Source organism: Rhipicephalus microplus, chromosome 6 (genome assembly GCF_043290135.1).
Source record: "Rhipicephalus microplus isolate Deutch F79 chromosome 6, USDA_Rmic, whole genome shotgun sequence".
In the NCBI taxonomy this organism is placed as follows: domain Eukaryota; kingdom Metazoa; phylum Arthropoda; class Arachnida; order Ixodida; family Ixodidae; genus Rhipicephalus; species Rhipicephalus microplus.
Window position 1 is genome coordinate 56295063 of NC_134705.1, and position 144179 is coordinate 56439241.

The 144179-nt window shown below is 44.5% G+C and overlaps 1 protein-coding gene across 1 annotated transcript; it reads left to right on the top strand.

The window, feature by feature from the left end:
- The first annotated feature begins 27824 nt into the window (after window positions 1-27824).
- On the top strand, window positions 27825-100910 carry LOC142764775 (glucose dehydrogenase [FAD, quinone]-like). Its single transcript, XM_075865298.1, has 11 exons — window positions 27825-27930; window positions 38414-38616; window positions 47027-47216; window positions 48137-48268; window positions 50235-50362; window positions 59093-59260; window positions 61594-61738; window positions 78824-78981; window positions 82069-82246; window positions 90788-91004; window positions 100775-100910. The coding sequence occupies exons 1-11, from the start codon at window positions 27831-27833 to the stop codon at window positions 100908-100910; spliced, it is 1755 nt and encodes a 584-aa protein (XP_075721413.1). The 5' UTR covers window positions 27825-27830.
- Window positions 100911-144179: the final 43269 nt, after the last annotated feature.

Sequence of the window (144179 nt, forward strand, 5' to 3'; positions counted from 1 at the left end):
ATCATATTCATGTTGTCTGACTGCTTTGTGCTATTGTCGAAGGGGCTCCACGTTGCTTTTAAATGGCCGCAATAAACCCTGTAGGCGTCAAACTGCTACAGTTCAGTTGACCGCGAGATCTGTCTTGACGCACTACCATGGAAGTACTACTTGGTACTTTTCATTCTCAGAGTAATTATCTGTGTAAATTGTCGTAAACACCTCGCCTTCTTGCTCGACTTTAAATGAAGGGCCCGAAATGCCGATGCTGTCTAGGTACCAAAATTGCTGCAGGGCTTCAAACACCTTAGCTTCGATGCAACTCGTGCGAAGTACACACAGGTACCATTGGCTTTTTTGAAAATGCAGCCATAGCAAGGAACGGGTCCCTGCAAAGTCAAGCCAAGCTTATAGTGTTGATCACCGCTAGTCCTGTCACTTTCTTGTGAGAGCAAACTTCCTTTACTACCACTTTCAACATTTGATCGACTCCAATGAGTAGGCTAAGGCCGACTTCTGTCCGTAGGCCAGTAAGTGATACAAAGTCTGAAATAACCTTGCTTTCAGCAACAAGCTTCTGCACAAATAATATAAATAGAGGAGCCTAAATGAAATGGTCGCAACTAAATCGAACCTCCTCCGCTTTGACTTCGTGCTTGACACTGTCAAGCTGGCTCATAAATGCTACATTTACTACGCTGAGAGCCTCATTTGGCGTGCCACTTGAACCACCAAATGCTTTTACGTCTACTTCTACCTTGCTCAGTATCGGCAAACCTAGCTTTCGTATTATACCTTGCCTGATGAACATTTTTTTATTTTCCTTGTTGACAACTCCCCCTATAAAGCAAGAACAGTGGTCTCCAAGAGCTTATACTCGAAAGCTCTGCAGGAATACTTCCTTCTTGAACAAGCTGCCTGGGGACGCCTGAGTGAGAACATGCAAGCTTGGGATAGGGCGTACACTTGATTTCTCCGTTCGCGCATAGTCACAAGCCGCTGTTGCATGCTTCTCTTTACCATTAGCACACCATGCGTTTCCTCGGAACTCTTTGAGCCGTGACCTGATAATGTGCACTTGAAACATCTACCCGATCTGGGCAGACGGCTCTTCTTTAATGCAGACTTAAAGTATAAGTGCTCGCCTGCATAGCATGCGCCAATGAAAGGCAGAAAAACAAGTACTGATCATTTTTAAGTCGCTGTGCGAAACCGAAGCGCTAGGAGTCGCACTGCGTCTCCTGTCACGCCTTCCTTCAGGTGTGTCACAGACACAAGACTCATGTTGCCCGCTTTTTTCACGGGCTTTTCCCTGCAGCCGCAGACGGTCCAACAACTGCTATAGCCCCGTTACTGCCGATGGAGTCTAGTTGGGTCTCGCTAGTGAGTTCTGTCGCTTCTACTGTTCCACCACGATTTATTGTTCCACTGTGAGTACACAAACATAAATACCTAGGCTTAGCAATTACGTCCGACTTAAGGTGGGATGAGCACACTAGCAACAATACTTCAGCTGCCATCAAAAATTATTTTTTCTTCGCAGATCTCTACAAATGGCAACCTTGCCAACAAAACTCCTAGTTTACAAAACATTCGACAGGCCTATCCTCGAACACGCAAGTAAAGTGTGGTCTCCTCACACCCACACAAGCATAAAGAAAATTGAAGCAGTACGGATGAAAGCTATAAGATTCATTCACAAGAAATATCAACGTGAACGCTCACCCACTAGTCTGTAACTGTTTCTTAACTTCCTACGCTAGTAGTACGAGCAAAACAGGTACGTCTGAAATTTACTTATCAACTCCTGCACAATTCTTTTAAAATAGACACTTCAAATTACGTCTATTATTCACAAACACAAGCCACAAGACACAAACATACACACAAATTAGTACAATACAAATGCAACATTACCGTTGAAGTATCTAAATGTTCTTTTTTTTCTATTGCTATTCGCGAATGGAACATGTTGGCCCCTCACATCACCAACACTGATTCACTGTCTCTGTTTGATTTAGAAATGAAAAACAATTCTTAGCTTCTTTAAACACCCAGTGACAATGGTAATGAAACCAGTATGTACTACTTGTATGTTCTGTAAACAGACATGTAAACGGCCTTATTGTTAAACTTGCTAAATTTGTATACACTTGTATTTTATTCATTACGCTGTGTAAATATTGCTAATGTACAAAGTGCCAGGTCGATGTTGCTTTTATGTTCTGTATTAGTTTTTTTTTACTATGATGAGCAATCATGGCTTCTGTACAGAGTGCCCACCTGCTATGGTCTGAATAGCGACTGGCAGTATTGCAAGTGAATAAATAAATAAATAAATAAATTTTTCTGTTTTTTACAGTTCCGTGTACCTACTGCAAGTGCAGTTTTTAACTGTTAAATATCGCTCAATTTGTCGTTTTGTGAGTAACCGCTTTTCACATATCACTGTCGGTAAGACATTACGTGCACTTACGTATCTACACACTCTACTGATAATGTTGCTGAAGTTATTAGTTTACTATGGGCGGCATTTTAAACCGCACTCTCGTTCTGCCTCATATGGCCTGACGACTGGTGTGATTTCATGCTACTACCACACAACCTTACATGTCTTTCGAATCCTTGGAACGTACCGTACGTTTTAGGCAATCGGAACTACGTGCCATAGTGGCGGTAGCCTACTAAAAAAGTTCCGGGGATGGAATCACGACCGCGGCCGACCCCTTTTTTATGGCGGTGAGTGTGATTTGTTTCCGTGTGAATATATTAGGGTGGACACTAAAGAACCCCAGCTGGTCGTAATTTGGGGAGTCCCCCTTACTGGCGTCTCTGGTTTCCGAAAGCAAAATACCAGCGACTATTAGATGCAAATGGAAGCAATGGCAGTGGAAGATAGGTGCTTACTTATACCAAACTGCATATGTTAGAAATAGTGCGCACAAGGCGCATAGAAGAGGCCAATAACAAAATCATCTACTCGACCAATAGAATATGGATGGTATGCTCGTGACCTATTTGTTCGCCATGCGAGGATGGTTGAGCGCTCTACGCCACGAAACCTGGTAGAAGTGTCATTTTTCCACACAGCATACTCATAGTGACAGTCACATTCAAAAGTATTATATTTGATTGATTGATTGATTGATTGATATGTTGGGTTAAACGTCTCAAAACCATCATATGATTATGAGAGACGCCGTAGTAGAGGCCTCCGGAAATTTCAACCACCTTGGTTTTTTTGACGTGCACCCAAATTTGAGCACCAGAGCCTACAACATTTCCGCCGCCCCGCCGCGGTGGTCTAGTGGCTAAGGTACTCGGCTGCTGACCCGCAGGGCGCGGGTTCGAATCCCGGCTGCGGCGGCTGCATTTCCGATGGAGGCGGAAATGTTGTAGGCCCGTGTGCTCAGATTTGGGCGCACGTTAAAGAACCCCAGGTGGTCTAAATTTCCGGACCCCTCCACTACGGCGTCTCTCATAATCATATAGTGGTTTTGGGACGTTAAATCCCTCATATCAATCAATCAAACAACATTTCCGCCTCCATCGGAAATGCAACACCCGCAGCCTGGATTTGATCCCGCGACCTGCGGGTCAGCAGCCGAGTACCTTAGCCATCACACCACCGCGGTGGGGCGAGTAAAAGACTTCGGTGCACGCTAAAGAACCCCAGGTGTTTGCAATTTTCAGAGCCTTCCACCATGGCGTCTGTCATAATCTACTGACGATTTTGGGACGTTAGAACCCACATATGAATCAATCAATAAAAAATAGATAAATCTATTATTCATATTCATAACAAGCTATATACCTTGGTCAAGAAAGAAAGTGACCGAGTCAATCTCATTTCCTGGTGTAATGTAAAATGTCAACTGTTTCCTGCCAAAAGGAAAAAAAATAAGTATATTTATTAATGGTGAGTGCATGTGACTGCTCTTTCTGAATATTTATTGTAAACATTCAAAGCTAACGTTGCGGAATGCGACAAATAGGCAGTTATCGTATAGTGATAAGCGACCAATTAGTAGTTCAATTGACACCAAAATAAAAGCGATTTCTCTTCTTTTTAAATGAAATACTTATACAATGTTCCAAAAGTATCAATGCTACTAATTGAAGACGCAAAATAGAGAAATATTGCTGTAGAAGGAATTGTACATATGATGGTACTAGGCGGATGTTACCACACAAACTCGCCATGACGACAGCGATCCGGAGATGCCTACTATATCGTGATTAGTTATTATTCAGCAAATGAATGAATGGGTGGATTAAATACTTTATTAAAGTCTTGAAGAATTCCACCACTGTTTTATAGGGCTAGTACGTTTCTCGTGTGAAGTAGACTAAAACGAAATGTGTCAAATATCAGTAAAAATTCCTTGGGCCGATGCTTGAGGACATACCGTAGCATTAAATGAACGTGTTTTAATGCACAGTTGAAAAATGAAACACTGATTTTCATTTTACGCTTATCGAAACATAGAAAAGATGAATTAGCCTAGCGGATTTCGCAAACAACACTTCAGTCTCGCAACTTGTTTCCTATATGAATTGAAAAGCACATTTGTTGGATGTATAGCCCTAAATTCTAAAAACAGATTGTAAATAATAAAATTGCCTATATAAATATGGACATATTTATTCTCGTTCTTCTTCCTCGTCTTCGCTAGATACTTTTTCAATAAAGTTTTGAAAGCTTTAAAAATAGTGAGCCTGTTTCTTATGAAAACCGTTTTTAGAACGAACTGTTATTACAAACTTCATTGAACGTTTCAAATTAGTAATTCCCGTCAGAGAAGCTAGTGTGGAGATAGTGAATCAACAAGCTAAATACAGCTGCACCGTATTCACGTAGGCTGTGAATGGACTCACAAATATAGCAGGTTTGTTATTGCATGCATTCTCATGTTTTTCTGAACTTGTAAAACAAGTAAAATCTGCCCAAACGTCAGAAAAAATTTTGGCACAGGCAGTAAATCAAAAAGGCTGAATATTGAACACAGGTACCTTTTCGTGCCTTTCACTGTGAGTGTTGTTTATTAGCTTTCCTTGCCCGCATTCATGTCTAAGTTCATTAGATGAGGCTGTACAAATGTAGGGCTGTTCTTGCACAAGCGATGACGGGAAGGCAATTAGAACTAGCGTGTTGCTCGACGTTGTTCTGAACACAGTATATATGTGCCTTTTATAATATCAAAACTATTTTGATAAAACACGGACAGGTTAGTAGGGAAGTTATTGAAGCGTGTCGCTTAAAATGTAAAACGCCTATAAATGAGAACCATATCATCCACTCCCCTGCATGATAATGTTTTGTGTTTCGCATCATTTTAAATGATAAAAAAACGAGCAGGTGTTTTCTCTTCTTTCTCCGAACGTGTGCCGAAATGTTATCAATAAGACGTTGGGTTCGCAACAGTTTAAATACTCGTTGCATTATAATCATGTTGGTTGCAAGAGAAAGCTATATTGTGTTCTTTCCTGCATTGAATTAATCTTGAGACATTCTTAAAATACCTTACAGGAAGTCTTGCGTTTGTGTCTCTCACCAGTGCGCAAGCGATTATGGCTAACCTTCTGGAGAACCACGTACTGTTTAAGAAATGCCGTATGCGCTGAAGCAACTCTACCGCTACGATTTCTTTTATAAAACTGTATAATAAGTTCAGTCGCTCAAACACCACTAAAATTTTTCTTTAGTGATCTCAATGATAAATGTGATAACGATGTTCAAATCGATGTCACTTTTCAAGACCACTCTAAAGCTTTTGAAGCAGTACCTCATAACCATTTGCTGGTGAAATTATCCTCGTTGAACTGAAAGGCTCATGCAAAAATGTATATAAGAATGCCTAATCAGTGGCTCCCAGTTTGTCCTGGTAAGTAATACCTCGTCTAGCCACTTCTTGTCACCTGAGGCATCCGTCAGAACTCATTTACAAAGCACCTTTTTTTTTTCTTAAATCTTTTGACCATCTACCAGAGCTTATGTCTCACTCTATTGATATGTGCTAACAATTGTGTAATGTGTGACGCTGTAAGTTACAGTTAAGGCAAACAATTTTTACGAAACAACCTCGATAACTTACACAATTGGTGCAACTGGCATGTATCTCCTAATTCTGAAAAAAAAACGTACTATTGTTTTACGTTCCAAGATACGCTATGTGCTCCTTCCTGCTTACATATTCATAAACATTTCCGCCAAGCCAGTATACTTTTTTAGCTTGTAGATTTCATTGACTAGCTTGTGTATATTTACGTTTGCTAGTTTGTGCCGGTGACTACAACGTCATTTCATTAACAAAGAAAAAAGCCTTAGGATTTACGAAACGTCACCTCCATAATGCACCGCAAGAATTCAAACCTTACGGCTACAAATCAATGATGATAGCGCAACTGGATTTTGCTGCTGCCGCCAGGAATGCTCACTAAGCATACATATTCAGTGTATCTAAATGAGCTCATTATCATGCCAAAACATTAATCCTTTCTTTATATTCATATTGATACAAAACAGCCGCTAAACACGGCTGCATGAAAGAGGAGGACGAAGTCAGTTTTTGTTTGATGCTGGTCTAGCGCCATCTTGCTCGTCGAGTTCTGTGCGCTGTAAATAGATCATTGAACAAGTTACTCGTAACATTATGACCTGTACGATTGCCTCATAAAGGCAGAATGATATAGGCTTGTCATCCCTCGCTTTTCATGATTGTGTAGATCACGCTCTTTTTCTTTCTCTCACTCTCAAGTTTTATTGCATCTCGTTAAGCTACCCACGTCACAGCACGTCCTCATTCTCATTTACTTCACACCGCACTGGCCACCAATTTCAAGTATCCCGTCCTCAAACACCCACCATAATATTTCAGGACTCAATTCATCTCGGATTGTCAGAAACTTGAACCACCTCTTTTACACCCAGCTGCCATATCAAGTCAAGCCGAAAATTTTGTGGATGATGGCAACTGTATTGTTTTAGCTTTTCTGTAGTTATTACGATTCAGACGTGATGAAACTGAAGTAGATGAAAAGACAATAAGCCACCGGGAGGGACCAAGCTTGCAATCTTTAAAATTTTCAAAACCTTCTGGGGCAAAGTTGTCTTCTTGCCCGCTTCACTTTCTTCACATTTGTGTCACAAGAGTTACAATAAACTTAAAACCGTACAGTTGCCTTAATTCATACAATACTCGGCTTCATTATCTGCTTGTATTTATCACATCGTGTCAATTAGGGTAAGGAACCCTGAAAACTATCTTCATTCATTCCCAAGAACTGCATGTGTGACAATAATAGAGGCACAAGAATACTACCAACTTTGGCGTCCATACTAGTCCTTGGAGGCTCCACACATACGTAGCTAGTCGGTGCTGTTTGTCGAAACGCGTGCGTTTAGCGCTAACACACTTGAAAGAAGGATCTGCGCTATGTATAGACCGCAGCAAGGTGAGGAAGTGAGCTGATCATCTGAAATCGACAACGCCGCTGCATTAGCACGGTGATTGTTGTGATAAGTTCTTTATAATTGTTGTATAAACGTCCGACAAGCTTCCATCCTAGTAAGCGCAAACTTGTCAGTAGTCTTGTGTCACCTTATACTATGCGCCTACCTCTCTTGGGACAGCACCGATCACCACCTCCTGTGATTTCACTGCGGAACATAAGATGAAGCTTTGCAGAAAACTGTTTTGAAACAATTATCACAGCGTGAATGGTTCTGACATTAGCTGTATTTGGATTGCGAGTCATGTGTCCTCCCAGTTTTCCATACAAACACACTTAATAATTTCCATAGCAGTAACCAAGATAACGTTGTAAGCAAAAATGGAAAAGAAAACAACTATAGGTGCTCCCAGGGTAAGTGGTTGAGACCTAGGCAGCGCAGCGACGTATATGACGAATATGATTGTGCAATATCTCGTTACAAATGCAGTCACATTACTCTTTCCTTTCCCCTTTCGAAACATTGTTATTTTTCAATGGTTATGTTCGATGCTAGAGCAAGAATCTGGTCATTATGACAGTTTACAGGTTTACGGTTGTCAACGCCCAGCAACAAGTATGTTTTGTGTCCATACTTTAAGGGACCCTAAAACACTTCTTAAGCATGGTCAGAAAACGCAGCTGTTCGAGGCCTCCGAAAACTCGTTGGCATAAATTATTCCACGGCTGTGGCCTGGAAAAAACAATATTTCCCCTATTCAGCTAATTATAGTTTTCCCTCCTCTCGACAGATCGCGTTACAGGCTCAAAACCACAACGTCACAGGCCAAGTGTGAGCCCTTGACCGGTTTCAGCATGGCGCATTCGTTCGTTAAAGGGGCCGCAGCAGGAGGCTGTGGCTTGTCCACGTGTGCGCACGTGATCGCAAGAAAAAAAAAACAGATAAAGGGCTCAGTGCCACGAGGCGCGCGTGATGAATTTTTTTGCCCCGTGCCATACATCCCTGCTTATATTCCAGCACTTTCATCAGGACGAGTGAAAAGTAAATGTGATTGCAGCTTGCGAAAAATATTTGTAACACCCTTACACTGCACAGACTCTGACTGTTTTTGCGGTGGTGAATTATTGGGGCAATAAGCTCCTTCAGTTAATTCATTTCTTGGCTACTTATTGAAGCAATGCAGGGCCCCTTTAAAAGGTAACTGGCGCGCTTTATATTTGTACCCACTGAAAGCTGCGAAAGGCAAGGTAACTATTTAATTTAACTTAAATTTGAACTGAACTTCATTAGTCATCTATACGAGGTACTGATTCCAGAAACACAGACAGAAAGTCACATAAGAGCTTGAAAAAGTCTGTGTCCTTTATTTTTTGGTAACAAACAGTGGACGGCCAAAAAAGGTACGCTGCATAGGCATGTTAGTGTACAGAAAAAAGAACTAGGCACGCAAAAACGTGGCTGAATAAAAATCACTAAAAAAAAACGTGTTTGTGCAGCTTTCAGAGAATAGAAGAACATGAAAACAAATTGAATTGAAAAAAACACTTCTATCTGAAACAAAGAAATGATTCAAATAACAAATTTAAAGGGCGTCGCTTCACACTTCACGCTTAATAAACAAACAATAAGCATAATGAATATATTAGCATAATAAATATTCAGTAATGAATATGCAAAAGTTCAAACACACATCGATGTGTGCTTTACACATAAAATGCATGTCATTAAGATCAACAAAAGTTGAATTACGGCAATTAGTTAAGAGAGTTAGGTAATATAGCCACACATGTCGTAGAATTTGTTTTCATTATTTGTTCGACAATGTAGGACATGCCAGGTTTTTTTTTTTTTTACGTGACTGAACGTACTTGAGTTCGACGTTAGCCGTGAGAGATGCTCTAGAAAACGCATGCCACTTGTTGTTTCTATCAAAATTTGTTTTTTATATTGTATTGTAGACTACCTGTGGTGAGGTAAAATCTAGATGTTCAAATATACAAACAGTTTGTGCATCGATTGGAGCATCTAAACTTGTTCGAAAAGCTTTTTTTGCAACATTATTAAATGCTTATGTTTGAGCTGCTTGTGCTGCCCATAAGAAAAGACAGTTGTTGATGTGGAATAGAAAAACATATTTATAAATTAAGAGATTCACTTTTATTGGCAGCAAGAAGCGTAATCTTACTAGTATACCTGTAACTCGAGCAATACTGTTGGCGATAATGTTCACATGTTTGTTTCATAACATGTCTTCCTGAAAAATGACACCTAAACTCTTGACTGAAGGCACTACTTACACAACGGAGCTTTCTTTTCGAGACACTCATGGACAATTTCTTTTTTGTTGTTAGGTTTTAGAAGCGCGCCTTTTGTTTTTATTGCGTTAATAGTTAAGGAGTTTTGCAGAATTCATTTCTTTACTTGTTATAGAGTATTACTGTTAGTGTTGATTAGCTCTGAACGTTTCTGGTAGTCATAAATAAACTGGTGTCACCCGCATATATGACTAATTGCGCTGCAGTGTTGATGTTTGCTTAATCGTTTTTATAAACGTTAAACAATCGTGGTCCTTGTATGGTTTCTCGCTCAACCCAGCACGTTCTGGTAATTTTTTTCTCATATCGATTACCTATACCAACAGTTTCATACCTAAAGTGCAGATAAATTTTGTTGAAGTTCAGTTTCACAAAAAATTTTTTATCTCGCTACTGCAAATCAGTGATGACGGTAGTGCGTCATTTTTAAACGTATGTTTCGACATATTTTATGATTTTTGAATTTCATTTTTGTGTCCTCTCGTTCGAAATCAGAAAAAAAGTGTATCTTTGTTCCATTTCACCTGAGAAAAGTTATAAGTGGGGGAACTTAAGTCATGCAGGGGTAATCTGCCCTTAGTCCCTACAACCTAGGCAATCTTTGTTTTTGTTTGAATATACAGCGAATGATTGATGGGATGAGATAGGTCCTTCGCCATCTGATTTGATAACATGGGTCCAGCGAATAAGATGGGTCCTTTCCCTGTTTAAGAATCGGAATAATGACAGCTTCTTTCCAGGTAGAAAGGATCTCACTGGAAAACCAAACGGCATTATACAAAGAAAGGAGAGCTTTTTGGGTTCCGGGAAGCAGACGTTTGAGCTTTTCGTATAATATACGGTCGAAGCGTGGGGCGGTTCTGATACAGCAGTTTAATGATGCTTGTAACTCTGCTAAGACAAAAAGTTCATTGTATGCCTCATTTTTTGTGGATTTGCGTTCTATCTTCTGTTTTTCTGTTTTTGTTTTGTATCGTTGGAACACTGGACTGTAATGGGATGAGCTGGAGACCTGTTCGAAGTGTGCACCGAGCAAGTTCGCTTGGTTTTACAAACCATTGCCTTGTATGTTTGCTATAGGAAGAGGATGTGGTTTGCGTTGTACTATCCGACCGACCTTGCTCCAGACTCCTGCTTCATATGTATATGAGTTGATTCCAAATAAACACCTCGGCCAGCTCTCCCTCCTGGCCTGTCGAAGGGTTCTATTGGCTAGGGACTTGATGTTTTTAAAATTGGACAAATTTTCGGCCATCGGTGAGTCTCGTAGCAGACTCAATGCTTTGTTTTGTTGTTTGCGAGCATTGCGGCACTCACTGTTCAACCAGAGGACTCGTCGTTTTCCGCCTAGTTCATATGTTTGAAGAATGCACTTAGCTGCAGCTTCAATACGAAAAGAAGTAAAGAATTGTACAGCTGCATCTAAGCTAGAGCCGCATATATCAGTCCAACCTGAGCTAGCAGCCCTGTAAAACTGGTGCCAATAAGTTTTTTCTATCAGCTATTTTGGAGCCAATGGAGGACTTTCATTTCGTTCTGTTGAGCTCACAACAACAGGATAGTGGGCATTTTGAAAAAGATTATTATTGACTTTCCAGGGAAATAGGGCTTCGTTAGGCGCGTCAGCTAATGTCCTGCCTGATAGGAGCTTATTGTTTACTGTTAATTTCTGTAGAGTATCTGACTGTTGGTTCACATGAAGTAAACTGCTTAGCTTTTTTCATGTGACATTGGTTCGCACTATCATTTCGACAGGAAGCCGGTTTCAAAAAACTGTGTGCTGCCTATAACTTTATTCCGGAATTTTCGAAACGTGGCTAAATCTGCTGCGTCTTTTGTGCTTAAGAACATTCTGAAAGAGCGTCTTTTTGCTTCAGTACTTTAAACGCAATTTTTCGTGGTTTTCTTGCTTTTCTGGGTTTTCGGTTTTACGCGTGACTTCGCACGAGCAATTTTAAAGGCTGATAAAACAATTCGTATGCTTTATCGCAGTCTGTTCTGTTGTACACGCTGTGCCAGCCCTGAATTTATCATGGTAACATCTCCAAATGTGTAGTGCTGATCTATGAAGGGATGCAAGGGCAACATAGATAAATTGAAAATAAGAAACATAGGCAGTGGTCTCTGACCTGAGCCGTGACGACACCCGATTCAACGTTTTGTGCATCAATAATTGTTACGCAAACGTCGAGTAGAGCTTCGCAGCCACCCCGCCATGGTGGTCTAGAGGCTAAAGTACTCGGCTGCTGACCCACAGGTCGCGGGATCAAATCCCTGCTTGGACAGTTGCGTCTCCGATGGAGGCGGAAATGGTGTAGGCCCGTGTACTCATATTTGGGTGCACGTTAAAGAACCCCAGGTGGTCGAAATTTCTGCAGCCCTGCACTACGGCGTCTCTCATAATCATATGGTGGTTTTGGGACGTTAAACCCCACAAATCAATCATTGAGCTTCGCAGTTATCTTGAATACGAGAGGGTGTGGAATCGGTGTTAGTGCATGCATTTCATTCAAACACCCGTAGTGCACGTGTGCGAGGTGGGCTGTCATGCAATATGTTTATGTCTATATCATAACGCAGAACTAGTTTATAATCGTTATCATTAACCCAGGACAGTAGATTGTCTATATGCTTTATAAGCTGAATGCGTTTCCTGCAGGTGGGTGATGTACTACCGAAAAATGCTAGGACTATGTTGAAAAGACAAGATTTCAATGTCAGTACTACTATAAGTGAAATCTTTGAGCACTGAACAGTGTAAGTTATTCTTAGTTAGTAATAAACTGCCTGCTTCTTTTTTATTGTGTCGGTTCAGATAATGCATAACATAACAGACATTTGCATCACTTCTTCATGGCAATACCACGTTTTGCAAAACATTACAATGTGAAATTCAAAAAAAAGAGTATAGTAGCGCCCTCAGATGATCGTTCTTATTGGGTGGGAATTGCGCTTTCAAGTGCAATAAGAACGTATATTTATTGGATGTGAGGCAGCTCTTTGACTAGACCATGTAACCCGGTCCCTCCGCACAGGGGCGGTGCCAAACAGGCCACGCCTTCCTTCGCAGTGCGCGCGCGTGACGTCACTCTCTTCCTAGCCTCTTGCCACTCGCTGCGTGTTGTCTCGCTAGCTTCATCCTCCTCACCGTTCGAAACGCTCTAGCCCAATCCTCAAGGTGGCATCATCTCCTCACCCACGCCATCTCTCATCTATCAGCGAGAAGAAGCCGCAAGTAGGCGCGCTGTCGTGCGCCGTCGTCTAGACCCACCGTGGTCCCGCGGCGCCGGCAATGTGTACAGCGCGCAGCTGCTGGGCGGGCGATCACGCTGACGGGTGGGAAGCCACCGTGGCATGCTTCGCGCTAGTGTGCGCATACCTAGCGTACCTTTCCCGGCCGTCACCGGCAGAGCGGGTCAGCGGTGCCAATCGCCTTCGCGAATGGCGATGTCGCACCTGAATCACCGACGAGGCGCGAGCCAGGGAAGCCGAATGCAAGAATCAGCAGTGGAAGACCAGCGACACTGACGAGGTGCGAGTCAAAAACGGCGATCGCATTCGAGAATAGACTCGGTGCCTGGACAACGTAGACGAGACGAGCAGAGGATGCTAAGCGCAAGCGTCTTCAACGCATCCATCCTATCGTGTTTTCGCGTTTCATTCAAACGTTTAATCCAGTAACTGCTGCATCGAGGTTTGCTTTAAACCGTTCTTCCAGCACCAGCGTGGACGCCCGTTTGAAGCGGGTCAACGCCGTGTGCACCGCTGCTGCTTCGCATCCCATCAGGGTTAGTTTCGGTGAGATGATCTATAGGTGTTTTTCTTGAAAGAAAGCACTTTTTAATGCCGCAAGGTGTGGAAGGCCTGCAAAAGGGAAGACGTGTGAGTCACAAATGAAACCAGTCTATTTTTTCTTCTAAGGTCTTGTGCTACAGATATGCGAAGTACGCGTGGGTTTTCACTTTTCTGCGAGGAAAGCTCGCCCTTCTCAGTCAACACCTACTTCGCCGGCCTTTTTTTCTTCCGCATTACAGCTTGTCTGAGGAGATTCTTTATTGTTGAACACAAGTGTTCACTCACGAAAACAAAGTGTGACCAGAGTGACTCAGATCAGTGGCATATATGCGCTTTTTTCGCGGTTTTTCAATGAACTCATCTCGCTTCGTATCAGAACGAAACTGAACGACAAAATTCGCGCACCTGCCATATTGTCGTTATACACCGTGTCAGGCATCAACGATGCCCTCACACATATGTTCACCTACAAGACTATCGAGCTTTCCTAAAGCTGCCGAAAGATTTTGATTTTCAACGAACGGCATGGCTTTAATTGAAACGCTTTTATTTTTTTAGCATTGATCACAGTTTGCCACCCTTTCTTCCAAGCCAGCATTTTTTTTTCAAGTTTTCTACATTCGACACTCAAAGCAGTGTTTTCCTCTTCAGAAACGCACTTTCTTTTTCAATGATCGAAAAGCGTGTCACCATCGCAACAATTTGAGCGCTAACTTAGTTGCTAGACTGCTTGATATCTTTGAATTCCTTTCTGAGATCTTTTAATAGCGCTTCGCATGTCGCGCATTTCTCCTCTGATATATTCAAGAAACTTTGTGAGTTCAGGGGGCATCTGAGCACTGAGTATTTACACCTTTCGTTCTGCGAAAGGAGTGGAGAAAAAGTTCAAAAATGGCGAAACAAAATTCTTCACGAACTCAAAACACATGTCTCATAAATAAATAAATAGAAAAAAAAATTGGCAGATTCCACCTACCTTGGGTATCAAAGCTATATGCCAATGATGCGCAGGGAAAGTGGTGAACAAGTTTAAATTTTTTTACAAGTCTTGCAATTACTCTAATTTCAAGTATAATTGTTGCCCGCACACACATATTTTGAAGAATCGCAGTATATATGACAAGTTGTATGCACTTGTGCAACACTTCGAACGAGAACATCAATATTACCAACACCAGAAGCGATAAGCTGATATGAAGTGCTACTGTTGCTCGAGAGTATGATAGCTCCAGAAAGTGCTAAGTACATCAACTTCAGTGCACAGCGCACAACTACAATCGACGTTAACCCGACCAGGAAGCTGTACCGATCTAGTACATATATAAGCTTTAAAAAATCAAATAGACAGTACTGCAACCACAACTGACGTTTCAGGAAAATTAGAGTCTATTTCAAGATCAGTTGTGAGGCCTGGCGTTGCTCTGTAGTAGAATGACTGATTGCCATGTAGAACGCTTAGCTTCGATTCCTACAAAGACACTGACATTAATTCTTTCCATTTGTCAAGTGAACACTTCCGCTGTCAGGCTTTTCTTAACGCTGACACGCTTAGTTTACTGATATCCGTTTTTTGCCGTTCATGGGTAGATATGAAGTGTCAATCACCTGTGACATATACGCGCATACTAGTTGCACATACCCCTCCCCCCCGTGAGAGTATGTGGCACTGTCTGGTGGAACGTGTTTTACAACGTACGCAACGGAATCGCCGCAGTATTCATCTGTTGACCAGCCCCCAAACTCGCCATACCATTTTACCTCACCATACTAACCATAATAATTTTGGTTAAGGACAAGTTAAAGCACAAGTGTTCACAAGAGCACCCAGACATAAGCGGCTAGATAGTTAGATAGATAGATAGATAGATAGATAGATAGATAGATAGATAGATAGATAGATAGATAGTTAGATAGACGCAAATGTGTTTACAGTAGGCAAAGAAACACTTCGCATTTCAAAATCTTGCACTATGTGGTTATTTCTTTAATCGTCACAGTTTCCCAATGTTCCTTTGTGTAGGGTTTTACGGGATCATATACAGAATAGAAGATTGCGACTGTACGAAAATGCGAAAAGGTAAACGCGTTTACCCTGTAGCTGTCGGTCGGCTGATGAGGTAGGTTCGACTTTTCTGCTGCACAAACTATAGCAAGTGCTATGAAAATGGTCAAAAAACCTATGTGATTCTGCATGGCCGTACTGAACTTAATAACTGTGCAAGTTCGCTTTCTCTGATAGTGTTCACTTGCAATTTTCACACACACACACACACACACACACACACACACACACACACACATATATATATATATATATATATATATATATATATATATATATATATATATATATATATATATATATATATATATATATATATATATATATATATATATATATATATATATATATATATATATATATATATATATAAATATATATATATATAGCAATAGAAAAATTAAGTTTGGAGTTTGGCACAGTGACATCTCATCACAAGTGACACGTGATGATTTGTTGTATCACAAACATAATCATATTGTTCTTAGGATAACGCGATATGACTGAAAAAATGCTGTCGTATAAATTCAAACGTTTGTGACATATAGTGTGCAATAGAGATGGGCAAGTGGTGAAAACAACATTTATAAAAGCTCTTGCTTTCTTTGTGCATAGTCTCATGTAACGTGGCTTCGTAATGGATTTCGACTCGATGCGCAAAGCTACAAAAGACAACCTGGTTTTTCGACCAATATCCAGGTTCATGTCGAATTGTCTGTTCCATTGATTGAAGCAAAAATGTAGCCGCCTGCTGTGCTAGCGGATACGTAATGAATATGCTGCGTGGGTCAACAAATCTTTAGCAACAATCGATGTACCATCTGCGCATTGACAATAGCAGCTGTGAATCGCGCTGTCTTAGCCGTTCAGTGCTCTTTCCAGATTAATCGATGTATTAGAAAATCAATACACAAATAAATGACAGCTAGCGTGCGATTTTCAATTTTCCCCCAAACATTGGCTGAGTTTACTTGCGCCGCATTTATCTCATCAGGTGACCCGCTGTTGTGTAATTACTTTCGGTCGACATTTCTTATTTGTACAGCCAAGACATATGACAAAATAAGCATCTTTGTTTTATAGAAGATAAAATACCGGCAGCAGTGATGCTCTAGTTTGTTTCCGGAGCCACTAAACTCATGCTCTACATACATGAAAAGGAAAAAAAAGGTGTTGTATGAATGATTGGGCCGAAATGATTAGTAGTAGGTTGAAAAAATATGCGTGGGTTATACTAAAACATTATAACTTGAAGGAAGTGCTGTTAAAGCAAGACTCAGAAGAACTCAGCAAAAGGGGTGATAGACCGATTTCATCCGTATTTTGCAAGGCGAACTCAAACAACCTTCTCGTAGCAGAAAAACACTCGAACTATGAACTTGCGGTCACTGACATGCTACAATTTTGACAACGTTTCCGCGTTCAGGAGAGGAATTCGATAGCATGGTCGGGCCCTGTGGCAACGTTATCCTTGTTCACTTCCAAGCCCCCTTCTAAGCAGTGACCTGACGCGTGCCGGGAGCAGGACAAAATCTGATTGATTGATATGTGGGGTTTGACATCCCAAATTATAAGAGACGCCGTAGTGGAGGGCTCCAGAAATTTCGACCACCTGGTGTTCTCTAACATGTACCCAAATCTGAGAACATGGGCCTACAACATTTCCGCCTCCACCGGAAGTGCAGCCACCGCAGCCGGCATTTGATCCCGTCACCTGCGGGTCAGCAGCCGAGTACTTTAGTCGCTAGACCGCCGAGGCGAAGCAGCAGGACAAAATCTGAACGTGGTACAGAGGCAATTCCAACCCCTTCTACAACGCGCGACTACTGTAAGGACAGTTGCGCATTCCTCGTATTGTGTGGACAGTTGCGTATTGCTCGTAATTAGGCACCGTTAAAACATCACGTACAGTTTATTCCTTTGATTTTACTGTGGATGATAAATATAGTTCGCTGTTCAGCAGTACTTCGTTATTGGTTGCACTTTACACAACCAAGTAATTCGGGAATCTGCAAGGTTGATACTCCGGCGGAAGTATCTTTTTTGTTCCATGCGATATTACACCTGTTAAAGAGACTCTTCGTGCTACGTGGCGTATATATTTTGTCTTTGTGTGAGGGATGGCGAGAATATTCAATATAAGTTTTGAAAACGTCTGATTCGACGGTTTAAAGCCATTTAATACTTTTTTTGTCTGTTCTTTTTCCTGCTTTGCAGCAATCTGCTACTACTTTGCATGTTTTTTTCTTTTTTTTCTTTCATTTTTCACCCTCAGAGAACATTTCGAATCACTACTACCTAACTTGAAATGAAGTGAGGACTGCACTTGTATCTTTGGTTTATAGTTCCTTTTTCTTCTCAAACAGCGATTGCCAACGGGAACAAGCGTTACCACCAGGAGACGAAGTCACTACTAACCCCCTTCAAACCAAACACACCAAGGATGACAAGGCGCCTCTGACAAAGATAGGTCCTGCTAACGAAACGTCGGCCAGCCTATTTGATGTACTTCCACTGTTCATGCTGACAGATGGAAACACTACGTCTGGCGGCCCCCATTTTAATTTCGGATTACTAATTATTAGTGTATTTCTGCTTACTGTACGTAGCCAAAAAACAATAAAAACCTTGCGCGTCTATATGCGGCCTGTTGCAGTTCTCGGAGACGTATCAAATCCACGTATTCAATTTAAGTATTCATTCACCCATTCATCTAGAAGTTGAAATGTAATACACGTTCCTTTATTTTTTGTGCTTTTGATGAGTCAGCATTTTAGGTCAGCGAACTCAATAATGAGTCGGCTCACTTGCCCTGACTCAGACTCAAACCGAGCTGTGAGCCTCAGTCTGAGTCAGTCGGGGAGATTACAATTTTCGTGAGTCTGAGTACGTGTGAGTCCGGTTGAAGAAACTTTTGGTGAGCGTGAGTCGGAGTAGATTCGACAAAAAAAACTTTGGTGAGTGTGAGTCTGAGTGCGTAAAAAGCACAATATATATTTTTTGAGTGAGTATGAGTAAGTTCTGATTTCGCTGACCTATCGGCCGGTCTATTCATCCACAATGGTAGTGTTATCCGTACTTGGATTCATGCTTATACTCACGTCTACTCACAGGCATTCCTAAGCAGTGCATTCATACACCGTTTCAGTATTTAATAAATAGAAGCGTGAACTACGTAGGACAATGCCTTGACGTCCTTTTCTCACCAAATCTTCCAGGGAAGTTCTAGATTATTATATCTTATGCTGTAATCTCTTTCAACAAAAGTGACCTTACTGGTTTGCAAGCACTTAGAACTCGTTTTCACAGATACTAAGTCAAACGGCAGCAAAAAGAGCACTGATTGCGCGAGTTATTGGTGTTAAAAAGCGTAAACACCAGAGAAGAAGAGGCTCATTCTAGGCCGATGTACTCTTGAGTCGGCTCATTCGACTCACTCAGATCGAGCTATGAGTCTGAGTCTGAGTGAACCTGGGTGAGGAATATTTGGTGAATTTGAGTCGGAGTGAGTCAAGTTGAAGAAACATTTCGTGATGGCGAATCCCAGAGAGTGCGGCCCAGGAAAATAGTCGTGAGCTTGAGTCCGAGTGAGTCAAAAGCTCAAAATATATTCATGAGTGAGTATGAGTAAACTTCACCAGTTTTGCCGAAATATGGTCAGCATTTTGTTTATTCGGACAGTTTTATAGTACCAAAAAATCTTGATTATAAGCCTTTCCTATTTTATTCGTCTAATTCATTATCGTGGTAAATGTCGAAGTGCCAATAGGGTGAACAAATATTGCAATGAACGAATAATTAAATAATCACCAACTAAGTGAGCCATATTCAGCTTTCAGCAAACACACATTCATAAACGCTCAAAACATTGTGTTGCCCTCGCCTGGATTTTTTTCTGACTCAGGTGTGAAACATTGAAAAGATTTCCGCTTTTCAATGCATGTTTAAAAAAACGATGAATTAAGAACACAGGCAGTGCCTCACAAAAAAACGGCCATATATCTGGCTTTTTGCCCTATGGTAATTAAGTTGTAATCGACAATTAATTTACCAACTCAAGAATATTTTGAATAAATGAAAATTCCATTCAATGATTACCACTCATGAGTACCTTCAATGATTACCACTGACATTTTAAAGTAGCAAAATCCCTCAAGGTTCTGAAAAAGATCGTCATAGTAAGCGGATACATCAGGCAACTCTTCATTCCCGAGTGCCAACATTTACGCACTGGAAGACCCAAGACATTCCCCTAGGCTCAATTTTGTGAGTCAGCATGCATTAGTGCGGAATACACATCACAATAGCAACCAACATAATGGTGTTGGTCTAAGCTGCATTGTTCTGGAAGGAAAAGGCAAGAGGAAGGCAAAGAATGGAAGTCAGCCTGAGACTAGAAATTAAACCCCGACATGCTGCATAGGTTGCCAGCAACTGTTTCCCAGGGCAAAAAAAAAAAAGCGGCGAAGTCCTTTCTTGCTTCAACACTACAAGCATAGTTTTGAGCTAGGAAAATGTTTCTAAGCCAATAAACAAATACGCAAACCAAAAGATTCTCAGAAAGATTACGAAAAATAATACGTTTTCTTCTTCGCAGAACATTCTTATTTATGACTAAAAAGTCATAGCTTTGCCGCAAAGGCGAAGCAATGAACATGATACCAACAAATTGGAAAGTCACGCGAAGAACAATAAGCACATCGAAAAGTGCCCCGCGTTTCTCGTGCCCAAGTGACGCATGAAACGTACTCACAGGTACAATTGAACGCGTATAAGCGTCTCAGATGTTACTTTGCTGCGCCTGAAAAGTGTGCACCTTTCGCAAACGAAGACTGTGCAACGATTGCAGTGATCTCTGCGCCCCGTCGCGGTGGTCTAGTGCTAAGGTACTCGGCTGCTGAACCGCAGGTCGCGCAATCGAATCCCGGATGCGGCGGCTGCATTTTTCGATAGAGGCGTAAATGCTGTAGGCCCGCGTGCTCAGATTTGGGCGCACATTGAAGAACCCCAGATGATCGAAATTTCCGGAGTATTGCTTTAGCGCAGCTCAGTTTGAGCATGAAGGAAAAGTACTATGCAGTCAAGAATGAAAAAAAAAAACAGACGTCAGTGTAAGCGCTCACACTGTCGCCTGTTTTCGCCTTCAAGACTGCAAAGTATCTTTCTTACGGCGTCTCTCATATTCATAAGGTGGTTTTGGACGTTAAAGTCTACACATCTATCAATAAATCATTGTCCAGACAACTTCGAAGCACGGTACGTTTTCGTCACCACTATAACGCGTTTACAGAGACTGTTGCCTATATAACAAGTTACCTGAAATAAAATATAATATTGTTTTAAAATACTACCTTCAGTTTTGCGCTGATTGCTGCGAAAAGAATAATATTACGTCTTGCACTAATTAAAATTCGATGTGGAGCAATGCCAGGGACGGTCATAATTTTGGGGCGAATATGCTACCATTTACATGCTCTAAATTAAATAACCTCATGAGTTAAAGAATATTGCCGTGCTTATAAAATAGCAGTTTCCCTCCACTTGGTACTTTAGTAAAAATGTTCAGTAATTTTTGATAAATTTTCTGAAGCTCAGATAACAGGAGGGGCCAACATGAACCCAACTTGGACACGCGAGCACGTGTTGGCACCACCTTTTGGAACCGAAGATATACTGGAATGATACACCTGTACGAAGCAGTACGTGAGCAAAATGAGAGAGCGCGCCGCCGCGTCATCGCGATCTGGCCACGTGCGCTAATTTGCGCCGTCTCGCTGGTAATGATGAAAACACGATAGTTCCCCCGAGATGGCCACCGCAAGCGCTAAGTGACAGATGTAAATAGGCTACCGTTTAGGAAGGTACTCCTGTGTGGCTCAGTGGCTAACTCCTCGCACTCACAATCAAGAGGTCCAACGTTCGATTCTGCATGCCAGAGTCTTTTTATGGGTTATTATTTTCGTGGGTTTTCATGTATACAGATACGTATACATGTACGGTGAATGACGCTGACGTCCACGCCGGTTGCGAAATCCAACCCGGAGTGTCCATTAAGTGCTATTGCAATAATGTGTCACTTATCATCATCATCATCATCATCTGTCTGACTACGTCCACTGTAGGACAAAGACCTCTCCCATGTTCTGCCAGTTAACCCGGTCCTGTGCTTGCTGCTGCCAATTGATACCCGCAAACTTCTTAATCTCATCTGCCCACCTAACCTTCTGTCTCCCTCTAACCCGCTTCTCTTCTCTGGGAATCCAGTTAGTTACCCTTAATGACAGTGGTTATACTGTCTACGCGCTACATGCCCGGCCCATGTCTATTTTCTCTTCTTTATTTCAACTATGATATACTTAACCCCCGTTTGTCCCCTAATACACTCTGCTCTCTTCTTGTCTCTTAAGGTTACACCTACCATATTTCTTTCCATTGCTCGCTGCATTTTCCTCAATTTAAGCTGAACCCTCTTTGTAAGTCTCCAGGTTTCTGCTCCGTAGCTAAGTACCGACAAGATACAGCTGGTATATACCTTCCTTTTGAGGGATAGTGGCAATCTACCTGTCATAATTTCAGAGTGCTTGCCGAATGCGATCCACCCAATTCTTATTCTTCTAGTTACTTCGATCTCGTGGTTCGGCTTAGCGGTTATTACCTGCCCTAAGTAGACCTAGTATTTTGCAACTTCAAGTGCACTATTACCGATCTCGAAGCGTTGCTCCTTACCAAGGTTGTTTACATTACTTTCGTTTTCTGCAGATTAACTTTAAGACCTACCTTTCTGCTCTCCTTGTCTAACTCTGTAATCATGAGTTGCAATTCGTCCCCTGAGTTACTCAGCAATGCAATGTCATCGGCGAAGCACAGGTTACTAAGGTATTCTCCATTAACTCTTATCCCTAACTGTTCCCATTCTAGGCTTCTGAAAATCTCCTGTAAGCACGCGGTAAATAGCATTGAGGAGATTATGTCCCCCTGCCTTACACCCTTACTGATTGGTATTCTGTTGCTTTTTTTATGAAGCACTATGGTAGCAGTTGATCCTCTGTAGATTTCTTCCAGAATGTGTATATATGCGTCATGTACGCCCTGATTCTAGCGTGTCTGCATGACGGCTGATATTTCTACTGAATCAAACGCCTTCTCGTAATCTATGAAGGCTATGTATAGTGGTTGGTTATACTCTGAGCATTTCTCCTTTACCTGATTGATAGTATGAATGTGGTCAATTATTGAGTAGCCTGTTCGAAATCCTGCTTGTTCCTTTGGTTGATTGAATTCTAATCTTTTCTTTACTCTGTCAGCAATTACCTTTGTGAATAGCTTGTATACTACAGAGAGCAAGCTGATCGGCCTGTAATTCTTCAAGTACCTGTCATCTGCTTTCTTATGTATTAAGATGATGTTACCGTTTATCCAGGAATCTGGTACTCTTCCCATCAGGAGGCACCTCGTAAACAGGGTGGCTAGTTTTTCTAACACAATCTGTCCTCCATCTTTCAGCAGGTCTGATGTTACCTGATCCTCACCAGCAGCTTTGCCTTTTTGCATTCTCGCCAAAGCTTTTCTGACTTCTATCATCATTGGTGGGGTGTCATCTGGGTTACTGCTAGTTCTTATAGTATTAAGGTTGTGGTTTTCTCGGCTACTGTACAGATCTTTTTAAAACTCCTCCACTATTTTAACTATCCTATCCATATTGGTAGTTATTATGCCTTCTTTTTCCCTTAGTGCATATATTCGATTTTTGCCTATCCCAAGTTTCCTCTTTACTGCTTCGATGCTTCCTCCGTTTTTCAGAGCATGTTCAATTCTCTCTATGTTATACCTTCTTACATCGCATACCTTACGTCTATTAATCAACTTCGAAAGCTCTGCCAGTTCTATTTTGTCAGTTGTACTGGACACTTTCATCGTTTGACGCTCCTTAATTAGGTTCTTCATTTCTTGGGAAAGCTTGCCAGAGTCCTGTATAACTGCTCTGCCTCCAACTTCTACTGCACACTCCGTAATGATACTCGTCAGATTATCATTCATTGTATCTACGCTAAGGTTGGTTTCCTCACTAAGAGCCGAGTACCTGTTCTGCAGCGACACTCTGAATTCCTGTACTTTCCCTCTCAGTGCTAGCTCATTGATTGGCTTCTTGCGTATCAGTTTCTGTCGTTCCTTCTTCAAGTCTAGGCAAATTCGAGACCGTACCATTCTGTGTTCACTGCATTGTACCTTGCCAATCACTTCCACATCCTGCACGATTCCTGGGTTTGCACTCATTATAAAGTCTATTTCGTTCCTATTTTCACCATTAGGGCTCCTCCATGTCCACTTGCGGTTTTCTCGTTTTCGGTAGGAGGTATTCAAAATCCGTAAGTTATTGCGTTATGCGAACTCTACTAGTATCTCTCCTCTAGCGTTCCTAGTAATGATGCCATAATCTCCTACTGCCTTGTCTCCAGCCTGCTTCTTCCCTACCTTTGCATTGAAGTCACCCATCACTATAGTATACTGTGTTTTTACCTTACTCATTGCCGATTTCACGTCTTCATAGAAGCTGTTAGCTGAGACGTCATCATGGCTGGATGTAGGCGCGTAAGCCTGTACTACCTTCATCTTGTATCTTTTATTCAGTTTAATTACGATACCTTCCAACCTTTCATTAATGCTATAGTATTCCTCTATGTTGCCAGCTATGTTTCTGTGAATTAGGAACCCCACTCCCATTTCTCTTCTGGCTGCCAAGCCCCGATAGCAAAGGACGTGCCCATTATGTAGCACCGTATAGCCTCATCTGTCCTCCTAACCTCACTGAGCCCTATTATATCCCATTTAACACTCTCTAGCTCCTCGAATAGTACAGGTAGACTTCCGTCACTAGATAAGGTTCTAGCGTTAAACGTTCCCAAGTTCAGGTTCCGATGGCGGCCTGTCCGGATCCAGAGATTCTTAGCACCCTCTGCTGCGTTGCAGATCTGACCGCCGCCGTGGTCGGTTGCTTCGCAGCTGCTGGAGACTGAGGGCCGCGAGTTATTTGACGTATGCATGTGGGAGGTAGTGGCCAGATACTGCACCAGGGTGGCCAATCCTTCTCTGGTGAGGGAGCGCGTTCCTGGCGGTGGTTACCGGTGAGGCCGCACCCCAGGCCTCTTAATGCAGTTCCATCAACACGCGTATTTTTTTTTAAATCCGGTTGGCAACTGCGCGGCACCGGGATTTGAACCACGTACCTTTTGCATGCAAGGCGGATGCTCTAACTACTACGCCATCACCGCTGTGTCACTTAAGTGTAGTCTAAAAAATCGCCTACTCATATTGCACCACAATAATTTGCGCTACTATCAATGAAAGGACATAGCTACTTCTTAACATTGTCCCTATGATGGTTAGCCTACATTCAATACTTGTCAAGAAGCCTGCAACGTAACTTGTTGATTCTCACAACATATGCTAGGCTTCAATCCTCAACCACAGACGTGCACACGTGGGCTGGTAGGGGAGGCGGTTACCTGTCCTATTCACCTAAGGGCATCGGATGAAAAAAGTGCGCCATACGTTCATTTAGCGAGGAGGGGGACAGAGAGTGGTGGAGGGCGCTGCGACGAAATTCCGTCTTTCCTTCACGGAGAAAACTGCTGTGCGCGCTCACGCCCTCAACTACTCGGCCATCTCAAAACACCCTATTGGTGCACGACGAAAGTGCATTGATGAGCCGGACGATCTCTGAAAATACTTATAAATTCTGAAAAAATACCAGTGATTCCTCACCCCCCCTCCAAAAAAACCAAAAAGAAAACACCACAGGTGGCTGGCAAATTTCACAAGTGACTTGGCAAGAAAAGAAGCCCAAATACGCTTGGTATAAAACAAACTGGCAACTCGGCGCTAGAATTCAGTTACAGGTGTAATATTGCTTGGCAGAGAGACAGAACTTTCTTGAGCATCACACATCGTCATTTAGACAACAAGTAACAAGTTTAGGCTCCCTGGTAATTGCAAACGTTTGAGCCACAGTATCGATTGTGATAATCACCAACACCATCATTATAAATCTACGCTTTTACGTAGTTTTTGGTATTGCCCTACACTGACGTATAGTTCGGTACTTTCCAATTTAGGAGAATTCCCGTGCGTACGAGACTCAACAACGCCATCTTGTTGAGTTTTTGAAGGTAAAACTGCAGCGTGATTCAAACTATCCTGTTGCGAGAGCATATGTATGGGCACCGTGGAAAGAATTTTTTATCACCGTTGGTGTCACCATCGCGTTTCGTAGGGAAGTCCCAATTGAAAAAAAGACACCGTCCCGCGTGTGATACAATCCGTGTGCGAGTAAAAGCACGCACGCGCTGGTGATGTGCGTGGCTAAAGCACCGACAACGAGAGCCACGCACAGGGGACGTGCAGGTGGTGTATGCAGACGCGGGTAAGGCCCGCAGTTCAAAGTCTTAAACTATCGTTAAAGTGAGTAAAAATAAATCTCATGGTTTCCTCGCGACTCAATGCGCGGAATCCAATTGTAAGTCGGTGTCTGATGAAATAACTGTATTGGCTACTCACTCTAACGATAGTGTAGGGCTCATAGTTGAGGCGGCAGTGATAGCAAATCGAACCTGCGTCAGCAAACCATCTTTCGCAATAAAAAAATGACTATATATCTTGAGTTCACCAGCACGTGTTTTTATATGTAAATTGGCGGCTGCTTAGTTTTGTCTTTATCTTTGTGTATTGATCGATTTGATTCTGATGTCCTGTGATAGGTACATATGCTTGGTGCTTTTAAATAAAATATTAGTTGAAAGTTAGTGCTTGTCCTCGTTGTTCCCTTCGTTCATTATTACCATTTTGAGGTTCATCTGTTAAAAACTAACAAAGCCACGTAGCTTGTAGGCCCTTGTGCTTGAGTTCTGAGTCGAGTTGAAACCTGAGTCTAGTTGTCGTAACTTCTGCGTTTAAAACAAGGTCGTTTGCAAACCTTCAATACTCTCAGTTACAAAACCGTGCAGTATTACTAGACAGTGCAAATAATCATCTATATTCGCTTGCGTAGTGAGACAAACATTGAAAATCGCCCCGACATATGCATCAAGCCACCGCAGACAACGCTGTTTCAATAAGTAATGCAGTGCTTGTATATGATTGCATTACAATTTCGCCTCATAATATAGCGGCGACGTACATGCTTCACAGGCCATAAAGAACAGAGGCTACTGTGCTAGGATGAGTGTAGGTGCTTAATAGCAAGTTTTGTTCACGCTATGGCAGCGTATTGTGCCTGCTCCAGAGAGCCTGCTTGTTTGTTAGTTGCTTGTTTCATTTTTTATGTTTTTTATGGAAGTGCCTTTCCTTGCAAGACGTCGTCGTAATATTTATATTCGGAAGCAAGGCCTGAATTCCTGAGATCTTACCCTTACAATAGAAAATTTTAACACTCAGTATTTTTTGTTTGGTAAGTTATGTTTCTGCTGTCAAAGTACAAATATGTTGCTATTGGCTCAACTTGTTTTGTGGCTCTCTTGAAAGTGGCGCGTGGACCAATTTCATTGTAAGCAGATCGCACTCGAAGGTTTCACGTATTTAACAACAAATAAAAGAGATCTTTCTTTCAGGCCACCCGCCTCTTTTAAAGGAAAACAGGGGAGAAAACTAGAAAAAAGGTACAAGATAGAAACGTTTTTTTCCGAAGAAAAGGGACGTGAGTTGTAACAAAAGTATGAATTGATTGTTATGATGCCTTTGCAAACACTTGTGTGAACGAAAAAGAATTCGCTTGAATAAATTCCGATGGGAACGTCAATAACGGGCTGATAGATTTTCTTTTTTATTTTGCGTCGTCCTTGTTATTTTAATTGCAAGTGAATGACTCTTCTTTTATTTTAACCTACTGTTGCACGCGCTTTATTCGACTGCTCTTATGTAAAGGTTTGAGGAAACTGGCCTCTGTGGGGCTGGACGCATGAGTCTGGCCGCGTGAGCGGTGAGACCTGCTGCACAGATTCCTGCACAAAAAGCAGATTCTGGAAATTGCGAGAGAAGTTTTATTATCCTCTAGCTAGTTTCATCCGCAAGGTGCACCTGTATTTCATGCCATAAATTATGTCGGTGTTTCTCGGCAACCTTTCGGTTCATATATGTTCTTGCATCCAGCTTACATTCGGGTGTCGGATGTTGCTTGAACAGGATGCCACCTTCAACCTACATAAGTTTTCTAATTCCGAAGTGGCCTTTGTTGATGCTGGCATCGGTCATCTCCATTCTCCATCTAGAAGACAGCCCAGACCTTTCTAGTTATGACACCAAGGACTTATTCAACTCCTACGACTACATAATAGGTATACTTATGTTTTTTCTGACTTGCGTATGCCTGTAAAATAACAATGTTGAATTTTCTTTTATTTTACGTTTAAGTAGTGTCGTGGAGAGGCACTCCCCATTAAAATCAGCCCTGTTACAAACACAAGGTGTCATGTACGTCACGGTGATGTAACGGCTAAGGTGTTCGGCTGTGCACCCGAAGGCTGTTGGTACAACCGCGCTCGAGGCGGTTGCGTTTCAATGGACGTGAAGCACTATATGGCGTCAAGTGCAAGTGAAAGAACACCAGATATTGCAAGTTTACGCAGCCTTCAACTAAGGCGTTAGAAATTATTATGTCGAGGTCTTCTAACGCAAGACTCTGACAATGAGTTATTAATAAGAGGTGTCTGTGTTTTAGGTGTGGATCGATATCAGGGGCTGGACTGATGTATGCTGTCGTGTACTGTGGTCGTACGCACCGCGTAACGAAGGAAAATCCACATAGAGCACGACAATCTCCAGTATGTTCTCGAACCAAAAAATGTGTATTCCACTTGGTGTTCGAGTGATTAGATGATGCTAATAACTTTGGTGAAGCTACATACCCATCTGGAGCATATTGAGTGCCATCTCGCACCAAAGAAAAGTCCTATTCTACCTAATCTTAAAGCACCTTGACCATAATATTCTTCGGCGACCCAATTTAACGCAATTTAAATCACGTATATAATATATAAAAAGTGCTAGCAAGCGAAGAATTCAGGGACAAAAATAACGTAAGATAAATAGACGTCACAAGAAACAGAAAGAGAGGCAGCTAGAAAAACATTACAAAATGCAGAAAGAAACAAAGAGGGAGAGAGAAAGAAAGGAAGAGAAACAGTTAAGCATGTCCAGCCATGCACTTCCTTTCGCCTTAATACAATTACCATAGAGAACCATACACAAAGAGCGGACACTCCCGTAGGGCCCTGCATCCGAGCTACTGCGCTGCTTTCAGCAGCCTGAGTGACTAGTCAGAGCTGATAATCTCTCAGGCATAAATAAACTAACAAAACAATCCTCTTTCCATGCTGGGGTGTAAACCCGTACCCTCATGCTGCGAAAGCAAGTGTCTTTACCACTAGGCTACACAGCGGTGCTTCTACAAAGGGAATACAAATACATTACATGTGAACCACATGAAGGTGCACCTTTTGTGCGATACAAATACAGAAAGACATCACTTTCTAATTTGACTTTACTATTTTTGTGGTAGAGCCTTGAACGTCCTTAGCGCGAAACGATATAGAGCAGATATTGACGATTGCGCAAATCGATGAAATTTCTTTGTTGCGAAATGTTCATGCCGAATTCAGCTTTAATTTCCCTCCTCGGGTGGCTATTGCATGCATTAGCAAAAAAGTACAAACTAGCATTAGTGCGCCATTTAGCGGTTGGTCAGACCCTTTCTTGCTCAGCTGCGAAAATGCTCGAGTGAGCACTTTTTCTATAGTATATTTCTCCAGCGTGGTAATTCATCTCGTTCACGACAGTCACATTTTGAGTGAGTGAGTGAAAGCTTTGTTTTGGCAAAAAAGCGACAGAGACTGAACGGGATCAGTGGCCCCACTAGCTCAGCCAGGTGGCTCCACCCAGGATGGTGCAAGGAGGTGGAGTCTCTTGGCGATGTTCCGGGCCCTCTGTACGAGCAGTATTTCGCTGTCGAGTTTGTGTGATGTGCGTGAAATCCTCACAGGAGGTTTAGTCTGGCAGTACTGACTCCGAGTTAGGGGGGCACAACTAGAGCATGTGTTCAAAACTACGGTACTCTTGGTAAAAGGGCAGACAGTCGGGGAGAGATACAGGTCGAGTCTGCGCAGTATCGTTGGCGTGACGTATGTTTGCACCTGTAGTTGCCGAAGTGTAACTGCTTCTCCTTTGTTCAACTTAAGGTGCGGAATAGAGAAACCTTTGGGCTCTAGTTTATCTGCTGGAGTGATCACGTAAAACAGAATAAATGGATCCTTGAAGTTCATACATTCGCTACCCCTCTGAGAGAGCCGCTCTACCACGCTGGTAGACTTTTTGTGCGCTAGCTGGTGCTTTCTCTCATTTGCGTGGCTGGTCAGGCAAGATAAGAGATTACCCTATATGAACCAGACACCATGCGATACGTATAAGAAGCACTTTCAGTTCGTTGTGCTCCGTAGGTGCGTTATTCGTGATGTGAGCAGTCATAGTAGAGAAGAAGTCGAATCAGAATGACCAGATGGCTGTTCTTGAGTTCAAAAAAATTATGACTTTCCTTCTTCGTTCGTGCCTAGTGGCGGCACAGTGACTGCGAGTTCCTCGGCTTCGTGAATGAATCTAGTGATCACCGCGGCAGAAATGACTGGAAATTCTTCCTCATTAGGAGCAGTGATGACATGCGCTTCCCTTTTGGCGTACTGGACCTAATCGACACATTGGTTTATTTGTGGGATTTAATGTCCCAAAACCACCATATGATTATGAGAGATGCCGCAGTGGAGCTCTTAGGAAATTTCGACCACCTGGGCTTTTTACGTGCACCCAAATCTGAGTACACGGGCCAACAACATTTCCACCTCCATCGGAAATGCAGCCGCCACAACCGGGATTCGATTCCGCGACTTGCGGGTCAGCAGCCGAGTATTTTAGCCACTAGAACACCGTCGGGGGGCCACTGCATCGACAGAGGGCCGCTTAGCTTGAGCGCCCTTTCTTCCTTCGGGTGGTCTCGGCTCTCGCTCGTCCCCGTGTTTCGTTGTGCTCTGGATGGATGTTCTGGGGATCGGGTCGACAATATTGGCTCCTTCTATCTAATCAGGTATACTGTGTTTTTCTGGTGAGATGAAGAGGGGCTGTAGCCTGGCTTTTGAAGTTATCCTGGTGCCCGCTTTGGTAAATGACAATCGGCATAGTTGCGCAGTTCATTGAGCTTCAAAGAGCTCCGTTGCTGTGTTATGTAGTCTGAGGTGTAAGAGCAGCTCTGTGTTGCTGCTTCTCAGAAGATATGGTACCTGTTTTAGCACCGTCCTGATAACGAGGTTGATCTTAATAAGTTCTCTTTTTGTCAGTTTAAAGAAGGGGGAACATAAATAATGCGGCTAGGGAGGAATGCATGAAAGCCTTTCATCAAATTATGCTCCCTCTGCCCCTCTCTCTTCTCGGCAACTCTACAGATGACCCGGCTGAAGCTTTGAGTGCTCTTCTCGAGACGCATGTTCCATCAATGTTGTTGTTGCTATACTCTCAAATTGTCATGTCGATAACCTTAACTGAATATAGGACGCGAATCGGTTTTCCACTTTGGGATTGCTTGCTAATAGGCTGCCCGTCAATATTCGACCATGCTTCTGAAAGCGTTCGTGGAGGAGGAGTTCTGACTTATCATGGTATAGCTGCAGCCTCTTGCTCATCACAAAATACTCCATGACGTCGATTGCTCGTTGTATATCGCCTTCCAGATTCTCAATCACAATATGGCCCCCTCCGGTTCATATAGTGATAGCGTCCGTGTGAGTTGTATGGCCAATGCCCAGGACCTCGGCGAGCCCCAGAGCAGGTTGTGCTTTAAAACAGGTTGTGCAATATAAGCGGGGACCACAGGATATATTGGCGTGCCAACGTTAACCAGTGTGTATTCTTCGCTCTTGATTGAGCTGATACTGACTGTAGCTTTTCGATCTGTCAAAAACCAATATAACAAAATTTTGAAACTTTCTACCGAAGCTCCACTTGAAAACTTCATTGAGAATGTGCTCACGCATGAGTGTGTAAAAGCCATTATCTCAGATTGAGCGCCACTATCCTTTTGATGTCCAGAGACATGTTATCAATTACGGCCCATCCTGATGAGTAGCATCGCGTCTTATGAGGACAGAGAGTTCTCGAAGCCCCACATAACATGGCGCAATATACCTTCATCCTCAAGGTTTCTGCTAATTTGATTATGAATAGCATGTTCAGTGAATTTCCCAATGCATCGCGTAAGTGATGTCTGGCGCCAGCTTTCTGATGACGGGTGCTTCACAGTTTGGCTAATAATACGACCTTGACCGTTCTCCACCCCTCGGGGACATCACCATCGGACCACACTTGATTGATATTTTCTTTGAGGACTTCCATCGCTGAATTGCCAAGGGTTCTAAGAAACTTGTTTGGAATTACGTCTGGACCAGGCACTGGCCATCTACTCGGATCCTGCAAGGCATCAACGATCTCCGCAACTTCAATAGGCATACCCAAGGCTGTTTGTGAGCTTCATCGGTATTAGGATGTAGGATTGTCTCAAGGAATAGCTTTGTTTTCAAGTTCTAAGTATATGTCCATTCATTTTTCAGCGAAGGTATGTAGACTGCAGCTTTTCAAGGTGTTCATATGCATGAGTTTCTAAATTTCCAACCGAGCTCTGCTTTTGGGTGCTTTGGTGCTCTCAGTAAACTGATGCTTGAGTAGGGCCCATTTGCTTACTTTGCACATTTTCTAGTCTAAATCGTTGCAGACCTCATCCCATTGCTGCGCAGTCAGTGTCTTGGCATGTCATTCTACGTTCTTGTTGAGTTGGCGTATCTTGGCTCTTGATAGCTGGTCTGAGAACTGGCTAACCTCCCTGTCCTTCCTGAATTATTCCTCCTCCTCCTCCTTGGCTCTGAGCTGCTGATTCAGCTTTTGTTTCTTTCATCTTTCTTATAGTGCATTCTTTGCCTCTACGAGATGAGCTATTCTAAAGTCCACCATCAGTTCCTTCGGTTCAGCGGAGACTTCTTTTGGTTTACTTGTTAACCCCCTCTTGCAAATTACTCAAGAACTCGTCGAATGTTCCTCAGGGCCTGTCTTCATTGCTCCTGATCTGGCGAAACATATCCCAATAAATGTAGTGTATATTCTGAACGGGGTAGAGTAATGTGTATGTTGATTCTCGTGATGAAGTGGTTACTACCCAGATCTTCCTGCAGGTCGCCCCACGAGCATTCTATTTACGCAGGAAGGTTAAGTCTAAAGTGGTATTGCGTTGGACGGAACTGCCTTTGAGTGTCGTAAATCAAGGGTAAATGATGTTTAAGACGAACCGTATTTGCACACTTAGCAATTTTTGTTCATTCGGCGCCATTGTTGGAGTAACTTCAATAATTATTATGGGCGTTTGTCTTCTGCAATGATTGATTGATATGTAGAATTGAACGTCCCAAATACACCAATTGATTCTGAGAAACGCAATTGTGGAGGGCCCCGGAAATTTCGATCACCAGGGGTTCTTTAACGTGCACCAAGTTCTGAGCACACGGGCCTACAACATTTTCGCCTCCATCTGAAATACAGCCTCTGCAGCCCAGATTTCATCCCGCCACCTGTGGGTCAGCAGCAGAGTATCTTAGCCACTATACCACTGCGGTGGGGCCTCTGCAATGATCAGAGGCTTTGTTATGACCTAGTTTGAAGGCACTAGGAAGAGCTTCGAAAGTTTCGAAGTATGTTTTCTGGTGGACTGCAGACGATTAAAAAAAATCGGGCAATCCTGAAGCTTCGTCTTTAAAAGTTGAACGCGATATCGAAATGCGACCCCTAGTGCACCCTTCAACCGCTAAGTGCATACTTATTTATTTGTTTTGTTTCATACACACGCACGCACACAAACACGCACACAGTAGATAGGACCAGCGAGGGCCATTATCACCGAAGGGGCTCGTTCTCGTCGTAACATCTGTCGAAAAAAAAATCTGTCAAAGGGGACTTGAAACGCTTTTTCAAGTAACCGTGGAATGAATTCACTAGAGCGCTTATTGCCTCACAAATTTAACGCCGGAAAAATTTTAAGAATCCTTCCAGTGCGAGTGAATTTACAAAGGTTTGTCGCATGCTGTAATTGCACTATATCTTCTCTTGTCCGGACGAAAGTGCTGAAAGCCAAGTAGGAAAGGGTGGGAAGGCAAAGAAACTACCATGCCTCATGACCTTGAGCACTTCTTTTTTCGAATGTGTGGCTTTTTCAATGTGATCGCACGCGCACGCGTGGACAAGTAGCCTCCTATGGCTATCTCGGTACCTTGATTTTTTAGCCACAGACCCGCAGACAATTTTTCGCTCACAACCAATGGGCCCGACAACGGCGGCGCATTCTCCGCGACACGAGCTCTTCATGACTGTTGCATCAAAAATTTTGACTTTGCTTGCGCGACCAGAGATAATCTCAACCAGTTGTAATTACAGGCCTTTCTTGTATGCGGGAGGGGGCTCCTCCACAAAGCTGATGTCTTTTTAGACAAGAGTAGCTATAACACTAGCACGTTTGAAGTCGAAGCATTGATCGGCCTGGTTTTCCTGCAACCCGGAAAAGTCAGGTTTACTAGTCATGCAGTGACCCCGCTTTCTTGTAGAATGAGTCGCACTAGACGATGTTTCTTCTTAAAGAATGAATTACAGCTCTACTGCCAAATTTTAGAAAGCTGTGTTGAACTATTCATGATGTGGTGGTGCGAGTGTTATGACTCCACTGACACGATACGTATCAGCTTTGTCCAGTTTAGTGGGTTCGTGTGGCAGAATCAGTGGTCTTGGAGAGGAGGAAAGTGCTGCTGCTACAAAAGCTCGTGCTGGTGTGGCAGTTCTTCGGTGTGCACCTGGTCTTTCTAAGTGATGCAGCCCATAGTTATTCTGTGCGATCGGCTCTTGCAGCTGTTTGAGCATGGTGCTGATGGTACTCAGCATGTTATTACAGCTCTCGCAACGTCGAATCGTGCAGTTGCCCTCACCAGCTTATACTTTGGAGTTGGTCTCGCTGATGTTTTACATGCAGTTGCTAAAAACACCCCCGTTTTCGTTCGACATAGGTGTGACTGCCCTGCACTTGTGCATACTTCTATGTAGGCTTACAATAGCGGGGGGCTACGAATAATGTGTGGAAATTTGTGTAGTGCTCTCTCGTGAGTTGCTAACTTAATTGGTCACTAAGGCTATAAATTCTTCTAATTTAACGTTTAATTCTCAGTTTCCGCACTCTAGAGCAAGGGTGCGCTTTTCGTATTCGTTTCGCTTTGGTTGTTTCTTACCTCTAAACGGCGTCGAGGGCAGGGCCTCTGGTCCAAATCCGCTGTTATTGTCAGCGCTGCTGCTGCTACCACCTCGTGCCACGTCCACCCAAGTCAGCTTGGACTCAGATCGAGAGCGTCTCTTGGATTGGATTTTGGCTAATCCACCGGGACTGCGTCAGTGACGAAAGAACCTTCGAGAATGTGAGCGCTCTCGGCAACGGGAGTCTTCTCTAGAGCAGAAACGCGCCCTAAGCTAAAATGTCCCTTAGAAAGCGAGGATTGCCGTGAAGCAGCTTCAAGAGTCCCTTTCTTCATGGCCACCCCAGCACCCTCCACTTAGTCAGCTCGCCATTTAGAGCGTCTGTCCTTTTGATGTTTTCCCACTATGTATAGAACACGGAATAAGATAAGAGAGGAATGCCGACTCTGCTTGACCACAAAAGACACATCTTGCAATGCCGCTTCGTGCTTCGCGATTAGTCTGCCAGGTGGCGCTACCAATGAAAGAAAGTGGTGGAAGAGAGGCGCTGCTGCGGGTTGGGGCTGCGTCTATCATTGCCAACGGCACGGACGAGCGCTTGGCCGCATTCATGCGTCTGTTCGCCTAACCGTTTTGCCGTCTGCTTCGGGCATGCCTCACCTCTTCTACAAATTCGTTCCTGTAAATAGCGGGACTGATACAGTTTGTGGATCGACGTTAATAGAAGAAATAACCCAGATGTATCGTTTTACACCTTTTATTCGGAACAGGCGAAATGCCTGTCAACAAGACAAGTGCCTCACGTGGGGCACAAAGATACATAAATTGCCACTACAACGTACATAAACATATTATATACATAGACCTAATGCATGAGATAACATTGCAAAGAGTGAGCTTCAATCTGGGCATAGACAGTCTCTGTTGTCGCTTATGCAGTAGAGCTGCTTGCACCGCTGTCTTCCCCTTATTTTTCGTTGGAAGGCGCACTCAAGCAGTTGTTTTTTCTTAGCTCCTTGCCTGGCGACCAACTGAAGGAATCCTCTTGTAGGCGAGACTGAGAGATTTCATTTTTTGGGTAAAGGAAGGCGCCCACTTTGTATGCGGTTGTAGACAAATTGATGTCCTCTCGCTCATCGTTGCCTGTGTCTGTAGGTTCCTCCTGATAATCAGCGTCATTGTGTTCAGCCACACTTATCCCAAAGATCAAACGAATTGCTTCTCGAAACGTCGGGCCCATATTTCGTCCTTCAATTTTAGGGATCGCACACTCACAGGTATTTTGACGCCACTAATCCAGTAGAAGAGAATCAGATTGGGCCGCGAAGAATGAAATCTTCCAACTTTTGCCGTAACCAGACTTCCAGCCGGGAACAAAACGCTTCATTGCTCTCTGTCCGGTTACCCCGCGTATTCACACACACATACGAAGATATATTGTCCCTTCGAGCATAAAGAGGCACATTCAAGACATTTTAAACGAAGGGTGCAACATAAAATTGACCGGTCAACACTGCCGCTTAGGCATCCAGGCGTGGAAAACAAGCGTTCGTCTGCTCTGCAGTTTTTTTTCAGTAGAACTTTCCGTCTGCTTTGTCTAAAGATCTTTACTAGTGTTTTGAAAATGGACAAAAAAAGCAGTACGATGTTTTTACGTTGTATTTCACTGTGAGTATACATATATGCGTTTTCTTTGGTTGTTGTACTGAGGCAGCCGAGTAAAGGGTTTTCTAGCAGACGACGCTTGAGGGCTAGCAGATGCACCTGATGGTTCAACTGTGCATCTTCCGTGTAGAGCCTGCAATGTCCATTCCGCAGTTGTTGAAATTTTATCTTTCCTTTTTGCTCTTGTGACAGACACTTCTCAGTGCAAAGTCACAAGTGTAGCAGATAACCACCTCATTCTGTAGAGTAAGCATTCCATGTACGCCTATCTGCACGCAACGAGCCTCGGTACGCGTGAACCTGTAGATAGTACGATCACGGCTCGCGTCTTCTTGATTCTTTTCACGCCAATCACTGCTGGGTTACGAATCTTCACAATTGCCTCGTTTAGTTGGTGCTTGTTGATCAACGCATTTATCTTTCCAAGTGCCCCTTCGCAAGTATTTTCCGGTGCCGCTAGGTAGGCAGATACATCGAAGGCTCCAAAGCTTGTGTGTAGTGTTTGTATGGAGGCATAAACCTTTGCATTGGTGGTCGTTGGAGTGGAGAAGACGATATTGTTTTGTACATTGTTCAAGTAAATGGAGTCTTGCTCTGGCTCATTTGTCCATGAGAGTCGTGGCCATGAACAGAGACTTAGATAGAGTGAAGCAGTCCACTCTGCAAACGTTTACGCTTTCTATGGGACGAACGAGAACCCTGAGGTGCTCTTCCAGAATTCTGGGGAGTCGGGAGCCGACAACAACCCTTTAAAGGGTTTATGGGGTGCGTATTTGACGTTCCTTGCTCTCGGTCGCATTTCACTTTTCGCGCCAGACAAGGCATCGCGTCCTTCACAGGGCGCAGCCGTTCTCGATTACCATAAGTGGTAATCCAGCCCTCGTCAAAAAGATCGTCTTGCGTAGCGTTGATTGTGTTCTCTGTGATCGTTTAGGGCATTCAGCCTAGTTAAGCCATGCATGAGTCTCACAGGGCCTGGCTCTGCTGCGTAACAGTCTTAGTTGTGGACAGGTTCATTGTCGCACTTGCGCTGAGCCTACACGCGGTCAGGCTCAGCAGCCGACGCACCGTCTTGTCAAAGCCAAATAAAGTCTTAAAGATTTTTCTCAATGAGAAAATGTTCATTTTTATTTTATTTCATTTATTTAATACTGTAGGCCTTTCTCAGGCTCATACAGGGTGGGCGAGCAAATATACACAGTCGCGTACAAACCAGGCAATATCACACATAGTGGAAGAAACAGAATCACAAGATGGTGGTGAAAAAAAAATCCTCGTAAAGAGCACTGACGGGACGTTCACAAAAGTCCAAAAACGTAGTGCTAATTGTCGAAAAGATGGCCGAAATTGCGTTAAGAAGTGAGAGCAGAAACAGACGTGTCGGCACTCCTCTGCGCCACCTGCGTTTCAGTCTCACTTGAATGGAAGCGAAAGGCTAGAGGGGAGAAGTGTCTAGCAAAAATGACACGGGCTCGTGCCATTTTAAGGTTTCGCACATCGTACCTGACATATTGGCGTCCGTTGTGTCGTTTTTCCGGAAGAGTGTTCTTCTTGATGTGGTTGAAAGAGCGTGAAAGCCTGCCGTGGTTGACTTAGTCGGCATTAAAGACTTGTCTCACACCTAGGGTCTTCGAGCGTCCCGCAAGTTTTTGTTATTCTAATCAGCGATTTCGCGCTCTCACTGCCACCATTTTAACAAAGTGCACCACTTAACAGCACAAGAAGGTCGACGCTTAGACCTTTGAGAACTATTGCTGTTTTATTGCGTGTAAATGTTGTAGAAACTATAGTGATCCTACTGCAGTGATTATATGATGCCTCTTTTCTTATACCTTACAGTGGGCGCCGGCACAGCGGGGTGTGTGCTAGCGAACAGGCTGTCAGCTGATCCGAACAGGACTGTTCTTCTAATTGAGGCCGGTGGTGTCGAGAATGCGGCCACGGACATACCGCTGTTTGCTTTGCTGCACCACCATGGGCAGTTTGATTGGGAATATCGCACCGAACCACAGCAGCATGGATGCTTAGGCATGAATGAACGCGTGGGTAACTTTCCAATCGCATGACACAGTTCACATATGGTTACAGTACTGTGTTGTAGGAGCACTATGCTCCAACGCATCGCAATTTGAAGAGTTTACAGCTTATAGAGCCTGTAGCTTATAGAGCCTGTAGCCCTCACTAAACAATTTTGCCTTACAGCAACCTATCATAGGTTCGTGCAAAAATATTATCAGGGAAATAGAGTGTATTAGACGTAAGATTTTTTTATTCCAAAGTAAACAATCAGGTATTGCTAATACTCATATATGACAAATAATACAAATGCAGATAACTTCTAATCAACTCAACTGAGTCATTTATCATATATGAGAAGCTTTTACGGCATTCGTTAGTATAACCACCTGGCAATGCTGAACTAATAGCAGTATTGAAGATATGTGCTATCACTGGGACTTCATTATTACATATTGTTCAAGTTGTTTAGAAGTCCTCCAACAAGCTATACCTTCGGTAATGTATTCACCCCCACCCCATCTCACTCACTGTTATCGTCTTTGAGTTTTAGCATGTGTTTCCATCTTACATGACCAGCTTTGCGCACACTGTTTATTTTTTCCCAACACGATGGTATATATTTTCATGTAAGCTTTGTGGAAATACCAATTTTTTTCCTTCACTGAAGAAGATCGCTTCAGTTCAGAGCATTTCTCTATCGCTATGTCCTTGATCATGCGAAGGCGTTCCTCGATGTAAAATCGACGCTCACTTTTGTGTGAACTTAAGAAGTTTCCTGCCAACCCTGTTTGCTTCAGACATAAAATCTAACATTAGGCCCGCTCTGTGTGTTGTTACACCAGATTGTTTTAAAAGCACTTTACTTAAGTGTAGGAACCAAATGACAAGCTAGTTTTTCGAATAGGTACTTTTTTAATGGTGACACCAATGTATTTCGTAAAACCTATGCAAAATATTGGCATCAACAGCTTACTAATTGGTATCGGTTTTTCATTCATTTGGTATTACAGATTTCGATAATAATTGCGAGATAATGCTGCGTTATTATCCGCTTGGCTCAAAGGTTGCATTTAACAATAGAAGAAATCGCGTCCAATGATTGGCTTTGTTTTGCATTCTGTAAACGCTACATCAAGTAGTTCAGCCATGTAAGTCTTCCAATGTTTGAAACATACATTTTGACTAGAACCGGAGCTGCTACAATGGGTTACCCTGTTCAGAAGTATACTTCACTCCTATCTTGATTTTTGCAGTATATTTTACTTGAACTGCTCACTACACCACCACAATATGGATAACAATGCTGATCTCATTCTGAGATAGCTTTGTGAAAACTTTTCTAGCACTTATTTTTCGATAGTTCTTCCTTGCAAAACCGTTCCAATAAACGGAATGTGCAGTATCTAATTTGGAGAAGTATACTAGTAAAAAAAGGCATACAGTTTTTTTTTACCTCAGGCAGATTTAGATGTAAAACAATGTACCCCGAATATGAACCGTACAAAAAAAGCAAGCAAATCATATTTGTGGCAATGTCTACAACCTTGGTCCTGAAAAAAGATGTTTTATTTTTTGGAGGAAGCACTTCGTAAGCATCATTGAAGTTAAGAAAAACTCAGCAAGCTTAGATACTAGGCCGCGTTGCTGTCACATATTCGGTAAGCACACAACTGAACCAGGTGAGCCAGATGCAACACACCCACAAGCGGCATCTTACAGAAAAAAAACGTTCATTAAGCAGAGTACGAAAATTCCACAGATCTCACGTACCTGGGAATTGATGTTAGCGAAGCATGCGGAAGGAAGGTGACCATGTTGAAATTTTATATTGGGTGACACGTCATAAAATGACGCTAAATATATGAACAAATGTCGCACGCACAGGCATATGTTGAGTAATTGCAGATGTATATATAACCAGTTGTTTGCACTCTCGCAACGATGCCAAGTGAAGCAAGCGTATTACCAACACGAGAAGCTGACATGAAGCGCTGATGCTCGCGAGGATGCTGGCCTTGGACACTGCTAGATAAAGCAACTTGGGCGCATGGCAACTAACCACAATTTACGTTAGTCCAATGTGAAGGCTGTGGCCCCGCCGCGGTGGTCTAGTGGCTAAGGTACTCGGCTGCTGACCCGGAGGTCGCGGGTTCGATTCCGGCTGCGGCGGCTGCATTTCCGATGGAGGCGGAAATGTTGTAGGCCCGTATACTCAGATTTGGGTGCACGTTAAAGAATTCCAGGTGGTCAAAATTTCCGGAGCCCTCCACTATGGCGTCTCTCATAATCAAATGGTGGTTTTGGGACGTTAAGCCCCACAAATCAATCAATCAATGTGAAGGCTGTATATAAAGACTACATGTGTTATGTTTTTTTTAAAATTGGGTAGGCAGCACTGCAACCGCTATGGAAGATTCACGAAGATTAGCGTATATTTAAAATTATTTCCAAGACCTGGCATAGTTCTTAAGTAAAATGCTTCATTGCCACGCAGATTGTTCAGGTTCCATTTCAGGTTAGACCTCGACATTTTATCTTGGCATTCATCGGGTCGACGCTACCAGTGTCGGGTATTTCTTAACGCTCACGAGTTAAAATTGCCTATGTGTGTACTCGTCAATCCTGGGTAGATACTAACGTTCAATCACCAGTGGCACATACCCGTATACCGCTGGCGCATACCTGCCTGTGGGTATGTGCCAATGTCTGGCGGGATGTGTTTGACAAAGTACACTACGGGACTGTGACATTATTCATGTCTAGACGAGCGCGTCATATTTGTCCAACCATGTTACCATCTCATGCTAATTATGATTCGCACCAAGTTCGGGTGCACTCGTTTGGGTGCACTCGGGGTGACCCCACGAGTGCACTCAAACGTAGGCGATTGGCTGGCTTGCTGGCTGGCTGGCTGGCTGGCTGGCTGGCTGGCTGGATGGATGGATGGATGGATGGATGGATGGGTGGGTGGATGGAAGGACGGACGAACGGACAGACGAACGGACGGACGGACAGGTGGATGGATAGATGGATGGATGAATGGATGGATGAATAGATGGATGGATGGGTGGATACGCTCAAAGTCACCGAAGTTCGTTAAAATATGCTCCGCATTTAAAAGGTATCAATGAAAATGAATTGCACTCAGACGTGTACACGTGCACAGGTGTATCATTGGTAATAATTTTTGAAGTAATGGCGATGATGGTACGTCATCAAAATATTTGAATAGCGTTTGCATGGTAGCATATTCAATAAACAGGCCCTTGCTTTCATTTCGACGCTCATTCAAAGGCTCATCATGAACAGCTGAACACCAGGACCTGCTCGTGGTTAGCAAACCATTCCCACCATCTTGACGTTGTGTTGGTGCTCTCTAAGTCTGTTCTTTAAGCACCACCACGATCTGCTGTACGTATTATCTCGCACACGTTAAGGAGAGTCAGTAGCACTTTCTTGCTCGGCACGCGATGGGTTATGTCATTTTCTTGCAGCCGCGTCCTTTGGGAGCAGGGGGGTTCCAGCACCTGCATAGCTTCTGTAGCTTATTTGGAGCCTCGAAATTGACTGTACTTATTGCTGAAGCCCCCATACTTTTCTCTTTGCTTCGACATAAACGTGTTTTTGAGGTAGCTGAGGTAAATCTCGTGCTAAGTTAGGCGAATAATGTGTCAGCGCATCATACTTATAATTATCTAGAAAAAAAAAATCAATGTTTCATGACGCTTCATTCACGAATGTCTGAGACGACTGGTGCGCTGGTATAGATAACACCCACCAGCACCTAACGCAGTAGCATACCTCCCCTATTTCATGGTGCCAAACTGGTCTTCATTTCAGACTAGCCCTGTGTTTCTCACCTCGAAGTGATTTTTCCAGAACAAGGCAGCGGTTTCGCTCTGTCATTTGCCTGACCGCACATTTAGTTCTAGTCACTGAATCTCGGACTGTGTTGGACCTCGTGACCACGTAATTTTAGATAAAAGATGGATAAAATTTACTGATGAAGGTTGGTAGTTACCCATTAAGCAAAAGCTCAGTCGTTTCGGCATGATGCACAAGCGTTTATGCCACTGTCTGTCTGCTACTCCTATTCACTTTACAGATTCGGTGATAAAGAGACCAGATGGTTTTCGGCCAGCAGAAGCTTTCTCTTGCAATCATCACAGTGCCGAGGTGGCCATGTATGAGGCGGCCAGTTTCACGCTACGGTTAGCGGTGAATGTAGGACTGGATGCTACGTGTCTATATTGTCCGATTCTAGTGAGGGATGTACGTGTGGGCATACCAACTTATAAGCACATGTCGAAGATTTCCGTAGACATGCTCATTTTTTTAATGCGAAGTTTTTCTTATCGAAATTCAGCGACTTTGAGCGTATCTACCTATCTAGCCGTCTACGACTTTTAGCTCTCCTGGCAGTTTCGATAGAGTTATCGATGCCAAATTTGACATGGCATAACATGACTGCGGGAAGAATAAAGTTGACTAGTCATAACATAAAAATCGTGGCATGGATGCCATAAATGTCATGATATAAATGTCATGGTCCTGCAGCTCTTGCGGTGGTTTCGTTGACATGGCATGATAAAAAACTGTTATGGTATGGCAAGATTGCTTGGCGAACACAAGTGACAGCCCGTAACTAGAAAATCATGACATGCGTGTCATGTAACATTAGGACTACATGCCACACTGATGATGTGCTCGCGGCCATTTTGCAAGCGTCACATATGCCATTTTTTTAATACGTGACGTCAATGAATGACGAAGGTATGTGACTGGCACAAACATGATAATCATGAGATGCGTGTCATGAGAGAACATGACTACATGCCACACTCAAGGCGCCAATACATTTTGACATGTCACGGTGCGCTTGCTCGCCGGTGTTCTTTTTGTCGCGTCACGCCAGCATGCCACGCCAGGTGCCGGTCCTTCCATATACACACACGCACGCGGCGCGCTACGTTGTGTTGACGCATGCGCGTTTTAGCGTGTCTGGCTTCCTCCGTCACAAAAAGAGAGAGACGCAGTGTTGTCCGGGTAACAAATCGGTGCGAAATCAAGTCAGGCATGTCGCATGTCACGTCGGTTGCCGTCGGGCTGCACCGACAGACGCCGGTCGCGCCTTACGTCAGACAATAGAGTGCTCACGCTTTGCTAACGTAGCGTCGCTGTGCCCTGCATGCGCACGCGTTAGTGCTGCAATAGAGTAAATATGGCCCTTCATGATGTGCTCGCCGCCGCTTTGTACGATCCACATATACCAAATTTGGTGTTATTTGACGTCGATGGATGACGAAATATATGACTGGTGCAAACACGATCATTCTTACATAAGTGTCATGTAGGAACATGACAACATGTCATGCTCATATCGTGCTTGCAGCCGTTTCGATAACTCCACATATACTAAATTTAGTATCATGGGACGTGAATAGATGACGAAGGTAAACGAAACATCCAAACATGGTAATCATGACCGCAATATTTACCTCCACCGCGTAACGTTGTGCTGATTTTAAAGTGGCATATCAACATTTTTCATTCGTGCTTCGCATATTCTCGATTCCTACTGTAGGTGGGATCTGCCATTTTTTATAGATGCTATTCTTTGTGAAACGTCGGTAGTGGTTGCAGTGCTGCCTAACCAATTTTATAAACATTACATATCCACTCCTTTGATACAGCTGCCACGTCGGGTTAACGTTAGTTGTTGTTCGTTGTCATGCGCTGAAGTTAATTTATGTAGCAGGGTGTAGGGCCAGTATCCTCGCGAGCATCAGCGCTTCATATCATCTTCTGGTAATCTAATACGCATGTCCCAGTTGTCAACGTTGCGCAAACGCAAACAACTGGTTGTATAAACATTTGCAACTCTTCAACATATATCTACGTGTACAAAATTCGTACATATGTTTAGTGTAATTTCATGATGTGTCGCTGAATAAAAAATTTAAAACACGGTCACCTTCCCACCGCATGCTTCGCATAACGTCAATTCTCAAGGACGGGGGATCTGCCGAATTTTTGTGCTGCAAGACAGCTTCCGTAACAATGTCATGAAGAGCTATGAGCACTGAACAAAAGATAGCACTACAACCCCGCGCAATGTCACTATTAAAAGAAGCACCTATATGCATCGAGAAATCCTAAAAAGAGCATCGGTGTCAATACAAATAGTTCAAATGTGATTTGACCACAGGTGGCATGATGATCATGTTAGAATCTTAAGTCAAGACAGAATATGTTACTGTATGTTAAGAATATGTTACAGAATATGTTACTGTATGACGAAGTAATCATATCGCATTGTCGTTCGGCCAATGGTGCACTGATGCCAGATGCAGTACAACTACACGGCTGGTGCACAGAGCTTGAAGGAGGAAATCATCATTACAGTCGACTGAGAAAGGAGTAGATTGCTAGCTCATCAGGTACTCTGCTAGTTCCTTTTTATAACTTTAGACGAGAGCAGACATCTAGGTTCTCCGGTGAGCTTGTCATAAGCCTTATTATTAGGATCACCATCATACTCAGCCTGTCTGTGCACACTGAAGGCAGAGGTGTCTGCCATGTGTCGCCAATCAACCTCGTATAGTGCTCCGTTTGTCTCCTGAGGTGGTGCATACACATAATACCAATTTAGGATATTGTGGCTTGAACTTAAGTGTGACGTGAGTTCCAGCCAGATATTGAAGAAGGCCCGCGTGCTGATAAAAAAGAAAGCCACAGTTTCACCAAAAGGGCGAAGCAATGAATGCAGTAGCAACATATCTGAATATTTTTTGAAGCAAGGCTAGCATCATTAGGAAAAATATTTATTGTAGAAAGCGCGTGCTTGCTAGGTAACCACATTTTTCGCAGCGTGGCTACAGTAAATGACCACAACAATGCTCGTGCATAGGTACGGCGTTGGTGAGAAGTTCCTTCTCTGGGCAGTGCATGCTGGTCTGGCATGAAGTGCTATACCTGGAGTGTCGACGCTGGCGGCTGTTTGTTATTTGTAGAGCGCATGTGTGGAAGGCCGCTCCAGGTACACTTTTGGCACCGTTTTTTCGGCTTGAGAGAGAAGCCCGTAGAAAATACCTCCTGCTGTGGAGGAAAGAGCCACGCGCTGACCGTTGCCGCAATAGCGCGGCTACCATAGAAGCCCTTCCCCTTGTTTGTTCGTGAGATAAGTGCGCAAGCAGACGACCTTTGACTCGAATGGCGATGTTCGCTCCACAGAAAGAGGAGGATAGCGCATTCTGCCCTTTATATACATATACATATACGTGAATGACGGCGGTGGCGACAGCGAAAACCCGCCATGACTGCCCATTTATTTGCTATCACAATATTAGCATAAGTAGGTATTGGCTGCGACCTCATGCAGGTAAGCCAAGCTGGTAATTCACATCCTCGCTAGACCAGGATTGGTTGCTTTAGTCCAGCTGCTGAGCACTAACTTGCACATTAATATATAACTAGGCACATGCAGCCCAACAGAAGAATAATTTACCGATTATGCCGGTACACCGAATACACCAACCGATCTCCGATGCGCTATGTTAAATAAATACTCTAAGCTGTCAATTGTCCAAAAAAATCTGGTTCTAGAATGGTGCGCGAAACTCGCAGTTACTTAGCATTGATCCTGGTGGGCAATTTAATATTCCGTTAAAGGTTAGCCGATCTGTAAAAACAGTGGTTCATTGGCTTCAACTTGATACGGCTCACACTAAGGTTTTCCTCGTTAAAATAAGAAAAGCTGGCTAAGAAAATCTGCTGTTCAATGCCGCGCTTGCATAAAATAAAAATTGGGTATACGCCAATTTTTGATCGCACGGCCGATTTAGGTAGGTGAAAGACTAGATATTGGCGGCAGACTTTAGAAGCGTTGATATTGTAAACTTTTAAAAATAACAGTGGGTGTCAGCGAAAAGTCGTTTTTTCTTACGTCAAATTAGTCTAACTGGCAGCAGAGAATACGTTTTAATTGCCACGTTCGATGGAACAGGACGGATTGCACATGGGCGAGAAGTATTGTGCAGCTTCGTAATTTTAATTAAAGGACAAATGAAACTCTGGCGTTCGTCCTAGCTTATCGCCTTCTTTTTGTGTACGTGTTTCTGTGTATTCTCTGGTACCCTGTCTTTAAAGTTAATGTTGTACGTATTTTTCCAACAGCGAGCATTTATAATTTAGTTACTAAGTACTGTTTAGAGAATTTTCACTTGGTAATGAACATTGCCCAGATCCAAGATCAAACAACTACTTTATGTGACTTCGCTAAGTGCTAGAATGAAACCACGGCGTTCGGGAGTATCTATGAGACACGGTTCGAGAGCATTTCTGCATATGCTTTAAGACATAACATGTCTGGTTCTATCACACTTCTTCCGTATGAGTGAAAATTACGTTTAAACTTTGCATTTTACAACGCAGAGGTGTGACATGGCGCGTGGTAAGGCTCTCGGCGGCTCGAGCGTGATCAACTATATGTTATTCGTGCGTGGTAACAAGAGGGACTTCGACGAATGGGAGCGACGACATGGCGCCACAGGTTGGTCATACAAGGACGTGCTTCCGTACTTCAAGAAGTTCGAGAACTACAAGGGGCCCAATGCCAACGGCGGTAGGCACCATTGACATTGCTATGAGGCTACTGCGAAATTTCCTTGTCCCCCTTCAGAACATCACCAGGCGAGCACATATGCTAACGTTTGTATGCCTACAATACCAGGGCTATCGCGTAGCTCTCAACATTTTACGCAGGGGTTCTAAATATGAAATGAAGAAAGTGAAAAAGTAGAATGTAGTTTGCTTCAGACGTTTCAAAAATATGGTCAATGTGGAACAAGAATTTTATATCTCACGTTCATACTGAGGTTTCTAGAGATGTAAGCGCATTTTTCCAGACCCACAGTTCAAATATAATGAAGGATTTTAAGTTTTCCTATTCAACGTGCATATATAGAAAATATTGTAAAAATGATAAAACGACCAGCATTCACATGTTTTGTCAGCCAAATCCTTATGAGTTTGACAAGCGACAAATCTGGTCTTTCTGGCTTAGTTGAAAAACTTTTATTGCTATTGCGATAGAAAGAAGTTTGAGAAGGCTAGAAGAGGTCACTCCTCACCATCACACTCTTCATTTTTTCTAACGACTTTCTGATCGAGGCTAATTATGTCCTACAGAGAGAACCAGGTTTACTGAGTCTGTACCAAATGTTTCAAAGATTGTTAGGAGGTTGCTCGGCACAGAAGAAGAGATTATTCACACAAGTTTCATGTATCGTTAATTATCAGCACAAGATAGAATATTTTTCATCACCTCAGTCCTGCCCTCATGAAGAGTGATTGTATACTCAACCGTACTGAGTTTTTGCTTGTTATATACCGTGAATTTAACTAATTGCAGTAACTTTAGTGCGTTCTTGTTTCAATTGTGCTGATGCACATTGAATGTAACGAATGAATATCTGCAACGTTATAAATAGTGTTTTTATTTTCTTAAGTGTAAAGGTTTCTTTTTCTGCGTATGATTTTCAGAGTATCGAGGTTTCAAGGGAGAGCTACCAATAACAATTCCTGTAACCAAAACAGAGCTTCAACCTGCTTTTTTGAAAGCCGGCGAAGAGTTAGGCTACAAAGTTGTCGACTACAACGCCAAAGAACAGACCGGTAAGCCTTCCAATGAGCAAAAGCTGCGAGCAGCATAATGGGCAGAACAGCTATTGTATTTCACCAGGCCGGTATACAAGCCCCACTCCCCCTTACCACGGGGATTGAGGGAGTTGTTTCAATAGCAATGAATAATGAAAATAGAGGTTTACCAAGGCCTTCAACAAATGACACCCTCCCTCATTGAAAATATTCGTGGCTGTGGGCCTGTCCTTCACAGATACATGAAGATCGATCGACTGTGCAACAATTCATACCTATGCGTCGAGTGCCACTGAGTAACAGGAACGAATGTCGAAAGCCATCGATTTGGTAGGCTGTCGTGTTGCATGTAAATGATTGTAGAGAACACAGCTGCCACCTATGCAGCTGGGCACGTTAGGCCACCGAGGTATGTCCAGCGTTTTCGTCGGAGTGTTTAGCTAGCGACACACAGATACATTTATATACAGACATGGTGCCAAGAATGCTCCTTGCGTTGTAAACATTGAAGAAGGTCTTCCGTCAGAACAGTAACAACAGAAGTATTCATTTCGACAGTTATGGCCAGAGTCTGGCCTTCTTCGGAAATAATGGTACATCTTGCTTACTCGCCTCTTTATAAAACTTTGCGCGGAAAGGAAGAGAAGAGGAAAGAGAAAGACAGCGACAGAGAGGGAAAAAACCATAAACAAAAGAAAAAAAAGGTTCATACTGCCGTCGTAGCACTGTGTATAGACTTTTCACTGATCACAAACAAAGGCCTTTAACGACAACCAGTTTTGTTATGTGTATAAATAGGCCAGAATAGTAATGAAAAAGAGCCAACAGATTTTTTACACTTCTTTTCCTTATTTCTCAAAATATATTCATAAAAACTACAAGTGATATAAAATACAATAAAATGCCTTGAACATTACGCACGTTAATTTTATTAAAAAAAACTATTAGGAGACCTTTTTTACCCTTGAAAAAATATGAAAACATCTTTTTAGTTTCGATGTTACGTGTTGGTAAATCAGTTGACCGGAAGTTTTTTTGGGGCACAATGCTTGAAACCTTAAAGTCATCTATACAACGAAAATTGAACTTATTTCTACAGAAGTAGTCGAATGACTACTGTACATTCGTTGAAGTGAGTTTGACCAATGTAATTTCATGTTTGGCAGCTATATCATTGTTTGACGTGAAAGCGGCTACGTTGACGCTGAGTGATACATGTCCATTCTGGCGACTTACGTTCATAATCAATTATTATTCATTGAGAGGTAGGTGCTTGTGGTAGCTTTAGTTAGTAGGACTGAGAGCGGAATCAGGGAAGACGGTGTGAAATTTTTCGCGTGAACCCTGCCTTCCCCACCACTTACCCACCGTTTTTTTATTCCGTATTCGGGAGATCTTAGTTTTGCAGTTGGTGGCTGTTTGACATGTCCAGATGAAGAAACATTGATCGGTTAGTGCGATAGACCTTTATAATAATGGTTGTAAGCTTGACAGCAGTGAATGCCCCTGCCCTAGCCACTCGTGGGTGCTTCAAGGCGTGACATTGCGACGTGTGATGGGGCGAGTGTTATATAATTATCGGGGAAGGGTCCAGAGGAAACGCAGTGTGTGTGTATAAAGTGCTGTAACAAGCAGTAAGTTGAAAAAGCGTAGTGAATGTAGCGCAATGTTGCAGACCTAGTTTGCTAGTCTCCCTCACATGATTTTGCTCCTGCCAGGGAAGCCCAGCATGATCACCTTGAACAATGGCATCGTCGGCATTTTGTTGAACGCCGCAGTGACAGAAGAACGATAATCGCCGTACAGTTTTCTAGCGTTTGCCATCGCACTGTAAATTGTAATTGGAAAAACGTTACATTGGTGATTATTCATACTGATTGGAGTATTTGTTCACCTATGTGAAAAAATTAAGAAACTGTAAAGACGCGCACGTGTGACAATACATGACAACCTAAACAGATATGCATTGGCAAAATATGCGCAGGCTTTTCACCTGTGCAGGCTAACATGTTCGAAAGTCGCCGCTGGAGCGCCGCCAAGAGCTTCATCAGGCCAGTGCACAAGAAAAGAGCAAGAAACCTGCACATATCGCTGCGGAGCAGAGCCACGATGGTATGACCGCAGAGCCGCAAATGAACTGTGATTTAATGCTCAAGTTAGTGCTAGTTAAAAAATTAGTGGGGAAAGACAACGCAGCAACAAACAGTGGTCCAAAGGAGAGGGATGAGGACAAGTGGTAATTGTTACGTCTAGGTGAATGTGAATACGTGCGATCCAGTCGCAATTTTAGGTGACCAATAGTACACTACAGCCCCATGCAATTCTGATGCCTCTTGCAAAATTCACGCGTTTTCGACGCCTTTTTATGTGGCATAGTTAATGATTACTTTCAGTATTTATAGAACTGCTGGTGGAAAATATTACTGATTTAAGGGCATTAATACCCCCGGGGTCAATAAATTTTCTACACGTGTATTATTCCGGTGTACCTCTGGCTCTAAAAGGCAATGCCAACACGTGTTCATGTGTCCATGTTGGGTTTATACTGACCCTCCAGTTATGTGATCTTTAATAAACCTCTTACAATTTATGTTCTGAATCTGCTGATTGTACGCTATCCCAATTCCCCCTTGATTTTTATGGGCGATTTCAATTTTCCCGGTATTGTATGGCGTGCCGACTCCGTTAGCGTAAAACAAAACTTAACAGAAAATATAGAATTTTTGAATTTGTGTACGGACTTTAACCTCACTCAGCTTGTTCTTGAGCCCACGCGGTCAACATCAACCTGTTCTAACACTCTAGACCTCGTACTTACAACTTCACCTGATCTCATTTCTTCGATAACTTATCTCGATGGACTAAGCGTTCACATGTTACTACATTTCACAGCGCAAGCTCACCGCCCCTCGAGATCTAAGGTTTTCAAAATTATTAGGGATTATTCGCGTGCGAATACAGCACTAAATTACAGCAGAAATGGAACGTTTTACTGAGGAATTCATAACTAACTATGAAGAACGATCTGTCAATGATAACTGGTTGCTTTTCAAAAACAAATTATTTTTGCTCAACGAACATGTACCCACCAGAAGGATTTGCACTAAACCTCGCTCGCCTTGGTTTGGTTCCACTTTACGCCGACTCCGCGACAAAAAGAAGCGTCTGTTCCGAAGCGCTAAACGTTCTAACCTCCCCAGCCGTTGGTCTGAGTACTATAGCATAAACAAAGAATATAACGACGCTGTTAGCAACGCAAAAACAACATTTTCAATTCCACACTGTCCGCTCTTCTTCAGACTAATCCCCGCAAATTCTGGAGCATAATGAGAGGTGAATCTCGATTTATTATTCAATTAACATGTTCTGACCTGGTAGTACCACCTGACCAATGCTGCACGATTCCAAATAATGCTTTTTTTTCAGTGTTTCAAACAACAGCCCCTTCATTCTATCCCCATGTACCCATGCCAATTTTCCGCCCATGGTACCTATTTTTGTTGGCTCGGTTGTCTTAACAAGCCTAATTCAGGGTTTAAAAATGTCTTCTTCTGCAGGCCCCGATGAAATTTGCTCTAAAATGTTGAAATTAACAGAAGTGTATTCATTCAGTGTCCTTGCAAAGCTTTTTTATCAGTCATTACAGTGTTCATCGCTACCCGCTGATTGGAATTCCGGAAAGGTGGTTCCCGTCTATAAGTCAGGTAACCCGCATCTTCCAGAAAACTATCGACCAATATCTCTCACAAGCATTTTCTGTACGCTACTCGAACATATTATTTTCTCTCATTTAATGGAGTTCCTTGAAACAAATTCCTTTTTTCATCCTTCCCAACATGGCTTCAGGAGAACATTTTCATGCGAAACCCAACTAGTATCTTTCACTAACGATCTATTTGCCAACTCTGACGAAGGTTACGACACTCATTGCATTTTTATTGATTTTCATAAGGCATTCGATACCGTTCCTCAAGAACTTCTCCTCGTTAAAATAAATCAATTGAACCTTGACCCTAATGTGCTAGGCTGGATTAAGTCATTTCTCTCTAACAGGTCGCAATATGTGACTGCGAACAACTATTCTTCCGATACCTCTGCCGTAACATCAGGGGTGCCGCAGTGCTCTGTGTTAGGTCCATTGTTATTTTTGATTTATATAAACGACCTTCCTAATTGTGTTAAGTTTTCAAACATTAAATTATTTGCTGATTATTGTGTGCTGTATTCCAAAATCACTAACCCAACTGCTTCTATCAGACTTCAGAATGACCTACACACTAAACGAAAATGACCTAAAATAACCTCAAAAACTGGGTAAACCATTTGTCCTCTAGCGCACTACCTTTCCTGGGTTTTTTTTACCACCTACTACCGAGGTAAAAATTTACTCTCGTGCTAACTGAGTTTTTGAACGTAGGGAGAGTAGTAAATATTTACCCAAGTGAGGTTTTCAGCAAGTATAGAGGGAGTAAATTTTTACTACCTTCACAAGGTTTTTGAGGCTATTACTGGGAGTTATTTCTGGTGGTAAAAAAATTAAAATTGACGGGTGCATTCGCCCAGAGACGATAAATTTATTGAATAGCAGAACTGATTGAATTTATTGAACGGCAGAATTGGTGACACATAGATTCACATACAGACAAACACGCACACACAACAAATGCAGAATAATACACCACTAGAACAGACTGCATGCGTTGCTCAACTACTCTTTGACAGTCCGGTATATATATATAGGCACGACTTTCTGACCGGCCCTGTAGGACCAGTAAAAGAGCTCTTTTTCTGCATCGATAAAAAAGAACAGTTGAAGGTGCAAGCGTAAACATAAGGTGGGCTGCGGGACACTAAATGTCACACCGACCTTTTATTGTAAATCTACCCATCTCACCTTTTTGAGTATCCAATAATTACTTGGCACACCGGGCTCATGGCCCCACGCGTGTTAGCACTGCTGATGCACAAGTCCATAAAATATACCTAAGTACGCACAAACTATGGTAGCTCAATGATTTTCATTGAGCGACGGTGCACAAACACAGTAGCAGCACGTATTCATCACAACGGGCGTAGAGGAGCGGTGCACGCCTGCACACAAGCTTCTTACCGACGGCGCACTAGGCCTTTTTGAGGAGCACGGCTATCCGATGACACACAGCTGGCGATCACAGAACACATATCCTGTGCGAATTTCGTCGTCGTTCCAGACACAAATGAACACGTGGCCACTATCTTACGGGGACGGGGCGGTGTAAATGCCACCGTCCGGGTTTTCTTCGTGCTCACCGGCAGCCGTTTGTTGGTCCCGTCTGCCTCGTATAGGCTTTGCGCTACATGTTTGAGAGCAGTTGGTGCATGAGGTGGGCAATTCGGGCAGCACTTTACTCATGCAGACATCGCCTACTGTGGAACAAAACATAATCGATGCTTCTTTCACCTGCCCCGGCGACACACTCCCACTGGTCACTGGCGGCCGCGGCTCGGTGCCGACGACAGAGTGAAGCATTTTGCTTATTGCTTCTCCAGTAGGCAAGCACGGACGATGACACCAGATTGATTTTGTTACCACTGGCAGATATTCGCGATTCGGCTCGGAAGCGAGATATCCGCGACGTGCAGGTTCGGAGGCGTTCGGAAGCGCACGGTCGTTTGACGATGTAGGAAACACGTGAAATCCATCAGCCCAACCAGACACACAGATACCGAGCTTATTGCACCGTCTGTCTCCAAGGCACCACCGCCGAGCAAAAGCCAACAATTTGCGAAAATATGCAGGACAAGTTTCCTGAGCAGGTTTTCTTTCTTTTTTTTTTCTTCTTTTGAGACCCCCCCCCCCCCCCGTCTTTTTTTCTTTTTCGTTCACAGAATGCTGTTCACGCTTGTTGTGCTTATGCTGCCCCCAGTTCCAGTGAAAGTGCGTTGACTCGATGTCAGTCCCGAGGCACGGCGATGCCAAAAAAAAAAAAAAACTGTGGTCCTCGCGTACCTTCAGGAGAGCGTCACAATGGGGCAAAAGCCACCGAAGCAGCTGCACCTTGCAGTCACGTGGTAATAAACTCTGAAACGCAGGTTAAAAATCACGTGACTGAAAACTCCCTAAGTGGTAAAACTAGATTTTGACATCCTTTTACTACTTGCCTGAGAGGTGGTGGTAAAACTATGTCATGTACCATCTTTTACTCCTACACGAGGTAGTAATTTTAAACGCAAGAGAGTTTTCAGAGGTCATGAGCCGCAAAAACCCCAAACTCGGATAGTTTTTGCTTACAGTGTAGATAACGTGTCTCTTTGGTGTCGTGACTGGCGGATGAAACTTAATTCAACCAAATGTAAAAGCATGCGTGTATCTCAAAAAACTTCAGCTTCTAACACTTGCATGTATCTTCTTAATGATGCTCCCTTATCCTCAGTGCACTCGTATAAATATCTTGGGCTTAGCATTACTAACAATCTATCCTGGCAGAAACACGTCGAATACGTCACTAATAATGCTAACCGCATGCTCAGATATTTGCGAAGAAACTTTTTTTCCGTACCTATGTCAGTGAAACTAAACCTTTACGAAACGTTAGTACGCCCTAAACTGGAATACGCATGCGCCATCTGAGATCCCGGTCAAGTAACCCTATCTCTCACTCTAGAAGCCGTTCAAAATCGCGCAGCCCGTTTCATTTTGCACAATTATTCCCGTCATGCCAGCATCACAGCCATAAAAAATCTCTGAACCTAACCGACTTATCGATCCGTCGAAAATTCTCTCATCTTTCTCTTTTTCATCAAATTTATCATTACAATCCATCTTTAAAAGAGAGCCTTCTCTCTTTCCCCTCTTACATTTCACCTCGTTTCGAACATTGGTTTGAAGTAGGTGTGCCATTTTACCGAACAAACCACTACAGTGATTCTTTCATTCAAAGAACAAGCAAAGACTGGAACTGCCTTTCCGCTTCCATCGCATCCCTCATCGACCCTGCAAACTTCAAACTCTTCATTTTGCAGCAATTGTAACATTTCGCTTACTTTTGTTCTATAACCCCACTCCATTCTGTAAAGCCTTCGGGCATGGAAAGTATTCAAATAAATAAATAAATAAATATAGAAAAATTTTATCAGAAGGAACAAAGTCATATATAAGGCTATAGCCTTACACTACATTCTATGGAGTGAGATTACAATTTTTCGAGAAGGCCAATCTGTTATTTCTGAGGTTATTTGTTTTTACAGCGAAACTATATCACCATATTCGCCCAAAACTTCATGGCTGTCTCTGGCGCTGTTCCTCCTCGAATTAGAGTTAGTGCAAATTGTAATATTATTTTCACAACAACCAGTGGTACAACTGAAGGTCGCATTTCAAAACAATATTTTATTTTATTCCGGGTATCTTGTAAAGGCAACACTCTCCGTAAACGCGTTGTAGCGGTGACGAGAGTGTAAAGTACTCTGAAGATGTTTGGAGAATGTTTTCAGGAGTGTTATTCCATACAAATAAAAGAGTTCAGAAAAATGAATTTGAAACAAAATTTACCTAATGGGCCCTTGTTTTACAGCAGTAGGCACACGCTATCGAATAATTCGAACCTAAATTTTGGCATAACAATTCTTCTCAAGTCTTTCTCTCAACCTATAGAGCTATGTGAGTTCATTGCCGATTAGAATTTGGCAGCAAAAGAAACATGTGAGATATTAGTTCACAAAATTTGCAGAGAGAACATCCTAGTTTAGAAAAAAATACAGAAAGAGTTAGTGAAACAATCCTTGTATGTCACTAAGCTAAACAAATTGGCCGCATATCCACGGAGTGAATCATGGAGAGTGCAACGAAGCATTCATTCGTCCATTCGTTCCTGCTTCCATCCGTCCATGCGTCCACCCGTGTGACCGTCTCTGCGTCCATCCGCCCGTCCGCGCGTGCGTCTGTTCGTGCGTCCGTCTCTGCGTTCGTCCATGCATCTGCCCCTGCGTCCGTTCATGCGTCCATTTATGCATCTGTCTGTGTGTCCGTTAGTCCATCTATTCAACACTCCGAGTACCACCATCTCGCATCTCTTCATCATATATTTCCCATATAGAAGCACCGCCATCCAGCGGACATTCCAAGGACTAAACAAGAGGTGGCACACGCACACTTTCTTACGGCTTGCGCTTCGGGTCTACTTCCCACCTTTAACCACCTCGAGTTCATGGTATATACTAGTTCACTGTATTCATGGCACTGCGGCCCAACGTTCGCTAAACCATTCTAAAACGAAGCAGGCTACGCCTAGCGAGTATCAGATAGCAACCTTTTCCTGTCAGATAGTGCTCAATGCACATGGCAATGGCTGCTAATGGGAAATGAGAGACAGGAAAATTCAGCTTTTACTTTCTTACGACTTGCGCTTTGTATCTACTTCCCACCTTTAACCACCTTGAGTTCATGGTATATACTAGTTCATTGTGTTCATGGCACTGCGGCTAAACGCTCACTAAACATCTTTAAAACTAAGGAGGTTACACCCAGCGAGTATTACGCAGCAACCCTTTCTTGTCAGATAGTGCTCAATGTAGATGTCAATGGCTGCTAATGTAGATAGCAGCGTGCGCGTTAACTAAAAGCCGAATGCGCTTGTCTCTCATTCCCCATTAGCAGCCATTAGCATGTACATTGAGGACTATTTTTTATTGTTCAACAACGCACAGGGGAAATCTCTCACCGGCACCACATTGGAGGTGAAAATGTTATACTTGTACATACTACAACGGCTGCGAGGGATGAACGGGTGCCGTTATAAGGAGCTCCGCCCCTAAAATTCAACAGTACACCGAGCGACAGTTCTTTAAAATGTGTTTGCTAGGTCCGTTGGACTGATGCGACTGTTATTTGCACGTGCTTTGAGAAAAAAGAGTAGTTGCATCTGGTATTAGAGACAGCCTCTAAAGATAGAAAGCATTGAACTTACCTCGAAACAATACCTCCATGAACCTATGTAATCTTTCCATCTTGTTAGCATATGTAACTGATTTTTTTCTTTTTCGTACGTATTTTCTTCTCATGAAACACATATAGATCCGTGTTCATTTCGTGACAACTGTATATTGTTACTACCTCAGCAATTTGGTCCTGGCACAATATACCTACAATAGATTTAAACTGTTCATGTTCTTCCCTTACTGGGACAACCACCATCCAGTACTTAATGGGGACGCTTTAACACTTTTTCAAGTAGCCACCAAATAAAATGACTAAATGATTTTAATGATTAACGACTTCACTACGCAAAAATGTTTAGAATCCTTGCAGCACAATCTAAGTTGCTAAGATTTGTCGCACGCTGCCATAGCATTCTCTCTTCTCTCGAAAAGACGGAAGCATTAATAAAGCGGGCCTCGTATTCTTGAGCACTTTGTGTCTTTTTTTTTTACTTCGAATATGTCACTTTTTTACCACGATCGTGCGCTCCGCGTGGACAAGTTCTGAACTCCCGCGAAGCTTTCCGTAACGACCGAGCGCGTCATGCAAAAATCAGTCAATGGCTGAAAGAACGGCTGTGACAATTGATTTCTGAGCTTATTCGGTCATTTTGTTGACAGAAAAGAAAGCAGGTCTCAGCTGAACTTGAGAATTTATGGTGAGTTAGAGGCCACGTGCTGTGTGTGCTCTGTTATTCGGCTCACATGTTCTCGCGAGTCTTTGCTACCGATAGGCAGCGTTTTTGACCATGCTATAAAGCGTCACAGCAACCCTTTCAATTTTGGAAGCTTGTTTAACCTATGCGGTTAACATCACCGTGAGTGACCAGCCTTCTTTTTGACCAAGTACGAACTGATGGACAAACAAGTAATTGATTGATATGTGGGTTTGAACGTCCCAAAACCACCATACGAATATGAGAGACGCCGTAGTGCAGGACTCCGGAAAGTATGACCACCTGGGGTTCTTTGACGTGCAACCAATTCTAAGCACACGGGCCTACAGCATTTGCGCATCCATCGGCAATGCAGCTGCCGCTGCCGGGATTCGATCCCGCTATCTGCGGGTCAGTAACCGAGTACCCTAGCCAGTAGAACACCGCGGTGGGACGAAAACGAAGGGCACTTTTCGTGCGGAGGCAAGGGATAATTCAACGCACTAAAAGCCTTACTTTCGGTGGAAAATAAAGGAAATTGATTTATTATGAAACTTTTGAACGATCCTTGAGACAGCATGAGCATAAACGTTACGAGAAGCATTGCTTAAGTATGAAAAGCAGAACGTTGTTTTTTTTTTTTTTGCCTGATCGAACGAAAGTGCTCAAACTTCAAATATGGAGTGAGGTGATAAAAGCGTGCGCTTTTCAAACAGAGTGGTCTGGAGATAGCGAGTGACTCTCTTCTGATAGGAGCTTGCCCATCACAGCGAGCTGCTACTGAGCCAGAGATATGTAACCTTCACACGCGAAGTGTCGACCAGTGTGCACTTTCACAGTCTTACTATGCATTATTTGACTCGCCAAAACAAACGGGATGGTGTAGAAAACTATTCGACGTTTCAGTTTTGATCACACGAGCACTTAGAGGAATTTGAGTGAAATCCTTTCATGGCAAGATTTCTTCTTGGTAAGATGGCGCCGTGACGTTACAAAGTGCCACGTGCAATAGTAGACCCTGCTCGCCATTTATTCATACCGCAAAGCTATAACACTGATGGTTTCTGTTTCGTGGCCACATCCTCCCAGCAGACATGAAAGTTTTCGACCGATGTAGCTTGGAGGTCACTGGTTAAGCGTAAATTTTCTGGGTATCTGATAAACCACTTAGCTAGCTCTAAAAAAAGCAGCTGAGTACGCTCTTATTAACATTTTTCATCCCAACTTGCAGGTTGTGTTCGACGAGAAACGTGCTGTTGGCGTGAAATTCATTAAAGATGGCAAAGAGAAGACGGTAAAGGCTAAGCGGGAGGTGATTCTCTCTGGCGGAACAATCGGAAGCACACAGCTCCTACTCTTGTCCGGTGTCGGCCCGAAAGATGACCTTCACAAGCTGGGCGTACGTAATAACGGACAAGAAAGTATTTTCCTAAATATAGAAACAATTCCTTATTCCCTAAATGTACACCTGTCTTGTCTACACTTGCGTTGTGATATCATAATATGAGCTGCATATTTTAGCTATGGTCAAGTTATTATTTTATCACACACAGTTCTAAACTTTGCAGTAGTCAAATTTAGTTTAGTAGACCAAATTCATTCGCTTTTGTAAAACATGGCGTATTAGGGCAATATGCACTAAACTCGTTTTCTTGTCAGAACTTTTTGGCTACCAAAGCTTTTAAAGTTAGATTGAAGGACTTAAGAGTGCTATCTTTTCTCTAACTCAAAATAAACAACCAAGTTTCGTCCGTGACTCTATTTTATTGTAGGTCTGATTTCTCTGTGGAATTGTGGGAACTTGCCAGGAAACTCTTGGTGAACTGTCCAAAGAGTCAGCTGTTATATTGAGTTTGCTTTCTATAGGAGTGTCGCTGTTGCGATGCATAGAAATGAGGTAATTTGCACAAATGAAGTCGATTCACAAATGAGGTCAGAAAGGAGGCCATTTCCTATTCATAGCAGGTGGAAAAGAAATTCCTAAAAATTTCAGCAGCAACGCCCCTGAAAATTTTTAAGTTGTGAAATAAGGAGTGTTTCAATTGAATGAAGGAAAAGTGAGATTGCTAACCAGCATAGAGTCCTGCTTGTTTATATGGGGACCATTTCTTATCCCTAAGCAAAGCGCAGAAAAAGAGTGCTTAACCTCAAGGTCAGAAACATATTGAACATTTACCTCGAAACCAAGAAGTTGTTTGTTCTTCAGGGCTGACCGCTCTCATCAATCTGCCTAAATATTTTTCACTTCGTACACTACTTGTTACCCTGAAAAAACAGAACTCCTGAAACAGAAAAATATTCGGTAATCGCGATGTGGTGCTGAACTAAATTTTCCAATTCAGGCGTTTTTCCACATGTATAACAGTTTTCAGAAGGCATAGCTTCCCTTTTTTATGCGGTCGTTTCGGCCTTGACCTGAGAGTTCATGCCATGTTTTGAACAAAGTTGCTGTCACACTGCATATCTATTTATTGTTTGAAATACTGGAAGCCAACAATTTGGCTAAGTTGAAAGGGCTTTACGTTCAGTGCAAAGGTAAATATGCAAGTAATGCATTATTTGAACAAAAAACAAAGTCGCGTATGACGAAAACTAGTTTTGAATTCATTTTATAGATAGAGCCACCGATGCGAAGGGGCAAACGTGCTTGGGGTGAGAAAAAAGTAAGTAGCCGTGACAAGAATGAAGAGCGCTAGATTTCCAAAATATGGCATTGCGTATAAGGGCCAAAGTTGTCGGAGCTAAGCGTGCTAATAGGTAAATAATTCCCATCCGGAACCTAACGATGAAAGAAATTGTAGCGAAATGCTTTTGTTCGAGCGAAGATTCGTGCAAGCGATTGTGACTGCGCCGCATTGTTCTCGTACTAAGACGCTTAACACATACAGAATGATTTAAACTAATCTTACCTGCAAAGCAGTTTCGTAGGAACGAAATATGAGTAACTCTTTACTGGAATTTCACCCCATAGAAAAGGTAAAGTAGTCTTGAAAAACGGCTTTCAGTAATTAATTTGCTGCGCATTGGAGCTACGCTCTCAAAAGGCTACGCGCTCAGAAGGCTGTCATTCTCAGAAGGCTGTTGCTTTTCCTTCAAGTGAATTGTTGGGTATTTGAAAGTTTGTTTATATTATAGATTTTCTATCACTAAATGCACCCGAAAACCACATTCATTCAAAAGCTTCAATATTCTGAAGCATCCGTTAACTTCACATATATGCGGGTAACTGTTCTCTGTACTTTGCCCCGACTGGCTATTATTTTGGAAACGCCGGCGAAGTATGGTCGATAATATTCATCTTACCAACACTAGCGAATGGCCCCCAGCTGTGGCAAAAGTGGCACTTTATTTTACTCACGTTAGCAAATGCTAAGCAAGTGTGCAGACAGGTACATTTCATTAGAGTTCTCCGCAAAATTACTTGCGGAAGAACGCGGATACGAAGACGAGTAACCCCAAAACGATTGATTGATTGATATGTGGGGTTGAACGTCACAAAATTGCCATATGGTTATGAGAGACGCCAAAGTGGAGGGCATAGGAAATTTCGACCATCTGGGGTTACCCAAAAACGAACAGAATGACTTGCGTTCGTTCTTGCGTTGCAAGTTTTTTACCTAGAGTTCTTGGGCAAGTATCGTTAAGATGAAGATTTGCCAACAAGGTGAACTGATAGTATTGCTGTATAATCTTTGGGTTCCTGTTCAAGAAAAACATCCTCTAAAAGCGCAGGTTCACGTAGTGGCGGACCTGCCGGTGGGCCATAACCTCCAGGACCACCTGTTGATTCTTGGCGTGGCGGCTACCACAACGAAGGACGTGGAAGTGTGGCCGCAAACTGTCACCGCAGTCACCGAGTTTGCTCTTTTCAAAACCGGTAAACAGTTACTGGATAACACTAGAACTTCGTTTACAATAACGTTATTAGAGGACGCAATGTGCTATAAGTAACCGTCTGTGGTTAACCATTCCTTCATTCGTTGCCACATGTCCTCATCTCACAGGTAGCACAGTACAAGAACTGCAATGACGCTTCTACTCTTTTAAATATCTTTGCTGTCTGCTGGCTTCCTCATTTACCTAAAGCATGTCCTTGACTAATATTATTTCAAAGAATTCTGAATTGTTTCCTGTAAAAAATCCGTTCAATTTCAAGACAGCCTAATCGGTTAATTTCTGTTTTAGTTACAATAAACAACCCTTTTGCCTTGCCATTAAATAATTGGTTAGGCTTTATATTCTTACAAAAAAGCCTCACATTCTATCTGAGTACAGAAGACCCTAACAAACATGAAGGAAGGCCCGAATCGGTGAAACCTAGAGTCTTCCGAGCTCTTGCTACACCCCCTCCTGAAAGCACTTTGAGCACAAAAATGTCGAACCCATTTCTCCGGCAATGCTGTGTGCCATAGCCACGCTAAAACTCTGTGCCACGTCCAGGGTGGTGGATGAAGTTGGGTGGTGTTTTCTACCCGAGGTACCTTCTTTCATTTGTCGTTAAGCTGAGTGGTAAAGTGACCTCATGCAAGAATTGTGTCAAACTTTTACTAACAATATTTTTAGTGGTACGTGCTATCTAGACTCAATTTAGAGCGTCTTTTGTCAGCACTAGGTACCCAAAAAAGTTATCAGTACAATATCAAGTGAGATTACTTTCCGCTGGACTGCTGACATCACGGCCCTAGGTAATCGATGTGGCGATGCCTTTAATTATGGTCGGCTTGCGTATTCAAGCACGCTGCACTGTTTACGCCTGACCTGTTCATCGTTTCATCGTCTGTTTACTACTCAAATGAGCACGCCTGGTTGATTAGTTATGTGGCTGGGCAATACACCTTAAAAATTCAGTTACAACACTTTATGACCAAATTAGTCACACATTGCTATCTTTAGACAAATTTATTACAATATGCTGATTAGCACTGCCTGTTTATAGCCATAATAAATTTGAAATCACTCACTATAATCGTATTTACAATGTCCATTATATTAGCTTCATACTAATAAAACATTATTTAGCAAACCTGAATCTGTCAGAGGCACTTTCATTGTGGGGAAGCTGCGAATGAAACATAAAAATAAAACGAAAAGCACAGGTAGCTGCGAACGCATTTCATTGTTAGTTCCGGAAATGAAGCAATAGCACGAAGTGTCTAGGGATCTGGAAGTGCGCCATCTCGGACGAACACAGGAACCAGAATAAACCGCTTTCTTGCACCAAGGCTATTCGAGCTGAAGCTAGTGACTCTAACATTGACCTTTCGTGTATATATTTATCTCAAATTTGTCTGAAAAGATCATAGTACCATTCAGGTAGGGTAGGTTAGTCTGCCACTTGAAGCCGCGAAGTATATATCGATCAAGCGTCCAAATGTTAGAAGAGCGTTGCACAGCCTTAATGATGTGTCAATGAATTCCTATTAGTCATTGGGTTTAGCGAAGGCTGTCCAGTAGTGGTCAAGTTTAGCAATTAGAATTGCGAGTAGCCGAACAGCAGGAGGTTCTACGAACAGACGAAAACTAGATCGTTGATGGTGGTAGTCGTGGCGTCGTCTATACGAGGCTAGAGATAGCTGTCCCAACGTGTGACCTTGTTGAGCAAGCCATAGACCACGCAAAAATTGGCGATTGCGCCATGTCTTTCTTTTGTTTTTCACAATTTGGACAGGCGACTACAATCGGCTGGTCCAGGTTTGTATGAAGCGGTGTTGAATCATGTAATCACTCAACATGCGCTTAATACAAGGAAGGACGTTTTGTTAAGGGAAAAGTTTGAATGAGAAGGCGTTTGTCTATGATATTCGAAAATAATATCTCGAGAATAGTGGGCCCCAACGCGGTGGTCTATAGTGGCTAAGGCACTCGGATGCTGAACCGCAGGTCGCGGGATTGAATCCCGGCAGCGGTGGCGACACTTTTGATTGAGGCGAAACTGCTGTAGGCCTGTGTGCTCATATTTAGGTGAACGTTAAAGAACCCCCGATGGTTGACATTCTCGGAGCCCTCCACCACAACGTCTCTCATATTCATAAAGTAGTTTTGGGCCGTTTAACCTCACAAATCAAGTCAGTCAATCAGTCAATGAATCGAGACCTGTGGCATCTCGGGAATTCGTTCCAGGTAGATCCACCTTGTGATATCCACGGCTAAACTTTCCTAATCGAAATATTGGCGTTAAATCAACAAGTTGGGGTGAAAACTAGTAAATTTCTGTGTTACTAATAACTTATGCCTCTTCACAATATACCAGCTCACGAGCTGAAATTGTACAATATTCAGAAGTCAGACTTTAAATATTATTGTAGGTGTTCGCCAATGCATTAGTATTATTCTTATTGTAGCACTCGTGTACTCCACTTTCCTCCGGAATTCCAAGGCACGCGAGGGCATGTGACATATATGAAGGAATGATTAATACCTAAGCGCACTTAATTTCCCTAAAAGCGCTAAGGGCAAAACCTGATTGGTCTCTTGGCACACTTTTTGTCGCATTAACGATACGGTTATTTAAAATGTTGGCAGCCTCCTGATAATCATGTGATCAAACATGCGCATTCTAGCTTCATGATTAGGTGGTCGCCGTCAACCCCATCACGAGCAGCAGGATCATAATTTTAAGTTACATGCCACTCCGATGTTTCTCCAATCAGCCCAGTCTTGTGCATACTGCGCCGATGTTAACCCCGAAGACTTATGAATCTAATCTGCCCGTTTAATTTCTGCCCCCCGTTCTCGCACTGGCCTTCACGCTGGCCACCAGTTATCTCGCCTTCTCACTGCATTTTTAACTTGACTAAGATATTCTTAACGCTAATGTGTTCTCTCGCCCAATCTGCTTTCTCCTTGCCCATAATAAGGTTACACCCATCACAAATAGTTTCATTGCACATGGCGTCGTACTTAAGTTTAACGCTCGTAAACGTAAACCTTGATGTGTCTTTCTGTATAAGTAAGTGCAAGTGAAATGGCCCTGTTATAACCTTTTCTCTTGAAAAATGCCGGTAAACACGCAACTATTATCTACACCACAACATTCCTATCTGTCTCATTACTTCATTCTAATAGTTCGTGTCTGTGACCCTTTCTCAATAAAAGTACTTACAGAGTCTCCATGGGTATCACAAACCGCTGTTTTCTTCAAAGGCTGATCAACATTACTATACTTGTGCGCCGCCACAGCTGGTGTCCGTAACCACTATCGCGAAATAAGAAAACGTCAGGCCTGGGGGAAGGCGCAGCAAAATCAGAGCGGAAGCTATAAGAGCTGCCTTTAAGAGCCTTTATTTGGACACTCATTGGTTAACTACTGCAAGCACACTTGTTCGGTGCTCGTCGCGGCAATAATATTAGTGCTTTCTGTGTTGTAGACTAGCACTCGCTATGGTATTTCTCCTAACTCTTCAAGAAGTGTTGTATTTGCTAAACACTTGCAAGAAATTTTGTGCCAATTGCTCACGCGGTGGCTCATGACGATGAAGAATCATACATGAAGTGTGCGGGCGCCACAGTAATTAGTTGATCAAAAACAAACTTTTGTACTGGGTTGGAGCGTTGGAGGGCCCACTCGTTACGCTATTAGCATTGTGTGACGCCTTGTACTTTTGCTGTTCTAAAACACTTTATCTTTTATATTAACGCGATTTTTTTTCCCGGCATCAAGCCTAACAAGGCAAGTTTGTCAACAAATTCCAAGCCCCGGCTTATCTTTGTGGTAGAATACTGGGCTGACATGCAGTGGACCCAGGTTCAAGCCTGACTGTGTACTTGGTGCTAGGTTTCTTTTATTTTGCGATTGTGGTTACGGACAGCGTCGGTGGCGGCGGACAACTACGGTGCCGCGCGTGACCCGAGTTCTTGTCCTATAACAGCTTTTGCGGCATAAAACACCTAGCATCAAGGAAACAGTGGGGCTCAAACTCGGGTCTGCTGCATGCCAGCACAGTATTCTACCACTGAGACACGCCAATGCTTGGGATTCGTTCGTCAAATTGCCTTAGGCAGGCTTGATTTCGGGAAAAGAATCACGTTAATATGAATGGTTAAGCGTTAAATAATAAACTTGCCAAAATGATCATATTATTATAATAGATGCCGTAGTTCAGGTCTCCAAAGGTTTAGACCACGTGGGGTTTTTTAACAGGCATCTTATAAAGCACACAAGCCTCGAGCATTGCAACACTGACAAAAATGGGGCCACAGCAGCCGTACTTTTTACTTGGAGCCATTTCTCAAGTCACGCAGTCGTAGTTCGTGGCACCGAGTTCGCAGCCCAATTTTGATGTACTCAGTCTGCCAGAAGCTCGTGTGCTCATATTTATAAGCCCGTCAATCCACGTAGTCGAACTTTCGCACCCTCCACTACAGCATTTATCACATTCATATCACGTTTTTGGACGCAACACCACTCACAATTATTAAAAGAAGTCTAACCACTTTTTGTGCAGCCAGAGAAGGCTAAGTAGATAAAAAAGCTCGAAAAACACAGAAACGACAAGTTGACCTGCGCTATAAGTTAAGTAACTTTTAACTCAACGTTTCCAAATGCTACTGTTTAACTTTGAGGTCATGAAATGCATGCCAACTCATTCAACATCTGCCATTAGCGCAGCTTTTTGACACGGTAAAAACTTTGCTCTGCTTTCACTGACTCGCGCAAGGCTGGGGCAAAGCAAAGCTGGTTGGTACTGGCTGACCCGGGCTTTTCTAGATACACGTTGGTTGGTATAGTTAGTATATGTGGTTTAGTATCTCCAAACCACCATATTATTATGGGATGCTTTGTAGTGGAGGGCTCCGAAAATTTCGACCACCTGAGCTTCTTCAATATGCACCCAAATCTGCGCACATGGGCCTGCAGCATTTTTGCCTCCATGGACAATTCAGCCGCCACAGCCGAGATTCGAACCCGCGACCTAATAAAGCACACGTTCACTCTCACGCCCAAGCACTTTGTGATCACTTTTCAATTCACGAATATCGGCTAGATATCGATTGGGCTCTATTGAAAATTGCTTAGCAATCGCAACGCAATGTACGTTGATCCTCTAATAAGCAATTGGCCATATTTGCATATTCGAGGATTTATCTTGATCAGGTCGCATCTTATTTGAATAATTGAATGAGCACTATAGTTAGTCTCAGTGTAGGGTAGCCTACCGGGGCTCAGCCCTGGTTAACCTCCCTGACTTTCTCTTTGTGTTCTCGCTCATTCTCCCTCTGCGAACGTGGATTATCGGGTGGATACGCTGCCAGTGTTCTTAGAAAGTTGACTACTGTTCTGGCTTTAGTTACGACCCGTAGCCTCCTATGAGGAAGTTCTAAGGTAAAAGTACTGCGCGCAGGTGTGGCCGCATGACGGCAAAGGGATGAACGATGGCACTGCCAACGTCACGTGCGTCTGGGTGCGACGTACAGAACAACGGATTGGACCGAGGAGCCATAGTGACCGTTATCAATACTCGCGGCGAAATGTAGTTAGTTTTGCATAGCCACATGCACATTTCGCTGTAACTTGCTTAGGTTGCACTAGTCACCAATCTGAACTGAATCAGCAGATCTGGTGGGTACGTATCTCGTCTTGGCAATTACAGAAGTTATTGATTGGTTGATATGTGGAGTTTAACATCCCGAAACCATTATATAATTACGAGAGACACCATAGGGGAGGGCTCCGAAAATTTTGACCACCTGGGGTCCTTTAACGTGCACCCAAATCTAAGGACACGGGCCTACAACATTTTCGCCTCTATCGGAAATGCAGCTGCCGCAGCTGGGATTTGAACCCACAACCTGTGGGTCAGCAGCGCAGTACATTAACCTTTAGACCACTGCGGCGGGGTGCAATTACTAGAATGTGCTAAACAGGAGTGCGCTCGGAACGGTCGCAGTTCCAGCGCACAAAAAGTGAAACCGAAGCAGGGTCAATCCGCTCGTAGCGCTGCGGTTAGTATTCCACACTGTGCCTTCATTTTGAGAGTTTCGTGTGACTCTACCAAAGTGGCGCAGGAGTAAAATGCCCTCTTCACATTCAAAAGGCCCGGGTTCCAATTGCAGCTGTATATGGTGCATTTCTATTCTTGGTATCACTTTTGTAGGCTCTCTTGGTCTGCATTCGTATTTTGAATCTAGCTTGAGGTATCACGTGTTCATAAAGAATAGCACGAATTGTGAGGCAGCGCAAACAAGATTTCACAGCGGGCGTATTTATTGTGATTGCAGGCATTGATTTTCATCATTTATTTATACTTTATTATATGACCTACCTGTTTGAGAGATCACTTATACAGGACTACCGACCTTTGTATCCACAATATTGATACGTAACAGCCGCTAAACACGGCTGCATGAAAGACGAGGACGAAGTGCGTTTTCCTTTGATGCTGGAATGGCGCCATCTTGCTCCTCGAGTTCTGTGCGCTGTAAATAGTTCATTGAACAAGTTTCTCGTAACATTATTGGTGGAGGTGGACGACCCCAGTACCTCGATGGAGACGCGTAGTGGTCGCACCATCGGCGACCTTTCGACCGGTTCGACTTCTGTTGGGTGATCCACGAGAGATCGACACGGGTCCAAACGTTGATATTTTACATTTCATTGAGTATTTTATATTTCGTGCACCTCTCACCAGGTAGCCCGAAAGTGAACTTTGTTTTATGAAACGGCATAACTTACGAAAAAAATATCGAACTTCACCAACATGGAGGCACCAATTTCGTCACCTGTCATTTTCAAAAATTGCAGATGCTACAAAAAGACAATTATTTTTGTTTCAAGAAAGATATTTTTTACCTGAGATGTATGTCTAATGAAGAAGGAACTCATACGGTTTTAAGTTTGTAGACCTCAAGAAAATAGCTTTTAAAAATGTCTAAGTTTGCGACAGTTCAAACTAGGTTACGTATTCCCCGTTTTTTTTCTCCGAAAGTAATGCAAGCATCGTTTTTAAACTTGACACGTTTTAAGGATATAAAGTGTTCATTAGGTACATAAATTATTGCTGCCGTTCGGCAAATTTTTATATATTGCCTCAAAGTTCTCATATTGGTAAAAGTGTACTCTACGTAAATTTGAATAATAAAAACCTTCGATTTTTCTTAAAATCTCGTAAAGAGACAACGGAAGGCCATAATACAGTAATATAGAAAAACATATTGCAATATTTTGTTTTTAGCGAATTATTCGTGGTACAAATCAGAGCTTTTCGAAGATGCGCTGATAAGTATAGAAATCTAGAAATTGGAACGGAAAAGCGGCAATAAGCTTCAAACGCGAGTAAACGTGACCGCATTTAGTGAAGAAAGGCTGTTTTAGCAGATAGGAGAAGCTATTTTGAACACAATATTCTACAGTATCTGAATTCACCCTTATTCGCAGAGCACTGAGACTTCTAATATGTGGTGCCTCTCCATTACTGACACACAGATAGAGCTGCTGTGACGGCTATGTGTTTGCAACACTTTGGTTAAGAGAATTGAATCTTGAATGAGTTCATAAGCAATTCATAACAAATTTTTATCATTTGGGGCACGAATACTGCCTCATTAGACTGAAGAACACGCTTTAGAGCAAGTTGTCATCCGTCGTCTGCTCTACAGATGAATTTCTGTGCGCCGCATCTTGGAGGCAATGCTTTAGACCTTATAGTTCAAAGTAGGGACAAAGATTACGCATCCCGTAATTTTATCGACAAAAACATTGTGAAATTCATTTTAGCGTACTATACTTCAGTTTTGAATTCGCACAGTGAATACTTGCACACGCTGTTTTACGTCTGCTCTCATTAAAGGTGAGAGACATAAGAACAGACGACAGATAGATCACTTTCGTGCTGCTGGTTTCACGCATAGTTGCATTGCCAGTAATTTCAGCCTCAAGGAGCGTGGCGATGGCTGACCACTTCAGCCGGGATAGAGTTTTTTCGTTCAGATTACCTCATGTTGCATAAAAAGAAAATACCTTATCAAAGAAACTTCCGCAAGGTCGGAGACATCGGCCTGTTTGCCCTCCAGAAGCTTTTGCCGAAAGCTGCCCGCCATGCTCATAAAAACGATCACGTCTACCAGAACTGCTTCAGACGCCTCAGAGATATGCTGTCTTCGTCTAATGGCTTCTCAGCTGAAACAGCTGATGAGTTTTTGCCGAAAGAAGAAAAAGGCAAAAGTCAAGAGCGGTGCGTAAACACGCCTGGAGCATTGTCACATATGTATGTGGAGAAGCTGCCTGCGCAAAGTAGCAAAGTTCATGCAGAGCGAAGACAACTTAGCAGCAATTCTACAGTAACCGTGAAATGCCACCGTAACGTGTGTAACCGCCACTTTCAACCATCAGATCTAAAATGCAGTGTGCGTGCCCAGTGGTTCAAGAACTTCAAGCAAGCCTATGAAGCGTGTTCTTCGTATCAAGAGCGCATGCGTTTGTTGACACTGTTGCCGAGCGATATAGAGTGCCGAAAACTCCAAGTGCTTATACCAAACTTGTCAGCTTACATGATATGCAGATCCCGACGCTGGCGCGCAAAACACGGGATATGGTTAGCACCAAATGCGGTAAAAGGGACACGGCTGAACGCACTGGACGTCCAGGCAGCTATGGCTTACTACTACAAAGATTAGTATAGCTGCTCTCGGCAGAGTCCCAACATAAAAAATGTAGTACCTGTTATCATTGAAGGAAAAAAGGAGCTTGTTTCGAAAAGATTTATGACCCGTTCGGTGCGAGAGGCTTGCCGTCTTTTTAGAGAAACTAATCTGAACACTTCCTATGGGCTCTCAAAGTTTCATTCACTGAGGCTGAAGTGGGTTCTTGCACCACACCAAGAAGTGTGCCTTTGTATATACTGTGCTAATGCGATGGAGTGTGTTCTGCTCTACAAGACGTCACCGATGGTGCCTACATGGCAGACTTCTTGAAAGAACTATGTCTTTGCAGCTCCCCTTTAAGTGATTGTTTTTTAGGCCATTGTGAGTATTGTGCTAAGGAGGACGCTCTAACAGCCACATGTTTAGAAATCCCTGAAGATATTGAGGTAGCCTATACAGTATGGAAAAAAGGCAATCTAGTAAAAAAAAAAAACAGCCCAGGCAAGTGCTTTTCTGCGAGAGCTAAGTCTATGGTTCGTGAAGGGGATTACCCATGAATACATGAGATACATTCAAGAATCAGCAACACGCCAGGCGAAAGAGAACCAAGAAAAAGAACCTTGCGTTTTTCACTTGGATTTCGCCGAACATTGGACAGCCGTTTTACCTAATGAGGTACAGTCGTATCCCTGGCACAAAAGCCAGGTGTCTATATTCACATGTGTCGTCACAAGGAAGCAATCAATTCAAAGTTTTGCCGTCATCAGTGATGACACATGCCATGATGTTGAACATGCCTGTTTTGTTCTACGAATAATCTACAACTATATGAAGGAACAACTTAAGCCTGACACGCATGTTACTTATGTTTCCGATGGTGCATGTAGTCACTTCAAAAACAAGTACTAGTTGTTCGAGTTATGTCAGAAAGATCATATATCAACCAAGTGGACTTTTTCGGCCACAGGACATGGCAAGAACTCTTGTGACGGCTTTGGTGGCCTACTATAGCATCAAGCTACGCTCTACAACCTCAGAGCGGCAAGCTCAGCTGTGATTATGTCAGTATCCCAAATGGTGGCGCAAATGAGCGTGAAGCTCAAGAATGTCAAGTTGCCGTGTGCAAATGCAGACGAGCTAGAAACATTCCATCAGTTTAAGAAGAGCCAGTAGAAATTGTTGTCACGTTGTCCAGGCATACGTTCTTGGCATGTTTGGCTAAGCACATCTGAGGTCACTGATCGTGGTCGTGTTTTGTTAGCGTCACGTACTGCTAAATGCGATCTGCAAAAGATGCAGCCATTTTGAGCGCGTCTCTTGTTTCACGCCGTCACCACCAAAATACCAGTGAGGGTACTTCAAACGCATACGCTTTTCTAGCGAGACCCAACACTTGCGTTGGAACATTTTCATGTTTGAAATTATCTGCAAATATAGAGAGATGTTTTGCAGCCGAGTGACAGTGTCGAAGATTTTTTCTATTAGAGCTCTGTTATTAGGAGCGTAAATGCGCCTTCATGTGTACGTATTTGTCACAGTGCTAAAACAGCCTTTCTTCAGCTAATGCGGTCACGTTTATTCGCATTTGAAGCTCATTGCCGCTTTTCCGTTCCGATTTCTAGATTTCTCAACTTATCAGCGCATTCTCGAAAAGCTATGATTTGTACCACGAATATAGTCGCTAAAAACAAAATAATGCAACATGCTTTTCTATATTACTGCATGATGACCTTCGCTTGTCTATTTACAAGATTATAGGAAAAATCTAAGATGGGGTTTTTTATTATTCATATTTCAGTGGAGATCACTTTTGCCAATATGAGAACTTTGAGCCAATATATAAAAACTTACATTTGCCCCATGGCAGCGATAATTTATGTACCTAATGAACACACTATATCCTTGAAACGTGTCAAGTTTGAAAACATTGCTTGTATTACTTTCAGAGAAAAAATGGAGAATACGTAACTTATTTTAAACTGTCGCAAAAGTAGACATTTAGAAAAGCTATTTTCTTAAGGTCTACAAACTTGAAACCGTATGAATATATTCTTCATTAGACATACATTTCAGGTAAAAAATATCTTCCTTGAAAAAAATATTTATCTTTTTATAGCATCTGCAATTTTCGAAAATGACCGGTGACGAAATTGGTAACTCCGTGTTGGTGAAGTTTGATTTTTTTCCTCGTAAGTTATGCCGTTAATCATAAAACGAAGTTCACTTTCGGGCTACCTAGTGAGAGGTGCACGGAATATAAAATACTCAATGAATGTAAAATATCATCTTTTGGACCCTTGTCGATCTCTCGTGGAATCACCCTGTTACTTCCTCTACGCCGCCCTCATCAGTCCAACCCAACATCTACATCACACTCCCGCACCTCCGGGATCCCGGCACTTTTTCCGGTGATGGTACGATCGATCTTGACACTTGGCTGAACCGGTACGACCGCTAGAGTGCTACTAACCACTGAGATCCCACGCTCATACTCGCCAACGTGCTTTTATACCTAAACGGCACTCCCCGAACAAGGTTTGAAAGCCACGAAGCCGACATAACGAGCAGGGATCTCTTCAAAGAAAAGATACGCGACCTGTTTCCCGATTTATCTGGTCGTCAGCTGGCTGCGAAGAAGACTCTTGCCAAACGGGCCCAGTATTCTACAGAATCCTACGTGTCCTACATTCTTGACGTCTTGGCCTTTTGTTCCAAGGCCGAACAGTGCTTGTCGGACGACGAAAAGGTTAACCACGTCTTGAGAGGCATTGCTGACGATCATTTCAACCTGCTGGTTTTTAACAGTGTCTCGAGCATCGACACCATCCTTAAAGATTGCCGACGTCTCGAACAAGCTAAAGCCCGCCGCGTAGCCCAAAGCATCGTGCGTCTTCCGAACATAGCGGCCACTTCTTCGTGTGACGACGCCTTCCACCACGCCCCTCGATGTGACAACCTTACACCCATCATTCGTCGAGAGGTCGAGGCAGCACAACCGGTAGCCACGCCATTCCCGACGCCTGCGCCTTCCCCGACCAAGATCACTTTGGTACAAGCCGTCGTTCGACAAGAGCTATCGAATGTCGGCCTACATCCTGTTCCTGCCGTATATTCTGCTGAGCCTTCTTATCGTCCTCCTTCTGCTCCTCGCAGACAACGCAATCCGTCCGAATGGCGTACTCTTGATCACAGGCCCATAAGTTTTAACTGTCGACGCGTTGGTCATATCGCTTGTAGCGGCCGCAGCCGCTCGGCTCCACCGTCCCATTATGCACCTCAGTATCACGCCACTTCTGTTCGCCAGTCGTCCCCATCCCATTCTCCATCAACGCCGACCACATTTTACGCTCCAGCAGCACCTCTGAGCAGACCTCGCTACGACCGGTCACCGTCCCCTGCTCGTCGTCAGTCCCGGTCGGCTCCACAACGCCGTGCTGCCTCCCCGACCTATTCGCAGCACCTCCGAGCGGAAAACTAGGCCGTGCAGCTTCTGCAGTTGGAGCTGCCTTAACGACCTTCGTAAGAAATCCTTGTTTAACGTTAACGACTAACCGGAACCTTTCGGACTTTACTGTCGACATTGTTCGTGTCAGCGCATTGATAAACACTGGCACGAATATGTTCATTTTAAATGCTAACCTTCGCCGCCGACTTGAAAAAGCTGTCAAGCCCGCCCTGAACCGAGCTATTCTGGACTTTTTTCGTCGAGCCGGACGCCAGCTTAATGCCTCCAAGTGCCACTTCACTCGTCGTCAAATTTCCGTTCTCGATCACCTTGTCGATGCCCAAGGCGTGCGTCCAGACCCAGAGAAAATTCGCGCAGTCACGAAATTTGCCGTTCCGAGGACCACAAAAGATGTGCGCAGTTTTGTTGGGTTTTGCTCATATTTCAGATGCTCTGTTCAAGACTTTGCGACCATTGCACACCCCCTCACAGACCTCTTGAAGAAATACGCCTCGTTTATCTGGGGCCATTACCAAGGGTCATCGTTTTCGCAACTTACGACAATGCTAACAATGCCACCAATCTTGGCTCACTTTGATCCATAATCCCCAACTGAGGTTCACACGGACGCCAGCGGACACGGCACAAGGGATGTTCTATTGCAGCAACAACGGGGACACGACCGTGTTATAGCTTACGCAAGTCGACTGCTCTCTCCAGCCGAGCGCAACTATTCCATCACGGAGCGCGAGTGCCTCGCCCTTGTATGGGCTGTCGCCAAGTTTCGTCCATACCTGTCAGGGCACTCATTCCGTGTTGTCACTAATCATCACGCGCTCTGCTGGCTAGCCTCCCTGAAGGACCCCACGGGACGTCTCGCTCGTTGGGCTCTACGCCTTCAAGAGTACACGTTCTCTCTAATGTACAAAACAGGGCGATTACATCAGGATGCGGATTGTTTATCCCGCTACCCTGTTTACGAAGCAACCGATACTGATGTTTTTCACGGCCATTTTTTCCGTGTCGCAGCTGTTGAACATTGGGGGAAATCAACGTCGAGATGCTTCTTTACGAGCCATCATTGACGAACTGGAGTCAACGCCTCGAGACCCGTCCCTACGAATGTTTTTTGGTGAAAGATGGGTTCCTATATCGCCGTAACCTCGATTTCTTTGGATCAGACTTACTTCCTGTCATCCCAGCGCACCTGCGTTACACTGTCCTGCATCAACTTTATGACGCTCCCATGACGGGTCATTTGGACGTTTCTCGCACATACGATCGGGTACGACGTCGGTTTTTTTGGCCTGGACTTATCCGCTCTGTTCGACGCTATGTCGCCGCTTGCGAGCACTGTCAGCGTTGCAAAACGCCGTCTGCCCTCCCAACCGGCTACCTTCAGCCGATCGACGTTCCCGATGAACCTTTCTTTCGAGTTGGTCTCGACCTGTTGGGCCCATTTCCACCCTTCACAGCCGCAAATAACAGAATTGCTGTTGCCACAGAATACGCGACGCGGTACGCTATAACACGAGCACTCCCGACCAGCTGCGCTACCCACGTTGCGGACTTTCTGCTGTACGACATAATATTTTTGCATGGTGCTCCCAAACCAACTTCTCATCGACCATGGCCGCGCGTTCTTATCAGCTGTCGTTCATGAAATCCTGAGGTCTTGCCATACCAAGCACAAATTTTCTACTTCGTACCATCTCCAGTCAAATGGCCTCACGGAGCGCCTTAACAGGACCCTAACCGATATGCTTGCCAAATACGTTGTGCCAGACCACCAGGATTGGGACATTCATTTGCCATAGATGACGTTCACCTACAATTCATCTCGTCACAACACTGCCGGCTATTCGCCCTTCTATCTCCTATATGGCCATCACACTTTACTAGCTGCGGCCACTCAATATGCCGGGGAAGTCATTGCCCGCGGCAATCACGCGCGCCAAGTCGCCCGTAACCGTCTACAGGCTTCACAGAAGCAGCAACAACACCTCTACAATTCTCACCATAGAGACGTGCACTTTTACCCGGGTTCTCTCGCATTCCTCTGGTCACCTACTTGGCGTAAGGGACTGTCTGAAAAACTGTTGTCGCCCTACACTGGATTATTCCGTATCGTTCGCCAAGTGATGGACGTCACGTACGAGATTGTTCCAACCGATTCAACAAAGTCATCGTCAGCTCCTAGCGACACCGATCACGTGGCTCGGCTAAAGCCCTATCACCCCCCTTCGACATCATCTGTGTAGATTCAGCACCAGGACGGTGCTTCTACCGTCGGGCGTTATGATACGTAACAGCCGCTAAACACGGCTGCATGAAAGAGGAGGACGAAGTAAGTTTTCGTTTGATGCTGGACTGGCGCCATCTTGCTGGTCGAGTTCTGTGCACTGTAAATAGATTATTAAAATAGTTACTCGTAACAATATCAACACGTTCACCTGTTGATGTGCTGCACATTGTGATGGCTGTTTTAAAGTGAGCTTCAAAATAACTTTGCCTTCATTGTCAGAAGGAAGAGCGAAAAAAAGGAAAACATTACTGCTTTTGCAGTATTTACTGTCTTGCGTCCATGCGTCCATGCGTCAGTCGAGTGAACGCTTGAAGTACCGCCATCACGCATCTCGCATACCCTGTGGCACATACCTGCTCTACACGTCTGCCTATTCATATGCCCGTCTGCTAGTCTGTCTGTACGTCCGTAAATGCAACCGTCCATGCGTCCGCCTAGTGAACACTCCAAGTACCGCCTTCTCGCATCCCCTGTGGCACATACCCGCTTTACGCGTTCGTCTATCCGTCCATCTGGTTGCTAGTGTATCTGTCCGTCCGTGCGTCTATTTAGCGAGCGCTCCAAGTACCGCCATCTCGCATGCCGCATACCCTGTGGCACATACCTGATCTACACATCCGTCTGTTCGTACACCCGTCTGCTAGTTTATCTGTCCATACGTAAATGCAACCGTCCATACATCCGTCTAGTGAACAATCCATGTACCGCCATCTCGCATCCCCTGTGGCACATACCCGCTTTACGCGTCCGTCTACCCGTCCATCCGTCTGCTAGTCTGTCTGTCCTTCCGTTCTTGTGTCTATCTAGTGAACGTAGCGAGCTAGCGGCATTATTCAGATGTCATCGTATCGAGCACACGCAGTTTGAGTCGCACTCTCGCTAAATTCTCGGCAACCGAAATTTACGTTTTTTTATTTGCACGCATCGCTGCTAATAAATAAATGCACTCACAATCAAATCTTCTTTTTCTAATTAACATTTCATTTTGCTTCCTTTCGAGTATCAATATCAAGCAACTAAAGCTAAAATTAAAAAACGAAGGCGAACCAATGTAGCTTTGCAAGGGACAGTAAGGTTGAAAAGGCACCATCTACAGCTGCTAATGAAACCCAGGCGTTTGGATTGTGAAGCGAAAGTTTTGCCCCTAAACCACTTTAGCGTAGTCGCACACAACTTTCAAAATGACAAAACATTGCAAAATATACTAACCACCGCATAACGCGCTGATTGACCCTGTTCAGTTTTCAGTTCCCGGAGGTTGTTTCGGGCACTCCCCTTTTTGCTAACGTTAGGTTTTGCTTGGTTACACCTTCTTTTTCAAAGATGTTGGAGCTGATGCTTGTTTCGCTGGCTTTTTCGCGAGACATTACTAACTAGCTCCTAAATATTATCTGGTTTGGCTAAGGTATACTTCATTGCATTGGGCTAGACACAGTTTCAATACCGGTAGGTTCTTTGCATAAGAGGGGTCGGTAAGGTAGTCGATGATGCGGCCACATATTACACCAGAAACCACAAGGTGCCGATCAGCTCTGCTGTTTTTTTTATTGGACCTACTGTAAGCGTCTCCATTCTTGGACGTGCCTGCACGCTATATCTGATTTCGCCACCACTTCCCCCCCCCCCCTTTGTCCTTCAACTGTCACACACACTCTTTATTTTGATGTTTCAAGTTACCGCATGATTGCTCTTGTAGATATTGACACGCCAGATTGCTGTAGTATTTTAGGAGAATTAGGGTAAAATGTAGCAGGCAAATGTTTACGTCTCTGCTTATACAATGGTCAGCTTTATTCAATGGTGTTTATTTTAATGATACGGTATGATTTGCTCGTGGGCCTGCCTAGACAACTGAGTGATTACGATGCTTGCTCTAGCATGCTGTTGTGCGTTTTCCAATTCCACCCATGTCAAAGTTTTTTGTCAAAGCTTCTTTCTGGTTCTTTGCACATACTTATCGTCCTTTTCACTGTAGCCGTTCTCTTGCCCTACAGAGGTATGTATGAAAAGCAAGACGACTGGGGAATCGTGCTTCGGGAGTAAGGCGAAAACCGAGGAGCTAAAATAGGGTGGACAGAGTTTGTCCCTTTTGGGTATGACGATCGTTTTGTTTGCTCTGCAGAGACTAAGAGTTTGCTCAAAGGGCTAAGCTGGTAAATATAAAAGGAGAACTGGTAGCTCAGAATAAAATGTCCCCATTAAAATAGGGTTTGACTTCGTCGCCTGCCCTTTAAACATGTTTTTAGGCATGTAAACACAACTTGAATAGTTATAGTCACTTCCACGAACGCAATTGAATCTCTAGTGATATCTGTTTACAGGACAACCAAACCTATTGATTGGTTGGATGGTAACAATTTTGTTAGCCGGCCTGCAGATCTTTAATCTACCAGGCAACCGAGGTTGTGTAGACGTGGTCGCAAAGCGTCTGTACAGGGCACGTAATACACACTTCTCTTTTATGAAATGATTAAGAAAACTTTCGGCCAACCAGGTTCTTGTTTTCATGTATTGAGTGTTCATGACCCATTTATTCAGTTGTATTTGCGTATTGGTGATGTCAATCACATTATCATTGTTCTGATGTGTTTGCGGTATTTATAGCGTGCCCTGTAATGTTCTCATAATTGCAGGTCCTTTCTCTCTTCCGGCTGGAATGGAAGCTACCGCCTTCATGAACACATCCTATGCGCCAAGAGAATATCCCGACTTTCAGCTGTACCTTCAGAGTGTATCCGGTGCAAGTGTAGAAGGCGAGCGGTTCATGATAGACATCGGACTTCGTCAAGACGTAAGTGCCAGTGCGGCAGCTCGCACTTTAGAAGGAAGAAGTCAGTTGTATTGAAGGTTCGTCGGCACGTTTGACCACAGCTTTCTGCCTTTCACATCCGTGCGCGTGTACCCGCAAGCGTTAAAGTAGCTGAACAAGAGCAGCTGCACGTAAGCGTCGAGAGCGATCATTGCAATGAAGAGGCGAAAAAAGTCTGCCGCTTTTTCGCGGGAGGAACTATACAGATTCAGGATGAACAGCGACTTGCCTGTACGCTTGCAGAGTAGAATCCTTACCATCGTATGCTGAGTGCCCGCTGCATCTCGTTCGTGCTGTACAGCAGTGCGGATGCTGTGAATGAGCGTGGATGTGAAGGGGAAAGCGTGCGTACGAAGCTGATGGTAGGCAACCTAATGCGGGAGGGTGAAGAGGGTAGACGTCTCATCCAAGACCGTAACATCTGGGGCCGATTCTGTTTCCTGCAGTTGAACTTTAAGTTTCTGTATGAGCTGCTCCAGGTGGCTTCTTTCTCACAGTACCCATAGCAGTTCCACTACCATGCGGTAATTGTGGAACACGTCATGATTAAGCCGATGCTGGTTCTGGGCCGACCTGAATCGTGGAAGATGGCCGAACGTGGACGGATGCTTCCGGCGCTCGAGGTGTGCATGAATTTAGGCGGTTGAGGTCTCCTTGTAGTTTTTTAGAGCATTCAGTGAAATATCAGAGGCCTCCGTACAACTCTTCGTGGTATTCAGTGAGGTCTTCGTGCCCACAATGGCAGTGTGTTGAAACAGGCTTCGAATTGTATTTCCTGGGTCATCAGAGCCGCAGATGCTGCTTTAGAGACCATAATACTGATGTATTGTTTTCTGGTGAAGCAACGCAGTGGAGTTGTTGTTTTGGCTGCGATTAGGACTTGGTTGTGGAAGAGACAGCCACTATTGTTTGCCACAAGGTCAAGGTTGGTTGCGCAATGGTTGCGTCTAACATTGCTTCTATCAACTGGATGTATGGTAAAATGTTTTCTGTCAGGTAAGTTAATTTAGAGAGCCGAGACTGCTGCGAAGAAAGTTGTGCCTTAAGTGAAGAGTTCTCCCGGACAAACTCCCTCACCTGTGGATCTTGCGATAACGTCGGTGAAGATTCGAATGGCTATGGGGGTCCCTGGGCCCAGGCTAGCTTCTTGAGACCCCGTGCGGAAGAAAAAGAGAACTATTTCTGAAATAATCCGAGCAGGACGAGAGAGGCAACGAGGAAGATTAGACATGCTTGTAGAACGGGACTGCGATCAGGACTTGGACCACAGCTTGGACCGCGAAAGGGACAGAGTTTTCGATTGGGACCTCAGCCGTGACCATCCATGGTTGTCAGATCCGGAGAGCCCGGTCTGATCCTGCTGCTGCGGCTGGCTGAGAGACGGGCATGACTGCTCTTTTGACGGTGAGTGATTGTAGCGAAAGATAGATGACTGTTTAGGTGGTGGCTCTTCATCGAGTGCTTCCACCGATGCGTTCCCGGATGGGGTAGGCTTTTTATCGAAACGGTTTTCAGTCTCAACTGTTTGTTGCATGGCCACCCTTACAAATGATGCAGTGGGCACAGCTTGTATGTTGCGTTCCTTCAGGGGTCAGCGGGTGTTCCTCGCCCCAACGCGCACAAAGGTTTCATTTTGGATGAGGGCGAACATATGTTCAGTCATCTACTTTGCGGAAAATGAAGCCTGCTTTGACTCTTGAGTAGAGGGGGCAGAGGTGAATGTCAACGCTGTGATAGAAGATGTGTCGAAGCGAACAGTCTCCAAGCGTGGCGAAGAATACGTGGTTGGTCCGTCCTATGCGGCGGCCACCCGCAACAGGCAAGGTTTGGTTGCTCGCTTGAAAGTCCTTCAAGATTTTCACATAAGCAAAGCGGTAGTAGGCGTTCAACATGATGGCCTAAAATAAATGGTCGTGTGGTGGGCGGTAAACATAAAATTTGTTGGTTCGCACTCCCACGCGCAGTGATGTAATGTCAAAGTAGGCTTGTGCTCAAGCATATTCTTACACACTGAGGGTGAAGGTGTTGTTTTTGGGGTGAACACACGCTTTGTCGCGGGTCGCTGGTGGCTGGTGAGGTAACTAAGTGGCCTTTAGCAAAACTTCGTACAGATGCCATGGCGGAAGCTTCGTAAGGTCGACGGGTATTTTGGCCGTCCCACGATGTACACAGCGTCAGGGGGCATCTTATAAAAATACATAGTTAACCATGTATTCATAAAGGCGGCGGGCACGGTTTCAAGCCGTTACGTGGTGGTATCGCTTGCTGGGCGTCGTTCAAGTGCGGCGTCACCTGACGAAGCTCGAAGAGTCGCCTCTTCTGGGCCCAAAAACAGGGTGATGGCTGCCAAGAGCCATCCAAACATTCTTATGTTGAAATCGTGGTTGTTTCAACCATATATGAATACTAAGCTGGGGTGACTGGGCGTGGCAGGAACGCGGAGTAAAACACTAAAGCACTGACAAAATGACTACGCCGAAGAAAGCGGGAGCGTTGCAAGAAATTCAATAAAACCTATCACAAACACAAGAGTGAAACACACGTGTGAACCCTTTGAAAACGCGAGATAGACTCCATGTGGTCGCGAGAATAATTTGCTGTGAGGAATTTCGGTGTTTGTAATAGTTGCCATTTGACCACCACAAAGCTGTAAAAGACATCCTCTATTTCGTTACAACGAGAACTGCCTGACCAACTCATATGGAGCCGGGTGTTTCAATCTGAAATTGCTAATATGTTTCTTCCTTTCATTAAGAAGAGGGCAGAAACAAAATTGAGAGAGCAGGAAAACTTTCTCGGCACCCTCGGTCTCTGCAGCGCCTTGAGAAGCGCCTTGCGGATACCTAATGTGAACAAGAAAGTTGTCGCTGGAGTGTATTCTTGAGCTCATCGCCGCGAAGCGCGGTTACCTACATAGCCTATAGGGGTGATTTTGGAGTAAGAGGGTACAGTCCATAGGCTAAAACATTTTTGTGTACTCTACAAGAAATTAACGATAAATAGATGCAATACGGAGCACATTCGGCTTATCTTACACCGTAGACATTTGTTTTGTTTCTGCTACTTCAGGTATACGATGGATACTTCAAGCCTAAGCGTGGAAGCAATGCATTCAATATCGGCATAGTTATGAATCGCATGAAGAGCAGAGGAGTTATCCAGCTTCGAAGCAAGAAATACCTCGACACTCCCATTTTAGATCCCCGGTGCTGCTCACACCCTGATGACCTGAAAATGGCAGCCCAAGGTAGAGACATTCACTTTACCAATTCTTCTCTTTATTCTTTGTATACAATTAAACCCGCGAAACCTAGACAATTGGTCGTGTTCCTAACCCTGCCGCCTACATACGAGACGGAAGCCCGGAGCTTCAAAATCTGACAGCTGCGTCTATTGCAATCAATTATTGTAATTGGACACTTTAGGTAACCTTTCATGGTTTTTTCGTCGCATGCAGCATTCATAGTACTTCGAGAAATCAGCATGTTCGTTTAGGTCATTGATGGCACTGGCGCGGCGGCGAGAATCATCTGTGAAAGCCTGAAGTTAAATGCATATACAACGATTGAATGAACCGACAAGAAGTGAAACATACCTTCAACTTGAAAGGTACCTATTCGACTGCGGGCGCGACAATTCTCATTTTTGTCAGAGACGTGTACAGTGTAAGTGTATATTCTGTGTTCACTGCTGTTGAAAAAAAATTTATATAATGTGAATGAATTCGTGATATATTCCTACAAAATTTGACTTTAGGAATACTAGCATATAGTTTATTGCTCTATCGTAATAAAGGTGTGTTAAGCCTATAAACTAATCGGTTTAGGTTGCCTGTTTTATACTGTTAAATCTTGTCCGAAAGTCATTGCAGTGTTATACACACTACGTTGCTTCAGTGCGTGATTCAAACAAGCTCTTTAAAAATGTGTGTTGGCATCGCAGTACATAAACGAAGCGTATATCTTCAGCCCATCATACGCTTGTAAACTTGCTTTATTCGTTCACTCAATTAAAAGACGGCTATATAAAGGTCTACACGTTCAAAAGCAAAACCTCGCCTTGATACACTTACTACGACAGTGAATTAGGTAATATGCCGTGCTTATCAGCTTGATGACGCCAGTTTGAGGTGAGGCCACAGTGGCCACATGTAATCTAGGACAAAAGAAAACCTGAACGTTGAACTAGAGTAAAAACCTAAAGAATCCATGTAGGTTACCTTATGCGAGACGTGTCCACACTCTCAAAAAGTGTGGCACCGTATAAAGTGTGGTATTTAGCCTCTTCATGCACATGTACCGAAATTCCTTTAGATACTTCTATCTTAAAATATAAGACATGTGGCAGAAATCGTGAATTTTAATGTGAGTCTCAAGTTTAAAACTTCTCGATATATACTAGGATGCGTCAGTAGGCAGAAAGGTCACTACCTTCTATGACCTTAGCATGTTAAACTGTTATGAAAGCAGTTTAAAAAAAATTGGCCAAGCATACTACGTAGGAATAAGTTTTCTTCTTAATAATACTGCTCATATATGGGAATTGTGACATGTGAGTATCTGGGTTCAAATTGTGTATTACACGTTCAACGCCATAGCACGTGACCGATATTAGTTTCGCAGTCAGGACTCACTGTAGTGAAGCTCCCATACAATTTTTAATAATGTGGCCGAGACCCGCGTGTCTTCATGAAAACACAGTTGAAATCCTTCAGTGACTGCTTGTCTTGATGAGAGTTCTTCCAGACATTCCCTACAGTCTACATGTTGCAAGGCTACATGTAGATTTGATGGTGCTTATAGTTTCCACAGCATTAGACGCGTGAAAACCTCGATTAATGGTTGTGTGCAGTCGTTTACGGTAGTTTTGTTCCTCGATGTGCACATTGTTATTGTAATATGTCATTTCGGTGTGCTTAACGAGGCATATACACTAAGAAATAAGATAATAATGATTAGTACAATAAGACAATGGCACCTTTCGTTGCTTGAGGACATTTCGAACGATAAAACGACATGAATAATTTACTTATTTATTTATTTATACAAATACTTCATGGGTTCCTATGTTTGGAACACTGTGTGAGAGGAGGAATAAAACTAGTAAGAAACAAGAAGAGAATTGTGCGAGATATGGGTAATTCAGCATTACAGTAGAAATATAGATGATTAAAAAAGACATTAAACGACATAAAATGAAGCATAGCAAAAGACGCGAAGACAATTGCAATAGATACATACGTGTGTGAAAAAATCACAGAGCAGAAATATATATCTGATATAAAAATACATCCTAAATGTAGCATATATTAAAAAGTGAGAACTACTAGTGTGGAAGTAAGAAAGAATATCTTTGATGAAGCACTTGTATGCGAAAATTCTATGAGGAAAGGAAAAAAGGTAGCTAATCTCTAAACGTTGTGGACTCTCGTATATTTACAACGGTGTCAGAAAGCCCGTTGCACATTTTTTATGCCCCGAGGGTGTGCAGAGTTGTAATATGCGTGTCTTCGCCCTGACAAGCGTTGAAAGCACATGCTATAATTAAGACTGCTCGAAGAGCAATGTGGTTTTGTAAGAGGCAATGTGCTTTGACGGTTACTGTGAATTGTCTTGTGTAGCATGCAGATTAGAGCAATATTTCTACGTGTCTGAAGGTGTCTAAGTGAAAGTGAATGCTTAATATTTGTTATCATGGATAGTCTGTTGTATTTATTAGCAATGAAGTGAGCTGCACAAATCTGGACAGCTTTGATGGATTTGATGAGGTAGTCCTTGTGGAGAGACCAGATGGCTGATTTGTATTCGAGGTGAGGGCGTATGAAAGTTTTGTAAGCGAGCTCTCGAGTAGTCGCAGATGAGCTGGTAATGTTATGCTTAAGGTAGCCTAGTGCTTGCAATTCATTTGTAGGTATTTTGTTTATGTCTGTGGATCATAATAGGTAAGGTGTGAAATGAATACCAAGATGTTTGACTGATGTGTGAGATTTAATGTCGCGAAACCGCTGTATGATTGTGAGATACGCTACCAATATATTTGTAGCACGATGTAGTTAAGAGAGCGTAATTCTTACGGGAATATATAAACGTAGAAACTCGTAGCTTTTGCCTAATAGTCAGGATTTTGCATTTATTAGTGTTCATGCTTGTAAGCCATTGATCGCATTTACCTTGTTATACTGTCGAGGTCCCGTTTAATCACACTAAGGTCACCGACTGCACCAGTTTTTATATACAGCACGCAGTCGTCTGCGAACAATCTGATTTTGGATGGTATCTGGAATGGCAGGTCGTAAATGAATATGAGAAATATTAGAGGGCCTAACAAGTTCCCTGTGGAACATCAGACGAAACGTCAGTAATGGAAGATGAAGTGCCTTCGAAGTGTGGGCAAAATGACAAGAAGATTCAAAAGCAGGAGACAGTTAAGGAATTGATAGTAGGTGGTGAAAGCTTTTCTATGAGGCGAAAGTGGGCCACACAATCCAATGCTTTTGAAAAGTCTATGAATCTATGAAGTCGGTGTGGGAGTTGTCATTAGCGTGTCAGAATAAGTCATTTGTGAATTTTAAAAGTAGCGTTTCGCATGAATAACATTTTATGAACCTTTGTTGGTTGTGAAAAAAGAAGTTATTATATTCAACACGACTGGTTACGTTTGAGAAACTTATGTGTTCACGTAATTCACTGGGGACACTTGGTAGTGATATCAGTCGATAGTTACTAGCCCTATTTTTATATCCCGGTTTGTGAACGGGAATGACCTTGCCAATTTTCCAATCGTATTGAATTTTACTTGTGCTTAGAGACTGCTGAAAATTTTGAGCGAAAAATATGCTTGAGCGCTGCGTGGTTGCAATTCACAAAATCCTAATTAGGCTATTCATGTCGGCTAGTAAAGAACTAGCTTACTTACAGATGACAATAAAAACGCCGCCCCATTTTTACCGCTCCTCTCTTTCCTATGTGTATTGAAACGGCTACAACTCGATGTAACATGTAACCACGTTTGTGCAAGCAAAAGAACGTCGCGGGAGCTATGATTGAGGTACGAACAAAAGTGTTTGTGTTTCGGCAAGGGACTGCGAATATTCGTAAAAGTTACTGATAAGTGAGCATTTGAAGCGCTTTTATTAGCTGGCTTAATGTTGGTATCAGGTACTAGTGGCCTTGATCTGGCTGTTAGGTATCTAAAAGATTCTTTTACTCTGTCAGCAGTACGAAAGTAAGAGTAAACAACGTTTTCTTTGCGAAGTCTATCAATGGTAATCTTGTAAGGTACACATAATAAAAGTAATGGGAGAGCAAACTAACAGGACACAGGAAAGGAGACAAACAAGTTTATAGTTTGCGCTTCAAATGCTTTCATTAGGTGTATACCAACTAGACCGTCTATCAACCCTTCTACAAGCATGTAGGGTACATTTTTCAACTTTGCTTAATGCAAGAGCTTTCATCTAGCTAATTATGTAGGTGCAGAAAAATCTTCCCATACCACAAACTGCATGTCTTTACATTTATCACCTCGTTCTATAATATACAGCTTGTCTTTGTAGCACGCGAACTTTAGCACAATCGGCCATTTTTTTATGAGCGCGATATTTACCACGTATATGGCAGGCTCGAATTGGGCTGGTAGCGGAGATATGCCTAGCTGCAGGAAACATAGATCAATGGTATTTTTTTCTGCTGATTACCAAGTTTTTTGTTGATCGTTAATCGTCCAAGACACCAAAAAAGGCCAGGTTACATCGTCTTAGTCAGTTTTTAGCTTTATCGCACCTAAGTTCAATTCGACTCATTTGCTGGTTCAAATTTTTCTAAGACCAGCAGTTGGATCACATGCTGTCTGAACCTGTTTCTTTCTTTTTTTTTATTTTCCACTGCCTCGACTTCAACAACGCGATTTCTCAAGGATAACTGTTTTAACTCAACGTCGACCGTTGCCTGCCGGCTCTTGAAGGCGCGTAAGTCATTGCGTGTATCATCTTTGACTGCTTCTATCTTTGAACTGTAGCAAAAATATTGTCAGTACGTCATTGTTTGAGAGGACCTAGATTTAGTTCAACATCTTCGAAAAGAATAAGGAATGGGTTTAAAAACACAGAAGATATTTTTTCACAATCCATCAATGAAGCGAGACCTCATTTCACAACCGTCATACCACTCGTCGCGCATTGATCATCAGCATAAGGTTGCCATTCCGTTTTGCCGCACCAAATTCTTTTCAGCAGCCTTCTTACCGAAAACAGCCGCCGATTGGAACCACCTTCCCTCTTCCGTTGTATCAATAACAGACCCTTTGTTATTCAAGACTGCAATTTCTCAGCAATGCTTGTAACTATACGCAGTTTCCACTATCTATCTTTGTCTTGTATGTGCTTGAATTCTTATACATTTTTAGTTGATTTATGTTGCCTTCCTGATTTGCGCATCTGATACTTGTTTCTTTATTTTGTCTTTTTTTCTTGTGTGTTATATATGTTGTACCCACCCCCTCTGTAATGCCCTACGGGCCCTGAGGGTATTCTAATAAATAAATAAATAAATAAATAAGTACTCTATGCTTGAGTGTCAGAAACATGTCGAATACATAAACTACAAATTAGGGGCAGGAGACTGCAATGAAACAACGGCGGCAGGTTTACACAAGTGTGTACGCTGTATTAGTTAACCTGAAAAAATCCGGAGGTTAATTGCACCAATCTGCGAGCGGTGTCGTTCCCCGAAAGGCGCATCTCAGCGGCGGTTCATACCATGAGCTGCCACCGCTGATTGTGGCAGAAGGAAGCGAAAGTTGCCAGGCGAGATCGTTCAAGGTATCTGTAAACTGGTAGCGTTACTTTCATAGAAGACAGTGGGTCCAGTAGTCGGCGGCTCGTTGCCACCGTCGCCATCTATGTGAGGAGGAGACAACCAACAACAAAACAATAGTCAATTATGACGTCACAATTGGATGCGCACTTGATATACATGGCGCGAGATGAAAAATTTTTCTAAATGCTGTTCTGCTAAGTGGCTTTATTACTACGCGATTTTATAGCGCCTCAATTGTTTCTTGCTAAGTACATGCGAGAAAAAAATCACAAATATTGACGAAGCAAAGCTGTTTTATTGGTCGAATGATGTGCTGAAATTATTCACATGAAACTTCGCAGAGGCAATTGTGAGACAACTGTTCACAGGCAAAATAGCGTAATAGTTCGCAAACTCACGTTGCCATGTCATGAAAAATCACTGCAGCGAGATAGCACTTTTGAAATATAGCTGTGACAGCCAAAGAGTACAGCGTCTAGTTGCTTAGCCTGTCGTGTTTTTAGTCACCAAAAGCGAGGGCACGCTGGCCGTGCGACAACGAAAGCAGTCGAATGTCACAGGAGCGGCTATCTACACATTCTGTGAGCTAGTTGAGCTATGAAATGCACAGAAAAAGTAAGTATACAACTGTAGGTTTGCACGAAACCACCTCTGAAAAGTGAGCGATGCCTCGTTTACCTGATAACGCGCCGAACCAAAGAACATGCCTATACAAGTTGTGATAGTATATTGGCCCAAATCTGTTGACCCAAGTACCAGACAGCTTGCATGTGCCCGCTGTTTGTGAAACCAAATGAAAAGAACAAAAACAAACGGGCGCTCAAAGCATACCAAAAACCAAATGTTTATTAAAGTAATCTACAATTTCATTGTAACAAATAAAATTGAAACGTTTAAAAATAATGTTTATTATTTTTTTGTTTTCGCTATTTGCCCCTCCTCACCTAGTCGCGCATCAATCGTCACGTGGTTGTTGATGTCTGTTACAAGGGTTTGAGACCACATTTCTTTTGGACTTTCGCGACCTATTTTGATTGAGCTTGGATTGTTGACAGAGGCTAGGGTAGTGAATTGCGTCTAATATTCGGGTTGCTCTACTACCGCCACTGTACATGTTTGGAGGGAGTCCGCAACAGACATGGTAGCAGACAGGAGCAGAAGTGGAACCTGGAATATTACGGATGTTCAGTGCTACAATCTGTGAGCGGTATCGTGCCCCCTGCGGGCGGTATCGTGCCAATGAACCAATCATGCCCTTTCTCTTTCTACATCTCTGAGTCTATGTATAAAGTACATAGGGAATGTTATGACAGTGCCATCGAAACTAATACACAACGCCAGTGAAAGCCTATCATTGCAGCAATATTGATGAATAGTGTCAGTAATTCACTTACAAAGTGGTGACTCCAATGATGCTAAAACTAATAGATTGTGTACTACTTTGTGTGCAATAGATCCACGTAGTAACTGTATTATCAGCGAAGTGGCAAACTTTACATTTACTGCCCGCAGGTAGTAAATGGCGTCAAAAGCAATACGTTTTCAGCATTCGGTTAGCACTACAGAAGAGTTAGGCATTATTATTTAACCATGCGTCATATAGCGTGCATCATGTTTGTTGATATTATTCGGGTTCTTACGTTCCTATATCAGGACATGGTTATCACAGACACCGTAGTGGAAAGCTCCCTAAATTTTTGCCTTATGGATGTTTTAACCTGTAGTGAGGTTGAATAGTGACTGCAGTGGCCAGGATCGATGCCGACACCATCGGGTCAGCAGCCGTAATGCCTCACGTTTACGCGTAAAGCAGCGCACGAATAAAAAGCACAAAGGGAACGATACGACAGGACGCTAGTTGCACTCGCAACTGCGCTTATTTTGCTCCGCCGTGGTGGTCTAGTGGCTAAGGTACTCGGCTGCTGACCCGCAGGTCGCGGGTTCGAATCCCGGCTGCGGCGGCTGCATTTCCGATGGAGGCGGAAATGTTGTAGGCCCGTGTGCTCAGATTTGGGTTCACGTTAAAGAACCCCAGGTGGTCGAAATTTCCGGAGCCCTCCACTACGGCGTCTCTCATAATCATATGGTGGTTTTGGGACGTTAAACCCCACACATCAATCAACTGCGCTTATTTTGGACAACAAAAGACATGCTTTAGGGGCATAACTGCTTGCGTATCACGTATGACAATGACTCTCAAATTACATACCTTTTCGGTAATTTTCCAAAAAAAGTGTGCTTTTTGCCTATGTCATCTACGAAATTATACATTGGCCAAACTTGCTGCTACTTTGACAGACGACTTTCGGAATGCTAACTTATTAAAATATTATTCAAACTCAGATGAGGCAGCAATACTTGGAATGTGGTTGCAGGGCACTCTTCCCTGAAACGGAAACACTTTCCAGCCACAAGCATCAGCTGACCACTTATTTATTAGTGACCTTCCACATCACCAAAAAGCGCGTGATTGAGCACTGAATCTTCAAAGAGATTGCAAAATGTCGTCTTTGGAAGCTCACCGCGAACTATAAAAACTCGAAAATCATTTTACACCATGAATGCTACCATGTGTTTGTGTTAAAGAATTTTTGATTTTTCGTCTGTTTTTTGAAGATGTACTAGTTGCGTGTGAAAAAATTTTCCTGTCATTTTGCTTTTTTTTTCTTCTGACTTTTATCCTCACTTCTTGACCCGTAAACATAACATGCTTCATACTGTCACCTTGATTTCCGCGCATATTAGCCGAAACTTTTCATATTGGTGGTTCTCGGATATTTTGGAATATACCGTTATTGGCTTTTATCTTTCCACAAAAAAATGTTTGTCAATATGTGATCTATCATAAAAGGTAAAAATACTTTGGCGCCATTTTCATGAAGATTCATTAGCTTCGCTTATATTGTTTTTCTATGCACGGCTTGCTTATTTAGGTTATAATACGGAATAATATTGATATGGGACTATTGCAGCAATCAGCCAGGTTGTTAACTTGATGAAGACCAAAGCGTTCGCTGCGCTGGGAACCAAACCGTGGGACGTGCCATTGCCACCATGCAAGCACCACTCCATGTGGAGCTACGACTACAATCTATGCATGGCAAAATATCTCTCACACGCAGCGTTGCATCCGTGCTGCACGAATCCCATGGGAAGGGGCCCCAACGCCGTCGTGGATCCGAGACTAAGGTGAGATATTTGGACGTAACTATATTGGGGTTTTTTCGTTTTCTGCAGATAAATATTTTAAGACCCACCTTTCTGCTCTCCTTGTCTAACTCCGTAATCATGAGTTGCAACTCGTCCCCTGAGTTACTCAGCAATGCAATGTCATCGGCGAAGCGCAGGTTACTAAGGTATTCTCCATTAACTCTTATCCCTAACTGTTCCCATTCTGGGCTTCTGAAAACCCCCTGTAAGCACGCGGTAAATAGCATTGGGGAGATTGTGTTTACTGCCTTACACCCTTCTTTATTGGTATTCTGTTGCTTTCTTTGAGAAGCACTATGGTAGCAGTTGATCCCCTGTAGATTTCTTCCAGAATGTTTATGTATACTTCATCTACGCCCTGATTCCGCAGTGTCTGCATGATGGCTGATATTTCTACTGTATTAAACGCCTTCTCGTAATCTATGAAGGCTATGTATAGTGGTTGGTTATACTCTGAGCATTTTTCTATTACCTGATTTATAGTATGAATGTGGTCAATTGTTGAGTAGCCTGTTCGAAATCCTGCTTGTTCCTTTGGTTGATTGAATTTTAATGTTTTCTTTGCTCTGTTAGCAATTACCTTTGTAAATAGCTTGTATACTACAGAAAGCAAGCTGATCGGCCTGTAAAATTAATCTGCAGAAAACGAAAGTAATGTACAACAACCTCGAAAAGGAGCAGCGCTTCGAGATAGGTAATAGTGCACTTGAAGTTGTAAAAGACTATGTCTACTTAGGGCAGGTAATAACCGCAGAGTCTAACCACGAGATTGAAGTAACTACAAGAATAAGAATGGGGTGGAGCACATTCGCCAAGCACTCTCAAATTATGATACGTAGATTGCCACTATCCCTCAAGAGGAAGGTATATAACAGCTGTATCTTGCCGGTACTTAGCTACGGAGCAGAAACCTGGAGACTTACAAAGAGGGTTCAGCTTAAATGGAGGATGACGCAGCGAGCAATGGAAAGCAAAATGGTAGGTGTATTCTTAAGAGACAAGAAGAGAGCAGAGTGGATTAGGGGACAAACGGGGGTTAGGGATATCATAGCTGAAATAAAGAAGAGGAAATGGACATGGGCCGGGCATGTAGAGCGTAGATAGGATAACCGCTGGTCATTAAGGGTAACTGACTGGATTCTCAGAGAAGGGAAGCGGGTTAGGGGGAGACAGAAGGTTAGGTGGGCAGATGAGATTAAGAAGTTTGCGGGTATAAATTGGCAGCAGCAAGCACAGGACCGGCTTAACTGGCGGAACATGGGAGAGGCCTTTGTCCTGCAGTGGACGTAGTCAGGCTGATGATGATGATGATGATATTGAGGTAGCAAATGTGTTCGAACGCGAGGGATAAGTGTATTTGAAAGTCATAGTAAGAAAGTTGCACCAACAGCAAAGATAGCGGGAAACCACAAGACGACCGTTATCGTATACGCCGTCTTCACCATTTTCCTAGAGCATTGCCTTGTTCTTTATGACTTGTAACACAGAACTTCTGCCACCGTGCCTAAAAAGATTGTATCTTGTATAGTGAAGTACGTTTTTAGATAGGAGTCTGGCGCGATATAAATTGATGGGGTGGTTGATGATGACGTACTGTCCAAATGGAATGGTCTTTATGCAACATTTAGGCACGTGTTTCCAACGCTTTGCAAAGACGACATGGGGGTGGCGCCTAATCGTTGCTTTGCGTTCTACACCTCATCGCGCCCGAGACAGGCACGCACGTCATCCTTTGTTTTCGAAGATAACTTGAGACAGCGCTCGTGTATGCGTGCCTCGATGCACTCGTTCGCCTCCGCTGCATGGATCGAGGCACTCTAAAGCAGCGGCCACAGCATATGATTCACTGAATCACTGAACATCAAATAAACGTTTTGTTCATTCTCCCCACACGCAAGGCTATCGTCTTTCGACGACAGTTGCAGCGAAACATGCAAATACGAGGCCGTTTTGTGTGAGTGTGTGTGTGTGTTGATAGTGCTGCCAGTAGAAGCTTTCGCCTGCTGTGCAGGTCCAAGCTGTGCGCTCCTCGTTGCCGTAACAGCTCTGCAACCGTACGCACCCCTCCCCTTCCTTCTTCGCTCACGTGACAAGCACGTGCGCAGACGAACTCGGCCGGAAAGCGATGCTCGCTGCCTAGAAAAAGAAGGCTGGCACATGATTTCCCGTATATACCAAAAACATTTACGCAAAACTGTTACGGGTTATCATCAGTTGCTATCAATCGATCATGCATTTATTCTTCATAACAACGCTGTACGTTGCTTCCTTGCTCGTTTTGTCTTTCTGTTCTTGCACACACATAATCATATAAGTGAATGACAGTTGTGGCGGTGGCAGAAACGGCAAAAGCCAGCTGGGACTGCCCATACAATTGCTATCGCAATAAAAACTTCAGTGCTAAGGACCATGACGCACGCTAGACGTTTCTTCTTACTCACGTGTCGTCACTCCCGCTTAGCTTACAGTGCAATCTTCGAAACGAGAAAGAAAAAAACGCTTACGGCGTGCTCCGAAATTTTTAAGAATTGCACTCGTAAGTGACGCCTTAAGAAATTTCTGCAGCAGTTGATTCGCGATGTTGAAAGAATACTGGTAAGGTAGTGATTTAAGGCAGTAATAGGGATAACGTAGCAATGATAACGCAGGTAGTGATTACCGCTAGTGCCTCGCCGCTGTGGTCTACTGGATAAGGTACCCGGCTGCTGACCCGCAAGTCGCGGGTTTTGAAACCAGCTTCGGCGGCTGCATTTCCGATAAAGGCGGAAATGTTGTAGGCCCGTGTGCTCAGATTTGGGTGCACGTTAAAGAACACCAGGTGGTAAAAATTTCCCGAGACCTTCACTACGGTGTCTCTCGTAATCATGTGGTGTTTGTGGGACGTTAAACACCACATATCCATTCATTCATTGCCACTGGTAAACTTGCAGTTCTTTTAGAAAAAGTTTCGAATGTCATTTGCTTCACAGCAACTTTTTCACCCTGCCTAAAACGATCGCGGGATACAAAACTCTATGCTTTTGTAGCATAAATTCAGAAGAAAATCAGTACGAGTTTTCAGACAGAAAAACGTTTTAGTTGCCGAAAAAATTGTGCAGGTCCTGGTTGGAACCCCCGACCACGACGAGTTTTTGAGCTACTAAGACGCTTTCCATTCTGAGAAATCCATACGAACTTCCATGTGGCTTGGTGTTAGAACGGTTGGTTGTCTTTTTTCGTTTTCTTAACCCTTTTGCCACCTTGCGTGTTTCCGCAGAACTCAATCGCTATTTATGTTTTCCTCGCATAAAATATCCCTGTGAAAGTATTTTGCTGTATTTATTTATATTTTCAGCAAAAGACACCTAAATTAGTTAATTAAATAACGACACGACACTTGTTTTCACACACATGTAGCGGCTTTTGACTACAATTGCTGCTCTTCGCTCAACTTAACTACTTTCAACTAGTTTATTTTGAAATATTGTTTGTCACTTTGTCCTGGCAACCCTGGTGGTGTGTTGGTTCATCGCAGCGTCGTTGGCAGTGGCGTCGGTTGTTGTTCCGGGGAACAGCAGCCGCTACTCTATCAGTTGCTGCTCTCTAATCTTAGGACGGTTGCTAAGTGGTCACCCCGATTTAAGCCTGTGTACGGTCAACATCTAAAATATAAGCAGCGTCCCGGTGATGGAAAGCGTGATGATTCACGAGGTCTCCATTGAGCTGCTGCGAGCGACTGGGCAATTTCATGTGGTCGATCACCGCGCTGTGGTGACGGCGTGTTTAGTGCACAACCAAGTAGTGCCATCGGGTTGTGCTGGCAGCGGCAGTATAGACGTGGTCTGTTTCTCTTTAACAGTTGTCAAAAGTACAGCTAAGCAACGCGAAACAGATGTAACCCTAACACGCTCCCTTGCATACTACCTGAAGGCATGGAGTCTGCCGAAAGTAGACCCTGCAGCTATGAATGATGTCACATCCAACGACTTTGTTCAAAGAAATATCGTGCTCTCAGAACAAACACGTGCCCCGCCGTGGTGTTCTAGTGGCAAAGCTACCCAGCCGTTGACCCTCCGGTCGCTGGATCGAAAAGTGGCTGCTGGGGCTGTATGTTGGATGGGGTCGAAAGGGCTGTAGGCCCGTCTGCTCATATTTGTGTGCACGTTAAAGAACCCCAGGTAGTGTAAATTTCCAGGGCATCCACTACGGCGTCTCTCATACTCATATGATGGTTTTGTGATGTAAAACCCACATATCAATCAATAAAAAAAATTACGTTGTGAAGAGGGGGTGGTATAGCAGCGCGTTTAAACGCTTTCGTTTATTTCTTGGAGAAAAGAACCCAGTTCCTAGAGCCACGCGCCATCCCTCATTTTCATCTTGTTCTAGCAAGCCCTATGTTTACTGTTCTTAACATATGAATAAAAAATAAGTGGAAATTTCTAAGATTTTTTTTTGTTTTATCACATAATAAGGAAAACGAACAGCTAATGAAACCATAAGCGTATGAGACTTTCATTGTACTGTATTAGCTACGCTGCAGCAATTGTAATTGAGAGACAAAAGGGGTAGAGGAAGGAGAGGCAGTAAGGTTAACCAGGCGAGTGTTCGGTTTGCTATCCTACACCGGGGAAAGTAAATTAAGAGATGAAAAGGCAAAGGAAAAACAGGACATAACAAATAAAACACGTGAGCCTAAAATTGAGTGTGTGGGGTCTAAAAATGGCAAGCGAGCGCCACGATCTTTGAACACAGACAGATTAGATACGGCCTGGACAAGCCAAACCAACGACACATTTATTTAACTACTTTTAGAACGACGATATCATAAGCCGAATTATTATAACATCAATTGTGATGCACACGCTAAACAACCTTGCAGAAAACTGCACAACACGCATATAAATTACAAACACAATAACACACCCAAGGCGACTTACGACGAGGGCCCTCCGCAGTAAACACGTGGTGTCGTCTACAGCAGACCCGCTCTAGAGACAACCGTTCGCGCCAACCGCCATCAGCCGAAGAGGGTCGCTCAACTCTCTCTGCCATGACCAAGGATCGCCGGTCGCTAGTGGTCACCACCGGCACTACCTGTCTAAACACAATGATGATGATAGCAGTGATCTACGCTTGCGAACACAACGTCACCAACCGCTGAATAGTTGTGATCCCGTAATACGGCTCCTGCGCGAGACACGCGTGCAACGTGGAGGAAACAACTATACAGAGGGTGTCAGCCCCCTTCGTCTCCTCAAGCTTAATTTTTTTTCTTATTTCAAGGTACCTTACAGGCCCCAGGGTGGGAGCATTGAGTAAGGGGACGATACACTAGATACATGTTCATATACATATGAATTTGGCAAAAACACATGAGGAAATATACAATTGCAATACAATAAACAGAAAGCATTATAGATAAGTATATACATGTAAATATGACGCACGCATGCAAACAGTAAGCGAAAGTGTATGTTTATTAAGCACAAGTAGAGAGCAGTTCCATGTCACAGCTGAAATATTCTGAAAACGAGTTCACGTTTTACAAAATTAAAACTAATACCTTGAGCTATGGAGATAAAAAACTATACATTTCATAGCGGCAATACAGCGAGGTGAAATTACTGCGCGAGGACAAAACAGGCGATACGCAGGATAACTGCCCTTTAAATAGCTCATCTGCCGTAGCTACGAGAGATTTGCTTTGATGATGGTGTAGCATGAAAACGTTCCCGAAATTCGTCCTTGCGCTGCGGAAAGGCATTTACTCGGTGAAGTTTGTGAAGCGGATCGATAACATAAGACGGAATGTTTTATGATTTGTCTCCACAGCCATGTAATTAGCCAAACTATTCCAGAGAATAATGGCACGTGGGAGTGCCAACTTGTTGAACGCGTTTGTAGAGCCGTATATATGGGAATAGCTGAGATTTAGACCATATCTCCCAAATAACCTGAAAAAAAAAATAGCTACACGATCTCTAAGAAAAGATGACAACACATGTCCCTACATAATGTCCAGGAACCACGACACCATCGTCTGTCGACACTGCTGCACTGCCTGACTCTATGACTCCACCTCAGTACCAGTCCCGCAACAGAAACGTTGCCGTCGGTGCGACGAACCGTCACTAGCGCCGACACGTCTTCCAGTTGCGACCAGCAATCACGAGGGCACCGGCATGCAGGCAGTTGCGCAGGTCCCAGGCATGTCCATCGCCCGACCTCATGAACATATTATTGGCCAGCGGCGCTGACGCTGTGCAGAAGACAGCCAGCCGTGGGTTACATCACACCAGCTGTGTACATTCCAAACATTCGTCATAACAATGCAGGAGGGCAAAGATAAGGAGCTTCAAAATTTTCGCCAACATGGCAGAATGGTCAGTACTGCTAGCTAATACATCGGTGGCGGCCGAGACGACCATAAAAATGTGACAAAATCACTTTTTCTTAGTCGTGCATGGCAAGAATAAAAAAATGAGGAAATGAAAGTGCAACGCCTCAATAATACGATACACCTGGTTGTGCCACATGCGACAGGTGGCTGTGCCGAGCTTTAGGCCTAATGAGTCGCTTGAAAACAAGCGGCATCCACCCAGTCTAGGTGCAAAAAAGGCAGCCGCAAGGATACATCCACTCTGTAAGGTGGTCCTATCGCTCGCCGTACACAGGAGCTTACAGAGCGATCGGCGTCCACCGTCCTGGACGGTTTCATGACGCCCCGGCGTCGAACTGCAAGACAAGACAGACGACGCTCGGCTTTTTGAACCTAATGAGATAGAAAAAGCTATTTACAGAAACTCTTGCCACCTATGATACTTTCGTACTCATTCGCTTCTGGCTTGGCCTTTTATCCACGGGCTCTAAACTTTCCTCATCCCAGGAGGCAGACCACATGGCTCTGGTACCAATTAAACAACGTCCTTGACAACCAACGACAACAACTACAAAAACTACTTGCGAGCAGGAAAAAAGAATCAGCGTGCGGGCAAATTCAAACACGCCACAGCAACCGGTCTGCTCGCTCTCAACAAAGCATGCCACCGACGCTAGCAATGAATGTACCCTTAGGCTTACCACTGCTCTAAGAAAAGCATGTACCGAACCACGAAAACTCTCGACCTATGCTCCAAGAGCCACACGTTCGCCGCCAGTGTGTGTGTGTGTGTGTGTGTGGGCGGGGTCTCAATATGGCGAGCGCCATGCTTCTAAGTGAGCGGACACAGTACACGCAGTTGGTACGAACCAAACCAAACACACATTTGTTTAATTACATTGAGAAGACAATATCGTCATCCGAATCATCATAACATCAATTGTACTTCGCACGCTAAACAACGTTACACAATATTTATTCCACAACACTCAACCACATAACAAACACAATAACACGCCCAAGGCCGCGTCGCCAACGTTTGACTTACCACGAGGGCCCGGCGCATACAACCGACGGTGTCGTCTACGGCACACCCACGCTAGAGACAACCGTTAGCGCCAACTGCCACCAGATGAAGAGAGTCTCCCAACTCTTTCTGCCGCCACCAAGGCTTGCTTGCCACCAGGGGTCACCGCCGGCACTATCGGTCTGACAATCATGATGATGATAGCGGCGATCTACGCTCGGGAACACAACGCCACTTACCGCTCAATGGTTGTGACCCCGAACTACAGCTCCTGCACGAGACAAGTGCGCCACGCGGCGCAAACAACTCCACAGGGGGTCTCAGAACCCTACAATTGCAGCGTTCGATATCAGTAAACGCATGACTTCAGGTGTATCGTGTTCCGCTGCAGATTGTGAGTTCACGGTGCCTACTAAAGGGTTGCAAGCAATGAACGTAGAACATCCAAAAGCTCTTGAACAGCCTCAGTGTGTGGTTGGACTGCCGACGAACACTTGTAGTGTGTCTAGCAGTGGCTGACAGGACTGATTTGTCTCCTTCTGGCAACTCGCCGCTCGGAGACTTGGGGTTGACTGTTTCAGAGGTGTGCTGTCAATTAGTATGTCACTGCAACGGCGGCAAAGAAGGCCAAAGCGCGTTAGTTTTGTCCATAATTTTCCTATTTGTACATACCAGCGCTGAACCTTGTAGCTGTGGCTTTGGCAATGAAGGCCAAGTAGGCTCCACGAAACCATGCTTTTGATTGCATTCTGCATTATTTCAGCCGAGCAAAATTCGGTGAAAAAGGAGATGGTGAAGCAGGGCATTGAATGGGCGCTGCGGATGCAAAGAAATTTACTTTTTCTGACTTCGGTGCCGCCGCCACCGCTATTCTTACGCTTGCGGCGCCCTCACGATGCAACGTGTGCTCTCTCACCATTTTTTTGAACACAGCTATCTCGTTTCATTTCGGGGGGATCCTTTGAGGAAGCAAGCTTCTTGGGGTTCATTGTATCTTGAACATTTGTGAGCTTTGGAATTAAAACTGTCAAAAATAGGTTTTAGCGCACCGAGAACCTACTCGTCTGCTTTCGCATACGCTTTGCACGCGACCGAGCTTCATGCAGCTGAGATATTACAGTGGTTTTGGCATGAATTGTCTTACACGTTGGCTAAAGTGGCACACACTCACGTGCGACGGTAGGGAGTTGCCTCTAAATTATGTTTTCACGCAGCGTGAGATACCAAAACGAGCAGTCTTGACGATGACGCTAGCATAACTAGTTGGCTTTATCAGGCTACTTCAATCAAGCAGGACTTTGATTTGGGCAAGTCTGTACAATCTTACCTTAGCAAACAGTGCGAAAAATACGAGCACAGCCTTTTGGGGCTGGGAACAGCCTCGTCAACGTCATAGATGAAACCACTGACAACGTTGAAGCTCATTGAGTTGTGGGATCGAACGTTGATTCGATCCAGCTCTGCGACATTGCGCAGTGCGGCAGTATGCAAAACAGTCATCGCTATGGGGTCCTCACGCACGGTCACCCGCATGTCGATGATTTCATCGGGCACCAGTCCCCCGAGTGGCTCCGAAACAGATTGTCTGCTTTGGTGGTTCAAGATGCCGTTGGAACAAAAATGATGGCGTGGGCCGTGGGTTTACACCATACTGAGAAAGTAAAGGGGACGAAAAGAGAACTTGTCTCCGTAACTGAAGGACACTGCAACGTTCATAATACCCGTATGATACGGAGATAAAAATTAGTAAACAATTTTCAAACAGTTACACCTAGCTGTCGACTCTACTGTCGGGACGAAAACATCTGTACAGAAACTCGTAAAAACTCGCATCAGTAGTCGAGACGTATTTCATATTGTGTGTTACAACAAATTAGAATACAAGAAGCGTAGTAAACCATAGGTGTTCCTACACATCAGGCGCTAATAAGTGCCATTTGTATCACTCATGAATGTCGTGTTTATAATTTTGTGCCCCTTTTTCTTTCGATGGATCAGAAAGAAAACAGCTCTAAATTTTGTAGTTTTCGAGCACAATATAACAAATAGGTGAACTCTCAGTAGCTTACAATCGCTGTTTACGAAGAGCTCGCGAAAAGTCAATGAATCATTTCAGTGAAGAAGGGTAGCAAACAGTACCCATCAAATAAATAAACAAAATATAGTATTTTGTCACACCATGCAAACCCCTGATCTGCTCTCGTAACAACAAAGCAGCTTTTGAATTAGTGTAACATAAAATGGAGTTGCAATTTCGGAAACAGAATAATATGTTGTCAGGTGCTTTTGATACAGTGCACCTAACGTTGCGCCATGCGTTATGCTTTACTTCACAGTTGCGTCCCTGCAATTTTTTTTCAGAGTTCGTGGTGGAATCACTGGTCTGCGAGTTGTGGACGCCTCCGTAATGCCTGATATTGTAACGGGCAACCTGAACGCAGCCGTGTTCATGATTGGAGAGAAAGGTGCTGCCATGATTCTTGAGGATAACAAATAAATCACGTCACTCTTATAACGTGTTTGCTAAAGCACATGTTTCTTTTACAACTGTTGCTTTACCGCAAAGCTGTGGTCCTCTATTTTGTCTAGATTTTCCACCATAAGGTCCTTACTTCAAGGCAGAAATCTTCAAAGCTTCAATTAAGTAAAACTAACGATTTTTCGGTTTTTCTCATGCTACGTGAATTAAACTCCTACTCTACAGTTATTAGACTACGCAAGCTTTTAAGAACACCAGGTCAGATCCCATCACTGTCCTTGACACTGCCGTACAGAATAAAGCCGGCTGCTGGCATGCGCAACACCAACTTTACTAGACTGTTATGAAGGGTTTCATGTAAGAAAATGCAAACTGTCGGACAAAATGAGTATGCGCGATAACTTCTTGGCGTCCGAAGTGCTCACAACTTCTCTTGAAAAAATATTATTCGACCAGGCTGATAGTGATGACGTGCTGATATTGCAATCTCACTTTGATCCGCTTTTCTTAGAACAAAATAATGCGTAACGATTGTGGCAATTAAAATTTGCTGTCAAGAGCTGCGCTTAGAAGCCGAATTTCTGTCAACAAAGTTTAAACAGTCATCAACGATTGAAGCCGAATCGCCGCAAGCTTGAATAGTGGTCCATGTTGGGAAGCACATATTTCATGTCCCCAACATAACATGTAACGTATCGTTCTCAGCTGACTTCAGCTATTGTTCCACTGCTTGCTTCTCATGTGGCTCGGAAACATTCTTTCAAAGCACGAAAACATCGGCAGCCTGGGGCTTTTTGTACAGAGTACTTGTTTTCGAACAGTAGGCAAATCAAGCATTCTATTGAAGTACCATTTATATAGGCACACTCAGCGCAATTTCGCTGACGTCGTTAAGTCCTGGATATATATGTGTATGTACCATATAGAAAAATGCAACAAAAAAAATTGGCAGACCCCACGTAAAGTGGGAATCGATGATACGCCAAGCGCAAACGAGGAAGGTTGATATGTCACTTTAAAATCAGCACAAAGTTACGAGGTGGAGGTAAATGAGGCCGTACAAGACTTCTGTGCCTTGATTATCATCTTTGGTTGTGTCGTTTACCTCCCTCATCTCCCTCATCTATTCACGTCACATGATACCAAATTTATTATATGTGGAGCTAGCGATACGGCACGCGAGCATGCATTATATGTTGACATGTTCTTACGTGACAGCGTGTCAGGATTGTCATGCTTGAACGAGTCATATATTTCGTCATTCGTTGACGTCAAGTAACACCGAATTTGGTATATGTAGAGCTAGCAAAATGGCTGTGAGCGCATCATGAAGGGACCAATGAAGGCATCATGAAGGGACTTGGTGACTTGGTGGCACAGGGACTTGGTGGCAGCAGGGGCAGCGCAAGAAAGCTGTGTTAAGCACGTTCTGTATTTCTTACACAGATACCAGTTCACTAGCACGGATCATAGAAGCAAGACAAGGCAGCGCTTACGAAGCAGGAAGCTGACGACGACGCACCCACCAGGGGATCAGTCCAGCTACCGCTACAAAAAGGCCTGCAACGCCGGTGGAACTTCACTTGGTGGCAGCAGGGGCTGCGCAAGAAAGCCGTGTTAAGCACGTTCTGTATTTCTTACACAGATACCAGTTCACTAGCACGGATCATCGAAGCAAGACAAGGCAGCGCTTACGAAGCAGGAAGCTGACGACGACGCACCCACCAGGGAATCAGTCCAGCTACCGCTACAAAAAGGCCTGCAACGCCGGTGGAACTTCACTTGGTGGCAGCAGGGGCAGCGCAAGAAAGCCGTGTTAAGCACGTTCTGTATTTCTTACACAGGTTAGCACTTTTTTTTCCGTTGGGTTCACGAACCTTTTGTTTTTTTTTTGCTGCCTCTACTTGCTGCCCAATATAGCGACCGTGTGCATGAACTATTTTTCCTTTTCTTTGTTTGCATTTTGTCACCTGAAGCGATGCCGGAAGATTTCCGAGAAGAGCTCGGGAAAGAAATGCGCGATTTCAAAACAAAACTGGAACGCGAACTCAGGACAGAAATGCGTGAATTTAGGAAAAGTTTGGAATTCATGAATGATGAACTTGAAAAGACAAAGAAAGAACAGAAAGAACTTCTCTAAGAAAATAAGGCGCTCAAAGAAGCAAACGCGAAGCTAGCTGCAGATTGTGAAATGCTGAAAAAAACAGAGCTCTGAACATGAGCAGCGGCTCACTGCGTCGGAACAGTACTCACGCAACCGAAACATTGAAATTAAAGGCATACCCCAATCGAGTGATGAAAAGCTTCTCGAGGCTCTTCATCGTGTTGGAGAACTTTTGAATGTCCCCATTGATAAAAGCGACGTCGAAGTTTGCCACCGTGTTGTCTCGAAGAATGTAAAGGACACTCCAAACATTGTTGCACAATTTAAAAGCCGCTCTAAGCGGGACATGGTTCTTCAAAAGGCAAAGAAAATGCGCATAACAAGTGAAGATTTCGGTCACTCGCAAGGGACGCCTGTGTTCATAAACGAACACCTAAGCCCAGCCATGAAGCACCTGCTTGGCATGGCAATTGCGAAAAAGAAGGCTCAGAACTGGCGTTTCGTGTGGACGAGCAACGGAAAGATTCTCGCCAGAGAGGAAGAATCCGCTCCGGTAGTGCGCATTCGCACTGCGCAGGATGTTGAAAAAATAGTGTGATCCACACCGCCCATTTCTATGTGTTTATCTCTTCTTCAAGATGGCTCAATCACCCCATGACGTCAATCAGTTATTCAAATCTCATGCAGGTATCATGCTCACATGTTTTCATTTAAACATTCGCTCGGCAAGGCATAAAGAGGACGAATTATCGGTCTTTTTAGACGCTATGGATTTTCAGTTTGACATAATCATGTTAACCGAGACCTGGTATGACACAAACAGCAACATATACGAACGTAACGGGTATCGCAGTTTTTTTATAAATAGAGCTACACGTCAGGGTGGTGGCGTGGCTATCTTAGTAAAAAACGAACGAAAATCTGAAATTATTGCGGAAATCTGTACCATTACGAGTGATATTGAGTGTTTATGTATATTATCCCACCAACAAGTTTTCTGTGTTGCATATAGACCACCAGACGGAACCTCGGCTTGCTTCATCAGTCATTTAGATAAGATGCTAGGCTATGTAAATGACAATAGATATAAATTAATACTTGGGGGTGACGTTAACATAGACCTATTGCAACCTTCCCATAATCGAGCGGCCCTTCTCAGCACTGTCGAGCCCCGCCGCGGTGGTTTAGTGGCTAAGGTACTCGGCTGCTGACCCGCAGGGCGCGGGTTCAAATCCCGGCTGCGGCGGCTGCATTTCCGATGGAGGCGGAAATGTTGTAGGCCCGTGTGCTCAGATTTGGGTGCACGATAAAGAACCCCAGGTGGTCTAAATTTCCGGAGCCCTCCACTACGGCGTCTCTCATAATCATATAGTGGTTTTGGGACGTTAAACCCCACATATCAATCAATCTCAGCACTGTCGAGTCAAATGGCTATACGCTTTTAGGAAACACTGCGACGCGCGTCACTTCTTGTACAGAATCATTGCTTGACGTGTTTATCACAAATATGAGCACAGAAAACGTGATATCAGGAGCCTTGTGCTCCGGTATCAGCGACCACTTTCCCATTTACATGCTCGCAAGAACATCAGTAAAACATAAGCTGCAGGATGCAGAAGCAAAAATAACAACTCAGAAAATCACCGCTGAAACATTGCATGCTTTCCTTTCAAAGCTTCGAAAAGAAGACTGGGAAGACGTCAGACGTAGTGAAACTGCAGATGCAGCTTACGAGGCATTTATTTCCATTTTGAAACGTATCTACCATGAGCATTTTATCCTAATAACGCAGAATATAAAAAAGGGTAAAGGTCGTAAACCATGGGTAAACCGTGAATGCATAAAAAGAATTAAACAAAAAACGTGATTGTTCAAAAAGTTTCTTAAGAGTAGACTGGATACTGACTTTTATATCTTTAGGCAATATAGAAATAAGCTAACCTCTTTCCTTAGAAGTGAAAAGAACAAATATCTGCATGACCAGTTCCGCAGGGAATACTGTAATCAAACAGGATATGTATGGAAAAAACTAAATAAACTGTTAAACCGTACGCAACCGCCATCGACTGTCGATGATCTCGTTATAAACGGTAAGCGAATATGCGGAAAAGAACTTGCTGAAGCGTTCAATAAGTTCTTTCGGGATGCGGTTAGTATCGGACAGTGCATCCCTCCTGCAACCTATGGTATTAAGGAAAATAAGCACAGTATTTATTTAGAGCCAACGGATGAACACGAGGTGCGAGATATTTATGCGTCTTTCAAAAACAGCAGAGCTAGGGATATTGACGATATACAGATCGAGCCGGTAAAGTTTGTGCTTGACGTCATTGCTCCTTTGCTTGCCCACATATACAACCTTGCAATAGCAACAGGCTGTTTTTCGAAAATGATGCAGATCTCTAAAGTTAGTGTCCTGCACAAAAAGGGCGATAGAAATGAGTTGTCGAATTACAGGCCGATTTCTGTATTGCCTATATTTTCAAAGGGCCTTGAGAAGATTATTCATAAACGAATAACAAAATTTAGTCACGCTTTCAATTTAATTAATGAGTCGCAGCATGGCTTTCTCCACGGCAAATCAACTGAATCTGCACTACTAACCCAGAAGCAAATCATTCTTAAGGCTTTTGAATTAAAACAGATATGTGTAGGCATTTACGTAGATTTTTCTAAGGCCTTTGACCGGATTCAGCATGCAACCTTGTTAAAAAAACTGCAACTATATGGTATTCGCGGCGTGCCACTGCTTTTGATAAAATCATACTTGAAGCATAGGTTTCAATGTGTCAGCATAGGAACGGCCGTTTCATCGTTACAGCAGGTAGTCACTGGCGTTCCGCAAGGAAGCATATTGGGTCCTTTATTGTTCATCCTTTACATAAACGACATAAACACTATCAACAAAACACCAACTTATGTAATTTACGCTGATGACACCAGCCTATTTTTCACTGGAAAAAATTTGCAAACTTTAGCACCTGAAATAAATAACGCCCTTGAAGACATACAAAAGTGGAGTAAAGAAAACTCGCTGTTGATCAATGATAAAAAAACCAAGGCCGTTCTTTTTCATCCGCGTCAGCTTTCAGTCACCATTGATAGTTCCTTATTTTTAGGCACGGCGCCTATAGAATTTGTGAACTCAATAAAAATTTTAGGTGTGCTGTTTCAAAAAAATATGTCCTGGGACGATCATTTCGACCACGTTCAATCTCCCGTGGCTAAAACTGTGGGTGCTATTGCAAAATTTCGACACATTCTTCCTGTATCGATAAAACTCGTGCTGTACAACACGCTTTTTTTATATCACATAAATTATTGTTATTTGGTGTGGGGAAATTCCACACAGAGAAATAACCATAGAATATTAATGTTACAAAAAAGGGCTCTTCGGTCCATAGCTAACGTTGAATATCATGCGCACACAAAGGATTTGTTTCATCGTTTTAACGTTGTACCCATAGAAAAACTTTATGATTGGAAACTAGCTATCAGATATAAAAAGGCTGTTTATAAAAATCAGCATGACCTTCTAAATCTTGCTAATCTAAGAGGAAATGCTCCTTTCTATTCTCTCCGCAAACAAGACTTCTGGAACATCCCCTTCTGCCGAACTGAATACGGACGACAAATGTTACAGTATTGTTTGCCTCACTTGCTAAATACTCTCCTCAGAAGTGAAATAGAAGTAGAGAAACGCAGTATAAGTCATAATAAAAAACGCTTCCTGTAACCAATCACCGTAAAAAAAAATTGCTGTACTGTATGAAGAGAGATATATTTACATTGCTTTTGTTTGTTTGATGTTTGCCTGTTGTTTTTGAATAAATTGTTGGGTCAAATCATTATCTCTATGAATTGACTATCGGCATGAACATTTACACATACCCTGTATCATTGTTGTCATAAATATTGTAGAAACAAAGGTTTAGGGTGTTACTTTAAACATTTGACTCCTTTCTCTTTTTTTTCTCGTGTAACGCGCTGGTATGATTCCGTGAGAGTATCTGTGTTAGTATTTTTTTTTATGTATGTAACGCGCTAGTTTGTTTTCTGATAGCGTTTTCACATCTTTGTGTGTCTCTACTGTTATGCCTCGTATATGGGGGCTTGGGCTTTCCTCAAGCGAATTGTTTCGCTTTTCGCCCAAGCTTGCCCACATCTTCAGGATGTAAATAAACTTTGATTTGATTTGATTTGATTTGAAATTACTCCAATGCAGTGTTGGCGCGCGCCCACGCTGGGCACAGCGACGCTACGTTAGCAAAACACGAGCACTCTGTAATCTGACGCCAGGCACGACCAGCGTCCGTCGGCGCGGCCCAACGGCAATCGGTGCGAAATGCGACATGCGTCATTTCGCGCCTATGCGTTAGACAGACAACACTGCGTCTCTCTCTTTTCGTGACGGAGGGACGCCGGACTTGCTGAAACGCGCATGCGTCATAGAAACATAGCATGGCGCTTGCCTGCGAGTATAAAGGTCCCTAGATGAAACAACTTTCCAAGGTAGCGACACCTTTCCCTTTCCTCTTTGCCTATGTTCCTCAAGCGCCTCCTAGAAGGTTTAAAACTTTCATCCAAAAGCGATTGTTTGGGCTCCGTTTCTACGGTGAATAGATGTAAATAAAACAAAATGGAACGAAATAAGACGTAGAATAAACAGTTACCTTTATTAACAGAAACGGCACAACACAAGAGCAAGCGGGATATACGTTACTTAACCGGCAACGTTGTGCAGTTCTATACTTTACACCACTAGCCATGGCGTCTCGCGTAGTACATTTTAGTTCCACGGCCGCGGTATTTCGTCCAGTTCTAGCTATTCCACTTCTCCGATTGTGTTTTGTTCGTGCTGTGACAGAGTGAACGTGCTTCTGGCTTGATCCTGTAAGTGGCCACAGGGCGTGACGTTGTCACGATTGATTACAACCGGCTTGTGCACACGCAAGAAAAAAAACTACGACCCGACTGGTACGAACACTCGTCCGGCAGCACTGCGAAGACGTTTTTTTAAATGTGCTCATTTGGACAATCGTGATGCCAAGTGATTCTGATGCGGTGCTGGGAACTTCCTGAAAAGTGAGAGTTCTACTGGTGAGGTGTCTCGAAGCAGCGCATTTCGGCTCAAGCGGGAACTGGTCAAGAGTGAAATGTTTCTGCAGGTGCGTTGATTACAACCTGCAGCTGCTCTGTATACGTGCATACCCTCATGTATTTGTACCAACTGGCATGCACTAGACACGCATTAGACGCGCGCCTGGCGTTTCAATAAAAACCGACAAGTGAACTCGCTTCGCAGATCCGCGTCGACATACGTTGACGGAGTTGCACGAAAGCATTCGCGTGAAATGGTTCATAGTTGCACTTGAGGGTGCGCTTCATCTCGGAAAGCACGAGGTAAGTTGAAGAGAGCGAAACCATTTTCTGTTGTTTACGGCAACGCAGCATTGCTGAAAAACGCAGATGTTGCATTGAACGAGCATGGCAAAACAATCTTGGTCGACTTAGCGCACACCGAAACACTCCTCTTCTTCAGTTTATGTTCTGGCTACGATTTTGTCTTTGGTCACGGCGAGACTCCGGCTGGAGCCATATGCGCATGCGTACTCGTTTTGAACCTTTTGCATAATAATAAATAACACCACCAGCCATTTGGAAGATCACGTGCAAGTAATGCACCAATTACAGTCGCGGATGGCAGAGAAAAAGTGGAGTAATCGAGGGAGTGAGGAGGACGGCTCGAGAACAATGAGTGACGCTACCTTGTTTCATCTAGGGACCTTAGCGAGTATATGGCAGGAACGGCGCCTGGCGTGGCAGCACCGGCGTAACGTGACAAAATGAACGCCGTCGAGCACACACATCTTGTCATGTCGAAAGATATGGGCGCCTCGACTGTGCCATGTAGTCATGTTGTCACATAACACGTATCTCATGATTATCATGTTTGCACCAGTCTTATACCTAACGTCGCACATTGACATCACGTAATACAAAATTTGGCATGTGTGAAGCTAGTGAAACGGCCGCGAGTGCATCATGACTGTGGCACGTGGTCATATTCTTACATGACACGCATGTCGTGATTATCATGTTTGGATGTGTAATATACCTATGTCGTCCGTTTTCATCGCGTAATACCGAATTTGGTACATGTGAAGTTAGTGAAACGGCCACGAGCGCATCATGAGGATAGATAGATAGATAGATAGATAGATAGATAGATAGATAGATAGATAGATAGATAGATAGATAGATAGATAGATAGATACGCTCAAAGTCGGTGAAGTTCAATAAAAATGCTTCATATTTATATACAATTTTTCAAGAACTCGACTAGAGATTCAAAGCAGTGACTCCACAGCATGATGCTTTAGATAACGCTACCACTAAACATGCAAGTTGCAGTGTATAATGGCGTCCTATTAGGGCAAAAGAACGTTATGTCGAAGCTTGTCTGGTGTACGTTATCACAGCTTTATTATGGAGGGAAGCACTCGGGTAACGTATGGAATAGTCGAAACACATATATGTGAGACATATATGACAAAGAGGGAGGAGGCAAAAGAAGGAAAACAATAGCAGAGAGAGTAAATTCACCGCAGCGTGTGCAGCGCCTTTCGTTAATCATACCTGTTAGCTGGGGTAAAAGGTTGGCAAGGTAACTAAATTCGTTCCCTAGATTCTGCATCAGGACAGTTAAGCTAAAAAAAATTGTGCAGAAAGAGTTGTGCAGACGACCTCATCACAAGCAACAGTGAATAAAACATTCGAATTGTACTTCCACGTAGACGGGCATGTCTCAGAGTCATCTTTCAAGAGAGAAATCACAGCTTATCCACAGAGTGAATAACGATGACTGGGGCGAAGCGTTCGTCGGTCCGGCCGTGCACCCGTGTTCTCTGTCCATGCGCCCGTATGTCTGTTCGTCCATGCTTCTGTGCATCCATGCGTCCGTCTCTGTGACTTCCGTGCGTCCGTTCCTTCATCCTTCCGTCCGTCCGTCCGTCTGTCTGTCTCTCTGTCTGTTGATCTGCTCGTCCGTATGTCTGTCTGTCTTTGTCTGTCTGTCTGTCTGTCTGTTTGTCTGTCTGTCTGTCTGTCCGTCTGTCTGTCTGTCTGTCTGTCTGTTAGTGCATCCGTCTGTCTGTCTGCCTTTCTGTCCACCCATTCGTCTGTCTGTCACTCACACTAGCACCACAGGCTGAGTGCGCCATAGAAATAGGTGGTTACGGAGCACACACAGAGATGCATGGACAGACCCATGGCTTTAGGAGCTCCACCCCTAAAAAAACAGGGCATACACTACTGTGAAACCTGAAGTGCTTCACAAGGGCACCCCAGTAATTTTCGTTCCAAGAATTCGCTCACCTCCATTCGCTATAGCACCATTGACTGCTATATTTGAGGTAAGTAGGGTTTACCCGGCATGATTGGAATCTTGTTGGGCAGAATAACAAACTCAGTGTGCGACATGTGCGTCTGTTTTCGATGTGCTTAATGAACTTCCCAATTTCGTGGCAGTTGAGATACGCACCACCTGCAGGAAGTGCCATGAAGTTCTTCGCTGCATCAGGAGTAGAAACGTAGTAACGCAGCGTCGGCAAAGAGGTGGCGCAGAGAGAGGGGAATTTGCTCTCTCGGTGAGGCAGTCGCCCCTTCTCTGGTGCCGCGCCTGACACAGCACGGTGCTCGCGAAACGTTCCAGCAATGTCAGGTTGAATATTCGGAATAATTTTTAGATATATTTCTGTCAATGGTATTATCTATTTTCACTTTGTTGGTTCTTTTAAACCTGTACTTGAGAATCACAAGCCTAGTTATGGCAAGCTTTGTACACTTGACTGGGATTGGAATGACATGCTATGAAATAGACAGACAAGCGCCTAAAGTGTCCCGCACTTGAAACAAGTGCGTGCCCTGCCAGCTCAAGTTCAGCCACTCAAAAGGCTAGTTTCGCATTTTCTCAAGAAAAGGGGCGACTATCCCTCCAAAAGCTGCCGGCGTCGGGCGGAGGAGGAAGGCTGGGAGTTGAGCCGGGTGTCGTCTATTGAGAATCGGTAAGCAAGACAACTGTGTCTTAGTCAAACTTTGTTATGTGCATATTTGAGTTTTAGTATGGCGTGATAGTGCTAGCAGTAGACTGCTTCACTAAGGCCATTATGCGGCTAACAATGCTAAAAACTTAGTTAAAATGAATCAACCACAAGTTTGCACAATAACAGTTTTAAACAAAACCTAACTGCAGTATTTAGCCAAAATAGCTCTTAGCGCTTAAGAAATACGTGCAAGGCTTTGGCGCCAGCAAGAGAGGGCACTCCGAGGCATGCGAAATTAGGGAGCCTACATTACCACTTTTTTAGAGTGGAGACATCTGAAAAAGTGCGCTGAAAATATCAGCCAACATCAGCGGGCGATCTCGCATGCTGCTGTCAGCTTCTGCTAAAGTTAGCATATTTTAGGTGTGCCACAATTCCGGGGCCACTCGCACATAACCCCTCCCCCCTACTCGTGATCTGCAACATTAGTGACGCAGTGTATATTAAAAGGCCCTTTTTCAGACTATAACCTTATTAAGGCAAAAGCATCCAATACACCAGGCAAGGTACATGTAAACTGGTAGCATAACTTCCGTAGAAGACTAAGAATATAGCTGTCCATTTCTCCTTACCACCATCGCCATCTGCAAAAGGAAGGGAGAACTAACAGCAATAAAAATACTAACTATGGCGTCACAACCGGCAGCGATAGCGACGTCAAACACTTGCCTTACGTGGCACCAAATTGAAATTTCTCTTAATTGCTGACCTGTTACGTGCATTTATTATTATGCAATTTTATTGCACCTTGTGCCTCGATAATTGTATGTGAGAGAAACAGAAGACAAAAAAACAGAGATTGAGGAAGCAAAGTTGTTTTATTAGCTGAACGACGTGCTTTCAATATGCACAAGAAACCTTGCAGAGGCAATTGTGAGACAGCTGTTAACGAGAACAATACTTTTACAGTTTGAAAACTCACGTTGCCTAGTAGTAAAAACCACTGCAGCGAGACAGGAGCTTTGCAAATAAAGCTTAGGCAGCCGTAGGGTAAAGCGTCTCATTGCCTAGTCTGTCGCGTTTACCGTCGCCAAAGGCGTGGGAACGCCGGCCGTGCGTCAGCTAAAGCTGTCGGCAGTCACAGGAGCAACTATCTACACATTCTGTAAACTAGTTGAGCTCTGAAATGTCACACGTGTAAACAGCGCAAAAAATAGATAAAATACTCAAGGTATACGCACGAAACAACCACGGAAAAGTGAGTGATGCTTTGTTAACCTGGTATTGCACCGAACCAAACAACACGCTAAACTAAACACAAGCTCAGTTAACAATAAAGTGAATTTTAATATATTCTTGTGGCATTACCGGAAGGATGCGGCTACTGCATCAGAGCCCCAGACGACACGGACGGCCGCTAAGATTTTCCGCAGTGCCACTCAGCGTTTTCTTGTCAGCCAGCGTGCGCCGGCAGCGTGTTCTGACGGTAGCGCGGTAGTCTGCCTGTGCGTGTCGGTGGGTTTAGGTGTGACTTTGGCATGTTGAGCCAACGCCACCTAAAGAAACTTTGTCAAAGCCTCGAAGCTCTACCACATATGTCAACGCGTCGACGACGTTCATTGCGTTGTGCGCTGTAGTGCCGCACCAGGCAACCGACGCCGGCATGCTGCGGCGCGTTCGCATCGTCATTGCAGTATGTGAAGCATTACTGCGCTTCTACGGAAAAAAAAACGAAGGTGTCATCGTTCCGTGTGTACCGTCGGGCTCTTTTGATTGCGATGTGTGGTGCTGGTGTTTGTGCTGGTGTTTGTTAGTGAGTGACCAGACTGCGATAACAACAAACTATCGTGATCACATTTCTGTGAAAATCGTTAACCTGGTCCACGAGTGTACGTATTCATTTTTTCTACTGATAAAAGCACGAAGGAATACGGGCTATGGATACGGGCTATCCTAACGGATAGTGTCAGCCCAACAAATCTTACGAAAGTATATATGCTGCTTTTGTCGTTTTATGTGTTCTGTAACATAAAGTATCATGTTATTCCGTCTCACTTTTATCCCATGCGTGTGTTTCGAAGTACGCGTTAAGGCCAATACCATAAACATGTAGCATAATGCTTCCTGTCATTCGCAGAAATGATCATCTGTCATTCACAGATAATCATTTCAGCGACTATAGGCGGCGCAGCGGTAGGTCGAAATGGCAGACGAGGCGATGACGTCGCGAACGTGCACATCATTGCACCACAGCGTCGCGGAGCGTGAAAACGCCTTCATTGGTTGATGACCACTGAGAGATCAGACTGTCTCGCAGTTTCTCACTGTGTTACAGCTTTTTAGCACTGCTACAAGACACCGCCTGCGTCGCTGGAATGAGCGAATAGACGAGAGGGCCAACGACGACCAGCGGAAGGTCCTAGTGTACACGAGACGCGCTTTTTTGCTCCCAAAGTCCTTGCCGAACTTCTCAACCAATGTTCCGGCGGGACGCGTACCACGCTCTGGTGTGTTTCGTAAGCTAGCGAAGCTAAAGAACGTCTCTTCCGGAATATTGCATTTGCATTTCTCACAAGCTACTCTACTGCACATTTGCCATTGCACTCTGCTGCACAAGGACTGAGTAGAGTCTGTCACTCATTGTCCTTCACCTCATAGCTATCCTGTGGTTTTATTGTGCTACCTGGGAGTTTTACCATCAACTGTTTTGTGTTGACTCCAATGCTGGATGCCACCGACTGACTCATATCACGCCTGATGCGCATAACGCTTCGTTTTAACACCGACGCTGGATGACACCGACGTTTCCATTTTGTGCTTGATGCATCTAGTGTTTCATGTTGACACCGACGCTGGACGCCACTGACGGACACATTTCTCGCTTGATGCATGTACTGTTTCGTGTTGACACTGACTTTGCAGGCGAGTGACGAGCACATTTCACACTTAATGTATCTACGTCTTCGTGCTGACTATAGTGAACTAGAATACACTCCATAGTGTTGACGCCAACGCCGGGCCGTGTTCTCGAGGATGAAATGAAGCAAGGCGTTTACGCAGTGTGGCCCGCAATATGGCGTAATAGCGCCGCATTGTCGTCTGGCAAGATGGTGTTTTGGCGGGTGGAGGAGCGTGCGGCATGTAGTAGGTCCAAATTCTGGCACCACACTAAGACAGGTGGTTATGTAGGCTGCTTATGCGACCTAATACCCCTCTCCTTGCGCTTCCTCACTTCCTCGGCACTGTGGAGCTACAAAGCCCCTCAGTGACAAGGTGAGGTGAAATTACCCTACACATGTTTTCATCCGCGCCGTGTCGTCTGCTCACAGTCTTCACGGCGTATGCTCGCCGAATCGTGTATACATGGCTGATGCAGCTGGTACGGTTTGTTGATTAACTTAAAAAGATACGCTGAAACTGTGAAACAAGCAACTACCTCGGGGAACCAATTTTTTTGCTTTCGAAAAGTTGGGTAGTCGGGTATGTAATGTTGCGGAGACCCACTCAAGGTCATTTGTGACATACATGTGTAAGATCAGTGACTGGCGGTAAATAATGATAGCAGGTGCAATTGCTTATATTTAAGAACTGTACTTGGTTTAGAATGAGGAACACAGATGGTCGTTCTTTCTCTCCGACGCTGTTGTGGCTCTCGTATGACTGCTCTTCTGTCCACGTAAGCTTTCACGTGGGGGATCCACCAGAGAGCTCAAGTGACATGTCGCATCTCGCCATGGCTGAGAAACTTTCACCCGAAACACTCGAGTCACTGGATTTACGACTTTCCGCTTTTTTCAAGGATACGACTACAATTCAGACTCCACGTGGACATCATGAAGGGTACGTCGGAGCAGTGCAATCTTATTTTGGCTGCTGATCGCCGTATCTGCGACAAGACACACTCGCTAACACCTACTGCCATAACCTCCAGCGCAGAGGGCAGAAATTCTGCCCTGCATTCCGGAGTGATGGATTACAAAAAGCGATGAAACATTTAGAAAACTGAGGTGCAGATTATCAAACCAACCCCGTGCGTGCTGTGAGAGGCCACGGAAGCTCACATATCATCACGTTTAAATTGGACACAAAACTCCAACTTGCAAAGAATCCGATCCGACCTATCAAGTCACCAACGAAACTGGTGTCGCTGCAGGCCTCACGGTGTCTGAGGTGCACGACGTTACCATACAAGTAAGAAAAGTACAGAACCTTGTCGTGGCGATGGGCAGACGAGAGGCAGCGACACAGAAACTCGCTGGCTAGCGCTCACTGACGTTTAACGGAGAACGCCACGATGTGACTGCCTAAGTGGCAGTCGCAGCGTGCGTGCTATGAACAACACGCATGCTGCGTTGTTCGTGGCCTTCTAAAAGATATTCCTGACGACCATCTTTTCAACATCATTCCCATCGAAGACCGGAAGATTCTGGCAGGACGTCGCATAGGCGATTCCAAGACAATACACCTGACAGTGAAGGGTGCCATGGTACCCAAGTAAGTCAAGATGGGTCTGTCGCTCACAAAACCATAACCTTTTTGCCCTCGCGCGGTACACTGCACCTTTTGTTTAACCATAGGCCATGGCACGGATGTATGTCCCCCCGCGACATGAACTCACACGTTGCGAAACATGTGGCCAACAGCACCCTGCCGGCCAACAACCCACGCGTACAGCGTACGAATCTAAAGTTACGTGCTTTAACTGCGAGGGACCGCACGGGGCACGCGACCCACGGTGTCCCAAAAGATAGCAAGCTGAAAAACTCGCCAGCATTGCCGCGGAAAAGAGATGACTCAAGACGACACCTACGGACCCTGCTGAGCCTCAGAATAGCCAGGCAAGCCATAGTCAACTAACCAAACCAGCCAAGAAGTATGACCAGAACTACTCCTTACTGCTGCTCCAGAACCGCTTTTCAGCTTTGCAAGATTCCACACCGACCCACAATCTGAACTCAACCCAGGCTGGGCAGTATGCCAGGCTACACAACGAAATGACTGACGGCACCACCACCACCCCTCAAACCGAAAACCCCTAGCTATCTAAAGGCCCTCCAATCCCGGGAGCCACCTATACCTTCTGAAGAATCACCACGCAAGCAAGCCAAGGCAGTCTCTGTCAGACAAGGTGAGTCAGTCTTTCACACCCCTGGGTCACAGTGCCCCCAAGCATCATAACACCTCTACACATTCATTCCCCCCCCCCCGCTACTTTATCTTGCACTGTTCCGCAGGTATCAGCGCCACCACATGATCTTCTCGCGTATAAAACCAAGATTGATACGCGGTTAGAAACAATAAAAAGACAACAGAAGCAGCAAGACCAGATACAGACTCAACTAGTAGAGATCCTCGAATCACTAGCAGCCCTCGCACAGCCAATTGAAGTGCTCATAAATGCAGAGACAACGAACAGGCGTGGTACGGCACGTGGCGTTGCACACCCGTAAAAATGCGCCAATCATAATAATGAAGACGTCGCATGAGTCACAGCCTGTTTCGTCACAGCCACTACGGGGATTATTGTGCGGCAGTGTAACTGTCGAGGTATTCACTGGAAACCTAGCTCTCTCTCTTACAATTATTTACGCAATCTCTAAGTAAACCGGATATCATAGTTCTCCAGGAACCATGAACACTAATGTTGTTACCAGGCTAAACAACCTGCAGTGCTCCAAGCATGCGAAAAAACACATAGGTATGGAACTGCACAACTTACGTACCGTATCATGGCCTTTACGCTGGTATAGGATCAACACATTGTTGTGCAGGAACCTGTAAACTACTTGAATAATGACAAAGAAAAAAGCTTTTTCTTAAAATATACATTTTTCCGACATTATGACATAATGATCATCAATACATATCACCTTCCTAATTCGAAATTGTGCTGTAGCCTATAGCCCAACCTTTTCAAGCAACATTAAAAATCGGATTCACTATGGACAAGTGACTTTAATAGCAGTCATGCCTACTGGGGTTACCATGCATCTTCTGAAGCCGGAAGGAGCCTTCTCAATTTTGCCTACACACCCCACAGCTCTATTCTCAGTGATGTCAACACGCCCACTAGAACCGGTCATCCTGTGTAACGTGACACAAATCCCAATTTGGCATGCGGCAGGACAAAAAAGACACCAGAATGGCGCAATTTAAATGAAACAATCGACAGTAATCACTGCATCCTCGAAATTGCAATTCTCTTACTTGATCAACAAATAGGTACCAGGCGGGGGTACTACTCAATACCGTTGGAGTTTACAAACTGGGATGCCTTTCACAGCGTCACTACGAAAATAAAAACGCCGACACTTGGTGACAGGAACCATTTTCCTATTGCAGCACATAGACAAACCACCAAAACTGTTCAGCGCAATGATGACAATCCAAAGATTGATTGACACTTTGTAGACCTCTGGGACAAAAGGCATGCGTTAATTAAGAGACAGAAGCGGAACAAGCAAAAAACGTCTCAAGTCCCACAGAGAATAGATCACACGAGAAGCGCAGGTGTATGCGAACAAGTTAGTAATCGACTATGTGCTGAATATTTGTGAGCACGCAGGCAACAGCTAACACACAAGCAGAGCATGGTCTGTTATTTGCACATTGCTTGAGCAACCCAAACGACAGTGGTGTAACACTGTGGTGAAAATAAATATCAAAAACCTCTTCCCGAAATAACCACCTAGAAGTAATCATGCTAAATATCGAGATGGACTCGCAAATTATGGCAGAAGAAATAGCCGACCAGTTCTTTCCAGCAACTAAGACTATTCCTTGCACTCATCCTCTTCCGGTATTAGCTGACGACACATCCTCAGATCTTGACTGACCCTTTTCACTAAGAGAGGTTCGCATGGCTATCGACGTCTGTAAAAAGCAGATCCGCCAGGCCTGGATGGCTTAGGCAATAAGATGTTAAGAAATTAGCCCTGAAACACAACTGAAGATTCATCCCGACATCATCAAGCAAGCTTGAGAAACAAGCAATATACCCACACAGTGGAAAACGGCCACTGTAGTTTCCATTCCCTAACCCAATAAGGCACCAACGAAATCGGGAATTTTCCCTCAATTTCACTTACATCGTGTCCAGGTAAACTTATGAAGCGCATGGCGATAACGTGACTACTATGGCAGCAGGACAGAGCATGCCCGGTTGACCCGCGCGTGATTGGTTTCCAAAGAACACATGTCTATGCAAGATGCGATGCTTGCTTTTCAGGATGTGTACACTAGACACAGCACTTCTCAACTGCACGCTGTAGTCGGCCTTGATATTAAAGGTGCCTTTGACCCCATAATCCAGGCAGTGGTTCTTGAGGGCCTCAGGACGATGCAACCGAGGCAGAAGCTATAAAACTACGTCAAAAATTTTCTTACCGACCGTACAGTCACTGTGCAGCTAAACGAAGTGAAAACATGCACGTGGTACTTCCAACGAGGCGTTTCTCAATCGTTAATTCTGTCACCGACATTATTTTACCTCTCTTCAATGGTCTGGCATGGGAACTCAGATCTATACCAGGCCTTAAGTTTACAATACATGCGGATGACATCCCCCTCTGAGCCTTAAGTTGCTCGCCAATAGAAATACAGCACTTACTACAATCGACCATTGACACAAATGCTCTATACCTTGAAGAAAGAGGGCTAAGTTTATCTAGGGTGAAATCTAAATTTATCATCGTCACAAACGGGGAACTTCCAAACGCTCGGGAAGACCGGCAACTCATTACACTCTCCATATGGAATGACTCTATTCCCAGGCAGCCCTGCATCAAACTGCTAGGCTTCTGGTTCTAAAATGACGGCAAGTCAAAGGAGTGGCTCCGACATACAACAGTTCCAGCAAGTACACCGACTTTTGAAACGTATAACGCGAAAGTTGAGAGGCATCAAAAAGCACCAACTCAGGCGCATGACCCCACCTTTAGCTTTCGCCACGTCATGCATCAACACTCATATATTGACATCACCAAGACGTAAAAAATTCGAGTATGAGACCCTGCTTCATCAGATTTCTCGCAAGATAGTGGGTTTCCCCCATTCTGAAAATTCTGATAGGACTCAAAGAACTGCGACACTATCAAACCTCGACGAGTTGGCTCGAATGCACCGCGAAGCACAACGCACCCGCCTCAAACATTCCGCACAAGTATACGCCCTGCTTTGTGAATTAAGCTTCAACATATCTCCCCCTGTCGCATTTGAAGCAACCCAGCCCCCATGGGTGACGCTTGACCAGATCACCGTCGAACCAGTACAGCGGCACATGGATCGAGATACCCAAACAGGACGACGGAAATCACGAGTGCAACAACTCCAAGAAACCACAGGAGTGTGGATCTTGTACACAGATACATATCCGTCTCATACCAGCGAGGGCTCTAACGGGAATAGCTTCCGATGGTCTACCACTGTCATGGGGCTTCCATTACAACTTTAGTACGCAATGTATAGCAAAAATCACGGCCATAGTAGAGGCAGTTGCCAAGCCTAATTGTAATTCCCGTAATTTACTCATACGCACAGATAGCCAAGCAGCCTGTCAAGCTCTCGCGACAGGTGATATTTCAGACGCAAATTACGGCAAACTTACGAAGCACTTAGCTGACCGCTGTTCGTTACGTGTTCGTATACAGTGGATACCTAGTCACTCGGGGATCAGAGAAAATGAACTGGGACATGCCATGTCCAGCGTGAATCTCCTAGGCCCTCCTTCGTGGTGGCCGGATTCCCTAAAGCGCACTGAATTACTTGCCATGGCAGGTTTCCGTAGGCGCGAAAAATTAAGTGAGATGCGCAACAATCGAAGGGTTTATCACGATCCTCCGCACTCCATGACGTGACGCGAGGCACCCTTGATGAGGCGTGCCCAAACTCACTCTTTATTGACACCACACATTCTGCACTACATACAAGGCAAGGATGGCTCTCCTGCTTGCATGGCCTGCTGTGGCTTCCCGCATAACGCTCATGATCTGTGGAGCTGTTCGGGTGGTTGCACAGCCATGGACAAGAGCCACAAGCACATACCTATACAGCTAAGGCCTGCGAGCCTGCAAGAGCAGCTGGCGGACTCCTCCCCAGACGTCACGAAGACACTGTTCCAGCATTCGCAACTTCTAGGCCTGTCTGATAAAAATACCTTTTTCTTTTGGTGGACCCAGACTGGGGTTCCTTTATTTTTATTGAAGTTGTTCTCTCTCTCTCTCCTTTCGCGTCTCCCGCTGCAACGTTTCTTTTCTTGTTTTTTGCTTGGTGATTTTCTGTTCCCACTGAAGGAATATCTGACATGCGTGGAACGCTGTTCGAGGTGTCATGTACAATACTTGGACAAGCAGCGTTCATGGTCTGGTGACGCATGCATCTTGAGCACTGCCTCGACACATTAGGCTCAACAGGTGCGGCTAAGCAAGCAGTATATCTAATTACCACAAAACATACCTGATCCGTTATTCTCAGAGAAAGATGAAGCAAGTCAATGGCAGATTTCCCCGTTAATTTATTGCTGTCAGTGAAGGGAGCGTTTAGCAAGATCGAGTTTGAATGGAAGCGGGCGGTCACTTCTACATGGGTGCTGCCATGTGGATTTCTAAACAGGCAGAGTTAACAGTGGTAAGCGACACGAATAATTGAATTCATACAAAATAAATGCGAATAAAAAGACGCATATCCTGTGTCAACACAGCGTAACACACACTAAACAAACACCAACTTCAGCCAACCTTACCACTTTCAAAACTCCTACATCTGGCACTCTGTTTTGCTGCTCAAGCGTGTGACGTTCTCACACCCATAGCCTCGGTAGTGAAGGAACACAGTGGTGAAACAGAGTTTAGTATTTATAAGGATATTTCGACTAAAAACTTTGGCCTGTCTATTTGTCGGTCGGTCGACTTGTGTCACCCGGCACAGTTGAAATCCAACCACATTTGCAGCGCCCCGCCATATTGATCTAGCTTTGGCGTTCGTTATTGTACGCATTTTAGGTTAAAAGGAAATATTTAGCGTATATGAGGCACAATCTCAACACGTAAATATCTATGACGTGTTTATCTATAAAAAGAAAGCTACATAAGCAATTCTAATGACCATATAGTTTATTACGCTAAACTGACGATGCTACGCGTAAAAAGGCTAGTGCTTCCTGTGCTTTCCTAAAACAATAGATAGCGTGCACATGCCGCGTGCTTGCTATATCAGGAGTCATCCTTTAGTTTTTCAAGATTACTGCCAGATACGCTCATGTCTCACTCATCACCTCGAGAATCACAATTACTAATTTTGTAGCGCAGAATATCAAATAACTCTTTAGTTGCTCCCTTCAAACACAAGAAATCCGTCTTTCAACCTCATTTTCAGGGAAACCTGGAAATATACCAGCATTTATTTCTTTACGTTAGTGGGCTCGATGCTGCCGATGTCAAACATTAAAAGCTTCTTATGGTCGAGCTCATTTCGGTACGTGGTGTCAGCACTCTTACTGCGCGTACGCGTCCCTTTCCCCTCTTTATCCTCTCCTAAGCTCCCCCTGGCGGAAAACTACAGTTAGGCATGTAAAGGCGCCAAACGAAAAGAACACAAGGGCGAGCATTTATGTTTTAGCGTGTTTTATTTCACTGGACGTTTTCATCCTCATCGTCATTCGCTAAGCGTTCGATGCGTGCTCTACTCGGGCGGGAGGATCAAACAATTGACAACATCCTCCACTCTCGTTGAATTTAAATCGCCCAGCTGCAACAGGGACAACAGTAGCACAGCCCTCGTAACCTCCGTGCCTCCTGGCAAGTTGATATTGCAGGCTCGAACATGATTACCACTAAATACGTACACAGCAGTCATTCTGCCTACTATCGAAAAAATTTATGGGCACCTTTTCTTGCTATATGGTGACTACTTCGTTAACCCCTTAGGGTGGCTGCTAGGCCATACTTTCTCAATGGTCGCACTTCTCAAAGACAAAAGGTGTTTTTTGTAGCAACACTTCTAACAATCACGTACTATTTGGTGCCTCTACTTCCTACGCTTTATAGAGTCTGAGCGACTTCCTGACGTTTCAGTAGTATTAGCACTAGCAGTGGGCTAACTTCCAACCACTTAGAAAGTGTGAAGGCGTAAGTCTAACTGGGTCGGTAGCGTCAGTGAAGAGATATGTTAGCGGTTCAGAATTCCCTACAATTTTTACATTGGCAATGATGGTCACAAGCTGCTCCAAATCAAAGCAACCCTTCCCTAGAATTTCCGTAGGCAGCTTTCAACAGTGAAAGTCATTCTTTCCCGAGATCAACGCCGCCGCGGACCACGTTCTACAAAAAATCATCATGTGGAGAAAAATTCCGTGCTTGCAAATCACTTTAACTTTGGTACATGACTTTTAAGTCACAACTGGCAGCACAAAAAGCTAGAGCATTGTCATAATAAACAACGCTAGGCAAGCGGTGTAGCGACACAAACCAGTGGAAAGCCATTAAAGTTCACCACACACTCATATCAGTGCACAACTCTAAGTAAATCGCCCGAATGGCGACACATTAAAATAACGGTATAAGCTTTCACAGGAATGGTTTCTTTCACAAAAACGTGACCAGCTAATGCAACACCCACAACTTGAAATTAGTGTGATCTTTCCACCCTGTTGGTCAGCAGTAGTAAGGTAGGGGCTGCTGCAGTTTGGAGCTTGAACCTATCACACACTTAGCATCTATATTTCACCAGTTCACATACTGAAGGCTCCATTTAGTTTTGTAAATATACATTAGAGGGAACTCTGGCGCTAGTGTCTATGTGAGCTGCAACGAGCGGCGCGTCCACTAGCATGAGAGGGAAGTGTAGTACACGTATTTGTCTAATTTTCGTACTTCTGGCTCCGTGTATGTTCATGTCGCTTGCAGCTGTTTTCTCACAAAAAAAATCGGGAAATGTGCAGTGGTCGCGCTTCACCACGTTACTTAGGCCTACCACTCAAATGAAGTCAAGAAGTTCAAAACGGTTTTTCTTTTTCAAACACCATCGTGGTGTTAAGAAGGAAAAAGTGGTAGAAAAAAGCATTTCAGGGACTAAAACGACAGCGCCAGACGCCTCTATTGTTTGCGCATTTCGACAAATTTGCCGGCACGGAAATCCCTGCCTACGCAAACAGTGCAGGACTTGGCACCGTTCTTGTGCAGAGGACTGACGGAAAGAAAAGGGTCATCAGGTATGCTATAGCCATTCGCTATCAAAGGCAGAGGCTTACAATTATACAACAGAAAAGCAGGGCCCTGCCATCATCTGGGCTACATCAATGTTTCGCCCACACTTTTATGGGAGGCCCTTCGATGTAATGAGCGGCCACCACGCCTTGTATTACCTGGTTAAAATCAGACCCTGCTGCCAGCCTGACATTGTGGAGCCTGAGACTTTAAGAATTTCACGTTACCTTCGTTTACAAATCTAGAAAAAAAACACTTTGACGCTGACAGCCTGCCACAAGTCCTCGTGGCAGTGCTCTTTGGGAACGAAAAGTGCAGATAATTTCGCCAATCAACAGCAAGCTGACCAGAACCTAGAAGGCTGGTGGGATATATCAAAGATAACAGCGCCGATGTTTCGTATAGTCTCAAAAGATGACTGGCGTGGTTCTCTCTACAAAACTGAGTTTTCCAAAATAGCTTCCCGTTCTTTCGAGTCTCACATCTTCTCGAGATTCCTTTGACAGTAAGAACAAAAATCCTGAAGGCCAGCACGGTGACTCGACGGATGAATACCTCGTTGTATCCCGTAAGCTTGCAGTATTACTGGAAAAGTACTACTGGCCATCACTTGACACCAACGTTACTCGTTACGCCAGGACCTGCTGAGATTGACAGCGACCAAAGACCACACTGACTATACCAGCAGCTCTCTCCAGCCGATCAAGCTACCGCCCGGCCGTTCCAGCAAAACGTCGAATTCTGGGAACAAATAGATCGTACGTAGCTACAGGCTACGTCACTCGCTACGCGGAGAGAACAGCCCTGTCCAAAGGTAGTGCCACGGAGGTAGCGAACTTCTTCTCCGAGAGAATCGTCCTGCGTTATTGATTGGTTGATTCATATGTGAGGTTTAAAGTCCCAAAACTACCATATGATTATGAAAGACCCTGTAGTGGGGGGTTCCGGAAATTTCCACCACCTGGGGTTCTTTAGCGTGCACCCATACCTGAGCACACGGGCCTACAACATTTCCGCCGCCATCGGAAATGCAGCCGCCGCCAAGATTGGATTCCGTGACATGTGGGTCAGCAGCCGAGTACCTTAGCCACTAGACCACCACGGCGGGGCGTCCTGCGTTATGGCGCACCGAACATTCTCATTACCGACAAAGTTACGGTCTTTACTGCGAAGCTAACTGGGGTAAACTTGTGATGCAGCCAAACAAGCCATCACCACACCACTGACTGCCACCCACAGACCCATGGCTTACTGAGCGTCTGTACAAGACTATCACCAAAACTGTGCCCAAGTACGTCGACGACGAACGCCAGCTATCGAATGCCATCCTTTCGTGCGCACCCTTCACATTCAACATGGCCATGCAAGAAACGACGCAGCTGACGCCGTACAAGTTGGACTATAAAAGGACTCCGGCAACATGCTCGACGCTCTAACTCATGACGTAACTGACAGAGAAAACCACAATGCCACTGTCTACACTCATCACTCTGAAAAAGCTCGTGAACTCGCCCTCCTGTGCATTAGGAATCAGCAGACGACCGACGGACCACCGCTTTTACGATCTGCCTCAAAAAATCGTGGAATACAACGCCGCTGACCACGTTTAGATACGGACGCAGACACGCCAACGAAGTCTCAGAGAAATACTTCTGCGACAGCACTTTCGACCATACAAGATAGTTCGACGTCTTGACATGCAGCACAACGAGGCTGTCCCCGACGGTATCACAAACTCTCAACGGTGCCATGCACGACCTAAAATCGTTTATGCTATGCGCTTCAAGCAGTTAGTTGCGCGCAAATGCCTCCCTTAAAGACTGTATTCGTTGTTTTGTTTCTCTAATATTGTGCTTTATATCTTGAACAATCTTACCTTATTGTTGTTGTTAATTCAACTCACGCAATTATCCTCCGTGTTCTTTTTTACGCATTTTTCTGATGGGGACAATGGCATGCGCGTTTCCTATTTTCACCTTCGTTACATTCGCTTTTCGACCATGAAGCCCTTGAAATAGCTGAGCGGAAGCTGCGCCTTTTAGTTTGAGAAGTTTGACGCTGATTGTAGATCGCAGTGATAGCATCGCGCGCAGGACGCGAACACTCGAGATTATTCAACAGCTTGCGCGACGACCAGTGATCAAGGTGTATTAATAAACGGCACAAATATAAATGCCGAAAAGTTTTGCCGGTTATCAGGTAACCAACGACTGACGATCAGTTTGGCGCTATCAATGCTATTGTGTATCGCTGTAATCTGACTTTACTTTCACCCCCCCACAAGTTCGGTCATATGAACAGTCTCATCTTCGACAAACAGTCTGCTCCCTTCGTGCACGTCAAGGCCCCGCGACATTATTCTTGTGTATTGAACTCAAATATGCGTTATCGAAAGGAACAAGCAAGGTTATTCATGCATTTCCAAACGTGCACTCAGTGGAAGATGAAGCATGGGGTAAGATTATCAAGATGTTGACATTGAGTGTGCCTGAGTGGCCAGACAATGTTGCGATACTCAATACTAAGATGAAAAGTAAATATGGCCACCAGGTCCCGAACTGAATGATGGTTATTATTTGTCCATATTTTTCTCTGCAGAAATAATAGTGATAATTTTTACTAGCCTTCATCATCGAGTAACAATTTCTTTTAGCTAAAAATTGGCTTGATGGTGGGCCGTGAGTGCCATTTGGCCATTCTCGCGCATGGCAGCCACCCTGCAGAATTTGTCCTCGTCCTCGAATTGGTTACTGAGAAGTTCCGGTAGGTTGAGGAGCTTCTGGTACTCGTGAATGCACACTAAGGGTGCGGAATGTATACGTTATACGAATAAGGAAAAAAGCTTGTTAGAGTTGGGATATTTTATTGAGGATGGAAAACATCCTAGTCATAATGCTAATCTCAAAAATGCCTATTCATCACGAGGAAAAAATAGTGCAGGTATGCACTACTGGTGCATAGCTTACTGGTGGCGTTGCCTTCAATCCCCGTTTCATCACTTGGCTTTCTAATGTGTTTCATCGCTCCTACTAAGTAGGATTGCGGCCGTGTTGAACAATCCACATCCTAGTCTATCAGCAAAAGGGAGAGCTGCGAGCACCGATGCTAATCGGACAGCACTGCCCACGAATCGCTACGGCAAACAACCTGGGTCTTCGGAAAAGCTATCAGCTTCTTCCTTCTGACCTGGGTCTGGTCACCTCCCATTTTTATAGACAGCCCGGTGATGTTCCGGTCTCTCATGAGTCTGCTGAGTGTAGTTTGAGTGCAGGTAGCATAACAATTTACTGATGCGTGCCTATATCGTGCTGAGTGTAGAAATATGTGAAAATACACAAGTAACTCAACGCATATCTAGCTTTCCTCCTGTTGTCTTTTTAAAAATTTTGCACTACATGTTTATCCGCTTTATTGCTATAAAAAATAAATGGACAAGTTCATTGGGGTTTCGCTGTAACCCTAACCTTCATGTCCCATATTGAACCACATTGATAACACCTCGCCCCCTAATATATCGTGTCTTGTAAGCGCGAGAGGGTCTGACGAACTCGGCTGACGCAGAAATAAAACAAGCCATCACATGTCTGCCGCTGAAAAGCATGGTGTAAGAATATTCAGGTGTTGACACTGAGTGTGCCTTAGCGACCAGACAAGGTTGCGTCACGCGGGCGTACTCTGCTGTTAGCCCTTAAATGTCGCCGCGGCCAACGTACCCAATGAAGCGGTGCTGGCACATTTAAATTTTTCTGCCTCCCCAACGTTTTCTTTCGAAGTAATGGGACTGAAATTCAAAGCGCCAAGGAATTTTGTTATTTCTAATTTAAAGATGAAACTTTACCACGTTGAAGGATTCATTAACGCCAAAGTGTCTCTTTCTTGGTGGGAACGTCGTCCATACTAATCGATCGGGGAGTACTCCAACCTAAGTTGCGCTGGCATGCACTAGTATTTCTGTCTGTTCACGGCATTCTTAGTTGCAAAGAAAAATAATTAAAATACAACTATAGCTAGCGTGCCATTCCCCCAAGGACAAGGAGGAGAAAATAAATTTATTAAAGGAAAAAAATTGGCAAGATGTGAAAGAATGATCTCCTTCCCCTAGGTGACAGCCATGAGTCCTTGAGCTCTGGCGGGCATCCTCTGGTTGCCGAGGGACGTCAAGTTGCACTTCTGGGTCTGCGCTTAGCAGTGCGGTTTCCCACTGCTCTCTATTACTGTACTTTTAATATTGCTTTGTCACTGAGAGGCAAGCCCTTAATATATGAATAAAATCCGCCCTTTGCTTGCAGAACTTACACAAAATCTGAGTATATCTCTGGGTGGATGTAGTGAAACGTTACCGGGTTCGGGAATGTGTTGGTTTGTAAGAGGCGCCATGCCGTCGCCTGATGCTAGTTTAAGCAAGGTATGTGCCAGGAGAAATCAGACCCTTCCTAGTCTGAAGTATCTTGTGATCTCTTCATAACTAAGCATGCGGTCCCTCTCCGACCCCGGACTTCGTGCTGCCCCTGTTCGACCGGCCAGTTCTCGAGCGAGGTCGTGCGCGAATTCGTTTCCGGGGAGGGAAGAGTGAGGAGGTGTCCATTAAATATGAACTACCGCTCGTCCCAAACGTTAGCCAGAGTTCTTAGCGATTCCGCTGAGATCCTTCCCTTGTCATAATTTTCAACAGGGGTGTTGGAATCGCTGATCACGACTTCGGCTTTTGTGGAGGTTAGTGCTAGTGCTATAGCCGCCTTGTCCGTCACTTATGCCCTATCTGTGCGTACACTGCCACTGACGTTGGAACCCCTTTGAATATTCGTAGCTACGAATATTATGCTTCGGCCATTCTCGTATTCTGTTGCATCTTCATAGACCACGCCCCGGGCGTTGCCGAACTTTTTATGTAGGCTTTTCGCCCTTTCTATCCTTTTAGCGTGGTGATGCTCAGGATGCATATATCTAGGTAATGGAGGCACCACAATATGCCCCCCTTGCCTGCCGTCGAATGCCCTTACTTACCCCATGTTGCACGTTGTACATGACCCCAATTGTGTTCAAAATATGCCTGCCCGTAGGGCTCCGGGTTAACCGATCCTACTGTGCTATCATGTGGGCCTCTATTAGCTCTGCGAGTGTGTTATGTAGCCCTAGGGCCAAGAACTTGTCATTCGAAGTATTTAACAGTAGACCTATTGCTCGTTTTTATGCTTTCCTAATGATGCAATCTAGTTTGCTCTGTTCGGCCGCGTGTAGTTTAAGATATGGGGTGACGTACACGATGCGGCTGACTGCAAAAGCTTGGACTAAACGAACTAAGTTGTGTTCTTCCATACCATAGTTGTTGTTGGCTATTCATTTGATCGGACTGCTTGTTTGGCGGACGCTGTTCTCTAATAGGCTAATGGTTTTTCCATTGTGCCCATTCTCAGATTTGCGGAGGCCGAGAACTGGTAGGTTTGCTACCATGGGTATTTTACTTTCCCCGGCAAAAATCGTGACGTCTTGCCTTACCTGTATGCTTTTGCGTCCCCTACATATGGGCCTATAAATTAGAAATGCCGACTTTTCGGGAGAACATTTTAGCCCCTTACCTTCTACAGAGCACTCTACAGTGTCAACAGCCTCTTGTAATATGTTTTCAATGTCGCCGTCACTCCCACCCATCACCCAGAGGGTGATGTCTGCGTATATGCTATGTCTTAGGCCGTTAATCTGGTCAAATTTCAGGGGTAGGCCAATCATCGCCTTATTAAATAACAGGGCAGACAGCACCGAACTCTGTGGCATTCCCCTACTGCCCACTTCAATCTCTTCTGACCTTGCCTCTCCGACCGCAATTCTTGCAGTGCCGGCGGATAGGAAGTCTCTCACATATGCGTAGGCGTGCTGTCCTATCTCCAGTTCCTGAAGATTTTCTAATATGGCACTGTGTGTGATTGTACCGAAGGCCTTAGTGAGATCAAGGCCAAGGATAGCCTTAGAGTCTAAAGATCTGGTCCCCGCGACGAGGGTTTGGTGCTTAATCTGTAACATGATGTCCTGCGTTGATAGTTTATGTCCTAAAGCAATTATGGTATGTAGGAAGAGTCCGTTGTTCTTCAAGTAGGTAGTGAGACGCGTAAGGATGACGTGCTCCATGAGTTTGCCTATACATGAAGTCAGTGAAATTGGTTTAAGGTTATCCGACTGTGCTTTCTTTCCCGGCTTCGAAATCATGATGACCTGAGCAGTGTTTCATTGTTCATTGACGTAGAATGGTCTAACTCTCCCAAAACCTATTCATACACTCAGTGAGCGCTTTATAATAGATTCGTCATTCAAGTTTCTGAGCGTCTTATTAGTTATTTTATCAGGTCCCGGAGCAGACCTCGGGTTTAGTCGAGTGAGCTCGAAACTAACCTCGGCCTCCGTTATATCAGCATCGAGTATATTGTTGTCCTGCACCTTGTTAGCGGAAAGTAGTTCTTTTGTTGCGTCTGCAATGTACTTTTTTCGTAGCTCGTGGAAGGGCTCCTCCTCTGTTCCTTCATATATTGTATTACGTGTTGCAGCCTATGCCTCTGTGCAGTCTTTGTACTTTGCGGGTCTGGGATACTTCTGAGAATGTTCCAAGCCTTTGACATTTTCATTTCTCTATCCATCAAGTTACACGTGGCCTCTCACTGTTTTTGGGTCAGCCGATTAAGATGGAGCTCTATCTCATTGTCTAATGCAGCTACTTTTTTCTTGATTTATGATTGTATTTTAGTCTTTTCCAGCACTTTTGGATGCTTTGCCTTACCTCCCACAGATGCAACAGTTTGCTATCCTTCTCCGCCATTCCGGCTTCTTCGGGAACAATTTTAGTGGCCTTCTTGACACTCTGTTGGAGCTTCTTCACCCATTTTTCTATGTTTACTATGGTATCATCGAAATACTCCTCTCGAATCTTGCGGAAATAGCCCCGTTCTACAAGTGCCAGTTTTCTGCCTTGCTTTTTTGAGGGTCTGCATGCACTGTTGTAACTACAATATAATGATCACTGTCAATATTCTGCTGCGTGTTTAGCCATCGTGAGTCTTCTACGTTCTTCGTAAAAGTTAGGTCTGGTGTTGTGTCAATACTTACGCTGTTGCCTATTCTTGTGGGCTCCTCAGGATTCGTTATTAGCGTAAGGCCCTCGTGTTGAGCGTCTGCCCATAAGTTGCGTCTCTTTATATTCTCGACAGTGTATCCCCAAGCCGCGTGCTGTGCGTTAACGTTGGCGACTATGACGAGAGCCTGTCTTTCCGCTATGCTCAAGGCTTTCGGAAAAGTTTACCGAACTTGAGCTTCTGTCCGGGTGGGCTATAAATGTTAAACACGAAGAGGCTTCCCTCTTTTTATAAGGGAGAGTATCATTTCCATAAGGACGTGGTCTATGCTGTGCACTCCGGTATCATGCTCTACAGCCGTGAAATTTCTATGCACCAGAGTTGTGACAGTCGCTTTCTCACCAGAAGTACTCCACGACTTGTATCCCGATAACTTGGCCGTGTCCCTGGTCACCTGCAGGGTGATGACATCTTGCGCATCCCTGCTCAGCACGAATTGCTGCAGGTTCCCTCACTTTCCAGGGTATCCGAGGCAATTCCACTACCAAATAATGTACTGGGTACGTGGCGCCAAGTTCAGTTAGAGGATTCTCCCCGATGACCTTGTTGGTTTCTACTGTGGGTGTTCTGCTCTAGGTTTTAATTTAAGCGGCCCCACACCAGACGACCAGATGTCCTTTGACGAGCTCTCTATCGCTAATACCCTGTGCTCGAGCCCATCAAATCATAGCTTTATTTCGACGTACACACGTAATTTGGATTTGTAGTTCATGAAACATTTCTTTGAAGAATTCCTTAACCTCGCTAATCGAAAAGTTACCGGCTTTTTCCACTTCTTCCTGCGCCCTCCTTTTGAGTGGCGGTGACTTCCCCCTTGTTTGCGAGGGAACAGATGTTGGGGCTCGATTAAGCGTTGGTGTTTTGCTAACAGAGGGAGTGTTAAGCGTCATACCCGCGTTGTGCACCACCTGAAGCTTCACATTTTCTTCTTCCAGTTGCTTAATCTCTTCTTTGAGCGTTAGCACCTCTCTAGTGATCTGTTCTAACATTTTTTTAAATCTGCATCACTTCCTTTTCTAAGGCGGAGCCTATAACATTACTTGAAGAGGCAGTACCGGAGACGACACTAGCAAAGCTCACCTTCGTGCAGCCGCTCGCTCGAGTGGCTCTTAAGCGGGACCTTGGCCATGATCTTGATATACGTTTGGAGCGGGACCTGGACTCTCATTGACTCTTCCCTTCAGTAAGCTTTGAGAAGGATGCGAATTGGTCTCATGCGAGGCCATTCGCACTGTTTTGCCTGTTAGCGTCCTTGTCCGACTGCTGCCTGGTTGTTGTGTTTTGGTCGTCGTCATGGCATACGCTGACTTCCTTGTACTGGTAGCAGGCGTCAGCGCATGCGGCCCGTGCTTCCTCGTCGTCTGGCCTCATCAATTTCCGGTGACGCCTCCTAACCAGGTACGGTATCTTGTATCTTGCCTTAAATCTCTTGTCTCCAGTGGGTGATCTTTGCCACATAACCTGCATTCCACTTCACTACTATGATCTTGCGCTGGATTCCCGCTTCCGCATTCCCTGCGCACCTTGTCATTGGGGTAGGGACACACATCTGTTCTATGTCCAAGTCTCCAACAACCGTAGCAGACATTGAAGTGTTTTCTGTAGAGCGTGCACCTAATGAACTTTGCTGCATACCTCGCATATCTAGGAACGCGAAACCCCTCAAACAGTACTAAATGTTGTCTGTGTTTCCCATTCTTTCCGCATGAAGGACTCCTGGGTTACGTGGAGTGACAAAGTTGCTAAGGATGTCTTCTCAGCTTTCTTCCTCAGACACTCCTCGTATAACTCCCCTCCCTTTGATGTGATCTCCGGGGCTGCCTTGTACGCACAGGTCTCAAATTCCTGCTGACCTATTCGTAGTTTCGTAACAGCTTCATACTGCCGGACTCGATCCTCGGATGGTGTACTGATAACGAGTATGTTCTGCGCGTTGTTGATGCACATACTGTTTTCTACAGCCGCCTTCCAGCCGACCCCAGCAGCGTTGCGCAGGCAGCATTATATGCGATGCATCATGTATTCTGAGACGTCAAGCCCACGACGCGGACACAAAATCTCCTAATAATCTCCGTCGGCAGAATAGGCAGTCGACTCGTCTTGATGAATTTTCGAGCGTTCCACTCATCCTTCCATTTGTTTCCGGGCACCTTTTCTGCAAAGCGCATCACTCGCTTCATAGTTCCCGCTGAGCCGGGCTCCCGGTCGACCTGCGTCTTGGCGCCTTTTCGCACTTCGTACCAGCTTGCCCCTTTTCCGGTGATAGGTCTTCCGGTGATACGTCTTCTCCATCCACAGTTACGACCTACATTTTGGCATAAATTAGGCCCTCGAAGAGGAACGGGGGGCCCCGAACAGCTCCGACACCGTGTTCGGCCGAGCTCTCCCAATGCCAACTAGAAAAAAAAATTAGGCCCACTCACGCTTCCATCTGTCAGCTGTGACGTCAATCATTCTTAACTGTTGTGTTTGACCGAACGCACGTTCCTACGCCTTATCCTGTTGGAACAGATACATTATAAGCCTCACGAACCCTTTCGCGTTCTGCTGGCGGTGCTGTTGGCGAGTGAACAAGACCGTGTCTGTGTCTGTGAACTGCGGCATGAATGTGGGATGCGCTTTGTGCACGGGATATTCAGATAGTGTACGGCTGCAAACCAGCACGATGGGGCGGTGCTGCGTGCCCAACTGTCGCGGGAACTATGACAATAGACAGAAGGTTCGGGTCTTTTTTTCCAAAGGATGACCGAAGGGCAAAATGGGAGCGTATCGTTCATCGAGACGACATCATTTCTATACGTGGTCCGGAGGTATGTGCTCATTCATAATGCATGCTTCTCAGTCATTCCTAAGGGCAGCATATGATCAATATGATACATGTCACGTGCTTGCCCCAAAGTAACGATCTTGTGTGCACATCAGAGCAGACTTAGGGTAAGCCTTGGCATTAGAAAATTTTTAGCTGAGCGTCACTGACGCTCACCACCGCGATGATGTAGCGTCCCGAGACAGTGATGAAAACATCAAGGATTGCGCGTTTTAGACGAGCGCGTCTTGCCGTGACGCAGTCAGCGTGGCTGCAAAAGAACGGCGTAAAGCAGACGCACCTTCACGCTCCACTCAATTTAATTCATAGGCGGTGCGAGAAATACGCTCTACTTTACACCGCTCGCACCTCACACTCGTCAAAATAAAGCAGTAAACCCGCGTAGCAGTACATCTTCAAAATAAGCGCTTTCCCTTCAGTGTCAATATTATTTCAGTAGCCAGCATGGCGAGCTTCTTGTAACGCCTCTGATTACTTGATTGAAAAACTTGAAGGTGTACTAGTGTGTCGAGTCGTGGATCTGATTTGTACATAGTAATTTTTACCGCTAGTTGGCGCCTGTTCGCGGTACTATGCGTCATTTTCGCCGGTACGTTCGCCTAATCTGTTTCCTTGAAATATGTGCTACTGCAAGACAGCTAAATTTAGATGCCAGTAGACACCTCTAAGCCTTCCTTTTTTATGACATAGTAAACGGAGCAAAAGGCTACGATAAAGCGCTTTGTTACATGGTTTTCAGGTGTGCAAACTCCGTATCAAGCCGTAGAACTTTAGGACGACAACTAGATACATGGATTCAAGAACCTGCAGGATAACAGAAGCTCCCGTGGGTGCTACTCGGCTTACTCCGGACGCAGTACCGACAATATTTCCCAATGCCCCAAGGTGTTTGAGCAACTATGCACCAGTGCGAGAAGGGCCAGACCAAAAGAAAAAACGCCTCGAAGCATCCCATTTAGAAGAAGCCATTCGACAGTCGATAACACTGCAGGAGGAAGAATAGCACCGCAATAAGCGGTCGTCGTATGACGACCTCGTATCGGGCCTGCAGGATCTTGGCCTCTTCACCTACTGGGCCACAGTAAAAGCAGAGAATGCTGTGCTGTTTGTTCACATAAGGGGCAAAGATTCACCAGTCATCGAAAGGTGTGTCATTGTAATTGGGAACATGAAAATTACGGACCTCTAGAAAAAGTGAAAGTCCCTTCCGAAGACCCCCTCATTCCTGCGACGCTAGACGATTTGCGCACCCTTCACACCATACTAGACCAGAGCAGTTTCAAGGCTCCAGACGTTTCCGACAAGGAGGAAAAAGTGAAGGCAACTTTCAGCTTGCTTTTCTCTTCGCTCGACGACCTCAAGTCGGGTGATCTTTTGCCGCAAGAGAAAACAGAAGCATTTGATTTAATAAAGGAGCAGCATGACCTACTGCACAGAAAGGACCACTCATTGCGATACTCTGCAGAACGTTTATTATTCTTCAGTAATCTACACACTATTTCCCCACACGCCTACCGATTCATCCGCGGTGCTGGCAAGATAGTACTGCCACATCTATCTACGCTCATGCAAATTCACTTGCAATATAACTTGAACCTTGCTAATGAGCAGAACGACGAGGGGTTTTCGCGTTTTGTGAAGAAGCGGTCAAGCATTCTCAAATCACATAAAAAATTGTCACTGTAATGACAGACGAGATTCATATTCAGCCGTACTTTGAATACAAAGGTGGCTCAGTGACCAGAGCAGCTTCTCATTCTTCCGAAGCAGCCAAAACTGCGCATGTTTTTATGATTCAGTCGTTGTGATCAGCACACAAAAATGTTGCTAACATTCTGCCAGCAGTCAACATTGAAGCAGTGCAACTGCATGCTGCCCTGACAAAAACAATTTTAGAGCTTGAAAATGCAGGCCTTACTGTAATTGCAGTAATAACAGATAACGATTCTATAAACGGAAAAGCGATGTCCTTGTTTTCTGAAACACGGCCAGTTGATATTGTGTACCCTCACCCAGTGGACAAAGCAAGACCCCTTTTTTATGCAGTAGACCCCATCCATCTTCTGAAGTGCATCAGAAACATCTGGTTGAACCAAAAGAATCCAGGAACGTGTATCTTTTAGCCTGAAACTTTCAGCACACCATCGATAGTACGGGTTAACGGAGCATCTTTCAAAGCTAATCGAGACTTGCACGCTTTAGAGCAATACAGCGTCACAAAGTTTGATTATGGATTGAATGACAAGGCCTTGCACCCATCCAACATTGAGCGGCAGAATGTGAAGCTTGTTTTGAAAGTTTTCAGTTCATTTGTGGTAGACGCTCTAAAAATACGCCGAGACGAGCTCAATTCGAACCACGCTGAAGGGACAGTGCACTTCACTGACCTAATTTCAAAGTGGTGGAATGTGCTCAACGTTAAAAGCCCCTCCAAAGGCCGTTGCCTAAGACATCCTCTCCAGGACCCAGTCAGTAGTTTGACTGGCAAGCAGATGAATTTCAAGAAGACTTGAATTTTGACTACGTGTTACTGGGCGAATTTCAAACAGACTGTCTTGAGGAAAGGTTTGGACCATACCGGTGGCTGTCAGGCACAAATTATCACATCTTAATAGAGCAAGTATTCAAGTCGGAGAAAAAACTGAGGCTACAGGACAGTTTGGTATTTACAGGTATGCAAGAATTAAAGAAGCCATGTGTTGTGCCACTTCACGGGGCTCACTTGACAAATAAGTAGAGTATGAAAATATCAGACTGTCACATAACAAATAAGGGGTCAATTTCGCTAGTAATCACGTACATCACTGGCTTTTGCGCCCATGGTGCGTTAAGAAAGCTGCCTGTGAGTATTGTGCCAAAAATATATAACCCAGGACCAGGAAGTTCAACTTGAGAGCAATCAGTTATTTGAAAACCTTTTTTAGAGGCACTCTGAAGTTTGCCAAGCCGGCTGTCATTAATGCCGTCTTGCATGGCCATATTTTACTTTAACAGCTTACAAAAAAAGAGAATGCAACGCGTTTTCATGCAACGCCAAATAAGGGGGGCTTCTTGTGGCTGTCACCAGACACTTTTGTGAAAATGAAGATTTCGATGTCTCTTAAGATAGACATCTCCTAGACATTGTGTTAAATAACATACTTGTGGCAGCAGCGAACACACTCCTCAATTACTATGCGTCTATGAAGACAGATGTTCTGAAAAGCACAAAAGCGCAGGCGCAACAGAGAAAAGTGCAGAAATTCAGAAAATTAGTAATACCAGTTTCGGCTCAACGTCTGGAATAGTGCGTCTTGTGTGTGTGTGCGTCTGTGTGTCTTGTGTGTGTCTGAATAAAGAATAAGGAAGTAGTAGAAATAGACTTTTATTCAGCCACAATTTACAGGTCGAGCATTTCGACCGCCCGTGCGACCAGTCGACACTGTTCTTCTTCCCCTTCGGCGCCGATCCAGTCGAGCCAGGAAATGATGGAAAGGGGTGGGGGAGGGTAATAGCTGAATTGCTGAGCAGTTGGGCAGTAAAACAGGCAGTGCGACAGGTCGGCATATGGGGAGGGGCAATCAGTACAGCAGGGGCTAGACCTATATTTATAACGAAAAAGGCGGGAGAGGGCTATCAGGCAATTTATTTGGATGTGCCGTAGAGTTCGAGACTTTAGCGCAGTGAATGATAGATGAGGGTGAGGGTAAAGACGCTTGTCGAGTCGTAGCTGGAGATATACCTCCTTGACAGTGTGACGCAAGGATATCTGCCCATCGTTATTCGTGGAGCTCTCACTGTCTTCCGAAGGAGTGGATCTGGGACTGAACGGTGCCCGGTGCAATATATCGAGGGCAAGCTGATGAGCTCGCTCATTGTCGTTACTACCTGAATGCCCAGGAATCCAGCGGAGGAAGAGAGTAGGGGGTTGAAGAGCAGAGCCCACTCTCTCGACCTCCTGTTGAAGAGAAGCGGGCAACGTAATGTTCTGTATGTGACGAATGGCGGTGTGAGAGTCTGAGTAAATTGTGTACTCGGGGAGAGAAGGGAGGGAGGAAAATGTCTGCATGGCGTAGACCATGGAAACGACCTCGAGCGAAAGTACATTTGGCGGGTGCAAGTATGGCCCGCTGGTGTGCGTGTCAGGTGCGGAAAGGTGTGGATGGTAGATAATGTAGCCACACGAGCCCCGAGGAGCCACATATGAGGCATCCGTGTAGGCAACTCCCTGTGGAGAGAGACGAGAATAATGATGTGCTGCCATATGACGCCGACTGGCGTGAAGAACGGGGGACATATTGGATGGGAGGGGAAGGATGCGAAGGTTAGAACGGTGCTAGCGGCAGAAGGCAAGGTGGGAACGGAAACGGGAATGGAAGGGATACCGGCTTGGGCCAATATCCATTGGCCTTGACGAGTGCGAGAAAAACGGGCAGTCTGAGAGTCGTGGTGCAGAGAAATAAGAGTCGATAATGTGCAGAGGCGATAATGTGCAGACCACAATGCAAAGTATCCTGCACCTGTCCTGGACATCCAGACGTACACCAGAAAGTGATGTTGTCTGCATAAAAACTATGGTGGAGGTCAGGTATTTGGAACATTTGGGATGCAAGGGGGGCCATAGCCATAATAAATAGAGTAGAAGATAGTACGGCGCCTTGAGGAGTGCCGCGGGTGAGGGAGTGTGGCTTAGACAAATGAGAATTGACCCTAAAGCGAGCAACTCGATTGGAAAGAAAGGATCAGATGTGAGAATACATGCGGGAGCCACATGGTAGGAAGGAGAGGTGAGCGAGTACGTGGTCATGACTAACGCCATCGTATGCTTTACGTACATAGACGATTACAAGAGCATGGATCTGACTACGACAAGGTGAAAGAAAAGTATGCTGAAGAACAAGGAACATGTCCTGCGCACATACGTGGTGTCGGAAGCCAACGAGAGAAGGAAAAAGAACTCTTTCGCCTCAATAAAATCAGACTGTCGAGTTAAGGCCATTCACTCAAGAGTCTTGCCAACGCATGACGTCAAAAAGATAGCGCGAAGGTTAAAGAGAGATGAAGGGTTGCCCAGCTTCGGAATCATGCAAATTAGAGAGGATGTCCAAGAGCTCGGAAGACAGCCGCTGTTCCATGCTTCAGTGAATGTGTGGAAGAGAAGTTCCTTCGCGTTCTCGGTGAGATTACGTAGTGTAGTATAAGTTATATTATCCTCACCGGGAGCCGAGCGGGTAGATTGAGTGGCTAAGGGAGCTTCCAGCTCCCTGAGCGTGAATGGGTGGTCAAGGTCTGTGTTAGCTTCGCCACAGTAATCTGAGTAGGAAGGTGTAAAAGGGGGTGAGAGATACAGAGATTTTAAATTGTCAAAAACATTAGATGAAGTCCCTTGAATGAGAGCTTTAGCTAGGGTGGCAGCGAAGGCAGGCTTTGTACCTAAGAAAGACCTAAGCAGAGACCATGTAGAGCACTAGTGCAGTGCGAAGTCAAGGCCGTCACACAGCATGTTCGAACGAGAGTGCTCGAGGGAAGTGCCGCAAGCGATAAGTTAAGCCCGCAGAGCATCAATGCGGGAGGAAAGTTGGACGTTATGTGGCTGGGAGCGAAGGTAGCGTTTCAAACATTGATGACGTCACCGTAAACGGAGGAAGTGAGGATCAGGGTCAGGAATGGGGATTTGAAAACGAGCATGGCGACTACAGGATGTCATTGGTGCGGAGATCCGCGACGTCCAGTCATCGTAAGTTTTAAGCAATCAGGCAAAATGTCGTTACGGAATGCTTCCCAGTCAATGTGAGCGACTCCTTGTTTCCGCCTGTTGTGGCAAAGAGGGGTGTTGATGTGTATGAGAAAGTGACACTGAAAAGGTTTTTAGCAGACACCTGCCAGTGAAAAGAACAGAACTCTGAGAGAAAGTGAGGTCGGGTGTAGTGGAGCGCTGTGAAACAGTGCCCGCTCGGGTAAGGGTATCAGGGGTATTTAAAAGGGTGAGAAGATGTTCCTGGGCGAGGCAGTGTAGAAGGCGACCTGGTTTGAGTGTTTTGGGGTAACCCCAGAGCCTATGAGGAGCATTATCACCATGGTGGATATGGGTGGTCGATGGAAGGGAGTACAGGAATTAGCCAAGAGCACTAAACAAAGAGGAGGTGACAGGGGGGTTGTAAAAGGGCATTAGAGCGATAGAAATACGAGTATATGGTTGGTAATAGACCACACCAACTAAATAGTTCAGGAGAGGGGAGGGTACGTCTAGTGGTTCAACGAGAGCGTCATTGCGTACATAAATGGACGCAAGTGGCATTACTGTCGTTGCGTGATATGCACGGTAGCCCGGGACGAAGTGGGCCGTCCGAGTCTCCTGTATAAGCAGAAAATCGTGTAATGTGGGGCGGGTGATAAGATATTGATAGAGAGGGGTCTTATTACGACGAACGTTGCCGCAGTTTCACTGCAAAATCTCGAGGTTCTTTTCACACTTCACCTAGGTCTTTGAAGTAGAGGAAGCGCCTGCGCGTGCGCGTTCCTTCTTTTTGCCCGGGGAAGCGATTCTTGCAGGAAGTTAAGCATATATGTGACAGATTCCAGTTGCTTGGATTGGGTTTTTCGGGTCATAAGAATCTGGACAATTAAATTTTCCAGCTGGACCAAACGAGTGTGATGCGCAGTGGTGGTGCTTTCGACCACGTCGGCCAACTTGGTTACATGGGAGCTGGAGGTCGGGGCGGTGAGTGTCGCGAGTTGCTTATTTAGCTCCGTGAGTTGAGAGATAAGAGAGGATGTGGTAGTTGCGAGTGTCTGTGTCAGTGCGAGTGTTTTCTGTTGTAGCTCATCTGAGACGCGCTGTTGCTCGCGCTAGTTGCGCTACAACCTAGCCAGTCGCAGATCGAAGGAGCGGCTCTCGTTACTCAAGGATGGTGAAGGTGTGTCTGATGAAGAAGTTCACACGGGAGGTGTGCCCTTAACGTTAGCAGCGTCTCATCCCGGGCAGGATGTTGCGGGAGGTGAAAGGATCTCAACCGCTGAAGTGGAGGGTGGCGAAGGCTCTGTGGCTCCGTGCATGGCTTTGCGACGGAGAAAAGCTGCTTTGGCGCAATCGCGTTGCTTAGCTAGAAGGTAGGGGCAGATGGAGTTGAGAGTCGAGTAGGTGTTGACTTGGCAATTGATGCACCAGGGCTGGGCACAAACGTAAGCATCAGGTTCTGCTGGTAAAGGCGACGCACAGCGGCGGCACTTGGCCGGAACGCTGTGTTGGGGGCATTGATGAGCACGGTACCCTATGGCAAGGCACCGAGTGAAAGTAGGGGGCTCAGGCTTATGTGGACGGCATCGGAAAGACACGCGTTTAAAATACACAAAGCGAAGGTTGACGGTTGCAGCAAATGTAATGAGGACAGATTCAGTGGAGCCCATCATACGTGCAGCCAGTATGTCTGAAGTAAAGGATTCGAGGTCATGCAAAAGCTGAGATGGTCTGAAGTGACCACCTACGTTGTGTATGACGCCGAGACATGATATTGGAGGACTGCGGGCATAGGGCTTAATTAATGGTGATTGGCTTACCATTAAGTTCCTGACTTGTAAAGAGAAGTAGGCTGTAGGCAGTGAGGGGCGAGTGCGTTTTCAGAAACATAAGGCTCTGAGTAGGTTTGGCCTGAATGGTGACCTCCTCACTGGTCTGGGGCGAGAGATTTGCGGTGGCTATGATGGTAGAAAGCAGGTCATAGAGAGGCAGTTTAGCGTGAGTGTTCCGGGTGTAAGTTGGATTCCGACGGTGATGAGCTCGGAGCGGGGGCGGGCGGTCGAGGCAGTTTTTCGATTGGCATTAACAGTGTTCCAGCTGCCTTCAGGGGATGGCGTATTGTCTTCATTGACCTGCGACGCCGTGAAGTCCGATTCCGTCGATGAGTCATCAGCTGAAGTGATGGAAGCCAAAACTTCGGCGATGGAAGGAACGATGCTCGTCGAAACAAGCTTGTCGACAGACTCGGAATTTTCCGTGGGTACAGACGCAAATACGGTGGGAAGAGCAGCAGGCACGGTTGATTGCAACGCCAACGCTGAATTACAGCTCCCGGGCTCCGGCGTTTGCGTGGCTATCAAGCTGGGAGTAGCAAAGACGCCACCAGCGTTGCACGTTACAGGACCGTGCGCGCTGTTGAGGAATGCTGCCTGTTGCTGTATTGCTGTCGGCGCGGGGCTAGTGACATTGCCAGATGTTGACAGCGAAGGCACGGCTGTATCAGCGGTACGACCGGAGGAGGCTGGGCTTACAGGCAGGGCGTCAGTTGTCGTTGGTGTCGAGTGCTGGGCGGGATGCGGCATTGCGGAGGTGCAGGCGCGGTGCGTTAGGGTTAGTGCGGCGCCGCGCCGCTTCGTACTTTTGAAGGGGCCTGGAGGGCCAGCCTGGGGTCGGATTGGGGCCCGGAGGGTGTCGGCGTCTCCCGGAGGTCTTCTAGAAGGAATAGTGAGTTTGTCCAGACGCGGGCGCGACCGCTAATGAGCCAAGAACACGTGAAAGCGGAGCACTGTATGCAGACGGATGGATGGATGGATGGATGGATGGATAGATATGGCTGTACCATTTTGATCGGGCGGTGGCTAGCGCCACCAAGCCGTAATACTTAATGAACCAAAAACTAGATTTATTTTTTTTTTAAAGTGACTTTGAGGATTCGTACTTTGCAGGGAAGAGTTTGATTTTCACTTGTGCCTTGACTTTAGCAACTAATCAGATAACCTCCTTCTAGTTAAGTCTACCCGCTTACGTCTACTTTGCCCTCCTGGTCCCTAAACCCCAGTGCTTAGAAAAACTCTGCACCATCATCCTGAACTATAGAGTGAAGCCCTTTACAGAATATCATCAATTGTTCGGCAGTTTCTTCTTCCTCTCCACATGCACTGCATACTGTGTCTACCTCTTCGTATTTGGCCCGATATGTCTTGGTTCACAGTACTCCCGTCCTGGCCTCAAACAGTAGAGAACTACCCCGAGTGTTATCATAGATTACTTCCTTGGCAATTTCCAGCTTAAAAGTTCGATAGATCTCTAGTGCGGACTTCTTAATCATGCCCCTTCTCCACATGTCAGTCTCCGTTTCCTTCACTTTCTTCTTAACCGATAGTTCTTTTTGGTTTGGACACCTGCTGTTTTCTAAGTATTTACCAGTTCATTTCCTGGTTCGCTTGCTCCGTTTTGTATCGACATTCTTCACGTACAAACAGCTGAAAACCTCCATAGCTCAACGCTCCTCCCCATTTCTCTCAATCGCTTCTCAAGCCAACTAAACAAGACGGCGCCACCTGGTGGTGACCAAGGATAAGGAATAAATAAAATTTATCTCATTTATTTCATCAACTCAATGCACCATCAAACTTTTATTTCTCTGATACATTGGTCCCACGTTCTGTAGCGTATAATCTTTTTAAGTGGAATAAAAATGGCTTACAGACAAATCATCAAAAACGCTAAAGCGTAATGCGTTCCTAAAGCTAACGCGAATCACGACGCTAAAGCCGAATTGAAGTTGTCGCGCACGCAGAAAAGGCGCCGCGAACGCTTCATCTTCTCACGGGAGACGCTGGTGGCTACGCCTTCAGCTTCCCGTGATCTCGCTCGCTCGGTCAAGAAGCGTGACGTCACGGTGGCAGTGAGTGGGCCTGAGTTTTTTTTTAGGTGGCGTTGGCTCTCCACACCGCCGCGGCGGTGGAGACACTAGCGTCCAGTTCGCGTTCGCCGAGCTTTACTGCCGCGTTGACGTGGTGACCAAGAAAACACGGTTGTCGCACCAAAAAAAAAAAATGCAGCTCACAAGTAAAAACGATGTGTCCAGAAGATCTGCAGAGCATCCGTCAACCACTGGTGTGAAAAATGGTACTAACAACTTTTATATTATGCCGATAATCATAGAAAAACTGCGGAGCCGCTACGACGTGCGGGCGCACGTCGTAGCGTGGCCCCCAGGCGGCGAGACCACCATTCCCCCCCAAAATTTTTTTGTTGCACAAATGCAAAAAGTCTGACTTGCTTAATACAGGTACATAGTAAACAGCTCCGGATGGTCAATATTAGTCAAGATACTTCGACTATATGGCGTTCCTCGTAATCAAAATGTGGTTTTGACGCATAAACCTGCAGTAATAATGATTACTTCTTTATTTAAGTGAATACCTACTGCACCAGAAAAGTATTTCATGTGAATCAATGCTTTCATATACGAGGGGAATGATTGAAGTATAGTTGCGCTTCTTCCACGTGAACTCAGTATAAGTAAGCAATCTGAAACGCGCAACTACTGCATATAAAGCAGACAGGAGATATGCAGTTGTTCCACGAGAAAAGACTGTATTGGACACAATGGGCTGGCAATTTAGTCTCGCTGACTTTAGGTGGCGGCTTGTAGTCCCTGGACACGGGCGGCATCCTCGGCCTGCCAGGCGGCCCAGAGTTGGTCGTTTAGCTCTGAACTTTCGAGGGCCGCCTCCCAGCGGCGGCGACGGCGACGAAGAAGGTCCCCCGCGGCTTCCGCAGCGGGAGTGCCGGCAGGAACGAGTGAGCTCGAGGCTCCCCGTGATTTGGTATTGACGGCCGCTATCAGTGCTTCACGATTCGTGGCGTTTCCACGACTGGCGTCGCCGGCACATTCCCAGAGCATGTGGCTCAGCGTTGCTCTGTGCCCGCACGCTTTACACATATCGGTGGGGTGTATGTTCGGGTAGAGGTGGCGTAGAACGACCGGGCTAGGGTAGGAATGGGTTTGGAGTAAGCTAAAGGTTACAGCATCGCGCCTGTATAATTTCTCGTGTGGTGGCGGGGCGCTACGTCTTTCGAGCCTGCGAACGGTCGCCTGCCAGTCGCTTATCACAATCTCTGCATGCGGCACTGCGGTGAGTGCTAAGGCTATTCGCGGCTTCTTCGGCGGCCTCCGTGTGTTCCGTCATCATCATGGTGCTCGCGAGGCATTTGCTTTGATGGCCTACGACCAGAGTTGCGTGGGCTCTTAACCCTTCTCCATATCTC

Excerpts from the sequence above, each read along its gene's own strand:
- LOC142764775 (XM_075865298.1), top strand. The coding sequence starts at position 27,831 with ATGCTGGCATCGGTCATCTCCATTCTCCATCTAGAAGACAGCCCAGAC. Across the intron at positions 38,617-47,026 it reads GCTTAGGCATGAATGAACGC|AGGTGTGACATGGCGCGTGG; the intron begins GTGGGTAACTTT and ends TTTACAACGCAG. Across the intron at positions 91,005-100,774 it reads GTCGTGGATCCGAGACTAAG|AGTTCGTGGTGGAATCACTG; the intron begins GTGAGATATTTG and ends ATTTTTTTTCAG.